The 144,179-nt window shown below is 45.8% G+C and overlaps 2 long non-coding RNA genes across 3 annotated transcripts; one reads left to right on the forward strand and one right to left on the reverse strand.

The window, feature by feature from the left end:
- Positions 1 to 12,071: 12,071 nt before the first annotated feature.
- On the reverse strand, positions 12,072 to 74,678 carry LOC126213596 (uncharacterized). The gene is made up of 2 exons (XR_007541263.1): positions 74,347 to 74,678; positions 12,072 to 14,032 (listed from the first exon to the last, which is right to left on the reverse strand). It is a non-coding gene; the product is annotated as an uncharacterized LOC126213596 (long non-coding RNA).
- Positions 74,679 to 114,198: 39,520 nt separating this feature from the next.
- LOC126213597 (uncharacterized) lies at positions 114,199 to 118,536 on the forward strand. Of its 2 annotated transcripts, none has more exons than XR_007541264.1 (7): positions 114,199 to 114,730; positions 115,668 to 115,784; positions 115,957 to 116,027; positions 116,149 to 116,218; positions 116,314 to 116,436; positions 116,533 to 116,697; positions 118,066 to 118,536. It is a non-coding gene; the product is annotated as an uncharacterized LOC126213597 (long non-coding RNA). The 2 variants fall into 2 exon arrangements; XR_007541265.1 differs by having other exon boundaries at positions 116,149 to 116,215.
- Positions 118,537 to 144,179: the final 25,643 nt, after the last annotated feature.

Below are 144,179 nucleotides of genomic sequence, written 5' to 3' on the forward strand. Positions count from 1 at the left end.
CGCCCCCGCCCCGACCCTTGTATTGACCCTCCCCCTAAGTACGTCCGTGACTATTCCCGTGCCAACTGGAATGCCTACCGGGATACCCTCTCCACCCAGGTCGATAGCCACCCCTTCACCTACCACCACCCTGACGATGTAACCCATGCCGCTTCCTTTCTCCAGCAGACCTTGTCTGAGGCCGTGGAGGCTCACGTCCCTACTGTCGCCATCCACCCCCACTGTCCTACATTACCCCCACAGGCCGTCCTCCTCCTTCGTGAATCCTGCCGTCTCTACCGTGCCTTCCTACGTACGCGTGACCCGGACACACTAGACGCCACCGGCAACTCCAGTGACACACCCTTAGTAAGGCCAATCACTTTCCCTCCTTCCTCTCCGATGTATTTTCCATCCCTGATGATCCCCAGTTCGATTACTCCCTATTCCCCGATGTCCGAGATCGAACTGACACCTCTGCCCCTCCCCTCGCACCTGGTTTCCAGTACTGGGACAACATTGCACACACGGAACACAATGCCCCTATCACTACACAGGATCTCATTGATACACTCCGCACAAAATGCAACACCGCTCCTGGTCATGATCGTGTCACCTACCGTCACCTTCGTGAAGCTCCTTTCTTCTCCACCCTGGCCAGGCTCTACAATGTAGTCCTGTCCACCGGTTACTACCCCGACCTGTGGAAAACCTCCCGTATCCTGATGTTCCTTAAACCTGACAAACCGACATCCGCCGTCTCCTCCTACCGCCCCATCAGCCTTACCTCTGTCTTCAGCAAGGTCCTGGAATCTATCCTCACCCGTCGCATCCACCAGCATCTCCGCCAGAACCGCCTCCTTCCCGTTACCCAGTGAGGCTTTCGGCTGTCCTTCTCTTCCGACGACCTTTTCCTTCACCTCACTCGTCTCCTTTCCAACAAGCTTAATTCCCATCGCTCCGCAATCTTCCTCTCCCTGGACCTCGAACGAGCTTATGACCGCGTATGGCATTCCGGTCTCCTCAAGCTCCATACCTACGCCCTTCCCATTAACTATGTACGCCTGATCGGCTCCTTTCTCTCCTACCGTCCTTCCTATGTCATCATCCATAACACAGATTCTTACACCTTTTTCCCCTCCGCCGGTGTGTCCCAAGGCTCCGTCCTCTCCCACCTTCTGTACCTTTTGTATACGGCGGATATGCCGCCGCCGTCACCCCCCATCCACCTTCTCACAGTTTGCCAATGACACCGCCTTCATTGCCCTTGCCCCCACCCTGCAGCGCTCCCAACACCTTCTCCAATCCCATCTTGACCGGTTCACCACTTGGTGCAACCAGTGGTTGCTCAAGGTCAATCCCTCAAAAACACAGACGATCATTGTAGGCAAGACAACCCATCCGCCTCCTTGATTTCCATCTCACCATATATGGCCGTCCTATCGCCCTCACTCCAACCCTTAAGTACCTTGACATCACCCTCGACCGTCGCCTATCCTGGACTCCCCATCTCTGGACAATCCAAGCCAAGACACGCTCCCGACTCCGTCTCCTCAAGCTCCTTTCCGGCCGTATGTGGGGTCTGGACCCCTCCACCATCCTCCACACCTATAAATCCCTCATCCGCCCTATCCTTTGTTACACCCATCCAGCCTGGATCTCCATCCCCCCTACCTTTTATAAATCCCTCCAAATCCATGAACGCCATGCTCTCCGCCTCGCCTATCGCATCCATCTGCCCTCCCCCACACAGATCCTGTATGATCTCATCCCCTTCCCCCACCTCCTCCTTTTCCTTGAAAGGATACAGATCCTGTACACCTCCAGCACACTCGATCCTCCTCATCCGCTTGTCTCACCCATCCTCTCCCACCCCCACCCGCTGCCGCGCCTGTATTCCCACATCCCACCCGCTCTCCATCTCTGCACCCTCCTCACCCTCTCCCTCTCCCAAGGTGGCTTCCGCCAGCTCCCCCTCCCTGATGATGACCTCCTCCCCTCCATCTACCCCTCCTATCAACTTTGATCCTCCCCTCCCCCACTTCCTGTGTCTTTCCTTTAGGCACCCTCCCTCCCTTCTCTATCCTTTTCCTCTGTCCCCTCCCTCCACCCCTCTTCCCCCGGGCTTCCCCTCCCCCTTCCTCCCTTCCCCCTATCACCCCTGCCCGTGGCATCTGCTCTCCCTACTCCCTCTCCCATCCCCCCTCCTCCTCTCTTGGCAGGTCCCCGGACTCGTACACGGTTAGTGAACATTCACGTGCCGGAGATCAACGCCTCGTGTTCTGTGTGTGCCGTCGTTTTGTGCTTAAGTGGTTCAGTGTTATTCGTTTTGTGCACCTACATTCACGCGTGACAATTTTCGTCTATGTATGTGTCGAAGTGTCTGAACAAATTTTATCTTGGACTCTACACCCGTGAACGATTCCATGTATTTTAAGAAATGTTTGTCTCCGTTTATATGTCCACCGTATTTTTTTCTCTAAATGTCTTCATTTGTATCTTTTGTGTTTCTCTGAGGCCCAAGAGCGGCGTAGTATGCTGCTGCTGTCCTGCCTGTACACAGGTTTCAAAATAACAATAAGGAAAAAAAAAAAAGAGAACGCAAAATGTTGGTTAAGAGTTTCTTTATTCAGGTAATATTTGGAATTGCACGGAGCAACAGTTCCGTGCCGGTGAAGTAGATGCCAACAATGGGTTGTAGTACTATCTGTAATACATAATTCTGACCACGTATGATTAATCTGCTGCTTGCATAGTCGCATCCCATCTCCGTTACGGCAGTAATTATGTCTGCTGGTCTGCTCTGGAGTCTGGCGCATTTGTGTATATCCCTGTCTTCTCCTGTAATTCCCAACAAGCATCTCCACAAGAACGGTATTTGAAGACCACCGGCATATCTCGTCGCTAGAAGTCAAAACTGGTAATACTTGCCTTTTGAACGAATCGGAAACTTAGTTTTGGAAAGCCTATATCGAGTTTAGAGTAAAGCAGGCCAGGTTACTTTTACTTTTCTGTTTATTTTTCTTCTCTGTACAACTTGCAACTTTATCCATTTGCTCCTTGCGTGATAGTTTAACTTTTTGTATCGAGTTTCAAGCATACTTTCAAACTTTCTGTTTTAGGTTCTTACCTCGACTGCCCTCCACGTGCATGTGGATTAGATGTAAACACAATGCTGTCAGCCAAAGCAGGGTGCTTCACGTAAAAATACTTCCTGCGTTTCGTCTCACCCTGTGGAACTCGCGGATTAAGACGAAAAGTGTTGGTTAAATGCCATGAATATATGCTTTCATACCAACTGGTTCGGGATTAGTCTTCCCTCGCTCCAGTATTGAAATCACAAATTTTTCCCTGTCAGTTGTGCTCAGTTTTGGAAATCCAGGCAAGCAGAACACGGCAGGTGGTGTAATGGCGGAGATTATAACCCAGCCAGCTGCACGTAGTGTAGAGGAGTAACGCGAGAGTGCAGTACCTGCCCGCATTGCAGAGTACCCGGAGTCGCGTAGTACGCACTGCCACCAACAGATGGCATGCGCGAGCTGCAAAGCGTACAGCTTTGTATAGGGAATGTACGGTCAACTTGCAAGTGGCACTGAACTCCTGGGGATATATTGACTTCTGCAGCATGATTAGCCGTGTATATTTAAGAAGTGCACTCTGCTGTCTAATGCACTGCTAAAACTGATCTGTGGCATTTTAGATATTTAGCAATAAACTTTAGCGAAATGAGTCGAAAAGCATTTGTTGTGGCGAGCATGAAACAGATTTTCCCTGCTATTCTTTATTAATAGCGAAACCAGATTTCGCAGTTCTTGTTGCGGTATCGAGTTTGAAAGCCTGTAGCGTAATTAGCATTAATTTAGTCCTATCCAATAGTCAGCAGGAGACAAGGAAACCAATATCATTCCACAGGTGCAAGGAAAATGCTATCTTTAATTTTAAGCTCTATATCGACTTCTTGTTCCTGCTACTTGGTACTACGAAAATACGAACAATGTATCTTTTTCTTTAATATGAAGTGAAGCATTGGATTCAAATATATATGCAAGGTTCCTTAGTAAATAGCACTGATAAACGTTCCTATACGATTACGCATGCCTTTTATTTTTGTCAGATCTATCCCGTAAAATGTTGCGTGCAAATTGTTCTATGACATTAGAAGAATGATTATGAAAAGAAAAGAAAAAAACTGTGTTCAAACAAAACTAGGCCTACGATCAGAAGGAGCATGTAGGAAACAGTAACAATTGTACTAGCCTTAACACAATTCATTTTACCAACCAGGTTGCAATTGTAATAATAGTCTCCTGGTAACAATGATTACTGAATAGTAGGTCATAGGACCGATATTTGCACAGCGCATAATTTTTTTTTTACTTTTTGTACATTATATTGTGTGGAACAAACTACAATTTATTATTATGAACATCCTAAATATAAGTTAAAACCATACTGTACAGTCAATGAGGTCAAATTTTTTACCAGTCATGATGACTTTGTACGGCACCACTCACTATTTCTCATTTAGTATGCTAACAGTGGAAGCTTTATCTCTTTAAGATTTCTATTTTGTAGTTAAATTACCATAGAACCAAACTGTTAGCTCTTCTGACTTTTTTGCTATTCGAATGGATTGGAAACTAAGTAACCGAAATGTAGAAAGACAAAAGGGCAGAAATGAATAAATTTAACTGAATGGTTAAGTCAAGTTCCTGCAACCTTTCCCATTGTGACTAAAATCAACCCCAAAACAAGAAAATGTATAAGGACTTATGATGCAGTGGTGAGATATTGAGATTAAAATAACAGGCCTGGAGGGGCTCCTGATAGTAGGAGCATGAAATTAGCTGAATTAGCAGAAACATGCTCACAATCACAGGAAACGTACAACCAATAACAGAACGTGGTTCTGGGTTTGCTGATGGATTTGCTAACCAAATTTAAATTAATTTTTGAATATGGCTTTCAAATAAATAATTGACATTACACTGTATGATGGTAAAACATATGCTGGAAAAGTCACTGCAGCAGATATATAAGGCGTTTTTTAAATAAGTTGCATTTCTAGGACCAAGAAAGGAATAAAGAAATAGGTTTTGGCCAGAAAGCTAAAATGGAGTTTTGTACTGTAAAGACAGTGTATTAACAGAAAAGATAAATCTCACCCAATATCTGTAAACAGAAAGGGGATTGGTGCATTATAGCAGTTTTTTTTTTGGGATTGGGTTTAAGGGCGCTCAACTACTGAGGTCATTAGCGCCCAGTCACAGTTGTTAGAGCACAAGGGATCTAGTAAAACTCAAGGGGGACACCAGAAAGACCTGACAAAGATGCAGATAAAATAAGTAAAAAGGTTAGATGTCTTTGGACAAGCCAGTCAAAGTTATAAAACGCAGAACACGAGCAGCTGCTCGAGCGTCATCAGCTAAAATATCCGGTAAGGTAGACGGCAGGGACAGGACAACACGAAATTGACTAAAACGGGGACACGACAATAAAACATGATGCACTGTTAAGGCCTGTCCACAAGGGCACTGCGGGGCTGGGTCACCAGAGAGCAGGTAGCGGTGGCTAAACCGGCAATGCCCAATTCTCAACCTGGTCAGAAGGACCTCCTCGCGCCGAGATGGTCGGGAGGATGTTGTCCAAGGAGTTGGGAGCGGTTTTACTGCCCGGAGCTTGTTTCCTTGGAGGGATGACCAAGCATCCCACCACAACGACACAAGCCTCTTACATACATCCCCCCGAACGTCCGATGACGGGACACAATGGGAGGCTGGCCGAGGCAGGAGGACTGCAGCCTTGGCTGCAGCATCCGCAGCCTCATTCCCAGGCACTCCTACATGTCCGGGAACCCACAGAAAGCTGACAGAACCACCATTATCAGCGAAAGAATGGAGGGACTGCTGTATCCGTTGAATCAAGGGATGGACCGGATAGGGAGCTCCAAGGCTCTGAAGAGCACTGAGTGAGTCAGAGCAGAGTACATACGATGAATGGCGGTGGCGGCGGGCATACTGAACGGCCTGATGGAGAGCAAAAAGCTCGGCCGTAAAGCTGGAACATCGGTCGAGGAGCCGGTATTTGAAGGTGGCGGCCCCGACGACAAAGGCACAGCCGACACCATCGTCAGTTTTGGAGCCATCGGTGTAAATAAAGGTGTGTCCGGCAAGTCGAGCACGAAGTTCGACAAACCGTGAGCAATACACTACAGCCGGAGTACCCTCCTTCGGGAGTGAGCTGAGGTCGAGATAAAGATGAACCGGAGCCTGGAGCCAAGGTGGTGTCGGGCTCTCACCCTCTCTAAAGGTGGTAGGGAGGGCAAAATCCAATTGTCGAAGCAAGCGACGGAAGCGGACTCCGGGGGGGCAGCAGGGCAGACACATACAACCCGTACTGACGATCGAGAGAATCGGCGAAGAAGGAGTGGTAAGAGGGGTGGTCGGGCATAGACAACAGCTGGCAGGCATACCGACACAGCAGTACGTCGCGCCGGTAGGTCAACGGTAACTCGGCAGCTTCAGCATAAAGACTCTCGACAGGACTAGTGTAGAAGGCTCCGGTCGCAAGACGTAACCCCCGATGGTGGATGGAGTTGAGCCGGCGTAAGAGGGATGGCCGAGCGGACGAGTAGACGAAGCTCACATAATCCAGCTTCGATCGGACTATGGACCGATACAAGCGAAGCAGGACAGTGCGATCCGCTCCCCAAGATGAACCACTAAGAACTCTGAGGACATTAAGGGAACGTGTACAACGTACCGCCAAATAAGTGACATGTGGAGACCAACACAGTTTCCTGTCCAACGTGAGCCCTAGAAACTTAGTTGTGTCCACGAATGGGAGAACTACGGGACCGAGATGTAAGGATGGCGGAAGGAACGCTTTATATCGCCAAAAGTTAATACAAACCGTCTTCTCTTCAGAGAACCGGAAGCCATTTGCCACGCTCCATGAGTATAGGCTGTCGAGACAACGCTGAAGGCAGCGCTCCAGGAGGCATGTTCTCTGGGCACTGCAGTAGATCGCGAAGTCATCGACAAAGAGAGAGCCTGAGACATTAGGTGGAATGCAATCCATAATTGGATTGATCACGATGGCAAAAAGGGCTACGCTCAAGACGGAGCCCTGAGGCACTCCGTTCTCCTGGAGGAAGACGTCGGACAATACGGAACCCACACGTACCCTAAACGTTCGATCCGTTAAAAAGGAATCAATAAAAAGGGGCAGGCGACCGCGTAGGCCCCACCTGTGCATAGTGCGGAGGATACCTCCCCTCCAACAGGTATCATAAGCCTTTTCCAAGTCGAAGAACACGGCTACCGTTTGGCGCCTTCGCAAAAAGTTGTTCATGATTAATGTCGACAAGGTCACAAGGTGGTCAACAGCGGAGCGGCGGCGACGAAAGCCGCATTGGACATTAGTAAGTAGTCGTCGAGATTCAAGAATCCAGACTAACCGAGCATTAACCATGCGCTCCATCACCTTACAGACACAGCTTGTAAGAGAAATGGGGCGGTAACTAGAAGGAAGGTGTCTATCCTTCCCGGGTTTGGGTATAGGAACAACAACGGCGTCACGCCAACGCATGGGGACTTTACCTTCGGTCCAGACGCGATTGTAGGTACGAAGAAGGAAGCTTTTGCCCGCCGGAGAAAGGTGTGCCAGCATCTGAACGTGAATGGCATCTGGCCCCGGAGCAGAGGACCGGGACAGTGCAAGCGCACGTTCGAGTTCCCGCATAGTAAAGGGGGCATTATAAGTTTCCAGATTCAGCGAGTGGAAGGAAGGTCGCCGAGCCTCTTCTGCCTCTTTCCTGGGAAGGAAGGCAGGATGGTAATGGGCGGAGCTGGAAACCTCCGCGAAAAAGCGGCCAAAGGCGTTGGAGACAGCCACAGGATCAACAAGGACCTCATTACCTGAGGTCAGGCCAGGTACCGAGGAGTGGGCCTTAATGCCCGACAGCCGGCGCAGGCTACCCCAAACGACGGAAGAGGGAGTAAAACTGTTGAAGGAGCTGGTGAAAGAGGCCCAACAAGCTTTTTTGCTGTCTTTGATGACTCGACGGCATTGCGCTCGGAGTCGTTTGTATTCAATACAATTCGCCAACGTAGGATGGCAGCGAAAGGTGCGTAAAGCACGTCGCCGAGCACGGATAGCGTCCTACAAGCCTCGTTCCACCAGGGGACGGAAACGCGACGTGAAGAAGAAGTTGTACGAGGAATGGAACGTTCGGCAGCATTGATGATAACGGCCGTGAGGTATTCGACCTGACTGTCACAACTAGGAAAATCGTGGTCCGGAAAGGTCGCCAGGGAGGAGTAAAGTCCCCAGTCAGCTTTCAGTATGTTCCAGCTCGAAGGACGTGGGGATGGGGTGTGGTGCAGGGGACGAACGACACAGGGGAAGTGGTCACTCGAATAGGTGTCAGAAAGGACATACCACTCGAACCGACGGGCAAGAGTGGTAGAACAGATCGAGAGGTCCAAGTGGGAGTAGGTATGAGTAGAGTCCGAGAGGAAAGTCGGGGCGCCGGTATTGAGGCAGACAAGATTGAGATGGTTGAAGACATCCGCCAAGAGTGAGCCTCTTTGACAGGATGCAGGAGAGCCCCAAAGGGGATGATGGGCATTGAAGTCGCCAAACAATAAGAACGGCGGGGGGAGCTGAACGATCAGGTGCATCATGTTAGCCCGACTAACAACAGATGACGGTGGAGTGTAGATGGTACAAACTGAAAAAGTAAAAGCAGAAAGAGTAATGCGGACAGCTATTGCTTGGAGTGGGGTGATCAATGGGATAGGATGGTAATAGACATCGTCCCGAACGAGCAACATAACCCCACCATGAGCTGGGATACCGTCCACAGGGGTGAGGTCATACCGCTCCGAGGTATAGTGGGTAAAGGCAATACGGTCAGTCGGGCGCAACTTGGTTTCCTGGAGACCAAGGACGAGCGGACAGTGCAGGCGGAGGAGCAGTTGTAATTCCTCCCGATTAGATCGAATACCTCTTATGTTCCAGTGTAACAAGGCCATCGCTAGTCAAAAAAGAGGGGGAACGAGACGGGGGAAGAGCTGGTCACCTCGACGGCCGCGGAGGGCCAGGTTTCGAGGGAACAACGCTACAACCGGCGGGAGGCGGATCCTGTTCCATCGAGTCGTCGCCAGCTGCGGCCGCTGTCCCGGGTTGTGTAGTTTGGGCAGCATCATTTGCCGGCGAGGGGCCAGCTGAGCGCCTGGCAGCAGAGCGTCCCGGCGAAACTGAGGACGGCCGGGAGCGGCGACTTACGGATGTAGCGTCAGACGAAACGCGCCGGGGTGGAGAGGGGGATAGAGATTTCTTCTTGGAGGCCTTCTTGGAAGGCCGAGGAGGCACAGGGATGGTGGGCTGGACCCGAAGAAGGTGCTCACGCGCGGGGTCCGTTTTGGAACGCCGGACCTCAGAAGCTGGGGTCCGGGACGTTTCCCCGATGGACGCCTGAGAAGAGGAACGCTTCTCAGGTGGCGTGGGGGGAGGAGGAGGAGGAAGGGTGGCCCCTGGGGCAGAGGGGGTGGGGGCCACGGGGGAGGAGGATTTGGAAGGGAGGGATTTGGGAGGCGGAGGCGGAGCCCCCTGATGGGCGGAGGAGGCGTAGGGGGGACAGGATAGGGGTGAGGATACCGCGGAAGGAGTGGACACAACTGAGGCAAAAGAAGTAGTCAATGGCACGGGATGGAGACGGTCATACTTCTTCTTGGCCTCAGTATAGGAGAGCCGATCCAAAGTTTTGATTTCTTGTATCTTCTTCTCCTTCTGATAGGCAGGGCAGTCTGAGGATCTAGGCGAGTGGACGCCAGGACAATTAATGCACCGAGGTGGTGGGGTGCATGTATGTTCCTCACGAAGAGGGCGGCCACAATCGCCACAAAGGGGCTCAGCCTCACACCGTGACGACATGTGCCCAAAACGCAAACACCTAAAACATCGCATAGGAGGCGGGACGTAGGGTCGCACGTCACACCGGTAGCACATCACCTTTACCTTCTCCGGGAGAACGTCCCCCTCAAAGGCGAGGATAAAGGCCCCAGTGTCAATGCGACGGTCTTTGGGGCCGCGCTGGACTCGCCGGACGAAATGCACGCCTCGGCGCTCCAGGTTGGCCCTGAGCTCCTCATCAGATTGTAGCAGGAGGTCACGATGAAAAATCACCCCCTGCTTCCTATTTAGTGCCAGATGTGGGACAATGGATACTGGGATGTCCCCTAGGCGGTCGCACGCCTGGAGCGCCGCCGACTGTGTGGCGGAGGTGGTCTTGATAAGAACGGACCCTGAACGCATCTTGCTGAGAGCCTCGATTTCCCCAAAGACGTCCTCAATGTGCTGAACAAAAAACATCGGCTTGGAGGTGGCGAATGTCCCCCCATCGGTTCGAGAACAGACCAAATAGCGGGGGAAGTACTTCGCCCCAAGCCGGCGGGCCTGTCCCTCCTCCCATGGAGTGGCCAAGGGGGAAAGGGCAGGAGAACCAGGACTTGAAACGGTACCTTTTCTTTTGAAAGACTCGGCCGCAGAGCGACCTGATGCGTGTTGACGTTTCATCTGCGAAACGTCTGCCCCGATACCACCCACTCCGACCAGGGGCTCTCCCCACGGGCGCCACCCAGCCGCAGCAAGGGCCACCTGGCAGGATGACCATTGCCGGGAGTCCTGATGCCCCAAGGAGACGGGCATCTACTCCTTGGCCGACGTGGGGAGGGTGCAGCTCAGGTATCGGCAGTACGATCCCTGTGTTGTCAGGGGGCTACAACCTAGAGGGTACATGACGACCCCACCACGACGGGCTGGCTACCGTGCTGGATTTCTGGTGCCATGGAAAGTCCATCATGATCGCTGGGGCAGATGGAGATGCACTATGGGCGTAACTTGGACAACCCATCAGGCGTTTAGGCCCAATTGGAGGAATAGTGGGTATGGTTACAACGCCGGTGCAATACTGAGTGCCAAGGTCTGAGAGCACTTAGGACCAATGGTACACCACGTAAGGTGTCCTTCCCCAAAAGGCTCGTACTTCAGAAGAATTTTGAAAAATGTAGGTCAAACCCCAAGGGGGACCATCACAGGAAAGGCCGAAACGGTTGAAACTCCTTTTAGTCGCCTCTTACGACAGGCAGGAATACCTCGGGCCTATTCTTACCCCGGACCCGCAGGGGGGCATTATAGCAGTGAACATCTACACTAAGTATCTGAAAATATTTGAGGGAATGTATTTACTATATAGTATTACTGAAAGTGTTGTTCAACTTGTAAGACAATATGTGCACTATTATTTGTAATTTGTGTTATTAAAAATATCCTGAAGAAATCTTATTTTTACATTTATGTCCACTTAACTTAAAAACTGTTAATAACAGGTGTACATAAATATCCTTGAATTTCAAACTAATCCTGCATTACTGACCTAGAACAATTTCTTTAAGTTTCTTATTAACCACTAACTTACTTTTGGGATTGCTAATAAGTTACCCACAGTATTCCATGTAGGTAAAATAAGTGTTGTCTAAGACTAACCTAAACTTAGCCAGAATGGCAGTGTAACTTTATCAGTATAAATATTAAAATATTACAGCAGTGGGTTAACTTGTCTATATTTTTACTATCAGAAGCATTCGGTAACTTTAACTACAGCATGTACCACAGTTGACTGCATTTCCGTTCACACATTCGTGATTTCAAAATAAATTGTCAGATTATGAAGAGAAATAAAAATAGCAGTTACAATACAAAATGTGCATGACATTTACTTGAAATAACCTTCAAATTTCACCTTGTTTTGAAACAAGTATTCTTCAAAAAGGGTGACCTACTTGTGAACCATCACCAGATTTTGTACGTGCTATTTCATTCTGGGCTAGGAAAGAGTATGGAGTACAAGCTAATTTCTTCCTGGAAGTATTTATACTTTTTCCCTCTCTACAATATTACATAAAATGTAGATACACCGTTGTATAAAAGCCTATTAAAACTCAGAGAAACAAATTAATGAAAGCAAATGAAGCACAAGGAAGAAACAAAGGTGATGGTAAAGCACAAATGTGAAATATCTACACAGGTTGAAGGATGAAGTTTTTATTTATTTATGTATCATTCTGAACCCTTGACAGGGACAGAGTCTGCTTGCAAAATGTAACAAATATTACATGAGATAATAATAACATTCCACACTCAGAAAGAAACATGGAACAAAAATTTTATAAAAATCACTGTAAGTCAAACAAAAATGAGATTATTTGAAGAGAAAATGTTACCACAGATTTTGTGCCTCAAGATGTTAATGATAACCTAAAGAAGTTTCAATGTCAATTTTCCAAATTATTTAGTAAAAACTGATTCTGGAAGTCGCAGATTCTGCAATAATTTTCTCATGGCCATGCTTCTACTGCCCTGTGTCACTACACCCTGGTATCTTTTATTTGCCTCATTTAGATGCATATGTACTCTTGTTGCCAACAAAGTGAATTATTTTCTTCTGTATAAAGTGGCTGGCTGGGAAAACTACTTTCTCCTCCACTGATGCAAACACAGAAGTGGCTATATCAGAGACCAAAAATTCACTTGTGAGTAATTTCTTCTTGTTGCTTCTCAAATGAACCTTTGCCATTTGCAATACACTGAAAACCTCACTTGGTGGCTGTATAAGTGAGGTATCTGTAGAGGACTTCAGATGTAAAAGCATGTTCACAGACGTACAGGGATTTTCTTTAGATGCGATTAGGCTCTCCTCGCAAAATTCGCAAAGCGCATGGCGCTTCATAGCTTGCCTAACATTGTGACAACATAAATAGTAAAGAGACTGGTGCTCATCATCACACACCATGTTACAAGTGGCTCGTCAACTTTCTCTGCACACTTATCCCCATCTTCACTTACAAATTACCCCACTAATTCTGCCAGGAATCTACTGTCTTAATTTTCATTATCAGTGGTAGAAGTAAAGAATTAAGAAAGAGTAATAATCATCAGTGCTGTTTTCAGTTCTGATGGTGCTGATACTGGATTTTTGAAGAAGACCATTGAAAACAGATTTCCTAAGGCATCTTGTGCAAATCTACTTGTCAGCAGAAATTTAAAATTTTTCTCATTCACGAATGTGTCCTGCATTTCCAAAATACCTACAGTTGACAAAACTACAAAGACTGAACTGGTTTCCAGGCACCCTTCAGGCCAATCTTCAAGTTTTGAAATAAACACCGAGTGTCCTCCAGATGACAGAGAGCCTCACTGTATGTTTGTTCATCAGAACGACTCAGAGCCATAACTGGAGCTCTACATGTCATGAGGCGAAACCACTTATGAACGTGCTTTAGAAACCGTGCTGTGGTTAAAGCATTTTTCTGCAGTTTCTCTGTCCCGACACCATACTCAATGGCTGCTGCAGTCTGGCTGTTAATTAGGGCAGTAGCCAATCCAACTTTCATTTTATCATAAAGGTTTGGCATCAAACACCTCTCACACAGTTGTGGAGCCAGTTTAAGACTTACACCATTGTCTATCTCAAGCAACTGTTTTACACGATTTATATGTACCTCATTACAAGGTAGATATCGTTCCTTGACAACATTTTGTGAAAGGAAGACTTATGGCCTGGTGACTAAGTGGTTCCTCATATTTTCAAAATGTGTGGTGTATCTCTGAGGAAAATTAGCTTCTTGTTATCATCACAAGGATACTGGCAAAATTTGGCAAATTTTGAAAACCTGCCAACAACAATTCCAAATTCTCACCATACAGCTTGATTTTGCCCTCCTGTATCTGACATGACATAGCGAACATTGATACCGAGTGCCTCAGATTCACTAAATGCTTAGAATGATGTTTTTGACATGAGAACTGGAAAAAGATGGCCTGTGTAATGGTAACCTATTGTTTGTTTCCATTTTCAGGTAATACCACCCAGCATAACAACTACTGCTCCAATCATATTCCAATGATGGAATGATACGATCCTCATCCATGAGGAGAGGAGCACATTTTTCATCCGGCAGCATGAGGTCAAACTTAACTTTCAGGAAAACTCATTAGCTCCCTCAGCACACCAGGTCTAAATTTTACATTCTGTAGCAAACATCTCAGGGTTCTGCCTGAAGGAAACGGAAATTTATTTTCTACCACGTACTACCACAAGCTAGTCTAATTCTCAACCCTTTCCACTGAACATTTGCTACCTTTACATGTCCCCTTTGTTAATACTGCAAACCGATCTGCACCAAATAAACCATGCAGGGTGGCAAGAAAGTTGTCTTATTCTAAACACACTCTTGTCTCCCCCCTTTCTGAGAGAAGTTTAGTTTTCTCTTCAAAGCTAAAATTTCAGCCCTAAGCTGTTGTACTAGGTTCTTCAGAGTGGTGACTTCATCTCCTGTTGCGTCCAGGTTCTCTGGAGGACTGATGCCACCGGTCACATTTGAAGGCTCTCCAACCTCTGGAACACAAATTTGCAATATTACAATCTTCAAAAATGAAAAAGTATTTAATACTATAATATGCTTTCAAGCAGCCAGGAATTGTTTCTCAGTAGGGCATGGTATGTGATTTAAAGATTCATAAGATGCCAAAATCTTAGTTTCAAAGGACAGAGGCAAATCTGTGACAATATGAGTGGTAAAATTCCAGTTGGGCTCTTTTTGTTGTTTTTGTTGTTGTGGTCTTCAGTCCTGAGACTGGTTTGATGCAGCTCTCCATGCTACTCTATCCTGTGCAAGCTTCTTCATCCCCCAGTACCTACTGCAACCTACATCCTTCTGAATCTGTTTAGTGTATTCATTCTTGGTCTCCCTCTATGAATTTTACTCTCCACACTGCCCTCCAATACTAAATTGGTGATCCCTTAGATTAGATTAATACTGTAGTTCAATTCTTTTATCTTGGCGGCTCGCGCATGCCCGCCTAGACGCGGGAGATTGCTGCGTTGCCAGTTGCACACGACGCACGCGCCAAGAGAAGCAGCGCCATAGTATAGCATAGTTCGCAAGCTTACGTTTAGGGGGGAGCGCGCAGTTCATGAAGTAAAGCCACCATGGCCGCATTAACACTTTCGCTGCTACAAAGACGTGCTCCCTGCATTCCGCGCTGTGGGCGATTTTGTCACTGCACTGCTCGCCTGTGCAGACACATTGTGTTCCGACTGCTTTGACACTCTTTATCATTCGATTCCACAAAAACTATTTGGCTCAAAAATTAGATTTTTACCTATCTTCTTGACTGATACCTTCCCCCCATAAATGACTTAATTTTGTTTCGATGTTCAACGCAGTTATTATGCAGCATTAAATATAGTAAACCATTGCACGAAATTTTGAAGAGTTTGTAGAGGTAAAGTCCATAGAGTATACTTTCCGGATGGTCGATTTTAGTTGCCACAATGTTGAGAATGAAATGTGGACAAGATACCTATATATTTCATTTAATTTAAGTACCACATAAGTGTTGTATGTAATATTGAGAAATATTCCACAAAAGTTTTACTTACGCTGGGCACGTTTGGCTTTATTTTAAAGCACTTCAATCAATCAAAAGGAAGTAGACAAAATACATTAAACAAAACTGTGGACTTACAAAAACATTAGGACTTGAATATACCGTCTGTCAGTGAAGTGCTTAGAGCTATGTCAAATATAACTTTGTGTGTGGCACACACAAACAGCATTTATTTGCTAAAACACTGATGAGCCAACACAAATATTGTGCTACCGCAGCACAAAACTACGAAAGGTGACTTGGCAATGGAGGACACAAAATACAGTCCTCTTATGATGCTTCAAAAGAGAGACACGCGTCTGGTCTAAATTAGTCGCTTATTACAGTTACAGAAGAGGGATATATTTCAATACCATTGGTAAAACTGCGACTGTGGAACAAAAACAAGAAATAGAACATGAATACCATTGTGTATGTGCCATACCTTTCACCGATGGAAGTGCTTTAAAATAAAGCCAAACGCGCCGTGTGTAAATAAAACTTTTATTACAGTCGCGAAAGACGGAATATTTCTCAATATTACATACGACACCTATGTGGTACTTAAATTAAATGAGATATTGTTATACAGTAAATATTATATGAAATTTAGGTATCTTGTCCACATTTCATTCTCAACATTGTGGCAACAAAAATCGACCATACGGAAAGTATACGCTATGGACTTTTACCTCTGCAAACTCTTCAAAATTTCGTGCAATGGTTTACTACATTTAATGCTGCACATTAAAACAAAATTAAGTCATTTATGGGGGGAAGGTATCAGTCAAGAAGACGTGTAAAAATCAAATTTTTTGGCCAAATAGTTTTTGTGAAATCGAATTACAAGTGCGTCAAAGCAGTGGGAACACCATGTGTCTGCACAGGCGAGAAGTGCAGTGATGACAAAATCGCGCACAGCGCGGAATGCGAGGAGCACGTGTCTGCAGCAGCGAAAAAGTTAATGAAGAGGCAAACACTAGAAATTTCATTCAAACGAATAAAATTCGTGAAGTAAGGCACTCCAATATTGTTTTTAAATAAAGAAAATTTTACGCACTGCACCAGGTTTGAACTCATAACCTTTCATTTCGCAGCCCAACACCTTAACCGTTGCGATACCTCAGCTCATTAAATTATGTAACTTCTTAAGGAATCTAACACCTCACGCAACTACTTATAAACACTGTTGGTATGACTATGAATTACTCACGCTTCGTCGAAGTACAATAGGAAATAAACAATTACCGCTGTTCTTTATTGCGAAAAAGCAGTTCGTGAGATTGAAACAAACACCTTTCCTTGCTATCGCCTGAATTAGGAGTCTTATTGCTTGTTTGGTTTAATTAACAGAATATGAAGCAATTGGTATAAAGAATGCTTTTTCCAAACTTTCTATAAAAGAAAGTCTGCTATCAAGACATTGCTTTTGTTCTATTACTTTATTTATGACGGAACGTTTCTAAAACTGAAGACACTCGTCCGTGCTCTGCACTGCAGTCGAGATCTGGCAACGTCGTTCTCTGTTCATTGGTTGACTGTGTTTTGTGACATCAGATGCGCAGAACGAACCTAAACTCGGCCGCCAAGATATATGACGCGCACTTTAGTTCCATGGATCACGAATACGATATTTCGTAATGATGTGGAATGAGTCAAATTTTCCAATACATGACATAGTTAAGTTAATTTAACAACTTAATTAAGTTAATATAACAACTTTTTTGTTTGGTTTTTTTTTCTTTTTTTTTCTTAATTTATATCTAAAAATTCCTCTATGGGGTAGAAGGAGTTGTCAGTTTGAGGAATGTGCTGATCTTTGCATATTATGAGAACTGCTTATTTCAACTTTCTGCACTCTTCTGGTTAGGTATGAATTAAACCATTTGTGCACTGTCCCACTCATGCCACAATACTTGAGCTTGTCTAGCAGAATTTCATGATTTACACAATCAAAAGCCTTTGAGAGATCACAAAAAATCCCAATGGGTGGTGTTCGGTTATTCAGATAATTCAAAATTTGATTGATGAAAGCATATATGGCATTTTCTGTTGAAAAACCTTTCTGGAAACCAAACTGACATTTTGTTAGTACTTCATTTTTACAGATATGTGAAGCTACTCTTGAATACCTTATTTTCTCAAAAATTTTGGATAAAGCTGTTAGAAGGGAGATTGGACGGTAATTGTTGACATCAGATCTATCCCCTTTTTTATGCAAAGATATAACAATAGCATATTTCAGTCTATCAGGGAAAATGCCCTGTTCCAGACAGCTATTACACAGGTGGCTGAGAATCTTACTTATCTGTTGAGAACAAGCTTTTAGTATTTTGCTGGAAATGCCATCAATTCCATGTGAGTTTTTGCTTTTAAGCAAGTTTATTATTTTCCTAATTTCAGAGGGAGAAGTGGGTGAGATTTCAATTGTATCAAATTGCATAGGTATGGCCTCTTCCAGTAACAGCCTAGCATCTTCTCATAAAGATGCCTCAGAAAATGTCCTACCAACTGATCCCTTCTTCTAGTCAAGTTGTGCCATAAACTTCTCTTCTCCCCAATCCTATTCAACACCTCCTCATTAGTTATGTGATCTACCCATCTAATCTTCAGCATTCTTCTGTAGCACCACATTTCGAAAGCTTCTATTCTCTTCTTGTCCAAACTAGTTATCGGCCATGTTTCACTTCCATACATGGCTACACTCCATACAAATACTTTCAGAAACGACTTCCTGACACTTAAATCTATACTCGATGTTAATAAATTTCTCTTCTTCAGAAACACTTTCCTTGCCATTCCCAGTCTCCATTTTATATCCTCTCTACTTCGAACAACATGAGTTATTTTGCTCCCCAAACAGCAAAATTCGTTTACTACTTTAAGTGTCTCATTTGCTAATCTAATACCCTCAGCATCACCCGACTTTATTCAACTACATTCCATTATCCTCATTTTGCTTTTGTTGATGTTCATCTTATATCCTCTTTTCAAGACACTATCCATTCCATTCAACTGCTCTTCCAAGTCCTTTGTTGTCTCTGACAGAATTACAATGTCATCGGCGAACCTCAAAGTTTTTATTTCTTCTCCATGTCATTACTTTTCCATTTCATAGTATTAAGAGCCCAAAATATTCCGGAGGTGGGCTCTTAATACTCTGAAATGGAAAAGTAATGCCATATACTAAAGTCAAATTGTAGGCGACCAATTATATTTAATTCCCAATAAACACTACCACAGTGTTTACAAAAATCCTTAGCTCTTTGCTAAGGCACCAAAGAAATCTGGCAGCACTGTAATTTAACAGACCTTCACTATACAACAGTTCAATAATAACAGAGCATGTGAGGCCAGAATACTTAAAATTACAAGAGCTGTGAGGCCAGTCATACTTCCTGATGTGGGTTGTAGCGTGGAATACAGTTAAGTGCAAGTAAATATTATTTACAATGAAAGATTAAATAATGACCAAACTGAACCACAACATTAGACATCTTAGCACCTGTTGTGCCACGCTTTGCCAACAAATGTTAAGCTCTGTATACAGAGTTAAAAAAAGGTACAGAAAAGCCACAGGCTAAAACGCATGAGAAAAGATGTATTTCATCAGATACCAATAGAAGTGGACTGTGTATGTAAGAGAAGTGGTCGTGCTCGCTAAATTAACTTGTGACAAAGTATTTTGTTCCCACCACCAACAGACCCTGGACGTGCCAGTTTGAAAAATATACAGCTGTTGTAAATGAAATGTTTGAGTCTGTTTCTGTACACTACTGAGAGTTTAAATGAGAGTATTAAATATAACTTCAAAAGAAGAAACTCTATTATATTATTTTGAGCTTTTCCTCATTACAGAGGCTTATCTCGAACATAATAATTTACTTGGAAATTACAATACAAACAATCAATGTTCTTAAACTATATTCTCAAAATATTTCTCCAGGTGTTTCGATCTTGTGTGTCCTCTTCCTCTGCGCCCATTCTCTTCATTGTGTGCTGTACATTTTGGAGCCAGGTGGTCAAACGTCGTCTTCTTCTTCTCCCCTCTGGTTCACACTCCATTATCAATTTTGGTATTCTGGTTTTCTCCATTCGTCATACATGCCCGTACCACTGTAATTTCTTCGTGTCAATTACGTCACATATTCTTTCTTTTATTTCCATTCTCCTTATTACTTCGGTGTTCCTTATCTTTTCTTTCCTGGAGATTCTTGCTGGTCTTCTCCAAACGTCCATCTCTAGAGCTTGTAATTTTTTAATGTGCTTCATGTTAATTGTCCAGGTCTCCGTTCCATACAGAACCACACTCTCCAATATGGATTTGTATATTAATTTTTTAGTTCTGCTCATTACATTCCTGCTCCATAAGACTGAGTTAAGCATCGGAATGACCCTCCGTCCGCTACTAATTCTTTTATTGATTTCTGACTCTGATTTTCCCTCCATTTCTAAAATGGATCCCAAATAACAGAAAGTGTTTATCTTTTTGATTTTCTTTCCTTCAATGTATAGCTCATCTGAATCATTAGTCAAGTATTCTGTTTTTTGGTAATTAATCTTCAAACCACAAGTTTTGTATGCTACTGTTAGTTGATTGCACATATAGTTAGCATCCTCCCCATCTTGTGCTACGACTACTTGATCATCAGCAAATAATAAATGATGTAGATAAACTCCATCTCTTATTTCTAAAGAAGAAACTCTAAGCTATGTATTTACAACAACTATTAAAAAGTAAATGCTTATTGTACTCAATTGACAAAGTATTTACTACGACAACTTCTACGATACAGGTAAGCCCACTGTTTGCAAGCATAATGCTGTGAAGGGGAATTCTGTGTGTCCTACTGATCAAAACAACAAATGTGAACCGTTAGCAGTTACACAAGATATTCACAGTACTGCAATTCAGCAGCGTGTGACAGCATGACATATATAAAAAGCTATTGAAGTAGTGAATGTTATTTTCCAGTTACCAGTATCCTCAGTTCGTTTCTCTAGTGGGCCAACAGGTTTCTCTCAGAAGGAGCTTTACATCCCACTGGTGGCTTATGAAGACAAAAAATGGTTGTCACAGCATTTGGTTTAAGTTTTACCACTCCACAAGCTCTGTTGGTTTCAAACTGGTCTGGAGTGAAGTGATTTTGGTAAACAGAAACAGTGTTGTTGTTGTTGTGGTCTTCAGTCCTGAGACTGGTTTGATGCAGCTCTCCATGCTACTCTATCCTGTGCAAGCTTCTTCATCTCCCAGTACCTACTGCAACCTACATCCTTCTGAATCTGCTTAGTGTATGCATCTCTTGGTCTCCCCCTACGATTTTTACCCTCCACGCTGCCCTCCAATACTAAATTGGTGATCCCTTGATGCCTCAGAACATGTCCTACCAACCGATCCCTTCTTCTGGTCAAGTTGTGCCACAAACTCCTCTTCTCCCCAATCCTGTTCAGTACCTCCTCATTAGTTATGTGATCTACCCATCTAATCTTCAGCATTCTTCTGTAGCACCACATTTCGAAAGCTTCTATTCTCTTCTTGTCCAAACTATTTATCGTCCATGTTTCACTTCCATACATGGCTACACTCCATACAAATACTTTCAGAAAAGACTTCCTGACACTTAAATCTATACTCGATGTTAACAAATTTCTCTTCTTCAGAAAAGATTTCCTTGCCATTGCCAGTCTACATTTTATATCCTCTCTACTTCGACCATCATCAGTTATTTTGCTCCCCAAATAGCAAAACTCCTTTACTACTTTAAGTGTCTCATTTCCTAATCTAATACCCTCAACATCACCCGACTTAATTCGACTACATTCCATTATCCTCGTTTTGCTTTTGTTGATGTACTATGAGCCAATTTAATTACCAACTTCATTATTTAAGCGATATAAAAATTTCAAAACTGTACATTATAACTATATTTTATAATATAAAATATATGAATCTGCAATATCAATAGAACTGAGCACACATTACTAAACCTACATGCAGTGCAAGGTGGTCAGAGGCCTATGAATTAGGTACAGTAGCTATACACAAACACTGTCGTTCTTATCAATCTCTCAGCTTCTACCTGCAAAATAATTGAAAAAAAAATTTTTTTACATGAGATAACTAACATCTTTTAGGTAATGTATCTTTGTTCAAGTTTAATTTTCATGAGATTTAGGTTCCCTGTGTAACAACATATATTGTATGATGCACATAGTCCAAGTCTACCTATAGTCTATTCAAAATTACTTTAGTATATACAGCTGCGACAGAGAAGGGGGGGTAGGGGGGGGAGGGGGGGATGATGATGATGATGAAGATGATGATTGGTTTGTCGGGCACTTAACTGCGCGGTTATCAGCACCCGTACAAATTCCCAACTTTTGCTCACTCCAAACTCTCCACTTTCACGAATGATGATGAAATGTTCAGGACAACACAAACACCCAGTCATCGAGAGACAGGTGAAAATCCATGACCCCGCCGGGAATCGAACCCGGGACCCCACGCTCGGGAAGCGAGAACACGACCGCAAGACCACGAGCTGTGGATAGGGGGAGGGAACAAGGTCAGGTTACAGTTGGAAGGAAGGGTAGATGTCAGGGCGAAGTTCAACATCCGAAAGGGGGCGGTGCTGGAAATTGCCTTGATGAAGGAGATGGAGGGTGTGGAGGTGCAGAGAGAGAGGGTTTTTTCTTTTTTTGTGGTTTTAGGGCGCACAACTACAGTGGTCATTAGCGCCCAGACTAAATTATGAATGCACTGCGAGGCACAAGGTTAAAACAGCAACTAAAAAGGACAACACTATAAAAGGCACATTAACAGGCAAGGGATGAAAAGAAAACAGCATGATCAAATGTCCTCAGACAGGTTTGTCAAGTGGATAAAACGAAGAACGTGAGCACCTGCCCCTGGGTCATCCGCTAAAATTTCACCCAGAGTACATGGCAGGCCAAGATCAATGCACAGTGTATTAAAATTTGGACAGGACGTTAAAATGTAGCGCACCGTCAGCAATTGCCCACACGGGCAGAACAGCACTGACGCAGCCGTCAGTAGATGGCGGTGGCTGAACCAGCAGTGTCCAATCCGTAACCGGGCCAAAACGACCTCCTCCCACCGTGAAGGGCGTGAAGAGGTCGTCCGAGCTGTGGGGAGAGGTTTCGAGGCCCGAAGCTTGTTTTCAGTAAGTGGAGACTAATTGGCATGCCACAGTGATAAAATGTGCTGACAAATGACCCTGCTACAATCGGATGAAGGCACACGACGAGAAGCTGTCCGAGGCTGGAGGACCGCAGCCTCGGCCGCAGCAACTGCAGCTTCGTTCCCAGGGATACCGGCACGGCCAGGAACCCACATGAAGGTTAAACAGAGAACCGTCGACTGCCAGCTGCCGAAGAGAGCGTCGGATCCGGTGCACAAAAGGGTGAACTGGATACAGATCACTGAGGCTCTGGATGGCGCTCAGGGAATCGGAGCAGATGACATAAGCAGAATGTCAGTGGCGGCGGATGTAAAGAACGGCCTGGTAGAGGGCAAATAGCTCAGCTGTGAAGGCCGAACAAAGGCCACGGAGCCGGTATTTGAAACTGTGTGTCCCGACAATAAAAGAACACTCGACACCGTCATTGGTCTTAGAGCCATCTGTATAAATGAAGATCGCATTAATGAACTTCGGACGAAGTTAGACAAACTGTGATCGGTATTCCGAAGCTGGGGTAACCTCCTTTGGGAGCGAGCCGAGGTCAAGGTGAACGTGAACCTGAAACTGGAGCCAAGGTGGCGTTTGGCTCTCGCCCACTCTAAAGGTTGCAGGGAGTGGAAAATCAAGTTGCTGAAGGAGGCAACGAAAACAAACTCCAGGGGGTAGCAGGGTAGATACATACAACCCGTATTGACGGTCAAGAGAGTCGTCAAAAAAGGAACGATAAGACGGGTGGTCGGGCATTGACAGTAGCCGACAGGCCTACCGACAAAGCAGTATAACGTGCCGGTAGCATGAAGACTCTCGACGGGACTAGTATAGAACGCTCCGATCGCAAGACGTAACCCCCGATGTTGTATAGAGTTGAGGCGGCGTAAGAAGGACGGACGTGCAGAGGACTACACAAAGCTCCCATAATCCAGCTTTGAGCGGACGATCGACCAATATAGGTGAAGTAGGACGGTTTGATCCACTCCCCACGACGTACCACTGAGAACACGGAGGACATTTAGGGAACAGGTACACCGGGCAGCCAAATATGACGCATGTGGAGACCAGCTAAGTTTCCTGTCAAATGTAAGACCTAAAAATTTTGTTGTCTCCACGAATGGAGCACAACAGGACCGAGATGTAAGGACGGTGGGAGAAACTCTTTGTAGTGCCAGAAGTTGATACAGACCGTCTTCTTGGCAGAAAAACAGAAGCCGCTGGCGACACTCCAGCAGTAAAGACGGTCAAGGCAACGCTGAAGACAGCGCTCCAGGAAACATGTACGCTGCGCACTGCAGTAGATGGTAAAATCGTCCACGAAAAGGGAGCCTGATACATCAGCTGGGAGGCAATCCATTATTGGATCGATTGCTATGGCGAAGAGAGCGACGCTCAAAACGGAGCCCTGTGGCACCCAATTCTCCTGGCCAAAGGTGTCTGACAGGACAGAACCCACACGTACCCTGAACTGTCGATCCATGTTACATACTACCATATGTTACAAAGGTACTTCTCACTGTCTTTCCTTCTTTTGAGTTCAACTTGAAGTCTGTACCATCGCATGTTATGGGACCACTGTTTTTCACAATATATATAAATGACCTAGTAGATAATGTCGGAAGTTCTGTGCGGCTTTTTGCGGATGATGCTGTAGTATACAGAGAAGCTGCAGCATTAGAAAATTGCAGCGAAATGCAGGAAGATCTGCAGCGGATAGGCACTTGGTGCAGGGAGTGGCAACTGACCCTTAACATAGACAAATGTAATGTATTGCGAACACATAGAAAGAAGGATCCTTTATTGTATGACTATATGGTAGCGGAACAAACACTGGTAGCAGTTACATCTGTAAAATATCTGGGAGTATACGTGCAGAACGATTTGAAGTGGAATGATCATATAAAATTAATTGTTTGTAAGGCGGGTGCCAGTTTTAGATTCATTGGGAGAGTCCTTAAAAAATGTAGTCCATCAACAAAGGAGGTGGCTTACAAAACACTAGTTCGACCTATACTTGAGTATTGCTCATCAGCGTGGGATCCGTACCAGGTTGGGTTGACAGAGGAGATAGAGAAGATCCAAAGAAGAGCGGCGCGTTTCATCACAGGGTTATTTGGTAAGTGTGACAGTGTTAACGGAGATGTTCAGCAAACTCGAGTGGCAGACTCTGCAAGAGAGGCGCTCTGCATCGTGGTGTAGCTCGCTGCCCAGGTTTCAAGAGAGTGTGTTTCTGGATGAGATATCTCATATATTGCTTACCCCTACTTATACCTCCAGAGGAGATCACGAATGTAAAATCAGAGAGATTCGAGTGCGCACGGATTCTTTCCGGCAGTCATTCTTCCCGCGAACCGTACACGACTGGAACAGAAAAGGGAGGTAATGACAGTGGCACGTAAAGTGCCCTCCACCACACACCGTTGCGTGACTTGCGGAGTATAAATGAAGATGTAGATTACTCATAAGTCTGGTTTCTGTCACTGGAAATCATTCATAGTGAAATCAAACTAGCCTATACTATTTGACACGAAAAAAGTAAACAGTTTATAGATATTGTAGCATCGTTTGTATGAAGCATTACACATTCACCAACCATGTCCCCCCCCCCCCCATGAACCATGGACCTTGCCATTGGTGGGGTGGATTGTGTGCCTCAGCAATACAGATGGCCGTACCGTAGGTGCAACCACAACGGAGGGGTATCTGTTGAGAGGCTAGACGAACGTGTGGTTCCTGAAGAGGGGCAGCAGCCTTTTCAGTAGTTGCAGGGGTAACAGTCTGGATGATTGAGTTATCTGGCCTTGTAACATTAACCAAAACGGCCTTGCTGTGCTGGTACTGCGAACGGCTGAAAGCAAGGGGAAACTACTGCCGTAATTTTACCCGAGGGCATGCAGCTTTACTGTATGGCGTGGAGAGCTGCATCAAACCAATCTCAGGACTGAAGACCACAACAACAACAAAAACAACACCTCCATGTTCTAGTAAGTGTGAGAGGAAAACAATGATCTGCGATGTAAAACGCAAAACTTTCAAATGAGAGTTTAGAAGTGCAAACTTTTTCTTGCACTGGTGTCAAATGTTGCATGCTCCGTGCTCATGAAGATGATACACCAACTTTGTATATTATTTATTAATTGAGTAGAACATGCCAGTCAAGAGGACAATAGCAACATAGATTTTGTTATTTTTAATTTTTTCTTTTTTATTTAAAGCTAAGACAACTCTAGGTTTTGAACTGTAACCTCCAAATTTGCTGCAAACAGTTGGCATTCTTAATGATATGTTTGTGATTCAGATATATTAGCATGTGATATCTGTAGTTATAGGTACAATGATAAATTTATGGTTAATATAAATATCAATTTCGAAAGATTTCATGTATCATCATCTATTTAATTGTATACGTGATTGATGATTTGTCACGTGTGATGTGAAGTGTGGAGACACAGAAAGACCAAGTTTACAATTTGTAGCTACAAATATTTATAAAAATATAAACATTTCAGTGAATCATTTATAAGTTACAGTCATATTAAACAAAATTTCTTCCCACACAGTTAAAGAAACAAATTTGTGCCTCTGCTGATATATTTGTACAGATAAGTAAGGTCTTTCTTTATACTAGCTGTAAGCATCCTATGGTTGAGCAGATGCAGTTTTGAGCAGCATGAGAAGAATCTAACTTAAATAATAGTGAAACAAGCATTGTGTGTGTGTTGCTAATTAACATGTCATTCAGTTCTGTAGGCACTTCATATAAACGTCATTTCTTCGGAATTCTTTCAAGTTAAGTGAGCATAAAAGATATGTCCTATCTCTTACATGGAGAACTTTTGTGTGTATTTTTTCTGGACTACTGGACTTAAAGACTACAGCCTAATTATATAGAAGAGTAAAAATGTGTTAGGGAGCAGACTGGCGGGGTGGACGTAATTATGGCTGTAATGCGAATGTATTGCAAGTGGACAGGACAGGTAGCCAAGTGAATTAATAGTTGGTTGAACAAGGAAGGTTTCCTCGCATTCAAAGACACACGGTGAAAATATGGACATGAGGACTTCCTGTGGGATTTCAATTGACAAACAAATACCTCTTCATAGGTTGTCCAATCTACACATCTAATTCAGCACCCTCCTGTAGCACCACATTTACACAACTACTGTTTTCATCCTATGTATGCTATTTGTTGTCCATGGTTTACTTCCACATCCTGTTACACTCCATACAAATACTTAAAAAAGAAAAAAAGACTTTCCAGTAGTCAAAACTATAATTACGTGATGTAAATATACCTCATTCTTTTTCAGAGAAGCTTTTTTATATACTGCCGCACTCCATTTTAATCCTCTCTAGTTTGGCTGGTGTCAGGTATGTTGCTGCCAAAACAGCAAAATTTGTCCAATACTAGTAGTGTGTCATTTCCCCCTCTTAATTCCTTGTGCATTACCTGCTGTAATTCGACTACATCCCTTTACCTTGTTTTACATTTTCCATTGGTTTCTGTTTACTTGCATCCAGACTCATGCACGGCATGCTGAGTGATTTGGCTAAGCCCTTAACCTCAGTACTTCTGAAGCCACTATACGGAAGTATATTAATTCACATGAAACAATGCGTTTACAGTTACCAGTCACTGTTTAATTTATTTCCTCAATGTGCTTCAAACATTTAAACCTCAATATCAGGTGGATTATTTGTATTAATATGACGTGTGTATTGGGTTATAATTTTTTGCTAACCTGAGGCACTGCCTGTAGGGAAACAAATCACTATTTGGAACATGACTCTGTGGGGATCTTTGACTAAAACCTAAACGTAAATCTAAATGTACACACAAAACAATTGTTTTAGAATACCCCTGTTTACCACAGGCTAGTTTCTGTGTCACTATACATCACAATAAACTGACACACTTCGTTGACAAAGATGATGTTTAGAAACTGATAGACACAAAGACTGTACAGCAAAAACACTATTTCAAAATACTAAAAGCATACAGTAAAAACGCCCAGAATTTCTGAGTATGCATTAAAGTATTGTGCATATCTGTGGTTGAGTATATTAATAGATATTTTAGATTTAGTATTTAAAATGGTACATGAATCTTTTCTTTTAAATTTACATAACTTAAACTTTGTACTCATTTGTGTGTTCAGGTGACCTGTTAAAAACATGAAATGCGATAATTATATTGCTAAAAATGGTATAATTATACATAAATAACAATATGGTTTGGAATTCAGAGACAGAGGACAAAAGGAGTGGCAGAAGAAGAGAGAAATACTGGTTATTCTAGAGTTATGGGTTTACTAGGATTCCGTCTGTTGCATGCTGTAACCAACTAGGATGACAAGGGATCCAAACTGTTTTGTCATTTTAAGTAGATCTAGTGAGTACTGGAAGTATGCTAGTCAAATGTTCATATAGAAAATATTAATGAAACATGAAAATTACGAAATTCATGGTAAATATGAAGTGGAAGATAAAGGCAGTGTATATGTGTATGAGAGAGAGAGAGATGGGGAGGGAGAGAGACAGAGAGAGAGAGAGAGAGAGAGAGAGAGAGAGAGAGAGAGAGCGAGCGAGCTTGTGCAAGTGCATCGCAAATCTAATGGTGTAGGGTGCTGTTAAAATCAGAGATGACAGACACTGTTGTATACGTTGGCAATTAGGATGGACTCAGTCTGTCTTCTTGGATACACTACTGGCCATTAAAATTGCTACACCAAGGAGAAATGCAGATGATAAACAGGTATTCATTGGACAAATATATTATACTAGAACTGACATGTGATTACATTTTCACACAATTTGGGAGCATAAATCCTGAGAAATCAGTACCCAGAACAACCACCTCTGGCCGTAATAACAGTCTCGATACGCCTGGGCATTGAGTCAAACAGAGCTTGGATGGCGTGTACAGGTACAGTTGCCCATGCAGTTTCAACACGATACCACAGTTCATCGAGAGTAGTGACTGGTGTATTGTGACGAGCCAGTTGCTTGGCCACCATTGACCAGACATTTTCAGTTGGTGAGAGATCTGGTGAATGTGCTGGCCAGGGCAGTCGAACATTTTCTGTATCCAGGAAGGCCCGTACAGGACCAGCAACATGCGGTCATGCATTATCCGCCTGAAATTTGGGGTTTCGCAGGGATCAAATGAAGGATAGAGCCATGGGTCGTAACACATCTGAAATGTAACCAACACCATTCAAAGTGCCCTCAATGCGAACAAGAGGTGACCGAGACGTGTAACCAATGGCACTCCATACCATCACGCCAGGTGATACGCCAGTATGGTGATGACGAATACATGTTTCCAATGTGCGTTCACCGCGATGTCGCCAAACACGGATGCGACCATCGTGATGCTGTAAACAGAACCTGGATTCATCCGAAAAAATGACGTTTTGCCGTTCGTGCACCCAGGTTCATCGTCAAGTACACCATTGCAGGTACTCCTGTCTGTGATGCAGCGTCAAGCGTAACCGCAGCCATGGTCCCCAAGCTGATAGTCCATGCTGCTGCAAACGTCATCGAAGTGTTCATGCAGATGGTTGTTGTCTTGCAAACGTCCTCATCTGTTGACTCGGGGATCGAGACATGGCTGCACAATCTGTTACAGCCGTGTGGATAAGATGCCTGTCGTTTCGACTGCTAGTGATACGAGGCCATTGGGATCCAGCACGGCATTCCGTATTACCCTCCTGAACCCACCGATTCCATATTCTGCTAACAGTCATTGGATCTCGACCAACGCTAGCAGCAATGTCGCGATACGATAAACCGCAATCGCGATAGGCTACAATTCGACCTTTATTAAAGTCGGAAACGTGATGGTACGCATTTCTCCTCCTTACACAAGGCATCACAACAATGTTTCACCAGGCAACGCCGGTCAACTGCTGTTTTGTATGAGAAATCGGTTGGAAACATTCCTCATGTCAGCACATTGTAGGTGTCGCCACAGGCGCCAATCTTGTGTGAATGCTCTGAATAGCTAATCATTTCCATATCACAGCATCTTCTTTCTGTCGGTAAAATTTCATGTCTGTAGCACGTCATCTTCGTGGTGTAGCAATTTTAATGGCCAGTAGTGTATTTGTATATCTGGAGTGTTTTAAGGATGCCTAATTATCTGCCCAATCATGTTTCACATGACGAAAGATATGTTTATGCCTTTATATATTGGGATATAAATAATCAAATATGAAATACTAACCACAAATGGTAGTGTGTGGAAGATCTCATTTTATGTTTGTTTTCTGTGCTGTGATTCTTCTGCAGTTATTTGAGTTTTTCAGGGAGTATACTATGGAGGTGGTGTTTTATCATTTCAATTTATTGTTTACATTTATCTTCAGAGTGTTGTAGTTGAGTTGCTGTTCCTGTTGACAACACAACAGAATGCTACCATTTTGTAGCTGTGGGATGACAGGAGGAATTGTGGGTGGCAGAGCATTGTTGAAGATTTCCAATAAATTTCAATTTGATGTCTATTATTCATTATTCTAATGGCCCCATCTAATAAGTTTACAGTGTCACTTACTTGGTTCTCAACTGTGATCCTCATACCCTCATCGGAGGTGCTGGATGATTAGTTAACTCATTGCTAGTTTATTGTGATGCATGTGACCCAGAAAGGAGCCTGTGGCCACTGGAGGTATTACATTTTAGTTATTTCATTTACATATTTAGATTTATGTTCAGGTTTTAGTCAGTGACCTTCACACAGCCATGTTCTGAAATAGGGATCTGTTTCTTTACACACAGTGCCTCAGGTTACCCTAGAATCCTTACACAATACACACCTTGCATTAACACAAATAAATCCACCTGCTGACTGAAATATTTGTCTGGACTGTAGCCTTATATGGAAGTGAAACTTGGACAATAAACAGTATAGACAAGAGGAGATTAGAAGCCGTTTCAATGCAGTGCTTCAGAAGAATGCTAAAGATGTGGTGGGTAGTCTGAATCACCAATGAAGAGGTATTTGTTTTTGAACAACTCCATCGCTTTATTTTACCAATTTCATGTTTGAGACTAGTTTTGACCACTGCGACCAGCAATGATGCCTCATTCCAGATCGACATGAGGCAGATCCCAAAATGAATCGCAAAGACTGGAATATAAACACACAAAATAAAAACAATATAGTATGGCCACGGCACTTCTATACTATCACAAACAGTTTATCACATGTCGACCCACAAATAAAATTCTCCAATGAAAGTAATGGAGAAGATCATGATCGATAAAGAGATATATTATCTGAGAGGACACAAATTTATGGCACCACCTGCCTAAATGTACAGTCACTTTAACAGGAAACATCAAGAAGTAAAAAGTAACAGTTAATTGGGTACTTGAGGAATGTGTTGGCAGTAGAGATTTTATATAGGGTCAAACCCTTGAATACTGTAGGTAGGTTCAAATGGATGTAGGTTGCAATAGTTATTCAGAGATGAAGAGGATTGCACATGACAGACTAGATTGGAGATATGTACGAAATCCGCCTTAGGAGTGATGACCACAACAATATCCAAGCAGCAGTAATTTAGGTACGAAAAGCCATCAGACTGACCAAAGGCAAGAATACCCGCATGCTGGCTGACCCTCTTTGAATTCCAAACAGGTGCTTGTTCCTCTCCTGTTTATCTCTTACTTTCCGTTTCTCATCTTAAGTGAAGAATCCAACTACAACCTTTGGGTCCACCAAATTTGTGTGTGTGTATTCTGCCTGAAAATTTCAATAACTGTTACATTCCTTCAAATAACGAAACTTATACAGAAGTCACAAATGCACAAAGCCACAGAGAAAGGAACACAAAGTCTAAAGGAGTTTTGGACTTGTTTCACTTAAATAGTTCTGTCAACTTAGAGCAGAGTATGGAAGCCAGTCTGGAGAAAATACAAGAAGTAACAGCACACATGTTTAAGTATTGCAGCACCACAACCAGCCGTGATTTAAGTGAGTAGAGAGAATAAGGTGGGAGGAGGAGTTGCCATGTATGTCAAAAGTTGTGACGATGTAGAAAGCTTAGATACTAAAAAGTTTTGTCTAGAGCAACGTATAGAAGCATGTTCCTGTCAACTTAAACTGAAGGAGGGCTCTTGTAACAGCATATAGGTCCCCTTCAGGAAACTTTCACTTATTCCTGGAAAACTTGGATGCCTTGTTGTGCTATCTGTCAGATAGGGGAAAGCAAATTATTATTTGTGGAGACTTCACTGTTGATTCACTACTCGGGTAGTAACAGACAGCAGCACATTGATAAATAACACTTTTATAGACCAAGATAGGTGTAATAACATAAATTCTTGTCCTGTTGAGAATGGCCTTTCTGATCATGGTGCTCAGCTAGTTACAGTATATGACATAGCTCCATTCAGTAATTCAAAACTACCCTCCAAAGTTGTGCATTCAATTAATAACTCAACAATTAGAAATTTCAGAGAAAATCTTCAACAGTTAGACTGGGATGAGGTGTACAAGGAACCCGACACTAATTTAAAATATAACTTACTTCATGATACACTTGTAAGAGAATTTGAAAACTGTTTCCCCAACAAAGTAGTTAAATCTAATTATAAGAAACCATGCAAAAAACCTTGGCTTATTAAAGGAATACAAATATCTTGTAACCACAAAAGGGAACTGTATCTAACAACAAGAAAGAGTAATGACCCAGAAACAGCCAAATATTATAAAAACTACTGTGCTACATTAAGAAAGGTTATTAAAAAGTCCAGAAGCATGTGCATCATGTCTGAGATTAATACCTCTGATAACAAAATCAAAACAATTTGGAATATTATTACAAGGGAGACAGGGCAACCAAGAGTACAGGATGACGGCATTACCATCAAAGTGAATGGAAAATTGATAAACAACAAGCTGGAAGTCAAAAACATTTTGAATAATAATTTTTTAAATGTTGTAGAGAAAATAGGATCTAAATGTTCATTAGAAGAAGCAAGGCAGTTAATGGAAGAGGCCTTACCCACACCATTTGACACAACTGAAATTCCACCCACCTCTCCTTCTGAAATTAGGAAGATAATAAACTCTCTCAAGAATAAAAGCTCACATGGAATTGATGGCATTTCCAGCAGGATAATAAAAGCTTGTTCCCAAGAAATAAGTGGGATTCTTGGCCACATATGTAATAGCTCTCTGAAGCAGGGTATTTTCCCAGATAGACTGAAGTATGCCACTGTTAAACCACTGCATAAAAAAGGGGATACATCTGATGTCAACAACTACCACCCAATCTCTCTTCTGACTGCCTTATCCAAAACTCTTGAAAAAGTAATGTGTTGTAGAGTAGCTTCACACCTTTGTAAAAATAAAGTTTTAACAAAATGTCAGTTTGGTTTCCAGAAGGGATTTCCACGGAAAATGCTATATATACTTTCACTAATGAAATATTAAATGCTCTGAGTAACCGGAAGTCACCCGTTGGGATGTTTTGAGATGTATCAAAGGCTTTTGACTATGTAAATCATGGAATACTTCTAGATAAGCTCAAGTGCTGTGGTATGAATGGGACAGTGCTCAAATGGTTTAATCATACCTAACTGGAAGAGTGCAGAAAGTTGAAATAAACAGGTCACATAATATGCAAAAAACTGGTGATTTGTCCAACTGGGGAAAATCAAGAATGGGGTGCCGCATGGTTCGGTCTTGGGTCCTCTGCTGTTCTTAATATATATTAATGACTCGCCATTCTACATTCACAAAGATGTAAAGCTGGTACTTTCTGCCTATAATACAAGTATAGCTATCACACCCGACAGACAAGAATTAACTGGTGAAATTGTAAACGATGTTTGTCAGAAAATCATTAAGTGGTTTTCTGCAAATGGGCTCTCATTAATTTTGACAAAACACAGTATATACAGTTTCACACAGTAAATGGAATGACACCATTAATAAATATAGACTTTGATCAGAAACCGTAACTAAGGTAGAATATTCAAAATTTCTAGGTGTATGCATTAATGAGGGGCTGAACTGGTAAAAACACACTGAGGATCTGCTGAAACGTTTGAGTTCAGCTACCTATGCTATTAGGGTCATTGCAAATTTTGGCAATATACATCTGAGTAAATTAGCTTACCATGCCTATTTTCATTCTCTGCTTTTGTACGGCATCAATTCTGGGGTAACTCGTCATTGAGTAAAAGAGTGTTCGTTGCACAAAAGTGTGTAATCAGAATAATTGCTGGAGCTCATCCAAGATAATCCTGCAGACATTTATTTAAAGAGCTAGAAATCTTCAATGTAGCCTCACAATATATATATTCACTTATGAAATTTGTTATTAACAATCTGAACGTATTCAAAACTAATAGCAGTGTACATGGCTACAACACTAGGAGAAAGGATGATCTTCACTACTCAAGGTTAAATCTAACTTTGGCTCAGAAGGGGGTAAATTATGCTGCCACAAAAGTCTTTGGTCACTTACCTAATAGCATCAAAAGTCTGACAGATAGCCATATAGCATGTAAAAGAAATTAAAAGAATTTCTTAATGGCAACTCCTTCTGCTCAATAGATGAATTTTTGGATATAGTAAGTGAGTAATTCCCCCCCCCCCCCTATATATATATATATATATATATATATATATATATATATATATATATATATATATATATATATATATATATATATTTTGTGTGTGAGTGTGTGGGGAATTACCCACTTACTATATCCAAAAATTCATCTATTGAGCAGAAGGAGTTGCCATTAAGAAATTCTTTATAAACTGTGTTTTGTCAAAGTTTAATGAGAGCCCATTTGCAGATATATATATATATTCCTTTTCTCCCCCTAAGGTAAGTCTTTCCGCTCCCGGGATTGGAATGACTCCTTACCCTCTACCTTAAAACCCACATCCTTTCGTCTTTCGTCTTTCCCTCTCCTTCCCTCTTTCCTGACGAAGCAACCGTTGGTTGCGAAAGCTTGAATTTTGTGTGTACGTTTGTGTATCTATCGACCTGCCAGCGCTTTCGTTTGGTAAGTCACATCATCTTTGTTTTTAGATATATTTTTCCCATGTGGAATGTTTCCTTATATATATATATATATATATATATATATATATATATATATATATATATATATATATATATATAATATTGAGTGTCATGTAATATTTTGTCTAATGTAATATCTTGTATAGACACCTTTTATTAACCTGACACATGCCACATCATTACAAAGTGTCGTATTCATGACCTATGGAACAAGTACTAATCTAATCTAAACACAGCTATCAGCCATGTAATCTGGGTGCTGAGTGAACTGATTTCGATTGAATCAATCTCTCGTGTGTGTGCTGTTACTGTCGCTCCAATTGGCAGATGTGGATACACTAATTATGGCCTGCATCTGAATAGGGTGGGTAGGGGGAGAAACTGGGTCACCAGAAGGGTCCGATACCACCCGTCTGCTTCGACCCGTGACTTAAGTCTGTTGTTGTGTGTGACGTCACAATGGTGTGAAGTTTAGTTTGTGAGTGTTTGTAGATGTCTTCTTGTTCTGTCAGTGGTGCTCTCTGGTGGCGTGTTTGTGGGTTGTGGGTATGGTTTTGTTGTTGGGTTAGTGTGTGCTTGTGATGTGTTTGTAAGTGCCATACGGTTGCGGTTGGTGGTGCTCTCTGCTGGTGTTTGTAGGTTGTGTGTCGAACTGGGTTCATTTGAGTTGTTGACGTTGTCGGGTGTTGTTCTGGTGATGAGTGAATTTCTAGTGGAATATTCTGCAGTGAGCTGACGGTTTGGTTTTTGGTTATTACTAAGTTAATGTAGTGTCGTGTGTGGTTTGACGTGCCTGAATTTTTTGGATTACTATTGTTATGTCACCGTTAGGAACAGATATGACCGATAAAATCAACAGTTTTCGGTTATGGGGCATGTTACATGACAGTCCAATGTCGCTCATCAAATTTCTGCAGCTGTTTGGTCTTCTGGCCGAGCTGGTGAAGTGCGCTGCATGTGGTGAATGTGTGAAGTTAACGAAAGTTCCAGCGTCTCTGATGAGGGAGGTGCCGGCGTGATAACGTTTGGCGCTCCATTCGCTGGGGTACCTGGTACGAGAAGTCTAGGTTGGGCATGCGTGAAATTGTCTTGACGAGTTATCATTTTTGTTATCAGTCCTCTTTCAGCTTTTGCTCGCAAGAGGTGGGTGTGAGTGAGCGAACCGTCTTCGATTGGTATTCTTTTTGTCGTGAGGTTTGATCAGAATACATTAAATACAGTGGTAAGTTGGGTGGGCCTGGAGTAGTGATAGAGACTGATGAGTCACAGCTTGGTAGGAGGAAGTATGGGAGGGGTAAGCCTGTTTATAGGTGTGGGGAGGGGGGGGGTTGTATTATCGGGGTCTGGGTCTCCTGAATGTGTGTTTAGGGTTGTTCAACATCGTACAAAGAGGGAGTTGGTGGGGTTGATTCAGGAGTATGTAGAACAGGGGAGTACTGTAGTTTCTGATGGGTTTGCTTCTTATAGTGGGTTGGGTCAGGAGGCAATCACAATGTTGAGTTTAAGAATTATGAGAGTGGAGCCTGTACAAATACTATAGAGGGGTTTTGGGGTTGCTGTTAAATCTGTTATTGGGAGGGGGAAGAGGCGCTCTTCCAACCTTCAGGCTCATTTACGTGAGTAATGTTGGTGGAAGAGTATCGCTGAGGAGTATTGTATTTTTAGGGTTTTCTTAAGGGCTGTTAGTAAGATCTACAGACCGAGGGTTACTTAGGTTTTTCGTTCTTTTTTTTTGGGGGGGGGAAGGGGGGGGGCGGAGGTTGGTGAGGTTTGGGGAGGTAGTTGGGTGGGGGTGGTTTTAGATTTTTGTATTTGTTTTTTTTTTTTTTGTTCTAGGGTGTGTATGACTTTTTTTTGTTTTATGTTAGTATTTGTTTCTTTTATTTTCATTTTCGGGCGTGGGGGGGGGTGGAGGGGTTGGGAATTTTATTTGGTTGTGGTTTATTATGTTTATGAGGTTGTGTGTATAGTTTTGTGCGCGCGTTTGTGTGTGTGTGAGTGTGTGTGTGTGTGTGTGTGTGTGTGTGTGTGTGTGTGTGTGTGTGTGTGTGTGTGTGGTGAGTTGTCTGTTCATGTTTATATCTGGTTAGATAATTTGTGAATCTTGTGTGGGGGTGGTGGTGCTGCTGGTATTGGTGAGTAGGTTTTGTGTGTTTTTGATGACCTGTAATGTCAAGGGAAATGTTTAGTTCCAAATTTGGTGTTTTCTTGTGGTTTTTGAGGCAGTAATGATTGTTGAAGTGGTTGTAAGTTTGGGTTGTATGAATTGGTATCGGTAGTTTCTGTTGAGCTATATAGGTCAAGGGAAATGTTCGATTCCGGTGGATATTGTTTCTAGTTGATTTTGGGAAGGTTGTCGTTGTTTTATTTTATCGTTTGGTTTAGTGGCTTGTGTTTATTTTTAGTTTGACCCTACCCAAAAAACACCCATCCCCCCCCCCCCCCACCTTGTCCCGTTAGTTTCATTATATTATCGGAGAAATATGTGTTTGATGGTTTTCCGATCTATTTTCATGTTTGTTGTCATGTTTACGTAATGACGTTTTTGTAGCGATATGGGAGTTGCTGTGAATGGTCGTTTCCGCCATATTGGTGATGGCATTGGTCAAAGCACACGTTTCCGTTAACCCGAGAAACTAGTTGATCATCTTGCAGGAAGCGTAAGGCAACACATCTTTTGGTTAGAGTCAGATTACAGACAGACAGCTTTGAGAGAAATTAGAACTGCATAGCATCGTAAAATATGGAGTAGTTTTCAGTAAAGTTAAATGTTTGGTCTGTCAAAACATTAGGATGCCGAATAAAAAGTTACATGAGCTTCTCTTATGTTAGAAAGGTGTGTGAAATTTGGATGTGTGTTTTATGCCACTCTCAACACCATGCACTCACGGTGATGGAGAAATAAGATATAAGGGATTATAGGCTAGCATCATGTATGTGTACAGTTTACCTGGAAAAAGGAGGAGTTTTAACACAAAAGCAAAAATATGGAAACAAGGAGTTTCTTTGTAAATCGCAATGTAAAAGCGTGTGCTTGTCAGTTGTTACTAGAGAATAATACACTTCTAATTATAACACACCTCAGAGGTCTATGAGACTTTCAGTGATTTAAGAGAAATCTACATGAATTACTGAGCTATCTGTGAAACAAGCTGAACCAGTCATTAGTTTGTGATGATTTTAATACACTTCTTGAAGGATTCCGAGAGATAAAAGTTACTATAACCATTATTTGGGTGTTTGAAACTGATTTTCGTAGTTAATTTTGCAACTTGTGAGCAGGAAGATAGTAGGATCCCGAATCAAGGCATATTTATTGACACAGCTCAGGCTGAAACAAGTGATGTGCAACAAATTGTTAATTGAAGAGGGAAATTTATTTAAAGTCCATAATAATTTAAGGTCATATTCAACAAAACTACCACATTTTAATGGCAGTCTGAAATATTTCCAGGAACACGCATGTTCCGACTAATAATGCAGACATCTTTAGCGCATTTCTGCGCAGTAATGTATTATGGAATAATTGCATGCCTGAGTTAATAGCAAAGAGGTGAACTATTCATGCATCGATTATCTACTGAATGTACACCACATTTCTCATTTTAAGTCTTCAGAGCATTTATATACCTACTACAGTTTTACAATCACTCATTTTCATGGCTATCTATATGGGGATGGATGAAATTATTTTTACTTTTTGTTCCATTTAAAAAATACAGTAGCTACAATAAAAATTAATTTTTATTTTAATAGTTACTTAACCTAGTTTTCATTTCACAGCATACACCAGGTAATTCCATTCATTTCTTTTATTGGAATACTTAAGTATCTTGTAGTGGTAAATTTATGATCACCAAGCTGGTGGGTCAGAATGTTTAACATCCTATTAATTAAACCATAAAATTTTAAGTATCCCTATAGTATTTCAGGCTGTTGTGATTCAGCAGCAAACGATAGTATGAATAAGATGTGCAAGTTATTGAAGCTATAAAATTAATTTTTCCCTTTTCCTGTCTCCTAGGGGCATATTTCAAAAACATCTTCCTCTCAGCAACGGCCTTGCGTACAAGTATTGGTTTACAATAACAAAAGCTGGTTTAATTTTTTTTTCCTTTATTGTAAATTTAATCACCTATACAGGCGGGCTGTCAGCAGCATAGTACGCTGCTCTTCAGCCTCAAGTGGAACAACAACATGACATAGAGGTGATACAGAGAATACAAAAAATCGGCGGGCAAAAATGGAGATACAAAAAACAATAAACATGAAGCCGTTCACGCTGGACGATAAAAACACTAACACTTGTTGACACGGTGCACAAAACACGGAGGACGGCGACGGCACATGTGAACAGCGGAGTTGTAACTGCGAAAGAACGCAAAACACAAAACGAAGCACACACACGAGACACTGATGGCGATGATCTCTGGCGCGCGAGTGTTCACTATGCGTGTGCGAGTCCGGGGAGCGGCCAAGAGAGGAGGAGGAGGAAGGGGAATGGGAGAGCGAGAGGGGAGAGCAGAGATGCCACGGGCAGGGGAGAGAGGGGAAAGGGAGGAAGGGGGAGGGGAAGCCAGGGGGAAGAGGGGTGGAGGGAGGGGACGGGGGAAAAGGAAAGAGAAGGGAAGGGAAGAGAAGGGAGGGAGGATGCCTAAAGGAAAGGACACCGGAAGTGGGGGGTGGGGCAGGGTCAAAGTTGATAGGAGGGGTAGAAGGAGGGGAGGAGGACATCATCAGGGAGGGGGAGCTGGCGGAAGCCACCTTGGGAGAGGGTAAGGAGGGTGGAGAGATGGAGACCGGGTGGGACGAGAGAATACAGGTGCAGCAGCGGGCGGGGGTGGGAGAGGATCGGGGAGATGAGCAGGTGAGGAGGATCGAGTTTACGGGAGGTGTACAGGATATGTATCCTTTCAAGAAAAAGGAGGAGGTGGGGGAAGGGGATGAGATCGTACAGGATCCGCATAGGGGAGGGGAGACGGATGCGATAGGCGAGGTGGAGAGCATGGCATTCAAGGATTTGGAGGGATTTATAAAAGGTAGGGGGGGGGCGGAGATCCAAGCCGGACGGGCATAACAAAGGATAGGGCAGATGAGGGACTTATAGGTGTGGAGGATGGTGGAGGGGTCCAGACCCCATGTACGGCCGGAGAGGAGCTTGAGGAGACGGAGTCGGGAGCGTGCCTTGGCTTGGATTGTCCGGAGGTGGGGAGTCCAGGAGAGGCGACGGTCGAGGGTGCCGCCAAGGTACTTAAGGGTGGGAGTGAAGGTGATAGGACGGCCATAGATGGTGATGTAGAAATCAAGGAGGTGGAAGGAAGGGGTGGTTTTGCCTACAATGATCGCCTGGGTTTTGGAGGGATTGACCTTCAGCAACCACTGGTCGCACCAAGCGGTGAACCAGTCAAGATGGGATTGGAGAAGGTGTAGGGAGCGCTGCAGGGTGGGGGCAAGGGCAAGGAAGGCGGTGTCATCGGCAAACTGGAGAAGGTGGACGGGGGGTGACGGCGGCGGCATGTCCGCCGTGTACAAAAGGTACAGAAGGGGGGAGAGGACCGAGCCTTGGGGCACACCGGCGGAGGGGAAGAAGGTGTAGGAATCTGTGTTATGGATGGTATCATAGGAAGGACGGCGGGAGAGAAAGGAGCTGATCAGACGGACGTAGTTAATGGGAAGGACGAAGGTTTGGAGCTTGAAGAGGAGACCGGAATGCCATACGCGTTCATAGGCACGTTCGATGTCCAGGGATAGGAAGATTGCGGAGCGACGGGAATTAAGCTGTTCGGATAGGAGATGAGTGAGGTGAAGGAGAAGGTCGTCGGAAGAGAAGGACGGCCGAAAGCCACACTGGGTAACGGGAAGGAGGCGGTGCTGGCGGAGATGCTGGTGGATGCGTTGGGTGAGGATAGATTCCAGGACCTTGCTGAAGACCGAGGTAAGGCTGATGGGACGGTAGGAGGAGACGGCGGACGGCGGTTTGCCGGGTTTAAGGAACATGAGGATACGTGAGGTTTTCCACAGGTCAGGGTAGTAACCGGTGGACAGGACTATATTGTAGAGCCTGGCCAGGGTGGAGAGGAAAGAGACAGGAGCTTCATGAAGGTGACGGTAGGTGACACGATCGTGACCAGGAGCGGTGGTGCGTTTTGTGCGGAGTGTAGCAATGAGATCCTGTGTAGTGATACGGGCATTGAGTTCCGTGTGTGCAATGTTGTCCAAGTACTGAAAACCAGGAGCGACGGGAGGGACAGAGGTGTCAGTTCGATCGCGGATATCCGGGAAGAGGGAGTAATCGAACCGGGGATCTTCGGGGATGGAAAATACATCTGAGAGGTAGGAGGCAAAGTGATTGGCCTTGCTAAGGGTGTCAGGGAAAGGGTGATCATCATGGAGAAGAGGATAGTAGGGGGAGGGTTTAGTTCCGGTAAGGCGACGGAAGGCTGACCAGAACTTGGACGAGTTGATAGGGAGAGTAGCATTTAAACGGGTGTATGTCTGTCGCCAGTCCCGGCGTTTCTGATCCGCGAGCAAATTACGAACGTGTCGCTGGAGTTGCCGGTGGCGGCGTAGGGTGTCCGGGTCACGCGTGCGGAGGAAGGCACGGTAGAGATGACGGGATTCACGGAGGAGGAGGTCGGCCTGTGGGGGTAAGGTAGGACGGTGGGGGTGGATGGCAACAGTAGGGACGTGGGCCTCCACGGCCTCAGACAAGGTCTGCTGGAGAAAGGAGGCGGCATGGGTGACATCATCGGGATGGCGGTAGGTGAGAGGGTGACTATCGACCTGGGTGGAGAGGGTATCCCGGTAGGCATTCCAGTTGGCACGGGAATAGTCATGGATGTACTTAGGCAGAGGGTCATTACGAGGGTCGGGGCGGGGGCGACGACCGTCTGAAACGGTGAGGAAGACAGGGAGATGGTCGCTACCAATAGGCTCCAGGACATCCACCGTAATGCGACCAAGGAGGTTGGGGGAGGAGAGAATAACATCGGGAGTGGAGTTGGATTCGGGACGGGTGTGCTGGGGGATGGGGATGAGGTCGCCTTGAAGGCAGGAGGGGAACCGATGCCATCGACGTAACTGGGCAGCGGAGCGACTATGGATGTTGAGGTCAGCGGCCATCACGTAGGAGGAGAAGGTATGGTCGATGTGGGAGAGGAAGTCGAAAGGAAGAGGGGCGTTGGGGCGGACATAGATGGTAACACAGGTAATGGTAAGGCCGGGGAAGAAGAGATTAAGGATCAGGTGTTCGGTGGGGTCGGGAAGGAGAGGTTGGAGCCGAACGGGGACCTGGCGGTGGTGACCAGTGGCAACTCCGCCACGCGCAACTGGGAGGGGATTATCGGAGCGGTGGAGGAGATAGGGGGAGGTGTGGATGGAGTGGTGGGGTTGGAGGAAGGTTTCATTGAGGAGGAAGGCATCCACACGGTGGGTAGCAAGGGTGTGCAGGAAGAGGTTCTTGTTGGCGGGAAGGGAGCGGATATTGTTGAAAAGGATACGGTGCCGTCACGCCATGACAAGGATTTAGACGAGGGTGTCAAGACGGGAGAAGGTGAAAAGGGCCTGGTTGTTGGAATAGGTGGCGTACATTTTAAGGTGGAATATGGAACGGGCGGCGAGGGAGATCTGTTGGAGGGTGTGGGGGCGCTGAAAGGGATGAACATTCTGGAGGACGATGGTGAGGAACCTGATGGTGTCCTCAGCTGTGGGGGGGGGGAGGGACGAAGGGAATTGCCAGGAGGGGTGGGGGCGTCCAGAGGACGGACAGGTACGGTGAGTTCAGGAGTGGTTGGAGGGTGGTCGGGCTTTACACTTTTGGGAGTAGGTGGGATGGGGGAGATTGCAGGTATTACAGGAGGGAGGGGATTGAAGGTTAGGGCACTGCCGGAGGAAGTGCGCTTGCTGACAATGCGGGCAGGTGGGGGCCTCGCGGCACTCAGCTGTTGGGTGTGCATTATAGCGCAGACATCTCTGGCAGCGCAGGGATTGAGGAGGGGAACAGGAGGGATCGACCTTGTACCGCTGGTTGAAGAGGAGGGCACCCTCCTTCAGGAGACAGTCAATGGAGGGGGCGTCCTCAGAGAAAACCCGCATAAGGCGGGTGGGGCCGGTCGCATTGAAAATGCGGCGGACTTTTCGCACCTCCAGCGTGGGATGGGCCTTGAGCTCCGCCAACACCTCCTCCTCCGTGATCGACGGGCTGAGCCGAGTGGTCACGGCGGTGAGGGTCGGCGGGTGACGCGGGGGTTGGGGTTGGCGGGTAGGAGATGGGGAGGGAGCAGGGGTAAGGGAGGCGTTAGGACCAAAACGGGTGATGGGGAGGCGGGAGAGGATGTCAGTATGGAGGGTTGGGCTGGGGGAGGAGATAAGAACAGAATCCCGTGTGGGAGTAAGGAGAGAGATGGGGGCGCCAGAGAAATGTTGGCGGAGGAGGAAGGATAGATTCCGGGCCTCGAGAAAGGAAGGATCGGGATGGGACAGGAGATATTTGTATAAACTGGGTGGGGAGGAGGAGGAGGAGGAGGGAGCAGGGCCTGGTGGGGAGACATCCATGGCATTTTGGGGTGGGGATGGGGGGCAGGGGGGAGCCTTTTTGGGAGCAGAGGAAGTGGGGGCGCCACTAGGGCGTTTGACGGAGGCAGATGGGCGGGTGGTGATATGAGGGACGGGAGCGATGGGGAGGTGGTGGGAAGGGACAGGTCCCGGCACGGACGCAGCAGTCGGCGCCGGAGATGGTGACTGTGACGGTGCAGGCGAATGTGTCGGTGATGGTGATGGTGACGGCGACGATGATGACGGTGGTGGCGGTGGCGGCGGTGATGGCGATGGCGACGGGGAGAGCTGGGCGTGGGCAGTGGCCCGACGGGCCACCACACTAGCCGGAGCTGCAGTGACAGGCTGGGGGAGTGGGGGGAAAGGATCAGAACGAGAGGAAGAAGCGGGAGAGGGGGCGACAAAGAGCGAGGGCGAAGGGATAGAGAGGAGGGGAGGGATGGAAGGAGGGGGGTGGGACTGGGCACACCAAGTGATAGTGGTGGAGGCGGCGGAAGGGGATGTATACACGATGGCGGTGGTGGTAGTAGTGACGGTGGTGGTGGGGGCGGACATGACGACAAGAAGAAGAAAAAAAAAAAAAAAAAAACACAGCACTAAAAGGACAGGACACACACTGGGAGACGGCGACGGCGAGAGGCAGGAACGCTGCTGTTGCAGGCCGGGACCGGGAACTGCGGCTGCTGCTGCTGCTGCTGCTGCTGCTGCTGCTGCTGGGCTGGCTGGCTGGCTGGCACCTGGAACACCTAGCACTTCGATGAGCGCTGAACTCGCACTATCGAAGGGCGGTAACCTTTCGGTGTACCGCCGGAGATGTCAACCCATAGACATTTAGACAGTAATATACGTTACGGTGTCCCCCAAAATTTGGTATACTGTTAATGTACCGTAATTTATAAACGTTTCCCTGTTCTTCCAAAATTTATTGCTTACTAGTGGTGGGCAGGAAATCGCGTATCTGTTAGAAATCATAATGATTGAGAAGTCACAGATATCACAATAACAACATTACAAAATCTAACTGCGATTTCAGTGACAGCAGTCGCAAGTAGCATTTCACATTCAACGCCGTGAGCCATCTGTTGGCCGAATTCCATATTCCTTTCTGCAGTTTCAGTGACAAGTCGCGGCTAGAAGTCGCAAGTAGCAACTAAAAAGCGCAGTTAACATAGCCATCTGTAGGCCAAAGTTCGTACTACGCTCATCTCTGCGACACGCTATCGAGTGAAACTGCGATATCCGTGACAAGTCGCAACTAAGAGTCGCAAGTAGCAACTAAAAAGCGCAGTTAGCACTGCCATCTGTAGGCCAAAGTTCGTACTACGCTCATCTCTGCGACACGCTATCGAGTGAAACTGCGATTTCCGTGACAAGTCGCAACTAAGAGTCGCAAGTAGCAACTAAAAAGCGCAGTTAGCACTGCCATCTGTAGGCCAAAGTTCGTACTACGCTCGTCTGCGACACGCTATCGAGTGAAACTGCGATTTCCGTGACAAGTCGCAACTAAGAGTCGCAAGTAGCAACTATAAAGCGCAGTTAGCACTGCCATCTGTAGGCCAAAGTTCGTACTACGCTCGTCTGCGACACGCTATCGAGTGAAACTGCGATTTCCGTGACAAGTCGCAACTAAGAGTCGCAAGTAGCAACTATAAAGCGCAGTTAGCACTGCCATCTGTAGGCCAAAGTTCGTACTACGCTCATCTCTGCGACACACTATCGAGTGAAACTGCGATTTCCGTGACAAGTCGCAACTAAGAGTCGCAAGTAGCAACTAAAAAGCGCAGTTAGCACTGCCATCTGTTGAGCAAAGTTCATACTACGCTATTCGCTACCGAGTCAAACTGCAATTTCTGTGACAAATCGCAACTAAGAGTCGCAAGTAGCAACTAAAAAGCGCAGTTAACATACCTTTCCTAGTGCCATCTGTTGACCGACGTACGTACTTCGTTATGAGAGCCTTGTGCCTCACGAGATCGATGTGCTGTGTGTGCATATGAAGGGCTTATTTTAATAGTGGAACAAGTCCATTTTTGTTCATTTTGAGATACAGAGTCGTAAAGTTAAATGAGCGCTGAAAAATCTGCAGTTGAGATACCAGAAATATTGAAGCATATGGCTTCTTGCTAGAGATGAACCTTTATTTATGTTTGTTTGGATCATTAATTTCAGAAGCATTATAGACAGAAATGTGGAGGTAATGGACTTGTACCACTATTGAAATAAGCCGTTCATATTATATGACGACATGCACATTCAGCATCAGTTATGGTTGGTCAAATACTGCTGTGACTCTGAATGTATCATATTAATAAGAAGCAACATTGCCTTTTTCTCCTGAAAATATCAAGTAATGTAACAAATGTGTTTGATTCTGCTTCCAATATGACAGTTTTGGTTAATACTCCACATGCCTACAGGACTTTGCAATGTTAACACAGCAGAACTCAGACATCTGTATAAGTGTAGTGAAATGAAAACAGTATTATTCAGTCATATGAATGCCTCACTTTTGTTCCGACACAGTTTAAGACTCGGGAGAAAAGTTTTACACCTGGTGTTCTACATGGCAACTTCACACACAAGAACTTTTTGCCGACACTACTACCACCTACATAAGTAAGCTTTTCCTGTGTTACTATTAAGTAATGCACTTAAGCTATTCCTGATTTAACTGGAAGATCTGTACTTCCCTCTTTCATATCAACAGCCTCAAAATGCATATTGTAGTCTTCGAGACATGTTACAGGTCAGTGTCACACCAAGATTGTGGAGAAAGGGTTGGGGGGGGGGAGGGGGGGGCACGTCGCTATCCAAAAAGTGTTTACCAATAAGTAAGTGGCGGAAAATTACGGGTATTGGACGGCTTAACATGTGGAAAATGAGATTTTTATTATTCACTCACTGTATTTAACATTTATTATTCGTTTAAAATCGCACAACAATTTCAATAAAACACAGTTTAATCACTCACACACTTATTTCACTTTTAAACTGCAAATCCTCTAAGAGCTGTCTTGAATCTTCACGAGTCTCTCTCAACAGCCTTGATGTGGATAGATACGTACAGCAACCAGTAATCAGAGTCAGAACTGCGTCTGCAAAAACACAAGGATTATTAAACTATTTTTGCTGTCACTAATTACTAGCAATATAATTGACAGAGTAGATTGCTAATATTTGCTGTAATGAAAGCCACTCAATGGGGTATATTTCACATTTGCAAGAACGATCTCACTGAAGTAATTAACTCTATCGAAACACTTAGAAACTAACCTCTCGTCTGACGAAAACTGTCTAAAGACGCAGTGGCAACTTCTCCAGATCTGTTGACAATGATATTTTTAGATATCACTTTACTGAGTGACTGAAATGTAGTTCAGGTACCTGTGAACATAACAATATGTTAGAATTCATTTTCTAAACACGAACTATTACGGTACTGTATGGCTACTTACATATTAATTACACTATTAATATTTTCACAGTTGTTTCTTTAATACAAAATTAAAGCCAACGGAAGAAAAAACGTAAAACATACTTACCAATGACAGGTTTGTTGAGATGCAATTTTCTGTGTGCACAGATGTAACTTTTTCATACGGTGGTGAGTCACAGAAATCGCAGAAGTAACAGAAGTCGCAGAAATCGCGGAAGTAGCAGAAAACGCAGTGGCGGAGGGATACACGACCTAGGTTCCTTAACTGCGACAAATCGCAGTTAAGAATTACAGATACTGAAAAGTAGCACTCACAGAAATCACTGACATCAGAAAATCGCAGTTTAACCCATCACTATTACTTACTAAAATCCTGTGCTTCAATCAGATTTATAGACACAGACCTAAACATCCGTGTCTTCCAAAAATGATATACTGATTTAATTATATTATGCAGTGTAATTCAATTTTTTTTTTCTTTATTGTAATTTGAACACCCCATACAAAGATGGGCTGGCAGCGGAACAGTGTACTCCGCTCTTCAGCCATAGGCAGTACAATAAAAAAGAAAGGGAGACAGACAAGTAACAGAATGGCGGTTTAAAAAACAGGAGATACAATAGTTAAAAAACATGAAGCCGTTCACACTCGACGAAACAACAAGAAAAACGGCGGCACTGGGCACAAACACTGACGAGGGAGACGACGCACGTGAACGAAGGAGCGTGGACGGCGAAAAACACTGATGCACAGACACGACGGCACAAACACTAAACCGAGGGCGACGATCTCCGGCGCGCGAAAGTTCACGATCCGTGTGCGAGTCCGGGGACCTGCCAAGAGAGGAGGAGGAGGAGGAGGAGGAGGAGGGGGAGGGGGAGGGGGAGGGGGAGGAGGAGGAGGGGGAGTGGGAAAGCGAGAGGGGAGAGCAGGGACGCCACGGGCAAGGGAAAGAGGGGGGGAGAGAGGAAGGGGGAGGGGAAGCCCGGAAGAAGAGGGGGGAGGGAGGGGACGGGGAAAAGGAAAGAGAAGGGAAGGGAAGAGAAGGGAGGGAGGGTGCCTAAGGGAAAGGACACCAGGAGTGAGGGGGGGGCAGGGTCATAGTTGATAGGAGGGGTAGATGGAGGGGACGAGGACATCATCAGGGAGGGGGAGCTGGCGGAAGCCACCTTGGGAGAGGGTAAGGAGGGTGGAGAGATGGAGACCGGGTGGGACATGGGAGTACAGGCGCGGCAGCGGGCGGGGGTGGGAGAGGATCGGGGAGACGAGCGGGTGAGGAGGATCGAGTTTACGGGAGGTGTAGAGGATGCGTATTCGTTCGAGGAAGAGGAGGAGGTGGGGGAAGGGGATAAGATCATACAGGATCCGCGTGGGGGAGGGGAGACGGATGCGATAGGCAAGGCGGAGAGCATGGCGTTCAAGGATTTGGAGGGATTTATAAAAGGAAGGGGGGGCGGAGATCCAGGCGGGATGGGCGTAACAGAGGATAGGGCGGATGAGGGACTTATAGGTGTGGAGGATGGTGGAGGGGTCCAGACCCCACGTACGGCCGGAAAGGAGCTTGAGGAGACGGAGTCGGGAACGTGCCTTGGCTTGGATTGTCTGGAGATGGGGAGTCCAGGAGAGGCGACGGTCGAGGGTGACGCCAAGGTACTTAAGGGTGGGGGTGAGAGCGATGGGACGGCCATAAACGGTGAGATAGAAATCAAGGAGGCGGAAGGAAGGGGTGGTTTTGCCTACAATGATCGCCTGGGTTTTGGAAGGATTGACCGCGAGCAACCACTGGTCGCACCAAGCGGTGAACCGGTCAAGATGGGATTGGAGAAGGTGTTGGGAGCGTTGAAGGTGGGGGCAAGGGCAAGGAAGGCGGTGTCATCGGCAAACTGGAGAAGGTGGACGGGGGGTGGCGGCGGCGGCATGTCCGCCGTGTACAACAAGTACAGAAGGGGGGAGAGGACGGAGCCTTGGGGCACACCGGCGGAGGGGAAGAAGGTGTAGGAATCGGCGTTATGGATGGTGACATGGGAAGGACGGCGGGAGAGAAAGGAACCGATCAGACGAACGTAGTTAATGGGAAGGGCGAAGGTTTGGATCTTGAAGAGGAGACCGGAATGCCATACGCGGTCATATGCGCGTTCGAAGTCAAGAGAGAGGAAGATTGCGGAGCGACGGGAATTGAGCTGTTCGGAAAGAAGATGAGTGAGGTGAAGGAGAAGATCGTCGGAAGAGAAGGACGGCCGAAAGCCACACTGGGTAACGGGGAGGAGGCGGTGCTGGCGGAGATGCTGGTGGATGCGGCGGGTGAGGATAGATTCCAGGACCTTGCTGAAGACCGAGGTAAGGCTGATGGGACGGTAGGAGGAGACGGCGGACGGCGGTTTGCCAGGTTTGAGGAACATGAGGATACGAGAGGTTTTCCACAGGTCGGGGTAGTAACCAGTGGACAGGACTACATTGTAGAGCCTGGCCAGGGTGGAGAGGAAAGAGACAGGAGCTTCACGAAGGTGACGGTAGGGGACACGATCGTGACCAGGAGCGGTGTTGCGTTTGGTGCGGAGTGTAGTAATGAGATCCTGTGTAGTGATGGGGGCATTAAGTTCCGTGTGTGGAATGTTGTCCAAGTACTGGAAACCAGGAGCGAGGGGAGGGACAGAGGTGTCAGTTCAATCGCGGATATCTGGGAAGAGGGAGTAATCGAACTGAGGATCATCAGGGATGGAAAACACATCGGACAGGTAGGAGGCAAAGTGGTTGGCCTTACTAAGGGCGTCAGGGAAGGGGTGGTCATCGTGGAGAAGAGGATAGTAGGGGGAGGGCTTAGTTCCAGTAAGGCGACGGAAGGCGGTCCAGAACTTGGACGAGTTTATAGGGAGGGTAGCATTTAAACGGGTGCATGTCTGTCGCCAGTCCCGGCGTTTCTTAGCCGCGAGCAAATTTCGAATGTGTCGCTGTAGTTGCCGGTGGCGTCGTAGGGTGTCCGGGTCACGCGTGCGGAGGAAGGCACGGTAGAGACGACGGGATTCACGGAGGAGGAGGACGGCCTGTGGCGGCAAGGTAGGACGGTGGGGGTGGATGGCAACAGTAGGGACGTGGGCCTCCACGGCCTCAGACAAGGTCTGCTGGAGAAAGGAGGCGGCATGGGAGACATCATCGGGACGGCGGTAGGCGAGAGGGTGGCTGTCGACCTGAGTGGAGAGGGTATCCCGGTAGGCATTCCAGTTGGCACGGGAATAGTCATGGATGTACTTGGGGGGAGGGTCATGACGAGGGTCGGGGCGGGGGCGACGACCGTCTGAAACGGTGAGGAGGACAGGGAGATGGTCACTACCAATAGGCTCCAGGACATCCACCGTAATGCGACGAAGGAGGTTGGGGGAGGAGAGAATAACATCGGGAGTGGAATTGGATTCGCGGCTGGTGTGCTGGGGGATGGGGATGAGGTCGCCTTGAAGGGAGGAGAGGAACCGATGCCACCGCAGTAACTGGGCAGCGGAGCGACTATGGATGTTAAGGTCGGCGGCGATCACATAGGAGGAGAAGGTACGGTCGATGTGGGAGAGGAAGTCGAAAGGAAGAGGGGCGTTGGGGCGGACATAGATGGTGGCACAGGTAACGGTAAGGCCGGGGAAGAAGAGACTAAGGATCAGGTGTTCGGTGGGGTCGGGAAGGAGAGGTTCGAGCCGAACGGGGATCTGGCGGTGGTGGCCAATGGCAACTCCGCCACGCGCAACTGGGAGGGGATTATCGGATCGGTGGAGGAGATAGGGGGAGGTGTGGATGGAGTGGTGGGGTTGGAGGAAGGTTTCATTGAGGAGGAAAGCATCCACACGGTGGGTAGCAAGGGTGGGCAGGAAGAGATCTTGTTGGCGGGAAGGGAGCGGATATTGTTGAACAGGATACGATGCTGTCGCGCCATGATAAGGATTTAGACGAGGGTGTCAAGGCGGGAGAAGGTGAAATGGGCCTGGTTATGGGAATAGGTGGCGTACATTTTAAGGTGGAAGATGGAACGGGCGGCGAGGGAGATCTGTTGGAGGGTGTGGGGGCGCTGAAAGGGATGGACGTTTTGGAGGACAATAGTGAGGAACCTGATGATGTCCTCAGCAGTGGGGGGGGACGAAGGGAATTGCCAGGAGGGGTGGGGGCGTCCAGGGGACGGACAGGTACGGTGAGTTCAGGGGTGGTGGGAGGGGGTCGGGCTTTACACTTTTGGGAGTAGGTAGGGTGGGGGAGGCTGCAGGTATTACAGGAGGGAGGGGATTGAAGGTTGGGGCACTGCCGGAGGAAGTGCGCTTGTCGACAATGCGGGCAGGGCAGTGTAATTCAATTTTTTTTTTTTTTTTCCTTTATTGTTATTTTAACACCTTATACAAAGGCGGGCTGTCAGCGGCACAATACGCCGCTCTTCAGCCTTGAGTTTGGCAACAAGTAGTACAGAAAGGTGGCACAGAGCAGACAGTAAAAACGGTGGTCAAAAAAGGTAGACACTAAAAACCGAAAAAACATGGAGCCGTTCACGCTGGACGAGAAACATCACTAACACTGGGCGACACGATGCACTGAACACGGATGATGATGGCGACGGCACGTGAACGGTGGTGGCGTGACGGCGAACAACACTACACACAAACGAAGGCACACACACGAAACACTGACGGCGATGATCTCCGGCGCGCGAATGTTCACTGAGCGTGTACGAGTCCGGGGACCTGCCAAGGGAGGAGGTGGAGGAGGAGGAGGAGGAAGGGGAAGGGGAATGGGAGAGGGGAGAGCAGAGATGCCATGGGCAAAGGAGAGAGGAGGAGGGAGGAAGGGGGAGGGGAAGCCCGGGGGAGAGGGGTGGAGGGAAGGGGGAAAGGAAGGAGAAGGGAAGGGAAGGGAGGGAGGGAGGGTGCCTAAAGGATAGGACACAGGAGGTGGGGGGGTGGATCAAAGTTGATAGGAGGGGTAGATGCAGGGAAGGAGGACATCATCAGGGAGGGGGAGCTGGCGGAAGCCACCTAGGGAGAGGGTAAGGAGGGTGGAGAGATGGAGACCGGGTGGGATATGGGAGTATAGGCGCGGCAGCGGGCGGGGGTGGGAGAGGATCGGGGAGACGAGCGGGTGAGGAGGATCGAGTTTACGGGAGGTGTATAGGATTCGTATCCTTTCGAGGAAGAGGAGGAGGTGGGGGAAGGGGATAAGATCATACAGGATCCGCGTGGGGGAGGGGAGACGGATGCGATAGGCAAGGCGGAGAGCATGGCGTTCAAGGATTTGGAGGGATTTATAAAAGGAAGGGGGGGCGGAGATCCAGGCGGGATGGGCGTAGCAGAGGATAGGGCGGATGAGGGACTTATAGGTGTGGAGGATGGTGGAGGGGTCCAGACCCCACGTACGGCCGGAAAGGAGCTTGAGGAGACGGAGTCGGGAACGTGCCTTGGCTTGGATTGTCTGGAGATGGGGAGTCCAGGAGAGGCGACGGTCGAGGGTGACGCCAAGGTACTTAAGGGTGGGGGTGAGAGCGATGGGACGGCCATAAACGGTGAGATAGAAATCAAGGAGGCGGAAGGAAGGGGTGGTTTTGCCTACAATGATCGCCTGGGTTTTGGAAGGATTGACCTTGAGCAACCACTGGTTGCACCAAGCGGTGAACCGGTCAAGATGGGATTGGAGAAGGTGTTGGGAGCGTTGCAGGGTGGGGGCAAGGGCAAGGAAGGCGGTGTCATCGGCAAACTGGAGAAGGTGGACGGGGGGTGGCGGCGGCGGCATGTCCGCCGTGTACAAGAGGTACAGAAGGGGGGAGAGGACGGAGCCTTGGGGCACACTGGCAGAGGGGAAAAAGGTGTAGGAATCTGCGTTATGGATGGTGACATAGGAAGGACGGCGGGAGAGAAAGGAGCCGATCAGACGGACGTAGTTAATGGGAAGGGCGAAGGTTTGGAGCTTGAAGAGGAGACCGGAATGCCATACGCGGTCATAGGCACGTTCGAGGTCCAGGGAGAGGAAGATTGCGGAGCGACGGAAATTAAGCTGTTCGGAAAGGAGATGAGTGAGGTGAAGGAGAAGGTCGTTGGAAGAGAAGGACGGCCGAAAGCCACACTGGGTAACGGGAAGAAGGCGGTGCTGGCGGAGATGCTGGTGGATGCGGCGGGTGAGGATAGATTCCAGGACCTTGCTGAAGACCGAGGTAAGGCTGATGGGGCGGTAGGAGGAGACGGCGGACGGTGGTTTGCCGGGTTTAAGGAACATGAGGATACGGGAGGTTTTCCACAGGTCGGGGTAGTAACCGGTGGACAGGACTACATTGTAGAGCCTGGCCAGGGTGGAGAGGAAAGAGATAGGAGCTTCACGAAGGTGGCGGTAGGTGACACGATCGTGACCAGGAGCGGTGTTGCGTTTCGTGCGGAGTGTAGCAATGAGATCCTGTGTAGTGATAGGGGCATTGAGTTCTGTGTGGGCAATGTTGTCCAAGTACTGGAAACCAGGAGCGAGGGGAGGGGAAGAGGTGTCAGTTCGATCGCGGATATCCGGGAAGAGGGAGTAATCGAACTGGGGATCATCGGGGATGGAAAATACATCGGAGAGGTAGGAGGCAAAGTGATTGGCCTTACTGAGGGAGTCAGGGAAAGGGTGATCATCATGGGGAAGAGGATAATAGGGGGAGGGTTTAGTTCCGGTAAGGCGACGGAAGGCCGACCAGAACTTGGACGAGTTGATTGGTAGGGTAGCATTTAAACGGGTGCATGTCTGGCGCCAGTCCCGGCGTTTCTTAGCCGCGAGCAAATTACGAATGTGTCGCTGGAGTTGCCGGTGGCGTCGTAGTGTGTCCGGGTCACGCGTGCGGAGGAAGGCACGGTAGAGACGACGGGATTCACGGAGGAGGAGAACGGCCTGTGGGGGCAAGGTAGGACGGTGGGGGTGGATGGCGACAGGAGGGACGTGGGCCTCCACGGCCTCAGACAAGGTCTGCTGGAGAAAGGAGGCGGCTTGGGTGACATCGTCCGGGTGGTGGTAGGTGAGAGGGTGGCTATCGACCTGGGTGGAAAGGGTATCCCGGTAGGCATTCCAGTCGGCGCGGCAATAGTCGTGGACATACTTAGGGGGAGGGTCAGTACGAGGGTCGGGGCGAGGGCGACGACCGTCTGAAACGGTGAGGAGGACAGGGAGATGGTCGCTACCAATAGGCTCCAGGACATCCACCGTTATGCGGCCAAGGAGGTTGGGGGAGGAGAGGATAACATCAGGAGTGGAGTTGGATTCGGGACGGGTGTGCTGGGGGATGGGAATGAGGTCACCTTGAAGGGAGGAGAGGAACCGATGCCACCGCCGTAACTGGGCGGCGGAACGACTATGGATGTTGAGGTCGGCGGCGATCACGTAAGAGGAGAAGGTACGGTCAATGTGGGAGAGGAAGTCGAAGGGAATAGGGGCGTTAGGGCGGACATAGATGGTGGCGCAGGTAACGGTAAGGCCAGGGAAGAAGAGACTAAGGATCAGGTGTTCGGTGGGGTCGGGAAGGAGAGGTTGGAGCCGAACGGGGATCTGGCGGTGGTGCCCAATGGCAACTCCGCCACGCGCAATGGGGAGGGGTTGTCGGAGCGGTGGAGGAGGTAGGGCGAAGTGTGGACGGTGTGGTGGGGTTGGAGGAAGGTTTCATTAAGGATGAAGGCGTCCACGCGGTGGGAGGCAAGGGTATGGAGAAAGAGGTTCTTGTTGGCGGGGAGGGAGCGGATGTTGTTGAAAAGGATACGATGCTGTCGCGCCATGACAAGGATTTAAACGAGGGTGTCAAGGCGGGAGAAGGTGAAATGGGCCTGGTTATTGGAATAGGTGGCGAACATTTTAAGGTGGAATATGGAACGGGCGGCGAGGGAGATCTGTTGTAGGGTGTGGGGGCGCTGAAAGGGATGGACATTCTGGAGGACGATGGTGAGGAACCTGATGATGTCCTCAGCAGTGGGGGGGGGACGAAGGGAATTGCCAGGAGGGGTGGGGGCGTCCAGGGGACGGACAGGGACGGTGAGTTCAGGAATGGTGGGAGGGGGTCGGGCTTTACATTTTTGGGAGTACGTGGGATGGGGGAGGTTGCAGGTATTGCAGGAGGGAGGGGACTGCCGGAGGAAGTGCGCTTGCCGACAATGCGGGCAGGTGGGGGCCTCGCGGCATTCAGCTGTTGGATGCGCATTATAGCGCAGACACCTCTGGCAGCGCAGGGATTGAGGAGGGGAACGGGAGGGGTCGACCTTGTACCGCTGATTGAAGAGGAGGGCACCCTCCTTCAGGAGTCGGTCAATGGAGGGGGCGTCCTCAGAGAAAACCCGCATAAGTCGGGTGGGACCGGCCGCGTTGAAAATGCGGCGGACCGCCCGCACCTCCAGCGTGGGATGCGCCTTGAGCTCCGCCAACACCTCCTCCTCCGTGATCGACGGGCTGAGCCGAGTGATCACGGCGGTGAGGGTCGGCGGGCGACGCGGGGGTTGGGGTTGGCGGGTAGGAGACGGAGAAGGAGCAGGGGTAAGGGAGGCGTTAGGACCAAAACGGGTGATGGGGAGGCGGGAGAGGATGTCAGAATGGAGGGTTGGGCTGGGGGAGGAGATGAGAACAGAGTCCCGTCTGGGGGTAAGGAGAGAGATGGGGGCACCAGGGAAATGTTGGCGGAGGAGGAGGGAGAGATTCCGGGCCTCGAGAAAGGAAGGATCGGGGCGGGACAGGAGATATTTGTATAAACCGGGTGGGGAGGAGGAGGAGGAGGGGGGAGCGGGGTCTGGTGGGGAGACATCCATGGCACCCTGGGGTGGGGATAGAGGTCGGGGTGGGGCCTTTTTCGGGGCGGAGGAAGCGGGGGTGCCACTAGGGCGTTTGATGGCGGCAGAAGGGCGGGTGGTGACAGGAGGGACGGGAGCGACGGGGAGGTGGTGGGAAGGGACAGGTCCCGGTGTAGATGCAGCAGTCGGCGCCGGAGATGGTGACGGTGACGGTGCAGGCGAGGGTGACGGCGATGGTAACGGCGACGATGAAGACGGTGGTGGCGGTGATGGCGAAGGGGACGGGGAGAGCTGGGCGTGGGCAGTGGCCCGACGGGCCACCACCCTAGCTGGAGCTGCAGTGACAGGCTGGGGGAGTGGGGGGAAAGGATCAGAACGAGAGGAGCGAGAGGAAGAAGCGGGAGAGGGGGCGACAAAGATAGAGGGTGAAGGGAGAGTGAGGAGAGGCGGGATGGAAGGAGGGGGGTGGGACGGGGCACACCAAGTTATAGTGGTGGAAGCGGCGGAAGGGGATGTATAGACGATGGCGGTGGTGGTAGTAGTGACGGTGGTGGTGGGGGCGGACATGACGACAGGAAGAAAAAACGCACAGCACGAAACGAAAGGACACAAACTGGGAAACGGCGACGACGCAGATGGACGAAGACCGGCGAAGACGCAGACGGACGAAGACGCAGACGGACGCAGACCAGGGCGGACGGCGGCGAGCACCGGCTGGCGGCGGCGGCGAGCACCGACTGGCGGAGGCTGCGGCGAACAGACGGACGGACGGACAGCAGGCGAGACGGCAGGCAGGCAGGCAGGCAGGCAGGCAGGCAGGCACACGGACGGACGGACAGCTACAACAGTAAGCGGCGGGCTGACAGACAGACAGACAGACACAATCTTCGAAAGCGAAGATTCCAACCAGAGAGTAGCCCAGGCTTTGGAATCCGGCGCCTTCGAATGAGGGAATCCAACCCTCTGATCCTGAGTGTAATTCAAAGCAGTTGGTAAATATGTAGAATGTGTTACCACAAACATTGGTGAGTATGAAATATTTTCGCCCGAAATAGTGAGGAGATATTGGCGCTTCTAGCAATCCCATTAATAAAATATGTTCAAACAGTTGATATCGCGCAGGAGATGTTTGTTATTTCTGAGATGTTCTTGTGAAACTTCCAAATGCGAAATGGATCAAGTAATATGCGAAAGGCTCTCAATCACACTTGTTTCTTGACGTTGCCGACAGATGGCAGACCAACACGTTGGCTTCGTACTCACGCAAAAACGTCAGAGCGCAAAGCAGAATGCATCTCAACTCACCATGCTGCAAACTTCTGACTTTCCAGCAAAACGGCTTATGTGTTTTAAACCCTCTTTTATGCAACATATTAGATCGGCAAAGTTTCACAAATGGGCAGACAGAAAGAGAAGTGTACGCGGGACAGATTCTATAAGGATTCAACGTTCACCTTTTGCAGCACTAAACAACACACATACAGTACTTGATAGTACATCCTGCAGCAGTCCAGAATTTTTTTAAAATTTATTTAGCAGCTTATGATGTACATCTATGGAGTAAGTTCAAGTTCATATTTGCTTTGTCAGCTTTCCAATAAAATACATTACTCTTACTGGTTCTAACTATTGCTTTGCTAAGATAACTAATAAATTTTAGTCACAACATTTCTGGAAATTAACATCATAGTTACAAAATTTTAGATACTTTAAACTGAACGGATTTTATGAGGCATACATAGTCTATGTACCTAAATTACAGAATATTTAATTGCAACAATTCTGTCACACGGTACAGACATATTCTAGATCCCGTTTTGTTTACAATTATAAAAAAGTTTAACAGTTACAATTATAAAAAAGTTTAACAGCAATAATACTGTAGAAAACAAAATAATTAGATAAAACAATGCTGTTAAGAAGTTAACATATTTTACTTTCTCCTTTTCTCTGTACCTGTGTACATTTTCTTTTAGTTTACTGTGCCTGTTTGCTTCAGTTATTTTCGTTTGAAAGAAATTCTCTGATTGCATATGAAGGGGTTTCTGATAGCAGTTGTTTCATTGCTGTTTAAACTTATCCTTCGATTAGGCATTAGTGATGTGTGGTGGTAAAGAGTTGTACATATTTACTGCCATGTAACCACTGCTTCTCTCATATTGAGTTGTGTTGTGCTGCAGAATTCGTAATTTATTGCTGTTTCTGGTGTGGTGGTGGTGTACATCTTCATTTTTGTTCAATTTATCTTTATAGTCCCGAGCAAGGAGCAGAATTTTATATATGTACAAACTGTAGAAGGTTGCAACGTTATATTTTTTGAAAAGGGGTTTGCAGCAACGGTAGAAGTTAAGTGCAAGAACTGTTCAGAAGGTTATGTCCAGATGCTCACTGTCAGTTGCAGTGGTGAGACAGGCAAATGCAGGAATGAGTCTGAAAACTTCATTAACTGACCTTTTTACACTGCTACCATGAAGCTCATCGCTTACGTTGGTAATACATCCATGATTCAAATACAATAATAGACACAAACATCAAAGCACGTGTCTTTCAAAAATATCTAAAATAAGAGCAGATATAGATGCACGTTATACTGCTCTTTTCTCTTTTTTTTTTTCTTTATTGTAATTTTAGCACCTCATACAGGCGGGCTGTCAGCAGCATAGTACGCCGCTCTTCAGCCTTAAGTGTTACAATCATATGACAAAGAGGCGACATAGACAATACAATGAAAATGGCAGGCAAAAAAAGTAGAGACAAAAAACAATAAACATGAAGCCGTTCACATTGGACGATAAAAACACTAACACTTGTTTACATGGCGCAAAGAACACGGAGGACAGCGACGGCACATGTGAACAGTGGAGTTGTAACTGCGAAAGAACGTGAAACACAAAACGAAGCACACACACGAGACACTGATGGCGATGATCTCTGGCGCGCGAATGTTCACTATGCGTGTGCGAGTCCGGGGACCTGCCAAGAGAGGAGGAGGAGGAAGGGGAGTGGGAGAGCGAGAGGGGAGAGCAGAGATGCCACGGGCAGGGGAGATAGGGGGGAGGGAGGAAGGGGGAGGGGAAGCCCGGGGGAAGAGGGGTGGAGGGAGGGGATGGGGGAAAAGGAAAGAGAAGGGAAGGGAAGAGAAGGGAGGGAGGGTGCCTAAAGGAAAGGACACCGGAAGTGGGGTGTGGGGCAGGGTCAAAGTTGATAGGAGGGGTAGATGGAGGGGAGGTGGACATCATCAGGGAGGGGGAGCTGGCGGAAGCCACCTTGGGAGAGGGTAAGGAGGGTGGAGAGATGGAGACCGGGTGGGACATGGGAATACAGGCGCGGCAGCGGGAGGGGGTGGGAGAGGATCGGGGAGATGAGCGGGTGAAGAGGATCGAGTTTACGGGAGGTGTACAATATCTGTATCCTTTCAAGGAAAAGGAGGAGGTGGGGGAAGGGGATGAGAGCGTATAGGATCCGCATAGGGGAGTGGAGATGGATGCGATAAGTGAGGGGGAGAGCATGGCGTTCAAGGATTTGGAGGGATTTGTAAAAAGTAGGGGGGCGGAGATCCAAGCCGGATGGGCATAACAAAGGATAGGGCGGATGGGGGATTGATAGGTGTGGAGAATGTTGGAGGGGTCCAGATCCCACGTACGGCCGGAGAGGAGCTTGAGGAGACGGAGTCGGGAGCGTGCCTTGGCTTGGATTGTCCGGAGGTGGGGAGTCCAGGAGAGGCGACGGTCAAGGGTGACGCCAAGGTACTTAAGGGTGGGAGTGAGGGCGATAGGACGGCCATAGTAGGTGATGTAGAAATCAAGGAGGCGGAAGGAAGGGGTGGTTTTGCCTACAATGATCGCCTGGACCAAGTGGTGAACCGGTCAAGATGGGATTGGTGAAGATGTTGGGAGCGCTGCAGGGTGGGGGCAAGGGCAAGGAAGGCGGTGTCATCGGCAAACTGGAGAAGGTGGACGGGGGCTGACGGCGGCGGCATGTCCGCCGTTTACAAAAGGTGCAGAAGGGGGGAGAGGACGGAGAATTGGGGCACACTGGCAGAGGGGAAAAAGGTTTAGGAATCAGTGTTATGGACGGTGACATAGGAAGGACGTAGTTAATGGGAAGGGCGAAGGTTTGGAGCTTGAAGAGGAGACCGGAATGCCATACGCGGTCATAAGCACGTTCGAGGTCCAAGGAGAGGAAGATTGCGGAGCGACGGGAATTAAGCTGTTCGGAAAGGAGATGAGTGGGGTGAAGGAGAAGGTCGTCGGAAGAGATGGACGGGCGAAAGCCACACTGGGTAACGGGAAGGAGGCGGTGCTGGCGGAGATGCAGGTGGATGCGTCGGGTGAGCATGGATTCCAGGACCTTGCTGAAGACCGAGGTAAGGCTGATGGGACGGTAAGAGGAGACGGCGGACGGCGGTTTGCCAGGTTTAAGGAACATAACGTTACGGGAGGTTTCCCACAGGTCGGGGTAGTAACTGGTGGACAGGACTTCATTGTAGAGCGGAGGAATGCACGGTAGAGACGACGGGATTCACGGAGGATTAGGACGGTCTGTGGGGGTAAGGCAGGACGGTAGGGGCGGATGGCGACAGTAGGGACGTGGGCTTCCACGGCCTCAGAAAAGGTCTGCTGGAGAAAGGAGGCGGCATGGGTGACATCGTCAGGGTGGTGGTAGGTGAATGGGTGGCGATCGACCTTGGTGGAAAGGGTATCCCGGTAGGCATTCCAGTCGGCACGAGAATAGTCATGGACGTACTTAGGGGGAGGGTCATACGAGGGTCGGGGCGGGGGCAACGACCATCTAAAATGGTGAGGAGGACAGGGAGATGGTCGCTAACAAGAGGCTCCAGGACATCCACCGTTATGCGGCCAAGGAGGTTGGGGGAGAAGAGGATAACATCAGGAGTGGAGTTGGATTCAGGACGGGTGTGTTGAGGGATGGGGAAGAGGTCGCCTTGAAGGGAGGAGAGGAACCGATGCCACCGCCGTAACTGTGCGGCGGAACGACAATGGATGTTGAGGTCGGCGGTGATCACGTAGGAGGAGAAGGTACGGTCAATGTGGGAGAGGAAGTCGAAGGGAATAGGGGCGTTATGGCGGACATAGATGGTGGCGCAGGTAACGGTAAGGCCGGGGAAGAAGAGACTAAGGATCAGGTGTTTGGTGGGGTCGGGAAGGAGGCAACTCCGCCACGTGCAATTGGGAGGGGATTATCGGAGCGGTGGAGGAGATAGGGTGAGGTGTGGATGGAGTGGTGGGGTTGGAGGAAGGTTTCATTTAGGAGGAAGGCATCCACGTGGTGAGTGGCAAGGGTGTGCAGGAAGAGGTTCTTGTTGGCGGGAAGGGAGCGGATATTGTTGAAAAGGATACGTTGCTGTCGCACCATGACAGGGATTTAGACGAGGGTGTCAAGACGGGAGAAGGTGAAATGGGCCTGGTTGTTGGAGTAGGTGGCGTACATTTTGAGTTGGAATATGGAACGGGCGCCGAGGGAGATCTGCTGGAGGGTGTGGAGGCGCTGAAAGGGATGAACATTTTGAAGGACGATGGTGAGGAACCAGATGATGTCCTCAGCGTGGGGGGGGGGGACGAAGGGAATTGCCAGGAGGGGTGGGGGCGGTCAGGGGATGGACAGGGACTGTGAGTTCAGGAGTGGTCGGAGGGGGTCGGGCTATTTTTACTTTTGGGAGTAGGTGGGATGGGGGAGATTGCAGGTATTGCAGGAGGGAGGGGATTGAAGGTTAGGGCACTGCTGGGGGAAGTGTGCTTGCCTACAATGCGGGCAGGTGGGGGCCTCGCGGCACTCAGCTGTTTTGTGTGCATTATAGCACAGACACCTCTGGCAGCGCAGGGATTGAGGAGGGGAATGGGATGGGTCGACCTTGTAGCGTTTGTTGAAGAGGAGGGCACCCTCCTTCAGGAGACGGTCAATGGAGGGGGCGTGCTCGGAAAATACCCGCACAAGGCGAGTGGGGCCGGCCGAGTTGAAAATGCGGCGGACCGCCCGCACCTCCAGCGTGGGATGCGCCTTGTGCTCCGCCAACACCTCCTCCTCCGTGATCGACAGACTGAGCCGAGTGATCACGGCGCTGAGGGTTGGCGGGCGACGCGGGGGTTGGGGTTGGTGGGTAGGAGATGGAGAAGGAGCAGGGGTGAGGGAGGCGTTGGGGCCAAAACGGGTGATGGGGAGGCGGGAGAGGATGTCAGTATGGAGGGTTGGGCTGGGGGAGTAGATAACAGAATCCCGTCTGGGAGTGAGGAGAGAGATGGGGGCACCAGGGAAGTGTTGGCGGAGGAGGAGGGAGAGATTCCAGGCCTCGAGAAGGGGAGCAGCGGGACGGGAGAGGAGGTATTTGTATAAAGAGGGGGGGGGGAGGAGGAGGAGGCGGAGGGAGCAGGGCCAGGTGGCGAGACATCCATGGCACCCTGGGGTGGGGGGGAAGGAGGACGGGGCGGGGCCTTTTTGGGAGGGGAGGAGGTGGTGGTGCCACTAGGGCGTTTTATGGCGGCAGAAGGGCGGGTTGTGATATGAGGGACGGGAGCTATAGGGAGGTGGTGGGAAGGAGCAGGTCCCGGCGTGGACGCAGCAGTCGGCTCCGGAGTTGGTGACGGTGAAGGCGTCAGTGACGGTGACGGCGATGGTGGTGGCGGTGATGGCGAAGGCGACGGGGAGAGCTGGGCATGGACAGTGGCCCGACGGGCCACCACCCTAGCTGGAGCTGCAGTGACAGGCTGGGTGAGTAGGGGGAAAGGATCAGATGGAGAGGAGCGGGAGGAGTAAGCTGGAGAGGGGGCGACAAAGAGCGAGGGCGAAGGGAGAGAAGAGGTGGGATGGAAGGAGGGGGGTGTGACTGGGCACACCATGTTATAGTGGTGGTGGCGGCTGAAGGGGAAGTATAAACGATGGCTGTGGTGGTAGCGGTGGCGGTGGTGGTGGGGGCGGAAATGACGACAGGGAGAAAAAACGCACAGGACGAAAAGGAAAGGACACAAACTGGGGATAGACGAAGACGGTTGAAGACCAGGGACGGCGACGGCGACGGCGGGCGGCAGGAACGCCGCAGCTGCTGCTGCTGCTGCCGCGGACGGGGCCGGGGCTGCTGCTGCTGCTGGCTGCTGGCTGCTGGTTGGCTGGCTGCTGGTTGGCTGGCACCTGCAATACACCTAACACTTCGATTAGAACCAAACGGTCAATCGAAGGGTGGTATCCTTCCGGATTACCGCCGAAGATCCACGTTATACTGTTTCTTTTTTTTTTTTTTTCTTTATTGAATTTCATTTCCCCCCGAAGGGGGGGCTGGCTGGCAGCAGCAGCTTAGTATGCCGCTCTTCAGCCTACAGACTTTATGATAAAAATGAAGAGAATATAATAATAAAAACAGGCGATTAAATCGGAGACTTAAAGAGTAACATGGCGAAAAGAAATCGTGGAACTTAAAACAAAGAACAGAGGGATGATGAAGCTAATAAAATACATACGAAGCAGACAGGTAAAAAAATAGACAGACAATTAAAAAACACGGCGACAGTCTGGATAATGTTCGCAAAAGACATAAAATTCACACTTAGCGACAGCATGGGTTCTGTTCGCAACACGACAAAGACGAACAACACTGAATAGTCACTGGAACACTGCACGTAAAAGTTGGCAAATGCGACATACCACAGCCGAGAGCAGGTGGGGGGAAACTGGACAGATGATGGGAAAACAAAAAGGGGGGGAAAGGAGAGTAAAAGCGAAGGGGAGAACCGGGATAGGAGCTGATGGAGGAGGAGGACCCATAAGAGGAATGGGGGGCAGATGCGACAGGGAGTGGGGTAGGCAGAGGAGGGGAAGACAAAAGGACTCGGGGGGGGGGGGGAGAAGGGAGGTTGGGAGAGGTTTAGTGGGGAGAAAACAGGACGGAAGGGGGGGAAGAGGGAGCCCAGGGAAAGGACAGAGGAAAGGAGGGGGAGTGAGGATCAGAGTTGATAGGAGGCATAAATGGAGGGAGAGAGGGCATCATCTGGGAGGGGGAGTTGACGGAAGCCACCTTGGGAAAGGAGATGTAGGGTGTAGAGATGGAGGGTAGGGGGGGACACAATGGTGAAGACGTGGCAGGGGGCGGGGATGGGAGAGGAGCGGAGCTACCAGGGGGTGAGGGGGTGCAAGACGGCGGGAGGTGTAGAGGATGCGGATATGTTCGAGGAATAGGAGCAGATGGGGGAAAGGAATGAGATCATAGAGGATCCGCGTGGGAAACGGGAGGCGTATTCGGAAGGCGAGGCGGAGTGCATGACGCTCAAGGATCTGGAGGGACTTATAGAATTTGGGGGGGGGGCAGATTTCCAGGCAGGACTGACATAACAGAGGATGGGACGGATTAAGGATTTGTAGGTGTGGATGATGGTAGAGGGGTGCAACCCCCACGTCCGGCCAGAGAGGAGCTTTGGATTGGATGGAGCGGAGATGAGGGATCCAGGTGAGGTGACGGTCAATGGTGAGGCCAAGGTAGGTGAGGGTGGGGGTGAGGCGGACAGGACATGCGCAAACAGTAAGGGAGAAATCCAGGAGCCGGAAGGAGCGAGTGGTATGACCTACGATGATTGCCTGGGTCTTGGAAAGATTGAGTTTCAGGAGCCACTGGTTACACCATGCAGCAAAAAGGTCAAGGTGAGTCTGGAGAAGGCGTTGGGACTGTTGGAGGGTAGGAGCGAGGGCGAGGAATGCGGTGTCATCAGCATATTGCAAGAGGTGTACTGGAGGGGGGGGGTTGGGGCATATCCGCCGTGTGCAGGAGGTAGAGGAGAGGGGAGAGGACAGAGCCCTGGGGCACACCTGCAGAGGGGTTGAAGGTGTGGGAATTGGCATTATGGATGGTAACATAGGAGGGGCGGTGGGAGAGGAAGGAGGCCACCAGATGGATGTAGTTGATAGGAAGGGCGTAGGTTTGGAGTTTAAACAGGAGACCGGGATGCCAGACACGGTTGTAGGCCTTTTCGAGGTCAAGGGAGACAAAAATGGCGGAACGACGGGCGTTAAGCTGGAGGGAGAGGAGATGAGTGAGGCGGAGGAGTTGGTCATCAGCAGAGAAGGAAGGTCGAAAGCCACATTGGGTGTTGGGGAGGAGGTGGTGTTGGCGGAGGTGGTGATGGATGTGCCAGGAAAGGATGGATTCCGAGAGCTTGCTGAACACCGATGTGAGACAGATAGGACGATAGGAAGAGGCATCAGATGGAGGCTTGTTGGGTTTGGAGAACATCAGGATACGGGAGGTTTTCCACAGGTCGGGATAGAAGCCAGTGGCAAGGATGACATTGTAGAGGGTGGCAAGGAGGGAAAGGAAGGAGGGAGGGCAGTGTTTGAGGTGGCGGTAGGTAACGCAGTCGTGGCCGGGAGCAGTGTTGCGTTTAGTGCGGAGTGTGAGGCTGATGTCCTGTGTAGTGATGGGAGTGTTAAGTGCAGAAGGTGGGGTGTGGCCCAAGTACTGGAAGCTAGGAGCAAGGGGAGGAACAGAGGTATCCGTACGGCCCATGACATCGGGGAAGAGGGAATAATCAAAGTGGGGATCGTCTGGGATGGAAAAAACATCAGAGAGGTGGGAGGCAAAGTGGTTGGCCTTACTGAGGTTGTCAGGAAAGGGACGGTCATTAAGGAGGAGAGGGTACTGGGGGGTGGGGCGGTTCCCAGTAAGGTGGTGGAAAGCAGACCAATACTTGGAAGAGTTTATGGGGAGCGTGGTGTTGAGTTGTGTACATGTCTGGCGCCAGGCACGGCGTTTCTTTGCAGTAAGCAGGTTGCGGATGTGTCATTGTAATTGCCGGTGGCGGGTGAGTGTATCCCGCTCACGAGTGCGGAGAAAAGAGCGGTAGAGGCGGCGCGACTCTCGAAGCAGAAGGACGGCCTGTGGAGGCAGGGCGGGGCGGTGAGGGTGGATGGCTTTGGTGGGGATATGGGTGGCGACGGCGTCAGACAAGGTCTGGTGCAGGAAGCCAGCAGTGCGAGAGATGTCATCAGGAGATTGGAGGGTAAGGTCGTGGCCGTCAACCTGGGTGTGGATGAAGTCCCAGTAGGCATCCCAGTTGGCACAGGAGTAATCATGGACAAGTTTAGGAGGGACATCAGGGCGGGGAGCGTTGCGGGCATGGCGACCATTAGAGATAGTGAGGAGAACAGGAGCATGGTCACTGCCAATGAGGTCATCTGCGGTGATGCGCCCAAGGAGGTTGGGAGAGGCAACGACCACATCAGGAGTGGTGTTGGATTCGGGTCGGGTGTGCTGAGGCAGGGGAGCCAGGTCGCCTTGGAGAGTGGTGAGAAACTGATGCCACCACTGGAGGTCAGCAGGATCACGGCTGTGGATATTGAGGTCGGCGGCAATCACGTAGGTGGAGAAGGTGCAATCAATGTGGGCCAGGAAATCGTATGGGATGGGGGTACGAGTGCGGACTTAAATGGTGGCACAGGTGATGGTAAGGGTGGGGAAGAAGAGGCTGAGGATGAGATGCTCGGCAGGATTATTAAGGAGAGGTTGGGGCCGGACAGGGAGGTGCTTGAGGTGGCCTATAGCAACTCCTCCACACGCCAGAGGTTACGGATTATCGGTGCGGTGTAGGGTGTAAGGAGCCGTGGAGATGGAGATACGCGGTTGAAGGAAGATTTCATTTAGGACGAAGGCATCCACGCGGTGCTGACGGAGGGTGTGGAGGAAGAGGAGTTTGTGGGTGGGCAGGGAGCGAATGTTGTGGTACAGGATACGGTAGGGTTGTTGTACCATGGGAGGGGAGAGTTAGACGAGGGTGGTGAGGGGGTGAAGGTGAAGTGGGCCTGGTTGTGGGAGTATGTGGCATAGGTGGTAAGATGGATGATGGAACGGACAGCGAGGGCGATTTGGGAAAGAGTGTGTGAGCGCTGGAAGGGGTGGATGTTTTGGAGCACAATGGTGGTGAAACGGAAGATGTCCTCGGCAGTAGGGGGAGGGCGGAGCGAGTTATTGGGGTGGATGGGGTCATCAACAGGACGGACGGGGACGGTGAGCTCAGGGGTGACTGGTGGAGGTTTCGCGTTACACTTCGAGGAGTAGGTAGGATGTGGTTCGTTGCAAGTGTTGCAGGAGGGAGAAGAGGTGAGGTTGGGGCAATTCCTGAGGAAGTGTGAGGCTTTGCAGTGGGGACTGGCGACAGACATGCACCCGTTTAAATGCTACCCTACCTGTCAACTCGTCCAAGTTCTGGTCAGCCTTCCGTCACCTTACCGGAACTAAACCCTCCCCCTACTATCCTCTTCTCCATGATAATCACCCCTTCCCTGACTCCCTTAGTAAGGCCAATCACTTTGCCTCTTACCTCTCCGTTGTCTTTTCCATCCCCGATGATTCCCAGTTCGATTACTCCCTCTTCCCGGATGTCCGCGATCGAACTGATACCTCTGTCCCTCCCCTCGCTCCTGGTTTCCAGTACTTGGACAACATTACACACACGGAACTCAATGCCCCTATCACTACACATGATCTCATTGCTACACTCCGCACAAAACGCAACACTGTTCCTGGTCACGATCGTGTTGCCTACAGTCACCTTCGTGAAGCTCCTGTCTCTTTCCTCTCCATCCTGGCCAGTCTCTACAATGTAGTCCTGTCCACCGGTTACTACCCCGACCTGTGGAGAACCTCCTGTATCCTGATGTTCCTTAAACCCGGCAAACCGCCGTCCGACGTCTCCTCCTACCGTCCCATCAGCCTTACCTCGGTCTTCAGCAAGGTCCTGGAATCTATCCTCACCTGCCGCATCCACCAGCATCTCCGCCAACACCGCCTCCTTCCCGTTACCCAGTGTGGCTTTCGGCTGTCCTTCTCTTCCGACGACCTTCTCCTTCACCTCACTCATCTCCTTTCCGACCAGCTTAATTCCCGTCGCTCCACAATCTTCCTCTCCCTGGACCTCGAACGAGCTTATGACCGCGTATGGCATTCCGGTCTCCTCTTCAAGCTCCAAACCTTCGCCCTTCCCATTAACTACGTCCGTCTGATAGGCTCCTTTGTCTCCCACCGTCCTTCCTACGTCACCATCCATATCACCGACTCCTACACCTTTTTCCCCTCCGCCGGTGTGCCCCAAGGCTCCGTCCTCTCCCCGCTTCTGTACCTTTTGTATATGGCGGACATGCCGCTGCCTTCACCCCCCGTCCACCTCCTCCACTTTGCCGATGACACTGCCCTTGCCCCCACCCTGCAGCACTCCCAACACCTTCTCCAATCCCATTTTGACCGATTCACCGCTTGGTGCAACCAGTGGTTGCTCAAGGTCAATCCCTCCAAAACCCAGGCGATCATTGTAGGCAAAACCACCCCTTCCTTCCGCCTCCTTGATTTCTATCTCACCATCTATGGCCGTCCTATCGCCCTCACTCCCACCCTTAAGTACCTTGGCGTCACCCTCGACCGTCGCCTCTCCTGGACTCCCCATCTCCGGACAATCCAAGCCAAGGCACGCTCCCGACTCCGTCTCCTCAAGCTCCTTTCCGGCTGTACGTGGGGTCTGGACCCCTCCACCATCCTCCACTCTTATAAATCCCTCATCCACCCTATCCTTTGTTACGCCCATCCGGCCTGGATCTCTGCCCCCCTACCTTTTTTAAATCCCTCCAAATCCTTGAACGCCATGCTCTCCGCCTCGCCTATCGCATCCGTCTCCCCTCCCCCACGCGGATCCTGTATGATCTCATGCCCTTCCCCCACCTCCTCCTCTTCCTTGAAAGGATATGGATCCTGTAGACCTCCCGCAAACTTGATCCTCCTCATCCATTTATCTCACCCATCCTCTCCCACCCCCGCCCGCTGCCGTGCCTGTATCCCCACGTCCCACCTGGTCTCCATCTCTCCACCCTCCTTACCCTCTCCCAAGGTGGCTTCCGCCAGCTCCCCCTCCCTGATGATGTCCTCCTCCCCTCCATCTACCCCTCCTATCAACTTTGATCCTCCCCCCCCACTTCCTGTGTCCTTTCCTTTAGGCACCCCCCCTCCCTTCTCTTTCCTGTTCCTCTGTCCCCTCCCTCCACCCCTCTTCCCCCAGGCTTCCCCTCCCCCTTCCTCCTTTCCCCCTATCTCCCCTGCCCGTGGCATCTGCTCTCCCTTCCCCCTCTCCCACCCCCCCCCTCCTCCTCTCTTGGCAGGTCCCCGGACTCGTACACAGTTAGTGAACATTCGCGCACCAGAGATCAACGCCTCGTGTTCTGTGTGTGCCGTCGTTTTGTGCTTAAGTGGTTCAGTGTTATTCGTTTTGTGCACCTACATTCACGCGTGACAATTTTCGTCTATGTATGTGTCGAAGTGTCTGAACAAATTTTGTCTTGGACTCTACGCCTGTGAACGGCTCCATGTATTTTAAGAAGAGTTTGTTTCCGTTTATACGTCCACCATATTTTTTTCTCTAAATGTCTTCATTCGTATCTTTTGTGTTTCTCTAAGGCCCAAGAGCGGCGTAGTATGCTGCTGCTGGTCTGCCTGTACACAGGTTTCAAAATAACAATAAGGAAAAAAAAAAAAAGAAAACGCAAATTGTTGGTTAAGAGTTTCTTTATACAGCTAATATTTGGAATTGCACGGAGCAACAGTTCCGTGCCGGTGAAGTAGATGCCAACAATGGGTTGTAGTAATATCTGTAATACATAATTCTGACCGCGTATGATTAATCTTCTGCTTGCATAGTCGCATCCCATCTCCATTACGGCAGTAATTATGTCTGCTAGTCTGCTCTGGAGTCTGGCGCATTTGTGTATATCCCTGTCTTCTCCTGTAATTCCCAACAAGCATCTCCACAAGAACGGTATTTGAAGACCACCGGCATATCTCGTCGCTATAAGTCAAAACTGGTAATATTTGCAATATTCGCCTTTCGAACGAATCGGAAACTTAGTTTTGGAAAGCCTATATCGAGTTTAGAGTAAAGCAGGCCAGGTTACTTTTACTTTTCTGTTTATTTTTCTTCTCTGTACAACTTGCAACTTTATCCATTTGCTCCTTGCGTGATAGTTTAGCTTTTTGTATCGAGTTTCAAGCATACTTTCAAACTTTCTGTTTTAGGTTCTTACCTCGACTGCCCTCCACGTGCATGTAGATTTGATGTAAACACAATGCTGTCAGCCAAAGCAGGGTGCTTCACGTAAAAATACTTCCCGCGTTTCGTCTCACCCTGTGGAACTCGCGGATTAAGTCGAAAAGTGTTGGTTAAATGCCATGAATATATGCTTTCATACTAACTGGTTCGGGATTAGTCTTCCCTCGCTCCAGTATTGAAATGGCAAATTTTTCCCTGTCAGTTGTGCTCAGTTTTGGAAATCCAGGCAAGCAGAACACGGCAGGTGGTGTAATGGCGGAGATTCTAACCCAGCCAGCTGCATGTAGTGTAGAGGAGTAACGCGAGAGTGCAGTAGCTGCCCGCATTGCAGAGTACCCGGAATCGCGTAGTACGCACTGCCACCAACAGATGGCATGCCCGAGCTGCAAAGCGTACAGCTTTGTATAGGGAATGTACGGCCAACTTGCAAGTGGCACTGAACTCCTGGGGATATATTGACTTCTGCAGCATGATTTGCCATGTATATTTAAGAAGTGCACTCCGCCGTCTAATGCACTGCTAAAACTGATCAGTGGCATGTTAGATATTTAGCGATAAATTTTAGCGAAATGAGTCGAAAAGCATTTGTTGAGGCGAGCATGAAACAGATTTTCCCTGCTATTCTTTATTAATAGCGAAACCAGATTTCGCAGTTCTTGTTGCGGTATCGAGTTTGAAAGCCTGTAGCGTAATTAGCATTAATTTAGTCCTATCCAATAGTCAGCTGGAGACAAGGAAACCAATATCATTCCACAGGTGCAAGGAAAATGCTATCGTTAATTTTAAGCTCTATATCGACTTCTTGTTCCTGCTACTTGGTACTAAAAAATACGAACAATGTATCTTTTTCATTAATACGAAGTGAACCATTGGATTCAAATATATATGCAAGGTTCCTTAGTAAATAGAACTGATAAACGTTCCTATACAATTATGCATGCCTTTTATTTTTGTCAGATCTATCCCGTAAAATGTTCTATGACATTAGAAGATTGATTATGAAAAGAAAAGAAAAAAAACTGTGTTCAAACAAAACTAGGCCTACGATCAGAAGGAGCATGTAGGAAACAGTAACAATTGTACTAGCCTTAATACAATTCATTTTAGCAACCAGGTTACAATTGTAATAATAGTCTCCTGGTAACAATGATTACTGAATAGTAGGTCATAGGTTCGATATTTGCACAGCGCATATTTTTTTTTTACTTTTTCTACATTATATTGTGTGGAACAAACTACAATTTATTATTATGAACATCCTAAATATAAGTTAAAACCATACTGTACAGTCAATGAGGTCAAATTTTTTACCAGTCATGATGACTCTGTACGCACCACTCACTATTTCCCATTTAGTATGCTAACAGTGGAAGCTTTGTCTCTTTAAGATTTCTATTTTGTAGTTAAATTACCATAGAATGAAACTGTTAGCTCTTCTGACTTTTTTGCTATTCGAATGGATTGGAAACTAAGTTATCGAAATGTAGAAAGACAAAAGGCCAGAAATGAATAAATTTAACTGAATGGTTAAGTCAAGTTCCTGCAACCTTTCCCATTGTGACTAAAATCAACCCCAAAACAAGAAAATGTATAAGGACTTATGCTGCAGTGGTCAGATACTGAGATTAAAATAACAGGCCTGGAGGTGCTGCTGGTAGTAGGAGCATGAAATTAGCTGAATTAGCAGAAACGTGCTCACAATCACAGGAAACTTGCAACCAATAACAGAACATGGTTCTGGGTTTGCTGATGGATTTGCTCACCAAATTTAAATTAATGTTTGAATATGGCTTTCAAATAAATGATTGACATTACACTGTATGATGGTAAACCATATGCTGGAAAAGTCACTGCAGCAGATATATAAGGCAAGTTTTTTAAATAAGTTGCATTTCTAGGACCAAGAAAGGAATAAAGAAATAGGTTTTGGCCAGAAAGCTAAAATGGAGTTTTGTACTGTAAAGACAGTGTATTAACAGAAAAGATAAATCTCACCCAATATCTGTAAACAGAAAGGGGATTGGTGCATTATAGCAGTGAACATCTACACTAAGTATCTGAAAATATTTGAGGGAATGTATTTACTATATAGTATTACTGAAAGTGTTGTTCAACTTGTAAGACAATATGTGCACTATTATTTGTAATGTGTGTTATTAAAAATATCCTGAAGAAATCTTATTTTTACATTTATGTCCACTTAACTTAAAAACTGCTAATAACAGGTGTACATAAATATCTTTGAATTTCAAACTAATCCTGCATTACTGACCTAGAACAATTTCTTTAAGTTTCTTATTAACCACTAACTTACTTTTGGGATTGCTAATAAGTTACCCAGAGTATTCCATGTAGGTGAAATAAGTGTTGTCTAAGACTACCTAAATTTAGCCAGAATGGCAGTGTAACTTTATCAGTATAAATATTAAAATATTACAGCAATGGGTTAACTTGTCTATATTTTTACTATCAGAAGCATTCGGTAACTTTAACTACTGCATGCACCACAGTTGACTGCATTTCCGCTCACACATTCGTGATTTCAACATAAATTGTCAGATTATGAAGAGAAATAAAAATAGCAGTTACAATACAAAATGTGCACAACATTTACATGAAATAAACTTCAAATTTCACCATGTTTTGAAACAAGTATTCTTCAAAAAGGGTGGCCTACCTGTGAACCATCACCAGATTTTGTACGTGCTATTTCATTCTGGGCTAGGAAAGAGTATCGAGTACAAGCTAATTTCTTCCTGGACGTATTTATACTTTTTCCCTCTCTACAATATTACATAAAATGTAGACACACCGTATGTATAAAAGCCTATTAAAACTCAGAGAAACAAATTAATGAAAGCAAATGAAGCACAAGGAAGAAACAAAGGTGATGGTAAAGCACAAATGTGAAATATGTACACAGGTTGAAGGATGAAGTTTTTATTTATCTATGTATCATTCTGAACCCTTGAGAGGGACAGAGTCTGCTTGCAAAATGTAACAAATATTACATGAGATAATAATAACATTCCACACTCAGAAAGAAACATGGAACAAAAATTTTATAAAAATCACTGTAAGTCAAACAAAAATGAGATTATTTGAAGAGAAAATGTGACCTCAGATTTTGTGCATCAATATGTTAATGATAACCTAAAGAAGTTTCAATGTCAATTTTCCAAATTATTTAGTAAAAAGTGATTCTGGAAGTCGCAGATTCTGCAATAATTTTCTCATGGCCAAGCTTCTACTGCCCTGTGTCACTACACCCTGGTTTCTTTTATTTGCCTCATTTAGAAGCATATGTACTCTTGTTGCCAATAAAGTGAATTATTTTCTTCTGTATAAAGTGGCTGGCTGGGAAAACTACTTTCTCCTCCACTGATGCAAACACACAAGTGGCTATATCAGAGAGCAAAAATTCACCTGTGAGTAATTTCTTTTGTTGCTTCTAAAATAAACCTCTGCCATTTGCAATACACTGAAAACCTCACCTGGTGGCTGAATAAGTGAGGTATCTTTAAAGGACTTCAGATGTAAAAGCATGTTCACAGACGTACAGGGATTTTCTTTAGATGCGATTAGGCTCTCCTCGCAAAATTCGCAAAGCGCATGGCGCTTCATAGCTTGCCTAACATTGTGACAACATATATAGTAGAGAGAATGGTGCTCATCATCACACACCATGTTACAAGTGGCTCGTCAACTTCCTCGGCACACTTATCTTCACTTACAGATTACCCCACTAATTCTGCCAGGAAACTACTGTCTCTATTTTCATTATCAGTGGTAGAAGTAAAGAATTAAGAAAGAGTAATAACCATCAGTGCTGTTTTCAGTTCTGATGGTGCTGATACTGGATATTTGAAGAAGACCATTGAAAACAGATTTTCTAAGGCATCTTGTGCAAATCTAATTGTTAGTGCAAATTTCAAATTCTTCTCATTCAGGAATTTGTCCTGCAATTCCAAAATAAACACAGGGTGTCCTTAAGATAACAGAAAGCCTCACTGTATGTTTGTTCATCAGAACGACTTAGAGCCATAACTGGAGCTCTACATGTCATGAGGCGAAACCACTTATGAACATGCTTTAGAAACCGTGCTGTGGTTAAAGCATTTTTCTGCAGTTTCTCTGTGCTGACACCATAATCAATGGCTGCTGCAGTCTGGCTGATAATTAGGGCAGTAGCCCAGCCAACTTTCATTTTATCATAAAGGTTTGGCATCAAACACCTCTCACGCAGTTGTGGTGCCAGTTTAAGACTTAAACCATTGTCTATCTCAAGCGACTGCTTTACACGATTTATATGTACCTCATTACAAGGTAGATATCGTTCCTCGACAACATTTTGTGAAAGGAAGACTTATTGCCCGTTGACTAAGTGGGTCCTTATATTTTCAAAAAGTGTGGTGTATCTCTGAGGAAAATTAGCTTCCTGTTATCATCACAAGGATACTGGCAAAAATTGACTAATTTTGAAAACCTGCCAACAACAATTCCAAATTCTCACCATACAGCTCGATTTTGCCCTCCCGTATCTGACGCGATGCAGTGAACATTGATACCGAGTGCCTCAGATTCACTAAATGCTTATAGTGATGTTTTTGACATGAGAACTGGAAAATGATGGCCTGTGTAATGGTAACCTATTGTTTGTTTCCATTTTCAGGTAATACCACCCAGCATAACAACTAATGCTCCAATCATATTCCAATGATGGAATGATATGACCCTCATCCATGAGGAGAGGAGCACATTTTTCATCTGGCAGCATGAGGTCAAACTTAACTTTCAGGAAACCTCATTAGCTCCCTCAGCACACCAGGTCTAAATTTTACATTCTGTAGCAAACATCTCGGGGTTCTGCCTGAAGGAAACGGAAATTTATTTTCTACCATGTACTACCACAAGCTAGTCTAATTCTCAGCCCTTTCCACTGACCATTTGCTACCTTTAGATGTCCCCTTTGTTAATACTGCAAACCGATCTTCACCAAATAAACCATGCAGGCTGGCAAGAAAGTTGTCTTATTCTAAACTCACTCATGTCTCCTCCCTTTCTGAAAGAAGTTGGGTTTTCTCTTCAAAGCTAAAATTTCAGCCCGAAGCTGTTGTACTAGGTTCTTCAGAGTGGTGACTTCATCTCCTGTTGCGTCCAGGTTCTCTGGAGGACTGATGCCACCGGTCACAGTTGAAGGCTCTCCAACCTCTGGAACACAAATTTACAATATTACAATCTTCAAAAATGAAAAAGTATTTAATACTATAATATGCTTTCAAGCAGCCAGAAATTGTTTCTCAGTAGGATGTGGTATGTGATTTAAAGATTCATAAGATGCCAAAATCTTAGTTTCAAGGGACAGAGGCAAATCTGTGACAATATGAGTGGTAAAATTCCAGGTGGGCTCTTTTTGTTGTTGTTGTGGTCTTCAGTCCTGAGACTGGTTTGATGCAGCTCTCCATGCTACTCTATCCTGTGCAAGCTTCTTCATCTCCCAGTACCTACTGCAACCTAGATCCTTCTGAATCTGTTTAGTGTATTCATTCTTGGTCTCCCTCTACGATTTTTACTCTCCACGCTGCCCTCCAATACTAAATTGGTGATCCCTTAGATTAGATTAGATTAATACTAGTTCCATGGATCACGAATACGATATTTCGTAATGATGTGGAACGAGTCAAATTTTCTAATACATGACATAATTAAGTTAATTTAACAACATAATGAAGTTAATATAACAACTTTTTTGTTTGTTTTGTTTTCCTTTTTTTTTCTTAATTTATATCTAAAAATTCTTCTATGGAGTAGAAGGAGTTGTCATTCAGAAATTCTTTTAATTTCTTCTTAAATACTTGTTGGTTATCTGTCAGACTTTTGATACTATTTGGTAAGTGCCAAAGGCTTGAAAAGTGAAGATCATCCTTTCTCCTAGTATTGTAGTTATGCACACTGCTATTGCTTTTGAATTGGGTTTGGTTATTAATAACAAATTTCATAAGAGAGTATATATACTGAGAAGCTACTGTGAATATCCCTAGATCCTTAAATAAATGTCTGTTGGATGATCTTGGGTGGACTCCAGCTATTATTCTGATTACACGCTTTTGTGCAATAAATACTTTATTCCTCAGTGATGAATTACCCCAAAATATGATGCCATATGCAAGCAATGACTGAAAATAGGCATAGTAAGCTAATTTACTCAGATGTTTATCACCAAAATTTGCAATTACCCTTATTGCATAAGTAGCTGAACTCAAACGTTTCAGCAGATCATCAATGTGTTTCTTCCAATTTAATCTCTCATCAATGGACACAACTAAAAATTTTGAATATTCTACCTTAGCTATATGCTTCTGATTAAGGTCTATATTTATTAATGGTGTCATACCATTTACTGTACAGAACTGTATGTACTGTGTCTTATCAAAATTTAGTTAGTCTGTTTACAAGGAACCACTTAGTAATTTTCTGTAAGACATTATTGGCAATTTCATCAGTTAATTCTTGTTTGTCAGGTGTGATTACTATATTTGTATCATCAGCAAAGAGAACTAACTTTGCCTGTTCATGAATATAGAATGGCAAGTCATTAATATATATTAAGAACAACAAAGGACCCAAGACCGACCCTTGTGGAACCCCATTCTTGATAGTTCCCCAGTTTGAGGAATGTGCTGATCTTTGCATATTATGAAAACTGCTTATTTCAACTTTCTGCACTCTTCTGGTTAGGTACGAATTAAACAATTTGTGCACTGTTCCACTCATGCCACAATACTTAAGCTTGTCTAGCAGAATTTCATGATTTACACAATCAAAAGCCTTTGAGAGATCACAAAAAATCCCAATGGGTGGTGTTCAGTTATTCAGTAATTCAAAATTTGATTGATGAAAGCATATATGGCATTTTCTGTTGAAAAACCTTTCTGGAAACGAAACTGACATTTTGTTAGTACTTCATTTTTAAAGATATATGACGCTACTCTTGAATACCTTACTTTCTCAAAAATTTTGGATAAAGCTGTTAGAAGGGAGATTGGGCAGTAATTGTTGACATCAGATCTATCCCCTTTTTTATGCAAAGGTATAACAATAGCACATTTCAGTCTATCAGCGAAAATGCCCTGTTCCAGACAGCTATTACACAGGTGGATGAGAATCTTACTTATCTGTTGAGAACAAGCTTTTAGTATTTTGCTGGAAATGCCATCAATTCCATGTGAGTTTTTGCTTTTAAGCAAGTTTATTATTTTCCTAATTTCAGAGGGAGAAGTGGGTGAGATTTCAATTGTTTCAAGTTGCATAGGTATGGCCTCTTCCATTAACAGCCTAGCATCTTCTAATAAAGATGCCTCAGAAAATGTCCTACCAACTTATCCCTTCTTCTAGTCAAGTTGTGCCATAAACTTCTCTTCTCCCCAATCCTATTCAACACCTCCTCATTAGTTATGTGATCTACCCATCCAATCTTCAGCATTCTTCTGTAGCACCACATTTCGAAAGTGTCTATTCTCTTCTTGTCTAAACTATTTATCGTCCATGTTTCACTTCCATACATGGCTACACTCCATACAAATACTTTCAGAAACGACTTCCTGACACTTAGATCTATACTCGATGTTAACAAATTTCTCTTCTTCAGAAATGCTTTCCTTGCCATTCCCAGTCTACATTTTATATCCTCTCTACTTCGAACAACATGAGTTATTTTGCTCCCCAAACAGCAAAACTCGTTTACTACTTTAAGTGTCTCATTTGCTAATCTAATACACTCAACATCACCTGACTTAATTCAACTACATTCCATTATTCTCGTTTTGCTCTTGTTGATGTTCATCTTACATCCTCCTTTCAAGACACTATCCATTCCATTCAACTGCTCTTTCAAGTCCTTTGCTGTCTCTGACAGAATTACAATGCCATTGGCGAACCTCAAAGTTTTTATTTCTTCTCCATGTCATTACTTTTCCATTTCATAGTATTAAGAGCCCAAAATATTCCGAAGGTGGGTTCTTAATACTATGAAATGGAAAAGTAATGCCATATACTAAAGTGAAATTGTAGTCGACCAATTATATTTAATTCCCAATAAACACTACCACAGTGTTTACAAAAATCCTTAGCTCTTTGCTAAGGCACCAAAGAAATCTGACAGCACTGTAATTTACCAAACATTCACTATACAACAGTTCGATAATAACAGAGCATGTGAGGCCTGAATACCTAAAATTACAAGAGCTGTGAGGTCAGTCATACTTCCTGATTTGGGATGTAGCGTGGAATACAGTTAAGTGCAAGTAAATATTATTTACAATGAAAGATTAAATAATGACCAAACTGAACCACAACATTAGACATCTTAGCACCTGTTGTGCCACGCATTGCCAACAAACGTAAAGCTCTGTATACAGAGTTAAAAAAAGGTAGAGAAAAGCCACAGGCTAAAACGCATGAGAAAAGATGTATTTCATCAGATACCGATAGAAGTGGACTGTGTATGTAAGAGTTGTGGTCGTGCTCGCTAAATTAACTTGTGACAAAGTATTTTGTTCCCACCACCAACAGACTCTGGACGTGCCAGTTTGAAAAATATACAGCTGTTGTAAATGAAATGTTTGAGTCTGTTTCTGTACACTACTGAGATTTTAAATGAGAGTATTAAATATAACTTCAAAAGAAGAAACTCTATTATATTATTTTGAGCTTTTCCTCATTACAGAGGCTTATCTCGAACATAATAATTTACTTGGAAATTACAATACAAACAATCAATGTTCTTAAACTATATTCTCAAAATATTCCTCCAGGTGTTTCGATCTTGTGTGTCTTCTTCCTCTGCACCCATTCTCCTCATTGTGTGCTGTACATTTGGAGCCAGGTGGTCATAGGTCGTCTTCTTCTTCTCCCCTCCGGTTCCCACTCCAGTATCAATTTTGGTATTCTGGTTTTCTCCATACGTCGTACATGCCCATACCACTGTAATTTCTTCCTATCCATTACGTCATATATTCTTTCTTTTATTTCCATTCTCCTTATTACTTCGGTGTTCCTTATCTTTTCTTTCCTGGAGATTCTTGCTGGTCTTCTCCAAAAGTCCATCTCTAGAGCTTGTAATTTTTTAATGTGCTTCATGTTAATTGTCCAGGTCTCCGTTCCATACAGAACCACACTCTCCAATATGGACTTGTATATTAATTTTTTAGTTCTGCTCATTACATTCCTGCTCTGTAAGACTGAGTTAAACATCGCAATGACCCTCCGTCCGCTACTAATTCTTTTATTGATTTCTGACTCTGATTTTCCCTCCATTTCTAAAATGGATCCCAAATAACAGAAAGTGTTTATCTTTTTGATTTTCTTTCCTACAATGTATAGCTCATCTGAATCATTAGTCAAGTATTCTGTTTTTTGGTAATTAATCTTCAAACCCCAAGTTTTGTATGCTACTGTTAGTTGATTGCACATATAGTTAGCATCCTCCCCATCTTGTGCTACGACTACTTGATCATCAGCAAATAATAAATGATGTAGATAAACTCCATCTCTTATTTATAAAGAAGGAACTCTAAGCTATGTATTTACAACAACTATTAAAAAGTAAATGCTTATTGTACTCAACTGACAAAGTATTTACTACGACAACTTCTACGATACAAGTAAGCCCACTGTTTGCAAGCATAATGCTGTGAAGGGAAATTCTGTGTGTCCTACTGATCAAAACAACAAATGTGAACCATTAGCAGTTACACAAGATATTCACAGTACTGCAATTCAGCAGCGTGTGACAGCATGACATATATAAAAAGCTATTGAAGTAGTGAATGTTATTTTCCAGTTACCAGTATCCTCAGTTCGTTTCTCTAGTGGGCCAACAGGTTTCTCTCAGAAGGAGCTTTACATCCCACTGGTGGCTTATGAAGACAAAAAATGGTTGTCACAGCATTTGGTTTAAGTTTTACCACTCCACAAGCTCTGTTGGTTTCAAACTGGTCTGGAGTGAAGTGATTCTGGTAAACAGAAACAGTACTATCAGCCAATTTAATTACCAACTTCATTATTTAAGCGATATAAAAATTTCAAAACTGTACATTATACCTATATTTTATAATATAAAATATATGAATCTGCAATATCAATACAACTGAGCACACATTACTAAAACTACATGCAGTGCAAGGTGGTCAGAGGCCTATGAATTAGGTACAGCAGCTATACACAAACACTGTCGTTCTTATCAATCTCTCAGCTTCTACCTGCAAAATAATTGAAAAAAAAAATTTTTTTTTACATGAGAGAACTAACATCTTTTAGGTAATGTATCTTTGTTCAAGTTTAATTTTCATGAGATTTACGTTTCCTGTGTAACACCATATATTGTATGATGCACATAGTCCAAGTCTACCTATAGTCTATTCAAAATTACTTTAGTATATACAGCTGCGACAGAAGAGGGTGGGGGGGGGAGAGGGGGGGAGGGAGGGATGATGATGATGAAGATGATTGGTTTGTCGGGCACTTAACTGTGTGGTTATCAGCACCTGTACAAATTCCCAACTTTTGCTCACTCCACACTCTCCACTTTCATGAATGATGATGAAATGTTCAGGACAACACAAACACCCAGTCATCTCGAGACAGGTGAAAATCCCTGACCCCGCCGGGACCTCGCACTTGGGAAGCGAGAACACGACCGCAAGACCATGAGCTGTGGATAGGGGGAGGGAACAAGGTCAGGTTACAGTTGGAAGGAAGGGTAGATGTCAGGGTGAAGTTCAAAATCCGAAAGGGGGCGGTGCTGGAAATTGCCTTGGTGAAGGAGATGGAGGGTGTGGAGGTGCAGAGAGACAGGTTTTTTTTTGTGGTTTTAGGGTGCACAACTACAGTGGTCATTAGCGCCCAGACTAAATTATGAATGCACTGCGAGGCACAAGGTTAAAACAGCAACTTAAAACGACAACACTATAAAAGGCGCATTAACAGGCAAGGGATGAAAAGAAAACAGCATGATCAAATGTCCTCAGACAGGTTTGTCAAGTGGATAAAACGAAGAACGTGAGCACCTGCCCCTGGGTCATCTGCTAAAATTTCACCCAGAGTACATGGCAGGCGAAGATCAATGCACAGTGTATTAAAATTCGAACAGGACGTTAAAATGTGGCGCACCGTCAGCAATTGCCCACACGGACAGAACAGCACTGACATAGCCGTCAGTAGATGGCGGTGGCTGAACCAGCAGTGTCCAATCCGTAACCGGGCCAAAACGACCTCCTCCCACCGTGAAGGGCGTGAAGAGGTCGTCCGAGCCGTGGGGAGAGGTTTCGAGGCCCGAAGCTTGTTTTCAGTAAGTGGAGACTAATTGGCATGCCACAGTGATAAAATGTGCTGACAAATGACCCTGCTACAATCGGATGAAGGCACACAACGAGAAGCTGTCCGAGGCTGGAGGACCGCAGCCTCGGCCGCAGCATCTGCAGCTTCGTTCCCAGGGATACCGGCACGGTCAGGAACCCACATGAAGGTAACCGGAGAACCGTCGTCTGCCAGCTGCCGAAGAGAGCGTCGGATCCGGTGCACGAAAGGGTGAACCGGATACAGATCACTGAGGCTCTGGATGGCGCTCAGGGAATCGGAGCAGATGACATAAGCAGAATGTCAGTGGCGGCGGATGTAAAGAACGGCCTGGTAGAGGGCAAATAGCTCAGCTGTGATGGCCGAACAATGGCCATGGAGCCGGTATTTGAAACTGTGTGTCCTGACAATAAAAGAACACTCAACACCGTCATTGGTCTTAGAGCCATCTGTATAAATGAAGATCGTATTAATGAACTTCAGACGAAGTTCGACAAACTACGAGTGGTATTCCGAAGCTGGGGTAACGTCCTTTGGGAGCGAGCCGAGGTCGAGGTGAACGCGAACCTGAGCCTGGAGCCAAGGTGGCGTTTGGCTCTCGCCCACTCTAAAGGTTGCAGGGAGTGGAAAATCAAGTTGCTGAAGGAGGCAACGAAAGCGAACTCCAGGGGGTAGCAGGGCAGAGACATACAACCCGTATTGACGGTCAAGAGAGTCCTCAAAAAAGGAACGATAAGACGGGTGGTCGGGCATTGACAGTAGCTGACAGGCCTACCGACAAAGCAGTATAACGCACCGGTAGCATGAAGACTCTCGACGGGACTAGTATAGAACGCTCCGATCGCAAGACGTAACCCCCGATGTTGTATAGAGTTGAGGCGGCGTAAGATGGACGGACGTGCAGTGGACTACACAAAGCTCCCATAATCCAACTTTGAGTGGACGATCGACCAATATAGGTGAAGTAGGATGGTTCGATCTGCTCCCCACGACGTACCACTGAGATCACGGAGGACATTTAGGGAACGGGTACACCGGGCAGCCAAATATGACACATGTGGAGACCAGCTAAGTTTCCTGTCAAATGTAAGACCTAAAAATTTTGTTGTCTCCACGAATGGAGCACAACAGGACCGAGATGTAAGGACGGTGGGAGAAACTGTTTGTAGTGCCAGAAGTTGATACAGACCGTCTTCTCGGCAGAAAAACAGAAGCCGCTGGCGACACTCCAGCAGTAAAGACGGTCAAGACAACGCTGAAGACAGCGCTACAGGAAACATGTACGCTGCGCACTGCAGTAGATGGTAAAATCGTCCACGAAAAGGGAGCCTGATACATCAGCTGGGAGGCAATCCATTATTGGATTGATTGCTATGGCGAAGAGAGCGATGCTCAAAATGGAGCCCTGTGGCACCCAATTCTCCTGGCCAAAGGTGTCTGACAGGACAGAACCCACATGTACCCTGAACTGTCGGTCCATTAAAAAGGCACAAATAAAAAGAGGGAGGCGACCGTGAAATGGCACATGTTGCAGGTGTTGGTACGTCGTTGCTGGGAAGCTGCTTCTGGACCCACATGTAGTGATGGTGATGTGGAAATGGAGCAACAGTGAGGGTGAAGGCACAGCTGACTGGTGCAAGTGTCACAGCTGGCACGATTGGCAGTGTTGGCGGCACTGGCAATGGAGCTGTAGTCCATGCTGGACAGATGTCATCTGCAAATGAGCAGACGGTTACATGTGGGAAGGCAGAGAGATAGAGATAGAGTGAACATGCGCATGTGCAATTGCATTTGTCGGAAGACGGATGTAGTCATCTGAGTAGTACGATAGGAGAGAAGATCAGTTCAGGACCGAAACATGTTTTGGAATAAATAACAATAATAAATTTCACTTTTATCTCAATTGTGTTCCGTGGCAGTATTGCAATGGCCTTGTTCACAGCACTACCGTATGTTACAAAGGTACTTCTCACTGTCTTTCCTTGTTTTGAGTTCAACTCAAAGTCTGTACCATCGTATGTTATGGGACCACTGTTTTTCACAATATATATAAATGACCTAGTAGATAATGTCGGAAGTTCCGTGCGGCTTTTCGCGGATGATGCTGTAGTATACAGAGAAGCTGCAGCATTAGAAAATTGTAGCGAAATGCAGGAAGATCTGCAGCGGATAGGCACTTGGTGTAGGGAGTGGCAACTGACCCTTAACATAGACAAATGTAATGTATTGCGAATACATAGAAAGAAGGATCCTTTATTGTATGATTATATGATAGCGGAACAAATACTGGTAGCAGTTACTTCTGTAAAATATCTGGGAGTATGCGTGCGGAACGATTTGAAGTGGAATGATCATATAAAATTAATTGTTTGTAAGGCGGGTACCAGGTTGGGATTCATTGGGAGAGTGCTTAGAAAATGTAGTCCATCAACAAAGGAGGTGGCTTACAAAACACTCATTCGACCTATACTCGAGTATTGCTCATCAGTGTGGGATCCGTACCAGGTTGGGTTGACAGAGGAGATAGAGAAGATCCAAAGAAGAGTGGCGCGTTTCGTCACGGGGTTATTTGGTAAGCGTGACAGTGTTAACGGAGATGTTCAGCAAACTCGAGTGGCAGACTCTGCAAGAGAGGCGCTCTGCATCGCGGTGTAGCTCGCTCGCCAGGTTTCAAGAGGGTGCGTTTCTGGATGAGATATCTAATATATTGCTTCCCCCTACTTATACCTCCAGAGGAGATCACGAATGTAAAATCAGAGAGATTCGAGTGCGCACAGATTCTTTCCGGCAGTCATTCTTCCCGCGAACCGTACACGACTGGAACAGAAAAGGGAGGTAATGACAGTGGCACGTAAAGTGCCCTCCGCCACACACCGTTGCATGGCTTGCGGAGTATAAATGTAGATGTAGATTACTCATAAGTCTGGTTTCTGTCACTGGAAATCATTCATAGTGAAATCAAACTAGCCTATACTATTTGACACGAAAAAAGAAAACAGTTTATAGATATTGTAGCTTCGTTTATATGAAGCATTACACATTCACCCACCATGTTCCCCCCCCCCATGAACCATGGACCTTGCCATTGGTGGGGAGGCTTGCGTGCCTCAGCGATACAGATGGCCGTACCATAGATGCAACCACAATGGAGGGGTATCTTTTGAGAGGCCAGACAAATGTGTGGTTCCTGAAGAGGGGCAGCAGCCTATTCAGTAGTTTCAGGGGCAACAGTCTGGATGATTGATTGATCTGGCCTTGTAACAATAACCAAAACGGCCTTGCTGTGCTGGTACTGCGAACGGCTGAAAGCAAGGGGAAACTACAGCCGTAATTTTTCCCGAGGGCATGCAGCTTTACTGTATGGCGTGGAGAGCTGCATCAAACCAGTCTCAGGACTGAAGACCACAACAACAACAACAACAACAACACCATGTTCTAGTAAGAGTGAGAGGAAAACTACGATCTGTGATGTAAAACGCAAAACTTTCAAATGAGAGTTTAGAAGTGCAAACTTTTTCTTGCACTGGTGTCAAATGTTGCATGCCCCGTGCTCATGAAGATGATACACCAACTTTGTATCTTATTTATTAATTGAGTAGAACCTGCCAGTCAAGAGGAAAATAGCAACATAGATTTTGTTATTTTTAATTTTTTCTTTTTTATATAAAGCTAAGACAATATTAGCATGTGATATCTGTAGTTATAGGTACAATGATAAATTTATGGTTAATATAAATAGCAATTTTGAAAGATTTCATGTATCATCATCTATTTCATTGTATACGTGATTGATGAGTTGTCACGTGTGATGTGAAGTGTGGAGACACAGAAAGACCAAGTTTACAATTTGTAGCTACAAATATTTATAACAATATAAACATTTCAGTGAATCATTTATAAGTTACAGTCATATTAAACAAAATTTCTTCCCAAACAGTTAAAGAAACAAATTTTTGCCTCTCCCGATATATTTGTACAGATAAGTAAGGTCTTTCTTTATACTAGCTGTAAGCATCCTATGGTTGAGCAGATGCAGTTTTGAGCAGCATGAGAAGAATCTAACTTAAATAATAGTGAAACAAGCATTGTGTGTGTGTTGCTAATTAACATGTCATTCAGTTCTGTAGGCACTTCATATAAACGTCATTTCTTCTGAATTCTTTCAAGTTAAGTGAGCATAAAAGATATGTCCTATCTCTGATATGGAGAGCTTTTGTGTGTATTTTTTCTGGACTACTGGACTTAAAGACTACAGCCTAATTATATAGAAGAGTAAAAATGTGTTAGGGAGCAGACTGGCGGGGTGGACGTAATTATGGCTGTAATGCGAATGTATTGCAAGTGGACAGGACAGGTAGCCAAGTGAATTAATAGTTGGTTGAACAAGGAAGGTTTCCTCGCATTCAAAGACACACGGTGAAAATATGGACATGAGGACTTCCTGTGGGATTTCAATTGACAAACAAATACATCTTCATAGGTTGTCCAATCTACACATCTAATTCAGCACCCTTCTGTAGCACCACATTTACACAACTACTGTTTTCATCCTATGTATGCTATTTGTTGTCCATGGTTCACTTCCACATCCGGTTACACTCCAGACAAATACTTTCAAAAAAAGACTTTCGAGTAGTCAAAACTATAATTACGTGATGTAAATATACCTCATTCTTTTTCAAAGAAGCTTTTTTATAAACTGCCGCACTACATTTTAATCCTCTCTAGTCTGGCCGGTGTCAGGTATGTTGCTGCCAAAACAGCAAAATTTGTCCAATACTAGTAGTGTGTCATTTCCCCCTCTTAATTCCTTGTGCATTACCTGCTGTAATTCGACTACATCCCTTTACCTTGTTTTACATTTTCCAGTGGTTTCTGTTTACTAGCATCCAGACTCATGCAGGGCATGCTGAGTGATTTGGCTAAGCCCTTAACCTCAGTACTTCTGAAGCCACTATACGGAAGTATATTAATTCACATGAAACAATGTGTTTGCAGTTACCAGTCACTGTTTAATTTATTTCCTCAATGTGCTTCAAAGATTTAAACCTCAATATCAGGTGGATTATTTGTATTAATATGACGTGTGTATTGGGTTATGATTTTTTGCTAACCTGAGGCACTGCCTGTAGGGAAACAAATCACTATTTGGAACATGACTCTGTGGGGATCTTTGACTAAAACCTAAATGTAAATCCAAATGTACACACAAAACTGTTGTTTTAGAATACCCGTTTACCACAGGCTAGTTTCTGTGTCACTATACATCACAATAAACTGACACACTTCATTGACAAAGATGATGTTTAGAAACAGACACAAAGAGTGTACAGCAGAAACACTATTTCAAAATACTAAGAGCATACAGTAAAAACGCCCAGAATTTCTGAGTATGCGTTAAAGTATTGTGCATATCTGTGGTTGAGTACATTAATAGATATTTTAGATTTAGTATTTAAAATGGTACATGAATCTTTTCTTTTAAATTTACATAACTTAAACTTTGTACTCATTTGTGTGTTCAGGTGACCTGTTAAAAACATGAAATGTGGTAATTATATTGCTAAAAATGGTATAATTATACATAAATAACAATTTGGTTTGGGATTCAGAGACAGAGGACAAAGGAGTGGCAGCAGAAGAGAGAAATACTGGTTATCCTAGAGCTATGGGTTTGCTAGGATTCCATCTGTTGCATGCTATAACCAACTAGGATGACAAGGGATCCAAACTGTTTTGTCATTTTAAGTAGATCTAGTGAGTACTGGAAGTATGCTAGTCAAATGTTCATATAGAAAATATTAATGAAACATGAAAATTACGAAATTCATGGTAAATATGAAGTGGAAGATAAAGGCAGTGTATAGGTGTATGAGAGAGAGTGATGGGGAGGGATGGGGGGGGGGAGAGAGAGGGATGGGGGGGGAGAGAGAGAGATGGGGAGGGATGGGGGGGGGAGAGAGAGAGAGAGGGAGAGAGAGAGAGAGAGAGAGAGGGAGAGAGAGAGAGAGAGAGAGAGAGAGAGAGAGAGAGATGGGGAGGTGGAGAGAGAGAGAGTGAGAGAGAGAGAGAGAGAGAGAGAGAGATGGGGAGGTGGAGAGAGAGAGAGAGAGAGAGATTGGGAGGGGGAGAGAGAGAGAGAGAGAGAGAGAGAGAGCGAGCTTGTGCAAGTGCATCGCAAATCTAATGGTGTAGGGTGCTGTTAAAACCAGAGATGACAGACACTGTTGTATACGTTGGCAATTAGGATGGACTCAGTCTGTCTTCTTTGATACACTACTGGCCATTAAAATTGCTACACCAAGAAGAAATACAGATGATAAACAGGTATTCATTGGACAAATATATTATACTAGAACTGACATGTGATTACATTTTCACAACAATTTGGGAGCATAAATCCTGAGATATCAGTACCCAGAACAACGACCTCTGGCCATAATAAGTCTCTATACGCCTGGGCATTGAGTCAAACAGAGCTTGGATGGCGTGTACAGGTACAGCTGCCCATGCAGTTTCAACACGATACCACAGTTCATCGAGAGTAGTGACTGGCGTATTGTGACGAGCCAGTTGCTTGGCCACCATTGACCAGACATTTTCAGTTGGTGAGAGATCTGGTGAATGTGCTGGCCAGGGCAGTCGAACATTTTCTGTATCCAGGAAGGCCCATACAGGACCAGCAACATGCGGTCGTGCATTATCCTCCTGAAATTTGGGGTTTCGCAGGGATCAAATGAAGGATAGAGCCACGGGTCGTAACACATCTGAAATGTAACGTCCACTGTTCAAAGTGCCCTCAATGCGAACAAGAGGTGACCGAGACGTGTAACCACTGGCACTCCATACCATCACGCCGGGTGATACGCCAGTATGGTGATGACGAATACATGTTTCCAATGTGCGTTCACCGCGATGTCACCAAACACGGATGCGACCATCGTGATGCTGTAAACAGAACCTGGATTCATTCGAAAAAATGACGTTTTGCCATTCGTGCACCCAGGTGCATCGTCAAGTACACCATTGCAGGCGCTCCTGTCTGTGATGCAGCGTCAAGGGTAACTGCAGCTATGGTCCCCAAGCTGATAGTCCATGCTGCTGCAAACGTCATCGAAGTGTTCATGCAGATGGTTGTTGTCTTGCAAACGTCCTCATCTGTTGACTCGGGGATCAAGACATGGCTGCACAATCTGTTACAGCCGTGTGGATAAGATGCCTGTCGTTTCGACTGCTAGTGATACGAGGCCGTTGGGATCCAGCACGGCATTCCGTATTACCCTCCTGAACCCACCGATTCCATATTCTGCTAACAGTCATTGGATCTCGACCAATGCTAGCAGCAATGTCGCGATACGATAAACTGCAATTGCGATAGGCTACAATTCGACCTTTATTAAAGTCGGGAATGTGATGGTACGCATTTCTCCTCCTTACACGAGGCATCACAACAATGTTTCACCAGGCAACGCCGGTCAACTGCTGTTTTGTATGAGAAATCGGTTGGAAATGTTCCTCATGTCAGTACGTTGTAGGTGTCGCCACCGGCGCCAATCTTGTGTGAATGCTCTGAATAGCTAATCATTTGCATATCACAGCATCTTCTTCCTGTCGGTAAAATTTCACGTCTGTAGCACGTCATCTTCGTGGTGTAGCAATTTTAATGGCCAGTAGTGTATTTGTATATCTGCAGTGTTTTAAGGATGCCTAATTATCTGCCCAATCATGTTGCACATGACGAAAGATATGTTTATGCCTTTACATATCGAGATATAAATAATCAAATATGAAATACTAACCACAAATGGTAGTGTGTGGAAGATCTCATTTTATGTTTGTTTTCTGTGCTGTGATTCTTCTGCAGTTATTTGAGTTTTTCTGGGAGTATACTATGGAGGTGGTGTTTTATCATTTCAATTTATTGTTTACATTAAATCTTCAGAGTGTTGTAGTTGAGTTGCTGTTCCTGTTGACAACACAACAGAATGCTACCATTTTGTAGCTGTGGGATGACAGGAGGAATTGTGGGTGGCAGAGTGTTGCTGTAGATTTCCAATAAATTTCAATTTGATGTCTATTATTCATTAATCTAATGGTCCCGTCTAATAAGTTTACAGTGTCACTTACTTGGTTCTCAACTGCGATCTTCATACCCTCATCGGAGGTGCTGGATGATTAGTTAACTCATTGCTAGTTTATTGTGATGCATGTGACCCAGAAAGGAGCCTGTGGCCACTGGAGGTATTACATTTTAGTTATTTCATTTACATATTTAGATTTATGTTCAGGTTTTAGTCAGTGACCTTCACACAGCCATGTTCTGAAATAGGGATCTGTTTCTTTACACACAGTGCCTCAGGTTACCCTAGAATCCTTACACAATACACACCTTGCATTAACACAAATAAATCCACCTGCTGACTGAAATATTTGTCTGGACTGTAGTCTTATATGGAAGTGAAACTTGGACAATAAACAGTATAGACAAGAGGAGATTAGAAGCCGTTTCAATGCAGTGCTTCAGAAGAATGCTAAAGATGTGGTGGGTAGTCTGAATCACCAATGAAGAGGTATTTGTTTTTGAACAACTCCATCGCTTTATTTTACCAATTTCATGTTTGAGACTAGTTTTGACCACTGCGACCAGCAACGATGGCTCATTCCAGATTGACATGAGGCAGATCCCAAAATGAATCGCAAAGACTGGAATATAAACACACAAAATAAAAACAATATAGTATGGCCACGGCACTTCTATACTATCACAAACAGTTTATCACATGTCGACCCACAAATAAAATTCTCCAATGAAAGTAATGGAGAAGATCATGATCGATAAAGAGATATATTATCTGAGAGGACACAAATTTATGGCACCACCTGCCTAAATGTACAGTCACTTTAACAGGAAACATCAAGAAGTAAAAAGTAACAGTTAATTGGGTACTTGAGGAATGTGTTGGCAGTAGAGATTTTATATAGGGTCAAACCCTTGAATACTGTAGGTAGGTTCAAATGGATGTAGGTTGCAGTAGTTATTCAGAGATGAAGAGGATTGCACATGACAGACTAGATTGGAGATATGTACGAAATCCGTCTTAGGAGTGATGACCACAACAATATCCAAGCAGCAGTAATTTAGGTACGAAAAGCCATCAGACTGACCAAAGGCAAGAATACCCGCATGCTGGCTGACCCTCTTTGAATTCCAAACAGGTGCTTGTTCCTCTCCTGTTTATCTCTTACTTTCCGTTTCTCATCTTAAGTGAAGAATCCAACTACAACCTTTGGGTCCACCAAATTTGTATGTGTGTATTCTGCCTGAAAATTTCAACAACTGTTACATTCCTTCAAATAACGAAACTTATACAGAAGTCACAAATGCACAAAGCCACAGAGAAAGGAACACAAAGTCTAAAGGAGTTTTGGACTTGTTTCACTTAAATAGTTCTGTCAACTTAGAGCAGAGTATGGAAGCCAGTTTCCCTTCAGGAAACTTTCATTTATTCCTGGAAAACTTGGATGCCTTGTTGTGATATCTGTCAGATAGGGGAAAGCAAATTATTATATGTGGGGACTTCACTATTGATTCACTACTCGGGTAGTAAAGGACAGCAGCACATTGATAGATAACACTTTTATAGACCAAGATAGGTTTAATAACATAAATTCTTGTCCTGTTGAGAATGGCCTTTCTGATCATGGTGCTCAGCTAGTTACAGTATATGACATAGCTCCATTCAGTAATTCAAAACTACCCTCCAAAGTTGTGCGTTCAATTAATGACTCAACAATTAGAAATTTCAGAGAAAATCTTCAACAGTTAGACTGGGATGAGGTGTACAACGATGCTAATTTAAAATATAACTTATTTCATGATACACTTGTAAGAGAATTTGTAAACTGTTTCCCCAAGAAAGTAGTTAAATCTAATTATAAGAAACCATGCAAAAGACCTAGGCTTATTAAAGGAATAAAAATATCTTGTAACCACAAAAGAGAACTGTATCTAACAACAAGAAATAGTGATGATCCAGAAACAGCCGAATATTATAAAAACTACTGTGCTACATTAAGAAAGGTTATTAAAAAGTCCAGAAGCATGTGCATCATGTCTGAGATTAATACATCTGATAACAAAATCAAAACAATTTGGAATATTATTACAAGGGAGACAGGGCAACCAAGAGTACAGGACGATGGCATCACCATCGAAGTGAATGGAAACTTGATAAACAACAAGCCGGAAGCCAAAAACATTTTGAATAATCATTTTTTAAATGTTGTAGAGAAAATAGGATCTAAATGTTCATTAGAAGAAGCAAGGCAGTTAATGGAAGAGGCCTTACCCACACCATTTGACACAACTGAAATTCCACCCACCTCTCCTTTTTTTTTTTTTTTTTTGTTTTGGTTTTAGGGCGCAAAACTTCTATGGTCATTAGCGCCCGGTCCGTGACTTAGGAAACAGTAAAAAGCCGAAATTGAAAACCAGCAGCAATGGGAACGAAAGTCATAAAATTGGAGAAACTAAAAGCAGAAGGAAGGCTTAAAAATCCACTACAGAAAGGAGTTGGTTGTCCCCAAAAAAAGCTTCAAATGACTGACGTCATTTCACTGGCACTAATAAACTTGAGAACGCGGTCGGATGAGCGCGTGTCATCTGCTAAAATCGACGATATATCAGGCGATAGCTGTAGACGGGAGCGTAACGGATTAAAATAGGGGCACTCAATTAAAAGGTGTCTTACCGTCCACAGCTGAGAGCAGTGGGACAGAGTGGGGGAGGATCGCCACTTAAAAGATGTCGATGGCTAAAAAGACAGTGCCCTATCCGGAGTCTAGTTAAAATTACCTCCTCCCGACGACGCGTTCAGGAGGAAGAGGTCCAAGCACAAGGAAGAGCTTTCATGTCCCGCAATTTATTATGGGTAAGTGTCGACCAATGCGTGTGCCATAAATGAACAACACGTTGACTTAGAACGCTCCGTAGATCGGCGAAGGGATTCAATTGAATAGCTGGCCGAGGAAGAGAGACTACAGCCTTGGCTGCAATATCGGCCGCCTCATTTCCACAGATACCAACGTGTCCCGGGAGCCGGAGGAAGGCCACCGAGACACCCCCCAGGTGGAGCAAGTGCAGACAGTCCTGAATCCGGTGGACCAGAGGGTGCACAGGATAAAGAGCTTGGAGACTGAGGAGAGAGCTGAGAGAATCTGAGCAGATAACGTACTGTATCCGCTGATGGTGGCGGATGTAGTGGACAGCCTGGAGAACAGCGTAAAGCTCCGCAGTATAAACCGAACACTGGTCGGGAAGCCGAAAGTGATTTGGGGTGTCGCCAACAATATAGGCACTCCCTACACCTAAAGATGTTTTCGAGCCGTCGGTGTAAATAAATGTGGCGTCCGTCATTTGTGCACATAGAGCAGCAAATGCCCGACGATAAACAAGTGAAGGGGTACCATCCTTGGGAAATTGACAAAGGTCACGGAGCAGGCAGATCCGGGGATGGAGCCAAGGCGGTGCTGTACCCCAAGTTGTCAAGAAGGTTTTAGGAAAGCGGATGGAAAGAGAATGGAGCAGTTGACGGAAGCGGACTCCCGGTGGTAGTAGGGAGGAGGGGCGGCCTGCATACCCTACATCAAAGGAGGCGTCGAAAAAAATGTCATGGGATGGATTGGCAGGCATGGAAGACAGATGGCTAGCATAACAGCTCAGAAGGACAGCTCGCGGATTGGACAGCGGAGGTTCAGCAGTCTCAGCATAAAGGCTTTCCACAGGGCTGGTGTGAAAAGCTCCAGACCCTGAACGTAATCCACGGTGGTGGATAGAGTCGAGACGCCGAAGAATAGACGGCCGAGCAGAGGCGTAGACTATGCTTCCATAGTCCAATTTCGAGCGCACTAAGGCGCGATAGAGGCGGAGAAGGACCACTCGGTCCGCTCCCCAGGAGGTACCATTCAGGACACGGAGGGTGTTGAGGGATCGCAGACAGCGAGCCGAAAGATAGGAAACATGGGAGGACCAGCACAGTTTTCTGTCAAACATAAGACCCAAGAATATAGCGACGTCTGAAAACGGAAGGTTGACAGGACCTAGATGTAAGGAGGGTAGAAGAAACTCCTTACGTCGCCAAAAATTAACACAAACGGTCTTACTGGGAGAAAAACGGAAGCTGGTTTCGATGCTCCAAGAGTGGAGGCGATCGAGACATCCTTGAAGACGTCGTTCAAGAAGGCTCGTCCGTTGAGAGCTGTAGTAGATCGCAAAATCGTCCACAAAGAGGGAGCCTGAGACATCAGGAAGGAGACAATCTATAATTGGATTGATGGCAATGGCAAACAGTACAACACTCAGCACGGAGCCCTCGGGTACCCCGTTTTCTTGGGAGAAAGTACGGGAGAGAGTAGTGTTCACCTGCACCCTAAAAGTGCGCTCTGCCATAAATTCGCGAAGAAAAAGGGGCAGCCGACCTCGAAAGCCCCAAGAGAACAGTGTGTGGAGGATGCCCGTCCTCCCACAGGTATCGTATGCTCTCTCCAGATCAAAAAATATTGCTACTGTTTGGCGTTTCTGGAGAAAATTGTTCATGATATAAGTGGAGAGAGCAACAAGATGGTCAACTGCAGAACGATGCTTTCGGAATCCGCATTGGGAAGGTGTTAGAAGACTGCGGGATTCCAGCCACCATGCTAAACGGTAATTCACCATACGCTCCAAAACCTTACAGACACTACTCGTGAGAGAAATGGGGCGATAGCTAGAGGGGAGATGTTTGTCCTTTCCAGGTTTCGGAACAGGAACGACGATAGCTTCCCGCCATCGTCTGGGAAAAGTACTGTCGTTCCAAATTCGATTATAAAGGCGAAGGAGGTAACGCATACTATGGGTTGATAAATGCAGCAACATTTGGACGTGGATACCATCCGGTCCTGGGGCAGAGGAGCGTGAAGAAGAGAGTGCATGTTGGAGTTCCCGCAAGGAGAAAACAGTATTGTAGCTTTCGCGATTTTGAGAGGAGAAAGCAAGAGGTCGCACTTCCGCTGCACGTTTCTTCGGGAGAAACGCTGGCGGGTAATTTGAAGAGCTCGAAATCTCAGCAAAGTGCTGACCCAACGAGTTAGAAATTGCGACGGGGTCCACTAATGTGTCATGCACGACAGTGAGCCCAGAGACCGGGGAGAAACTAGGCGCGCCTGAGAACCGTCGAAGCCGACTCCAAATGTTTGAGGAGGGAGTGAAGGTGTTAAATGAGCTAATAAAGAATTTCCAGCTTGCCTTCTTGCTATCGCGGATGACACGACGGCATCGCGCACGGAACTGCTTATAGCAGATACAGTTGGCCAAAGTAGTATGGTGGCGGAAAACGCGAAGAGCACGTCACCGCTCACGTATTGCATCACGGCATGCCTCGTTCCACCAAGGAACTGGGGGGTGCCGGGGCAATTCGGAGGTGCGAGGTATTTAAAGTTCCGCAGCTGTAAGAATAACGTCTGTAATATGAGTGACATCATTGTCGACGCTACGAAAGTGATGGTCATTCAGTGTCGCTAGAGACGAGAAAAGTGTCCAATCTGCTTGGGCAAACTTCCAGTGTCGCGGGTGCATGTAGGGCAGTTGAGGCTGCAGTCTAAGGACACATGGAAAGTGGTCACTCGAGTGTGTATCATCAAGGGCGAACCATTCGAAGCGCCGAGCTAGCGGAACAGTACCGACCGCAAGGTCCAAATGAGATAAATTTGTCGTGGAGGCAGACAAAAATGTAGGGACCCCAGTGTTGAGGCAAACTAGATCTGCTTGGTGGAAGACGTCTAGCAATAGTGAGCCACGTGGACATGGATGTGGAGATCCCCAAAGCAGGTGGTGGGCATTGAAGTCCCCAACCAGCAAATATGGGGGTGGAAGCTGACCAAGAAGATGAAGGAGATCAGCTCGTGCTATTGGTGTGGATGATGGAATGTATACAGTACAAAGAGAGAACGTGTATCCGGAAAGGGAAAGACGGACGGCAACAGCTTGGAAGGAAGTGTTTAAGGGGATTGGGTGATAATGGAGAGTATCATGGAGAAGAGTCCTCCATGTGCTGGAGTGCCTTCAACAGAGGGGAGATCATATCGGATGGACTGAAAATGAGGGAGAACAAAGCGGTCATGGGGACGCAGCTTTGTTTCCTGAAGACAGAAGATGACCAGCGAGTAGGATCGTAAGAGGATCGACAATTCATCCCGATTGGCTCGAATGCCGCGCATATTCCAGTGGATAATGGACATAGGGTGAACAGAAAATGGAGGAATGTGACCAAGGTCGCTGTCAACTCAACGACTGCTCAGAGCTTGCGACCGACAGCATGGAATGGCATTCAGCCGAAGGCAGAAGATCCTGATCCATAGGTTGGTCAGGAGCAGCTCCTGCCACCAGCGATCGGCCGGTTGATCGGCCGCCAGCAGTGCGCCTCGGCGACACAGAAGACAGCCGAGGGCGATTCCCGCCAGGTGGTGCTGTAGATGGGACACGCCTTGGCGGAGAAGGAGAGGAACTGGGTTTCTTTGTAGCCTTCTTGGAAGTATGATGTTTAGATGAAGGAGGAACCGATGGTTGTGAAGTTGGGGTACGTAAAAACTCTTCACGAGTATGCTCTCTTTTCGAAGTCTTGGTGTCTGACTTTTGGGCTCGAGATTTAGCAGAACTTGACGAAGGGTGAGCCAGAGAGTGGGCAGGCGAAAGTGGTGAGGTTGAACAGGCGATCTTTTCGCTGGCCGATCTGACGACCGTGGCACTAAAGGTGAGGTCGCAAGTCTGCGTGGCCGCCTCCTTTGTTGGCCGAGGAGAAGCAAGGACAGTGCTGTATTTTCCTTTCTGAGTCACGGTGGGCTGTCGACTGGCGAATAATTTTCGAGCAGCAAAGGTCGACACCTTTTCCTTCACTCGTATTTCCTGGATGAGCTTTTCGTCCTTAAAAACGGGACAATCTCGAGAGGAAGCAGCGTGGTCACCCATACAGTTGATGCAGCGAGGGGATGGAGGTGGACAAGCACCCTCATGGGCATCCTTGCCACATGTAACACATTTTGCCGGATTGGAACAGGACTTGCTGGTGTGATTGAACCGCCGACACCGGTACCAACGCGTAGGGTTTGGGACGTAAGGACGAACGGAAATTATCTCATAGCCTGCTTTGATTTTCGATGGGAGTTGAACTTTGTCAAATGTCAAGAAGACAGTGAGGGTTGGAATGATGTTCATGTCAACCCTTTTCATAACCTTATGAACAGCCGTTACACCCTGGTCAGACAGGTCGTGATGAATTTCTTCGTCAGACAATCCATCGAGGGAGCGTGTGTAAACGACTCCACGCGAGGAATTTAAAGTACGGTGCGGTTCCACCCGGACAGGGAAGGTGTGTAGTAGTGAGGTACGCAGCAATTTTTGTGCCTGGAGGGCACTGTTTGTTTCTAACTACAGAGTGCCATTCCGTAATCTGGAACAAGACTTTACAGGACCTGCAATTGCCTCGACACCTTTCTGAATAATGAAAGGGTTGACCGTGGAGAAGTTGTGACCTTCGTCAGACCGAGAAACAACAAGGAACTGTGGCAACGATGGAAGAACTGACTGTGGCTGAGACTCAGTGAACTTACGTTTGTGAGCAGACACAGTGGAAGGTGAGGAAACCATTGCGGAAGAATCCCCCATGATTACCGGCGTCTCCGATGGCGCGCTCCTCCCCTGTGGGGGCCCTCTCTGAGGGCACTCCCGCCTTAGGTGATTGTTCACACCTCAGGTCACACCTCCCGACAAACGGACGGAGGGACCAATCGACACTTTCGGAAGGTATCAGCTCGGGTAATCACCCCTCCCTGGGCCTGGCCGTTACCAGGGGGTACGTACGTGTCCTACCTGTCTACCCGGGGCGGGGAATTACGCGTTACCCCGTCACCGGCTACGCATGGAAGTGCGTGGGTCGGCCTTCAGACACGCACAGGGAGGAAGAAAGAGAAAGGCAAAGGAAAGAAGAGAGGTCTCAAACGCCGCAGCGGAGAAAAGGGTAAAGAGAAGAGGTAAGGAAAAGAGAAGGACAAAGGAAGGATGAAGACATACAAGCAAGGAAGGCGAAAAATGCGGTACATTTACAAGCGTCCGTCTCCGGACGTAGGCACAAACCATACTCCCAGAGGGGGAGAAAGGGAAGGAAAGAGCCAGAGGTGAGGGGGGGGGCGAAGATGGGGGATGGGGAAGGATGTGGAAAGGGAAGGTATGCAGCCCGGAAAGGAAGGAAGGCCACATTAGCTCGGGGTCCCGTGCTCGCTACGCATGTATCCACAGAAGAGTTGTGGACCCCCTGGGGGGACCTCTCCTTCTGAAATTAGGAAGGTAATAAACTCTCTCAAGAATAAAAGCTCACATGGAATTGATGGCATTTCCAGCAGGATAATAAAAGCTTGCTCCCAAGAAATAAGTGGGATTCTTGGCCACATATGTAATAGTTCTCTGAAGCAGGGTATTTTCCCAGTTAGACTGAAGTATGCCACTGGTAACCACTGCATAAAAAAGGGATATGTCTGATGTCAACAACTACCACCCAATCTCTCTTCTGACTGCCTTATCCAAAATTCTTGAAAAAGTAATGTATTGTAGAGTAGCTTCACACCATTGTAAAAATAAAGTTTTAACAAAATGTCAGTTTGGTTTCCAGAAGGTATTTTCAACGGAAAATGCCATACATACTTTCACTAATGAAATATTAAATGCTCTGAGTAACCAAAAGTCACCCGTTGGGATTTTTTGTGATCTAGCAAAGGCTTTTGATTTTGTAAATCATGGAATACTTCTAGATAAGCTCAAGTACTGTGGTATGAATGGGACAGTGCTCAAATGGTTTAAATCATACCTAACTGGAAGAGTGCAGAAAGTTGAAATAAACAGTTCACATAATATGCAAAAAACTGGTGATTTGTCAAACTGGGGAAAATCAAGAATGGGGTGCCGCATGGTTCGGTCTTGGGTCCTCTGCTGTTCTTAATATATATTAATGACTCACCATTCTACATTCACACAGATGTAAAGCTGGTACTTTCTGCCTATAATACAAGTATAGCTATCACACCTGACAGACAAGAATTAACTGGTGAAATTGTAAACGATGTTTGTCAGAAAATCATTAAGTGGTTCTCTGCAAATGGGCTCTCATTAAACTTTGACAAAACACAGTATATATAGTTTCACACAGTAAATGGAATGACACCATTAATAAATATAGACTTTGATCAGAAATTGGTAGCTAAGGTAGAATATTCAAAATTTCTAGGTGTATGCATTAATGAGGGGCTGAACTGGTAAAAAAACACTGAGGATCTGCTGAAACGTTTGAGTTCAGCTACTTATGCTATTAGGGTCATTGCAAATTTTGGCAATATACATCTGAGTAAATTAGCTTACCATGCCTAAATTCATTCTCTGCTTTTGTACGGCATCATATTCTGGGGTAACTCATCATTGAGTAAAAGAGTGTTCGTTGCACAAAAGTGTGTAATCAGAATAATAGCTGGAGCTCATCCAAGATAATCCTGCAGACATTTATTTAAAGAGCTAGAAATGTTCAATGTAGCCTCACAATATATATATTCACTTATGAAATTTGTTATTAACAATCCGAACGAATTCAAAACTAATAGCAGTGTACATGGCTACAACACTAGTAGAAAGGATGATCTTCGCTACTCAAGGTTAAATCTAACTTTGGCTCACAAGAGGGTAAATTATGCTGCCACAAAAGTCTTTGGTCACTTACCTAATAGCATAAAAAGTCTGACAGATAGCCATATAGCATATAAAAGGAAATTAAAATAATTTCTAAATGGCAACTCCTTCTGCTCAATAGATGAATTGGATATCGTAAGTGGGTAATTCCCCCTCCCCCGGCCCCCCCCCCGCCCACACACACACACACACACACACACTTTTTTTTTTTTTTTTTTTTTTTTTTTTTTTGAGTATGTGGGGAATTAGCCACTTACAATATCCAAAAATTCATCTATTGAGCAGAAGGAATTGCCATTAAGAAATTCTTTATATACTGTGTTTTGTCAAAGTTTAATGAGAGCCCATTTGCAGATATATATATATTTCTCCCCCTAAGGTAAGTCTTTCCGCTCCCGTGATTGGAATGACTCCTTACCCTCTCCCTTAAAACCCACATCCTTTCGTCTTTCCCTCTCCTTCCCTCTTTCCTGACGAATCAACCGTTGGTTGCGAAAGCTTGAATTTTGTGTGTACGTTTGTGTATCTATCGACCTGCCAGCACTTTCGTTTGGTAAGTCACATCATCTTTGTTTTTAAATATATTTTTCCCACGTGGAATGTTTCCCTCGAGTGTCATGTAATATTTTGTCTAATGTAATATCTTGTATAGACACCTTTTATTAACCTGACACATGCCACATCATTACAAAGTGTCGTATTCATGACCTATGGAACAAGTACTAATCTAATATAAACACAGTTATCAGCCATGTAATCTGGGTGCTGAGTGAACTGATTTCGATTGAATCAATCTCTCGTGTGTGTGCTGTTACTGTCGTTCCAATTGGCAGATGTGGATACACTAATTATGGCCTGCATCTGGATAGGGTGGGTAGGGGGAGAAACTAGGTCACAAGAAGGGTCCGATACCACCCGTCTGCTTCGACCCGTGACGTAAGTCTGTTGTGGTGTGTGACGTCACGATGGTGTGAAGTTTAGTTTGTGAGTGTTTGTAGATGTCTTCTTGTTCTGTCAGTGGTGCTCTCTGGTGGCGTGTTTGTGGGTTGTGCGTATGGTTTTGTTGTTGGGTTTGTGATGTGTTTGTAAGTGCCATACGGTTGCGGTTGGTGGTGCTCTCTGCTGGTGTTTGTGGGTTGTGTGTTGAACTGGGTTCATTTGAGTTGTTGACGTTGTCGGGTGTTGTTCTGGTTATTAGTGAATTTCTAGTGGAATATTCTGCAGTGTGCTGACGGTTTGGTTTTTGGTTATTTCTAAGTTAATGTAGTGTCATGTGTGGTTTGTCGTGTCTGAATTCTTTGGCTTACTATTGTTATGTCACCGTTAGGAATGGATATGACCGATAAAATCAACAGTTTCCGGTTGTGGGGCATGTTGCGTGACAGTCCAATGTCACTCATCAAATTCCTGCAGCCGTTTGGTCTTCTGGCCGAGCTGGTGAAGTGCGGTGCATGTGGTGAACGTATGAAGTTAACGAAAGTTCCAGTGTCTTGGACGAGTGAGGTGCCGGCGTGATAACGTTTGGCGCTCCATTCGCTGGGGTACCTGGTTCGAGAAGTCTAGGTCGGGCATTCGTGAAATTGTCTTGACGAGTTATCATTTTTGTTATCAGTCCTCTTTTAGCTTTTGCGCGCAAGAGGTGGGTGTGAGTGAGCGAACAGTCATCGATTGGTATTCTTTTTGTCATGAGGTTTGATCAGAATACATTAAATACAGTGGTAAGTTGGGTGGGCCTGGAGTAGTGATAGAGACTGATGAGTCGTAGTTTGGTAGGAGGAAGTATGGGAGGGGTAAGCCTGTTTATAGGTGAGAGGGGGGGGGGGTTGTATTGTCTGGGTCTCCTGAATGTGTGTTTAGGGAAATTCAACATCGTACAAAGAGGGAATTGGTGGGGTTGATTCAGGAGTATGTAGAACAGGGGAGTACTGTAGTTTCTGATGGGTTTCCTTCTTATAGTGGATTGGGTCAGGAGGGTTACAATTGCAATGTTGAGCTTAAGAATTATGTGAGTGGGGCCTGTAAAAATACTGTAGAGGGGTTTTGGGGTGCTGTTAAATCTGTTATTGGGAGGGGGAAGAGGCGCTCTTCCAACCTTCAGGCTCATTTACGTGAGTAATGTTGGTGGAAGAGTATTCCTGAGGGGGATTGTATTTTTAGGGTTTTCTTAAGGGCTGTTAGTAAGATCTACAGGCCAAAGGTTAGTTAGGTTTTTTTTTTTTGTGGCGGGGTGTCAGCTCTGGCTCTTGGGCAGGGGGGGGGGGGGGGTTGTGAGGTAGTTGGGTGGGTGTGGTTGTAGATTTTTTTATTTGTTTTGTTGTGTGTTTTTTTAGTTCTAGGGTGTGTATGGCTTTTTTTTGTTTTTGGTTAGTATTTGTTTCTTCGGTTTTGATTTTCTGGGGTGGGAATTTTATTTGGTTGTGGTTTATTATGTTTATGAGGTTGTGTGTATAGTTCTGCGTGTGTGTGTGTGTGTGTGTGTGTGTGTGTGTGTGTGTGTGTGTGTGTGTGTGTGTGTGTGTGGTGAGTTGTCTGTTCATGTTTTTATCTTGCTAGATAATTTGTGGATCATGTGTGGGGGTGGTGGTGTTGCTGGTATTGGTGAGTAGGTTTTGTGTGTTTTTGATGACCTGTAAGGTCAAGGGAAGTGTTTAGTTCCAAATTTGATGTTTTCTTGTGGTTTTTGAGGCAGTGATGATTGTTGAGGTGGTTGTAGGTTTGGGTTGTATGAATTGGTTTCGGTAGTTTCTGTTGGGCTATATAGGTCAAGGGAAATGTTCGATTCCAGTGGATATTGTTTCTAGTTGATTTTGGGAAGGTTGTCGACGTTTTATTTTATCGTTTGGTTTAGTGGCTTGTGTTTATTTTTAGTTTGACCCTACCCAAAAAACACCCATCCCCCCCCCCCCTTGTCCCGTTAGTTTCATTATATTATCGGAGAAATATGTGTTTGATGGTTTTCCGATCTCTTTTCATGTTTGTTGTCATGTTTACGTAATGACGTTTTTTTTGTGGCGGTGTTCGTAGCGACAAACACTTCGCTGTAGAAACGGCTTACGAAGTCACCGCCACACTTTTAATAGCGGGCCGACCGGTCCGCTGGAACAGTGAACAGAAAGATGAAAACCCAAACACTCTGATTAAATAAAAGTCGGTACTTGTCTTTATTAACGAAGATACAGAAATTTGTCTAGTTCGAGTCGGAGCGGCTAGGTCAGCGTCGGCTGACGACAAACAACAACTCTGCCACGATGAACACACAACTGACTAGGAAGTACACAATTCGGTGGCGAGTATACTACTGAGCGGCGAATACAGAACTGTCCTAGCGCTCGCGACTCCAGCGCTTAAGAAGCCAGAAGCCAGCGGTGGCGCGCGCAGACTTGCGGCGATTTCCTGTATCGCTGGCGCTGCTTATGCGGACGGCGTCCGGACTTTGATGCTGCCAACCTTTAGGCAGCGGGCTCGGGTGGCATTACTGGCTAGGATATAACAGTTTTTGTAGTGATATGGGAGTTGCTGTGAATGGTCGTTTCCGCCATATTGGTGATGGCATTGGTCAAAGCACACGGGTGGAATCGGACGTTTCCGTTAACCCGAGAAACTAGTTGATCATCTTGCAGGAAGCGTAAGGCAACACATCTTTTGATTAGAGTCAGATTAATGACAGACAGCTTTGAGAGAAATTAGAACTGCATAGCATCGTAAAATATGGAGTAGTTTCCAGGAAAGTTAAATGTTTGGTCTGTCAAAACATTAGGATGCCGAATAAAAAGTTACATGAGCTTCTTTTATGTTAGAAAGGTGTGTGAAATTTGGATGTGTGTTTTGTGCCACTCTCAACACCATGCACTCACGGTGATGGAGAAATAAGATATAAGGGATTATAGGCTAGCATCATGTATGTGTTCAGTTACCTGGAAAAAGGAGGAGTTTTAACACAAAAGCAAAAATATGGAAACAAGGAGTTTCTTTGTAAATCGCAATGTAAAAGCGTGTGCTTGTCAGTTGTTACTAGAGAATAATACACTTCTAATTATAACACTCCTCAGAGGTCTATGAGACTTTCAGTGATTTAAGAGAAATCTACATGAATTACTGAGCTATCTGTGAAACAAGCTGAACCAGTCATTAGTTTGTGATGATTTTAATACACTTCTTGAAGGATTCTGAGAGGTAAAAAGTACTATAACCATTATTTGCGTGTTTGAATCTGATTTTCGTAGTTAATTTTGCAACTTGTGAGCAGGAAGATAGTAGGATCCCGAATCAAAGCAAATTTATGGACACAGCTCAGGCTGAAACAAGTATCTTGTAGTCATTTCACAGCATACACCAGGTAATTCCATTCATTTCTTTTATTGGAATACTTAAGTATCTTGTAGTGGTAAATTTATGATCACCAAGCTGGTGGGTCAGAATGTTTAACATCCTATTAATTAAACCATAAAATTTTAAGTATCCCTATAGTATTTCAGGCTGTTGTGATTCAGCAGCAAACGATAGTATGAATAAGATGTGCAAGTTACTGAAGCTATAAAATAAATTTTTCCCTTTTCCTGTCTCCTAGGGGCATATTTCAAAAACATCTTCCTCTCAGCAACGGCCTTGCGTACAAGTATTGGTTTACAATAACAAAAGCTGGTTTAATTTTTTTTTCCTTTATTGTAAATTTAATCACCTATACAGGCGGGCTGTCAGCAGCATAGTACGCTGCTCTTCAGCCTCAAGTGGAACAACAACATGACATAGAAGTGATACAGAGAATACAAAAAATCGGCGGGCAAAAATGGAGATACAAAAAACAATAAACATGAAGCCGTTCACGCTGGACGATAAAAACACTAACACTTTTTGACACGGTGCACAAAACACGGAGGACGGCGATGGCACATGTGAACAGCGGAGTTGTAACTGCGGAAGAACGCAAAACACAAAACGAACCACACACACGAGACACTGATGGCGACGATCTCCAGCGCGCGAATGTTCACTATGCGTGTGCGAGTCCGGGGACCGGCCAAGAGAGGAGGAGGAGGAAGGGGACTGGGAGAGCGAGAGGGGAGAGCAGAGATGCCACGGGCAGGGGAGAGAGGGGAAAGGGAGGAAGGTGGAGGGGAAGCCCGGCGTAAGAGGGGTGGAGGGAGGGGACGGGGAAAAAGGAAAGAGAAGGGAAGGGAAGAGAAGGGTGGGAGGGAGCCTAAAGGAAAGGACACCGGAAGTGGGGGGTGGGGCAGGGTCAAAGTTGATAGGAGGGGTAGATGGAGGGGAGGAGGACATCATCAGGGAGGGGGAGCTGGCGGAAGCCACCTTGGGAGAGGGTAAGGAGGGTGGAGAGATGGAGACTGGGTGGGATGAGAGAATACAGGCGCGGCAGCGGGCGGGGGTGAGAGAGGATCGGGGAGATGAGCAGGTGAGGAGGATCGAGTTTACGGGAGGTGTACAGGATCCGTATTCTTTCAAGGAAAAGGAGGAGGTGGGGGAAGGGGATGAGATCGTACAGGATCCGCATAGGGGAGGGGAGACGGATGCGATAGGCGAGGCAGAGAGCATGGCATTCAAGGATTTGGAGGGATTTATAAAAGGTAGGGGGGGCGGAGTTCCAAGCCGGACGGGCATAACAAAGGATAGGGCGGATGAGGGACTTATAGGTGTGGAGGATGGTGGAGGAGTCCAGACCCCACGTACGGCCGGAGAGGAGCTTGAGGAGACTGAGTCGGGAGCGTGCCTTGGCTTGGATTGTCCGGAGGTGGGGAGTCAAGGAGAGGTGACGGTCGAGGGTAACGCCAAGGTACTTAAGGGTGGGAGTGAGGGTGATAGGACGGCCATAGATGGTGATGTAGAAATCAAGGAGGCGGAAGGAAGGGGTGGTTTTGCCTACAATGATCGCCTGGGTTTTGGAGGGATTGACCTTGAGCAACCACTGGTCGCACCAAGCGGTGAACCAGTCAAGATGGGATCGGAGAAGGTGTTGGGAGCGCTGCAGGGTGGGGGCAAGGGCAAGGAAGGCGGTGTCATCGGCAAACTGGAGAAGGTGGACGGGGGGTGACGGCGGCGGCATGTCCGCCGTGTACAAAAGGTACAGAAGGGGGGAGAGGAAGGAGCCTTGGGGCACACCGGCGGAGGGGAAAAAGGTGTAGGAATCTGTGTTATGGATGGTATCATAGGAAGGACGGCGGGAGAGAAAGGAGCCGATCAGACGGACGTAGTTAATGGGAAGGACGAAGGTTTGGAGCTTTGAAGAGGAGACTGGAATGCCATACGCGGTCATAGGCACGTTCGATGTCCAGGGAGAGGAAGATTGCGGAGCGACGGGAATTAAGTTGTTCGGATAGGAGATGAGTGAGGTGAAGGAGAAGGTCGTCGGAAGAGAAGGACGGCCGAAAGCCACACTGGGTAACGGGAAGGAGGCGGTGCTGGCGGAGATGCTGGTGGATGCGTCGGGTGAGGATAGATTCCAGGACCTTGCTGAAGACCGAGGTAAGGCTGATGGGACGGTAAGAGGAGACGGCGGATGGCGGTTTCCCGGGTTTAAGGAACATGAGGATACGCGAGGTTTTCCACTGGTCAGGGTAGTAACCGGTGGACAGGACTGTATTGTAGAGCCTGGCCAGGGTGGAGAGGAAAGAGACAGGAGCTTCGAGAAGGTGACAGTAGGTGACACGATCGTGACCAGGAGCGGTGTTGCGTTTTGTGCGGAGTGTAGCAATGAGATCCTGTGTAGTGATAGGGGCATTGAGTTCCGTGTGTGCAATGTTGTTCAAATACTGAAAACCAGGAGCGTGGGGAGGGACAGAGGTGTCAGTTCGATCTTGGATATCCGGGAAGAGGGAGTAATCGAACCGGGGATCTTCGGGGATGGAAAATACATCTGAGAGGTAGGAGGCAAAGTGATTGGCCTTGCTAAGGGTGTCAGGGAAAGGGTGATCATCATGGAGAAGAGGATAGTAGGGGGAGGGTTTAGTTCCGGTAAGGCGACGGAAGGCTGACCAGAACTTGGAAGAGTCGGTAGGTAGGGTAGCAGTTAAATGGGTACATGTCTGTCGCCAGTCCCGGCGTTTCTTAGCCGCGAGCAAGTTACGAATGTGTCGCTGGAGTTGCCGGTGGCGTCTTAGTGTGTCCGGGTCACGCGTGCGGAGGAAGGCACAGTAGAGACGGCGGGATTCAAGGAGGAGGAGGACGGCCTGTGTGGGTAAGGTAGGACGGTGGGGGTGGATGGCGACAGTAGGGACGTGGGCCTCCACGGCCTCAGACAAGGTCTGCTGGAGAAAGGAGGCGGCATGGGTGACATCGTCAGGGTGGTGGTAGGTGAAAGGGTGGCTATCGACCCGGGCGGAGAGGGTATACCGGTAGGCATTCCAGTTGGCACGGGAATAATCATGGACGTACTTATTGGGAGGGTCATGAGGGGGGTTGGGGCGGGGGCGACGACCGTCTGAAACGGTGAGCAGGACAGGGAGATGGTCGCTACCAATAGGCCCCAGGACATCCACCGTTATGCAGCCAAGGAGGTTGGGGGAGGAGAGGATGACATCGGGAGTGGAGTCGGATTCGAGACGGGTGTGCTGGGGGATGGGAATGAAGTCACCTTGAAGGGAGGAGAGGAACCGATGCCACCGCCGTAACTGGGCAGTGGAACGACTATGGATGTTGAGGTCGGCGGTGATCACGTAGGAGGAGAAGGTACGGTAGACGTGGGAGAGGAAGTCGAAGGGAATAGGGGCGTTGGGGCGGACATAGATGGTGGCGCAGGTAACGGTAAGGCCGGGGAAGAAGAGACTAAGGATCAGGTGTTTGGTGGGGTCGGGAAGGAGAGGTTGGAGCCAAACGGGGATCTCGCGATGGTGCCCAATGGCAACTCCGCCACGCGCAATGGGGAGGGGATTATCGGAGCGGTGGAGGAGGTAGGGCCAAGTGTGGACGGTGTGGTGGGGTTGGAGGAAGGTTTCATTAAGGAGGAAGGCGTCCATGCGGTGGGTGGCAAGGGTGTGTAGGAAGAGGTTGTTGTTGGTGGGAAGGGAGTGGATGTTGTTGAAAAGGATACGGTGCTGCCGTGCCATGACAGGGATTTAAACGAGGGTGTCAAGACGGGAGAAGGTGAAATGGGCCTGGTTGTTCGAGTAGGTGGCGTACATTTTGAGGTGGAAAACGGAACGGGCGGCGAGGGAGATCTGTTGGAGGGTGTGGGGGCGCTGAAAAGGATGAAAATTCTGCAGGACAATGGTGAGGAATCTGATGATGTCCTCAGCGGTAGGGGGCGGGCGAAGGGAGTTGCCGGGAGGGTTGGGGGCGTCCAGAGGGCGAACAGGAACTGGGAGTTCAGGAGTAGTTGGAGGGGGTTGGGCCTTAAACTTCTGGGAGTAGGTGGGATGAGGGATGTTACAGGTATTACAGGAGGGGGGGGGGACTGGAGATTGGGGCACTGCCGTAAAAAGTGGGCTTGCCTACAGTGTGGGCAGGTGGGGGCCTCGCACCACTCAGATGTTGGGTGCGCATTATACCGCAAGCACCTTTGGCAGCGGAGGGATTGAGGAGGGGAACGGGCGGGGTCAACTTTATAAAGCCGGTGAAAAAGGAGGGCACCCTCCTTCAGGAGACGGTCTATGGAGGGGGCGTGCTGAGAAAAAACCCGCATAAGGCGGGTGGGGCCGGCAGCGTTATGGATGCGGCGAACCGCACACACCTCCAGATGGGGATGGGCCTGAAGCTCCGCCAACACCTCCTCCTCCGTGATCACTGGACTGAGCCGAGTGATCACGGCGGTGAGGGTCGGCGGGCGACATGGAGGTTGGGGTTGGCGGGAGGGAGGTGGGGAAGGAGCAGGGGTGAGAGAGGCATGAGGGCCTAAGCAGGTGACAGGGATGCGGGAAAGGAGGTCTGTGTGGAGGGTAGGGCTGGGGGAGGAGATGAGTACCAAATGACGGCGAGGAGTGAGGAGGGAGATGGGGGCACCAGGACAATGCTGGCGAAGGAACAGGGTGAGGTTCCGGGCTTCAAGGAGGGAGGGATCTGGGCGGGAGAGGAGGTAGCGGTAGGAGGAGGGGGTAGAGGAGGAGGAGGAGGGGGCAGGGACGGGTGGGGATACATCCATGGCATCAGGGGTGGGGGAGCGGGGACAAGGCGGTGCCTTTTTGGGAGCAGAGGAGGCAGGGGTGCCGCTGGGGCGCTTGACGGCGGTGGAGGAGGTGTGGGGGATGGGAACAACTGGAATGTGGCGGGGAGTGGCAGGTACCGGGGCTGGAGTCGGCGCCGGAGACGGTGAGGGCGATGGCGAAGGCGATGGTGAAGCCAATGACGAAGACGATGAAGGTGAAGGGGAGAGTGGAGCGTGGGCAGTAGCCCGCCGGGCGACCACCTTGGCGGGGGCCGCAGAAACGGAAGGAGCAGAGGAAGGGAGTGGAGGGAAGGGATCAGAGGAGGCGGGGGAGGGAGGAACCGGGGACGGGGCGACAAATAGGGAGGGAGATGAGAGAGTGAGGAGTGGGGGGATGGACTGAGGGGGGAGTAAAGCGGCACACCACGTGATAGTGGTGGCAGCAGCGGAGGGGGAGGTGTAGATAATGGCAGTGGTGGTGGCGGTAGAAGAGGTGGTGGGGGTGGACATGATGAGAAGGGGGAAAAAACACAGTACTAGACAAAGGAGCAAACGAGTGACACAGAGGAGATAGGGACGGAGAATGAAGAAGGAGATTGGGGCCGAAGCCCCACTCTGCTGCTGCTGGGAGGTGGGGGGGCGACCCGGCCGGCTGGCTGGTGGGGACGCCTCGGCTGCTGCTGCTGCTGGGGGCAGCTAGGACCACCGCTGGCCGCTGGCTGCAACTTCTGGAGGCGGGACCGCTGCTGGCCGCTGGATGCTGGGTGGTGGCCGCGGGCTGGTGGCCGCCGGCTGCCGGCTGCTGGCTGGGGCCGGCGTAGGCGAGGACCGCTGTGTGCTGCTGGCGGGGACGCTGCTGGCTGCTGGCGTAGACCGCTGTTGCTGGTGGGGACGCTGCTGGCTGCTGGCTGGACCGCTGCTGCTGCTGCCGCAGGAGGACTGGCGGGCTGTTGCCGGGTGGACCGCTGCTGCAGACCGGGACCGGGACCGCTGCTGCTGCTGCTGGCTGGCTGGACTGCTGGCTGGCACCTGCAATACCTAACGCTTCAATTAAACCGAATGGTCAATCGAAGGGCGGTATCCTACCGGATTACCGCCGAAGATGGCTGGTTTAAGTATCACAAACTCATTAGTTCCTTTGGTTTAGAATGGCTCTAGAATAAAACTATTCGATTAATCAGTGAAACTATAATTGGCTGACCCCATTACGTCTGCTGTGTATTAAAGGTGAATAAATTTCGTAACTGTCCATAACAAATACATTTGGAAATGAAAAAGATGTTCATTTGCAAAACAACACAACTTTAGAAATATTACTGTTAATCACAACACACAAAGTGCACATGCTGGAGTAGAGTAATACACACGACACTTTCCCATCTGTGGCATTCCACTTCTTGAATTGCTCGAAAGCAATTTTATTTTTAATTTAAAAACTTAACATCTCCTCTTATGTGACGTTCATTACTTGGTATGTGTTCCGGTACCACAATATATTACACATGTTGAAGGTCTATTTGCCCTTGAGATAGTTTACTGCAACAGTCTCTTACACAAGAACTGTAAAATAACGAGAAATCAACTATACTGTTCTCATTATATTTGTTTTTCTTTCACGTTTGTCTCATTTCGTTTTAATTCGTCACTTCCCGTGATGTTACACTGAACAGAAATAAACAAATAAGAAAAGCATGCTTCAGGAACTGCACGCTACAAGTTGAAATGAGATTTTGTTTTGCTGGCTCAGTTACTGTTAATATAATTTTGTTTTTTACCAACACGTGTTCACCAGTAAAAACACCAGTACTGTACCTTACGAATTTAACCTCAACATTCTGCAACTAGTTACGTCATGAGCTGTACAAGTAAAATACGCCACGTCTTTGCTACGTGACATACTAGGCGCGGAATCATACATTTTCCAATCTACGTTAATGCGTGAAAATTGCTCTTACTCCACATAATGCAGTTGCTTTGGTGTTCTGCCAGTTTGCTCTGCAGAAGTTCATCAGCCATATTCTTCATCTTGCTGCTTCCCTCTCTTCTTGGCTTCGAAAATTCAACTAAAAGCACGGCATTGTTTGACTTATTCAAGACAAAAATACACAGTACTTGCTATTTTAAACGAACAACGTACACGACCAACGTGGCTAGAAATGCCACGAAGTGCAGTCAGCTGTATGAAGTGCGTATGCAATGAAGGTCATACTTTCGCGGGCAGTGACACTTCGTGCTGCCGCCCGCAGCTGTTGCCCTCTCGCGCCGCTCCCCTACACTATGTGCAGCCGGCCAGGTGTGGATTGTCCGTCATTAAACGCCGTGCACTTTTCTCCATTGGTCCACCGTAGCAGTAACGCAAAAGCAACAAACAGATAAAAGCTAAGGTGAGTTTTTACATTAACGGAAATTGAAGATAGTGATTGTCGACTGGATGGGCAGGCAAGGACATAATTAGGAGAGTAAGAATGACGTGGTTTAATCAGTAGTGTGTCCGACACTATACAATCATACCAAACCTCCGCTTTGTCCGAAAGGGAAGCACTACGATTGTGTGTTCAGACTTGCAGCAGTGGAAGAACTGTTCAGAAGCTGTGTCCACGTGCACACTATGAGTTGCTGTGGTGAGACAGGAATATGCACGAATGAGTCTGAGAACTGAGTTAAGTGGTGGTCTTCTTACCCCATTACCACTAGGCCCATCGCTTGCATCTGTAGTTCATTCAACCCATAGACATTTAGACACGAATATACGTTACGGTGTCCCCCAAAATTTGGTATACTGTTAATATACCGTAATTTATAAACGTTTCCCTGTTCTTCCAAAATTTATTGCTTACTAGTCGTGGGCAGGAAATCGCTTATCTGTTAGAAATCACAGTGATTGAGAAGTCACAGATATCACAATAACAACATTACAAAATCTAACTGCGATTTCAGTGACAGTTAGCAGTCGCAAGTAGCATTTCACATTCAACGCCGTGAGCCATCTGTTGGCCGAATTCCATATTCCTTTCTGCGATTTCAGTGACAAGTCGCGGCTAGAAGTCGCAAGTAGCAACTAAAAAGTGCAGTTAGCACTGCCATCTGTAGGCCAAAGTTCGTACTACGCTCATCTCTGCGACACGCTATCGAGTGAAACTGCGATTTCCGTGACAACTCGCAACTAAGAGTCGCAAGTAGCAACTAAAAAGCGCAGTTAGCACTGCCATCTGTAGGCCAAAGTTCGTACTACGCTCATCTCTGCGACACGCTATCGATTGAAACTGCGATTTCCGTGACAAGTCGCAACTAAGAGTCGCAAGTAGCAACTAAAGAGCGCAGTTAGCACTGCCATCTGTAGGCCAAAGTTCGTACTATGCTCATCTCTGCGACACTCTATCGAGTGAAACTGCGATTTCCGTGACAAGTCGCAACTAAGAGTCGCAAGTAGCATCTAAAAAGTGCAGTTAGCACTGCCATCTGTAGGCCAAAGTTCGTACTATGCTCATCTCTGCGACACGCTATCGAGTGAAACTGCGATTTCCGTGACAAGTCGCAACTAAGAGTCGCAAGTAGCAACTATAAAGTCCAGTTAGCACTGCCATCTGTAGGCCAAAGATCGTACTACGCTCATCTCTGCGACACGCTATCGAGTGAAACTGCGATTTCCGTGACAAGTCGCAACTAAGAGTCGCAAGTAGCATCTAAAAAGCGCAGTTAGCACTGCCATCTGTAGGCCAAAGTTCGTACTACGCTCATCTCTGCGACACGCTATCGAGTGAAACTGCGATTTCCGTGACAAGTCGCAACTAAGAGTCGCAAGTAGCATCTAAAAAGCGCAGTTAGCACTGCCATCTGTAGGCCAAAGTTCGTACTACGCTCATCTCTGCGACACGCTATCGAGTGAAACTGCGATTTCCGTGACAAGTCGCAACTAAGAGTCGCAAGTAGCAACTATAAAGTGCAGTTAGCACTGCCATCTGTAGGCCAAAGTTCGTACTACGCTCATCTCTGCGACACGCTATCGAGTGAAACTGCGATTTCCGTGACAAGTCGCAACTAAGAGTCGCAAGTAGCAACTAAAAAGCGCAGTTAACATACCTTTCCTAGTGCCATCTGTTGACCGACGTATGTACTTCGTTATGAGAGCCTTGTGCCTCATGAGATCGATGTGCTGTGTGTGCATATTAAGGGCTTATTTTAATAGTAGAACAAGCCCATTTTTGTTCATTTTGAGATACAGAGTCGTAAAGTTAAATGAGCGCTGAAAAATCTGCAGTTGAGATACCAGAAATATTGAAGCATATGGCTTCTTGCTAGAGATGAACCTTTATTTATGTTTGTTTGGATCATTAATTTCAGAAGCATTATAGACAGAAATGTGGAGGTAATGGACTTGTACCACTATTGAAATAAGCCGTTCATATTATATGACGACATGCACATTCAGCATCAGTTATGGTTGGTCAAATACTGCTGTGACTCTGAATGTATCATATTAATAAGAAGCAACATTGCCTTTTTCTCCTGAAAATATCAAGTAACGTAACAAATGTGTTTGATTCTGCTTCCAATATGACAGTTTTGGTTAATACTCCACATGCCTACAGGACTTTGCAATGTTAACACAGCAGAACTCAGACATCTGTATAAGTGTAGTGAAATGAAAACAGTATTATTCAGTCATATGAATGCCTCACTTTTGTTCCGACACAGTTTAAGACTCGGGAGAAAAGTTTTACACCTGGTGTTCTACATGGCAACTTCACACAAAAGAACTTTTTGCCGACACTACTACCACCTACATAAGTAAGCTTTTCCTGTGTTACTTTTAAGTAATGCACTTAAGCTATTCCTGATTTAACTGGAAGATCTGTACTTCCCACTTTCATATCAACAGCCTCAAAATGCATATTGTAGTCTTCGAGACATGTTACAGGTCAGTGTCACACCAAGATTGTGGAGAAAGGGTTGGGGGGGGCACGTCGCTATCCAAAAAGTGTTTACCAATAAGTAAGTGGCGGAAAATTACGGGTATTGGACGGCTTAACATGTGGAAAATGAGATTTTTTATTATTCACTCACTGTATTTAACATTTATTATTCGTTTAAAATCGCACAACAATTTCAATAAAACACAGTTTAATCACTCACACACTTATTTCACTTTTAAACTGCAAATCCTCTAAGAGCTGTCTTGAATCTTCACGAGTCTCTCTCAACAGCCTTGATGTGGATAGATACGTACAGCAACCAGTAATCAGAGTCAGAACTGCGTCTGCAAAAACACAAGGATTATTAAACTATTTTTGCTGTCACTAATTACTAGCAATATAATTGACAGAGTAGATTGCTAATATTTGCTGTAATGAAAGCCACTCAATGGGGTATATTTCACATTTGCAAGAACGATCTAACTGAAGTAATTAACTCTATCGAAACACTTAGAAACTAACCTCTCGTCTGACGAAAACGGTCTAAAGACGCAGTGGCAACTTCTCCAGATCTGTTGACAATGATATTTTTAGATATCACTTTACTGAGTGACTGAAATGTAGTTCAGGTACCTGTGAACATAACAATATGTTAGAATTAATTTTCTAAACATGAACTATTACGGTACTGTATGGCTACTTACATATTAATTACACTATTAATATTTTCACAGTTGTTTCTTTAATACAAAATTAAAGCCAACGGAAGAAAAACGTAAAACATACTTACCAATGACAGGTTTGTTGAGATGCAATTTACTGTGTGCACAGATGTAACTAACTGCGACAAATCGCAGTTAAGAATCACAGATACTGAAAAGTAGCACTCACAGAAATCACTGATATCGGAAAATCGCAGTTTAACCCATCACTATTGCTTACTAAAATCCTGTGCTTTAATCAGATTTATAGACACAGACCTAAACATCCGTGTCTTCCAAAAATTGAATACTGATTTTATATTATTGTGAACTAGAGGTGGCAAAAAATAACGTAACTGATAGAAATAACCGGTTACTGAGAAGTAACGGTTACTGCGATAACCGTTCCTCTGATTCTGGCAGTTATTTCAATAACTGTTTAGTGTAAACAGTGCCTCGCGCCATCTGTTGACCGAAGATCGTACTGCGCATTTGGAAGGCGTTCTATAGACCGTGGGAATAACTGTGAGACTGCGCGCCATCTGTTGATAAGAACTGTGTACTATATCGTGGGCCTTCGTTACTTTTAGCATAAACAATTAAATAAAGTTAATGTCCGAGCCGTGGCTGATAGGAGCTGCAGTACAGGCATTAACAAGTACAGTCGACCCCTTGAGCCACCGCCTTACGTGTTAATTTAGCTTGGACGCGTAGTACAAGGAAAGTTACTAAGGAATTCGAGCGACTATGGAAATAACTGTCAGAGACCGGTATTCTCCTCTGGCATTTATCGTTATTGGCTCGTAGTTCTAGTTCTCTGGCAGTTATCGGGCTACCACCACAGGTAATCTGGAAGCTGGTAACGGAATAACTGTGTGTGTAGACGTTCCTGACTCGGTGACTCCAGTTAAAGGTCGCAGTTCCAGGTGATATTTCCAGAGAGGATAGTAACTGGAGCGAACAAATATTTTCGTACTGCTACGGAAACGACGGTGAGCCATCGGGGAGAGGGGATGGCAAATAACGGGAATCTATCGTCTCATTTCTCTGCAATTCTTGGTGTTCCGGAACAGGTGTCACTATTTTTCCGGCCTTTGGTTGCGTTAGAGGGTATTGACTTTCGTTCCGCGTTCTTGTTTTTATTTGTGTTGTTGATATTACTACCAATAGTTGCCAACATGAAGAGGTCGAGGACAAGCGAAATGTGGTCATATTTCGAAACTCTTGATCGAGAGTTTGCGAAATGTACTTTGTGCGGTAAGAAATTATCGTACAAATCGACGACGACGAATTTAAAAAAAACATCTTCAGAAATCACATTTAATTGTGAATTTCTCTTCACAAAGACCTTCGGAGCTAGATTTGGGTGAGTAATGAAAAAAATATATTTATTGCAATTACGGTTATTTCAGTGCATGCATAATCATTTATTTTTTATTTTATTAATTTTTTAAAAATAAAAGCATACTATACAGTGTGGTGCTTTGTGCATTTTTACACGCAAGTTTTCATTTGTCGTGACTACTTAAGCTGTCGATACCACCGCACCTGTTTGCCTTGACATTTTCAAACATTAAATTATGTTGCATATGGTGCCGGAATACTTAATTATTTAATTGGAAGTTATTGTTGCAGGTGTAATAACGATAGTGCTAATAAAATGCCACTGTGTGATATATGAACTGTCGTCTCGCAATTATTAGTAACCAATCGGATAGCAGATTGTATCGGTGCTCATTCCTGTGTATCATTTGTTTTTAACCCTGACGATGCCGGGAGGGGGGGGGGGGGAATTAGATATTGTTTCATATTTTAAAATTTTGAAAAGGATAATTGTTTTTAATGGAGTCTTCAACTGATTTCCATAAATGTTTTAAATTTTGTGGTTAAACTTAACCCAAAAATTTGACACGTTAATAGTACATGTGACTTTCCACAGTGACAGTCATATTGAATATTTTGAAGTTCAGGGCCCTACTTATACATCAGTATTTGTTTAAAATATGATATGTCAACAACAATTAAGATATTTTTTTAGGGTTGAAATACAGTACCCTCCCTTCCCCCCCCCCCCCCCCAATACACATTATTGAAAATGTGTTGGTGTTGCTAGGATTAAAGAAGAAACTTGAAGCTATAGTCATTACTAAAACTGAGTCAATTGTCAACTTGTTTGAAGTAAATATTCAAGCTGCAAGTACCATGTAGAATACTGTACGCAAACATTGTAATATATATCACCAAAAATAATATGGCATCATTTCTATTGTGCTTATGCTGATATGAAACCTATTTTTCTGTAGGTGAAACCCTTCCTGTAGAGGTGATCCTTGGCACCAGTAGTGTGGAAGAGGAGCGAGAGGCACACCAACACCAGCAGATGAGTCTCCGTTTAATACTTGGGATATTATAACAGTAAGGTAATTCTAGTTTGGGTACATTTTTGGCAGATTTGAACTCCCCCTTAAAATGGAGATATAACTGTAGGGCATAGCATATATTTGTTATGCTACATTAAAAGAGTACTAGTGGTTTTGTGTTGAAGTGTTTAATGTATATTGTCGGTCAGTAAGTCAGAGCACTTTGTTCCAGTTATAGCTCCAGAAGTCAGTCACCAGCAGCAGATGTCACACAGTTATAAAATGGGAAGCTTGACGAATAAGGTACAAGTGGTTTGGATACATGTGTGGGAAATTTCACCTTTCACTTAAAATGAAGGTACAGTTACAGCCCTTAAGAATATACTGGCAAATAGTAACTCAAAGCTCTTTGTTTCTGTTACAGCTCCAGAAGTCAGCAGCAGCAGCAGCAGATGTCACACAGCCATAATGCGAGAAGCTTGAAGAATAATGTGGTAGTGGTTTGGATACATATGACATATTTCACCTTCAGTTTAAAATTGAAGTTTGTTTATATTGGCAGGTGGTAACTCGGAGCTCTTTGTTCCAGTTATGGCTCCGATAGTCTTCCAGCAGCAGCAAATGTTACACAGTCCTATAGAGGCAAACTTGAAGTATAAAGTAATAGTGTTTTGCATACAATGGCAAACTTGACCTTTCGCTTAAAATGGAGGTACATTTGCACTGAGTTTAATGTTATGACACGTGAATGGATTACCAGTGATGTATATGTAAATACTGGAATTTGTAACTTAGAACTTAATTTCAGTATCGGCTTTGAAATTTGGTCACTGGATACAACTATATTATCTTTCATGTTGATAGCAGCAATCATCAGATTGCAATCCAGTTAAGTACCTGTGAGGCATGAGATGTCAAAAACACTTGTGGGTTATTGGTAGCCTGTGTCAAGGAATGTGGCACCTCAAAGTTTGTAAGTACAGTAGCATTTTGTTTTCTGCTTTACTTAAAAATTGGTAGCTGTAGCACCCATTCTGACATTCAATTATTTTGAATTTCATGTTTCTTAGAATGATACTGACATCAGTTTGTTAACACTAATCCGTATATTATTGTTAATATATGCTGCTTTTTTCCTCAGATGTTAACTGAAATTGTTTTATTGTTATAATAACAACACTTCAGCCTTTGCAAACTTGCAGTATAGGTTACCTGCTGAGAAATATTTACTGGAAGAAATGGTTTCTTGAATAGGACCGAAAGGAAAACCACTGAAAATGCCAAACGTGAATTGGTGAAACATCTTGTGCTCAATACTAAATTTCATTTGCAAAACACGGAAGTTTTCCTATCTTTGTGGTGGAACACAAAAAATTCTCATAATTTTGCTAGTTTGTATTCTAGAAAGGGTGCCAGAAATGGAAGAGTATAATTTTTATTAAATCGGGCATTAAATGTAAGTAGGTTGGAGTACAGAAAGGGTGCAACTGGCCTTCCCCACTGTAGCCATATGTGCTCCAACATGCATTTGTACTGATGTGCAGGTGGTTATAACACTAGTATCAAACTGCATGGTACCCACTTACTAATGTGACCTACCCTTGCATGATCTTCTGCAGACAGCAAGAAATCCGCTACTGCTCTTACTACCTGTCCAACAGTTGTGGTGGATTTTTTCCCCTTGGTGCTTGACATGACATGTTTTGCCCTCTGCCCTTAAAATCTCAATTCTTGTTACATTTTTCATCCATTTTCTATCTCCTGATGGACCTGTATTGATTAAAAAACTAATCACTGCAGAGGTGATTGTAGAACTTTTGCTAGTGGCAGTATGGAGGGGCTCCACTCTTTAAAAAATAAAATTACATTGTGGGACATGGAATTATTATTAGATGCTTTCATGGACATTTTGTTTACTGAAAAAGTCAGTCATTATCTGAGGTATTTAAATGTTAACTTCAAATCTAAAACTGCATCAAAAGATAAATTTCAGCAAGTCTTTAACAAGTTTCAGTATCTTGCTTCACATGCTGGACCCTCCAACTATAAAAAACAGTGTTTTGCAGAGAACAGCTATTCAGATGTTAACATCCCAGAATTTGTGTAGAAGATATCCCTTACATTGTTAGTTTCATTGTGGTCACACTCTACAGTGTAGTGTTATCAGCATACATATAGAAGTTTGAAGAACATATTACATTAATTGCTAGACATGCCTTAAGTGAATATGTTTACTACTAATATGAGTCGGCTAAGTAGTTGCTGCAAGTTTTTATGTTGTTTCTAAAGTGTCTTTAGACAAGGATATTTCTGCTGTTTGTTTCCTGTTCTTCTGTTTCAGATAACTACTCATATATGCAGCAACTGCTGAAGCAGCCTCTGGCAGTTTATTGAAGTTCCGTGAACAAAGTGTTGTGTGGTCTGTTTGTGTAAAGTGATAAAGAAAAATGTTAAAGTGTAATTGCATATGTAATTGTGTATATAGGCTATTTAATCATTATTTTTGCTAGTTGTAAGATCTATTTTCATGTAAATCAGAACATTGTATAATAGGTAACAACCGAATGAGGCAGTGTAGCTATTAACAGCACTGACCTCATATTCGGGAGGATGGGGTTTGCTCTGTCTGGCCATCCTGGATCGCTAAGGCAAATGCCGGGATGGTTCCTTCATCAAGGCCACGGCTGACCACCTGTCCCGCCCTTAAAGAGATCCTTTAAACATTGTGTGTATACCCATATTTTGAATTATTGATGTTTGTTGTATTATGTTGAGATATTCTTGGATGAAATAAAAAGTTTATACATTTGTATTTGTGGTCACATGTTAAATTACTGAGAAAATTGCAGAGTGATTATGGCACCGAATTTCCATTCAGGTGCATTGGGATCCTTCGCCTGTTTGAACATCCTGATTTACATTTTATTTGGGTTCCCTAAATTCCTTTAGGCAAATACTTTTGTTGGTTCCACTGAATAGGCCATGGCAGATTACCTGCCATGTCCAATCTGAGTTTCTGCTCAGTCTCTTGACATGTTAACTATTTATTCATTCTTTATAATGCTGCAATGTTTTAAGTGTTCCATATCATTGTGAAAGTCAGAATAAAATTGATCATTTCACATGTACATACATTTGTGTTGGTTACCATTTTTTATTTTAACTTATCTTCCTTTTGTTCCCTGTACTCTTAAGTAATTTGTTAAAAATCCATGAGGTCAAAGACGAGCACTTACCACCATTTTAGGATATATTTTATGTACAAATAAGGTAATCTCTCATGTGGCATGGTAATGTCTTTGTTGAGGTGATATTACTGTCTCATGAACATAGGTGTCTTACATAGAACATACAGAAATTAAATAGCTGTGCAGTAATCTTGTAAGAATATATTTTAATTTTGGGGCAGGATAGGAAACTCATCTCAAGTGATACATGTATCATCTCCTACCTTCTCAAGAAATGTCAAAATTTGTGGCACTACTGTGAGCAGAAACACTTGCTGTCTCATACATAGTATGGAAAGCTATGAAGTGTAGTAGTGTGTATGCAACATGTTAATACTTTCTAGGGATTTTAAACTTACTGAAATGCCTTGAGTATTGGCGGTGATCTAAAAATGGAACATAGTTGAGTATCTTCTCCAAGTATACCCCATCACTAATGCTTGGTAGCATCATGATGAAAAGGTGCGTGCTGTATCAGGTCAACTTGAATACAAAGAAACTTATGTAATTTGGTGAGACTTAGCTTTCTGGCATTAGCGAGAGAAAAATGAGTTATCTCAATTTGTACACATCCATTGCAAATAGGCTTTTTTTCATTTAATTAGTTTTTGGCCATTGACAAACATTTTATACATAGTTTGGAGCATATCACTTTTATGCGGGAACAGTGTACACTTCAAACAATTGAAGCATTTCACGGAGGTATATTTGCCATGAATACAAATGCTTACAACAATAATCACGTCAAATACATATTTACTTACATTTGGGCCTATTAGCACTTGTGCATACTACATGAACGTTTTTGAATAAAATATGCTTTTTTGTTTTCAAAGAGCTCAAGTCAGTTCATTTTCTATTATGTTAAGCAACACTGAAAAACTCTGTTAGGTGCACTCATTGCTACGTTGAGGTTGTTATATGCAAGACTTAGCCCTTCATTTTGAGTGCTCATCTTGTCTTGTTCATGAATTAGTCTTACCTATTCAGACAGTTAACTGTCATGATATTAAACTGCAAAAAGATCAAAGCAGGCAGCTGGCATTGACAGATGAAGTGTTTCAAAAGGATTCGTGTTATTGCCTCGTGTGGGACAGAAAAAAAAGCAAAACGTGGAATCCACAGGTAAAGCATTCCCCAGGAAAGGAAATTTTGTATTTCCTATAGATGAATATCTTAACAGGGACTGGTAGAGTAACTTAAGTAAAAAGTATTATTTCAGTTTTGACAGCACTTTACTGCAACAGACAAGATCAGATTTCTGAAAACTTACTGCAAATTTGTATTACCTACACAATACCATTAATTCATACTCTCACAATCTGGATATACAAAGAAGAATTGTATAAACCGAGTGAAACGGTATTGTAATGATATCTGAGACATTAAGCCTTATGAGTTGTTAATCATTCAGCACTGGAATTCTGTATACAATAATGCCAAACATGACAGATACACAACAAACTGAAGGCTTGGACATATGCATTAGTCATCCTCCCACCACAAAATCAAAACCCTCACTGTAGATTAGATTAACTTGATTTTGTCCCAGAGACCCAAAAATGAAATGATTCTCATGGATGTGCAACATGTCAAAGTATAACATAAAGCATTTGAATATAATACTTACCACCATCATCTGTCACGAGATTGTCAAAATATGTGAATATATTGCAGTAAACTGGAGCTGCTAATATGTACAGTATTTATATACTGCCAGAACAAAACATAGTTATGCACTTTTAATAAATTTATCACACACAGAATACCTGATCTTGACTGTTGTGACCAAGTGCTGTCAAAACTGAAATATACTGGTAGCAGAATTTTTACTTAAGCTGGTCTAACAGTCCCTGTTAAGATATTCATCTATAAAGTAGAAGTTGCCTATCAAAAAGTCTTTCACACTCTCAGTAAACTGTGATTTATCTGAAACAAAGTTTTTAATGGTTGCTGGCAGTTTATTGAAAATGTGTGTTCTTGAATGTTGAACCCCTTTCTGGTCCCAGGTAAGTGATTTTAGATCTTTATGTAGATAGCTGCTCTTATTCCTAGTATTGATACTATGTATTGTGCTATTGGTTGGAAGTACTTGCAACAAATTTCATTAAAGAATAAATATACTATAAAGCAGTGATTAGAATATGAAGTTCCTTGAACAGGTTTCTACATGGTGTTCTTGAATTTATACCACAAACGATTTTTATTGGGCCTACATGCTTTTACATGCTAAATATTTTTGCTCCGTTGATGAGTTACCCCAGAATATGATCCCTTATGACATAACAGAATAAAAGTATGTAAACTTTTTTACATTTGTGTCTCCTACATCTGACACCATTCTCACTGCAAATACAGATTTGTTTAGGAGCTTTAGCAATTCTGTGGTAAGCCCTCCAACTGAATTTATTATCGAGTTATAATCCCAGAAATTTAACACTGTCAATCTTTTCGATCTGCATGTCTTTATATGTTATGGGATTACAGAACCTTACGTCACGGGTCAAAGCAGACGGGTGGAATCGGACGCTTCCATTCATCCTATGTTATACACATGCTGCAGCTGGAGAAATCGAGCAGTTTTCCAACTAGCGTACTCACACTTTCAACCATATGACTATCTTGTAGAGGAGTAAACGAATCTTTCACATTACGTATATTTTTGTGTTTTATTACAAGACAGTACACTTATTCCATTAAGTAAACAACACAAGAAATTAAGCTTCGAATTTAACCTAAAGTATTCAGTTTACATATTTCTTCAAACTTAAAAACGCACGTTGTTAACATTTTACTTAAACAGCGCTGTGGCGAAGTTCCGCGTACTTTCTGTTGCAGCTGCGAGGATAATATTTCTAATAGCGACCGATAACCTACATACATACAATCTGAAACACTAATAATCGTTCTAACATCAACTAAAATGTACCCGGAGTTAATAAGCTGAGGTTATGACACGATTCATACGACATTCCTGCTATTTCACACTACTCGCAGTTATACTGATAACTAAACTGATGGATTCCAACTATGTCGTTATTTAACTGTCGCAGTTATCGGTATTCACTAGCGAAAAATAACTTAGCAGTTATTAATAACCGTTAACGATAACGGTTATCAAAGAATAACTGAAACTGTGATAACGGTTACTCCAGAATAACCGTTTGGCCCACCTCTATTGTGAACAGTGTACTTCGCGGCAGTTGGTAACTATGTAGAATGTGTTACCACAAACATTGGTGAGTATGAAATATTTTCGCCCGAAATAGTGAGGAGATATTGGCGCTTCTAGCAATCCCATTAATAAAATATGTTCAAACAGTTGATATCGCGCAGGAGATGTTTGTTATTTCTGAGATGTTCTTGTGAAACTTCCAAATGCGAAATGGATCAAGTAATATGCGAGAGGCTCTCAATCACACTTGTTTCTTGACGTTGCCGACAGATGGTAGACCAACACGTTGGCCTCGTACTCACGCAAAAACGTCAGAGCGCAAAGCAGAACGCATCTCAACCCACCATGCTGCAAACTTCTGACTTTCCAGCAAAACGGCTTATGTGTTTTAAACCCTCATTTATGCAACATGTTAGATCGGCAAAGTTTCACAAATGGGCAGACAGAAAGAGAAGTGTACGCGGGACAGATTCTATAAGGATTCAACGTTCACCTTTTGCAGCACTAAACAACACACATACAGTACTTGATAGTACATCCTGCAGCAGTCCAGAATTTTTTTAAAATTTATTTAGCAGCTTATGATGTACATCTATGGAGTAAGTTCAAGTTCATATTTGCTTTGTCAGCTTTCCAATAAAATACATTACTCTTACTGGTTCTAACTATAGTTTTGCTAAGATAACTAATAAATTTTAGTCACAACATTTCTGGAAATTAACATCATAGTTACAAAAGTTTAGATACTTTAAACTGAGCGGATTTTATGAGGCATACATAGTCTATGTACCTAAATTACAGAATATTTAATTGCAACAATTCTGTCACACGGTACAGACATATTCTAGATCCAGTTTTGTTTACAATTTTAAAAAAGTTTAACAGCAATAATACTGTAGAAAACAAAATCATTAGATAAAACAATGCTGTTAAGAAGTTAACATATTTTACTTTCTCCTTTTCTCTGTACCTGTGTACATTTTCTTTTAGTTTACTGTGCCTGTTTGCTTCAGTTATTTTCGTTTGAAAGAAATTCTGTGATTGCATATAAAGGGGTTTCTGATAGCAGTTGTTTCGTTGCTGTTTAAACTTATCCTTCGATTAGGCATTAGTGATGTGTGGTGGTAAAGAGTTGTACAAATTTACTGCCATGTAACCACTGCTTCTCTCATATTGAGTTGTGTTGTGCTGCAGAATTCTTAATTTCTTGCTGTTTCTGGTGTGGTGGTGGTGTACATCTTGATTTTTGTTCAATTTATCTTTATGGTCCCGAGCAAGGAGCAGAATTTTATATATGTACAAACTGTAGAAGGTTGCAACGTTATATTTTTTGAAAAGGGGTTTGCAGCAACGGTAGAAGTTAAGTGCAAGAACTGTTCAGAAGGTTATGTCCAGATGCTCACTGTCAGTTGCTGTGGTGAGACAGGCAAATGCAGCAATGAGTCTGAGAACGTCATTAAGTGACGTTTTTACACTGCTACCATGAAGCTCATCGCTTACGTTGGTAATACATCCATGATTCAAATACAATAATAGACACGAACATCAAAGCACGTGCCTTTCAAAAATATCTAAAATAAGAGCAGATATAGATGCACGTTATACTGCTCTTTTCTCTTTTTTTTTCTGTATTGTAATTTTAGCACCTCATACAGGCGGGCTGTCAGCAGCATAGTACGCCGCTCTTCAGCCTTAAGTGTTACAATCATATGACAAAGAGGCGACATAGACAATACAATGAAAATGGCAGGCAAAAAAAGTAGAGACAAAAAACAATAAACATGAAGCCGTTCACATTGGACGATAAAAACACTAACACTTGTTTACACGGCGCAAAGAACACGGAGGACGGCGACGGCACATGTGAACAGTGGAGTTGTAACTGCGAAAGAACGCGAAACACAAAACGAAGCACACACACGAGACACTGATGGCAATGATCTCTGCCGCGCCAATGTTCACTATGCGTGTGCGAGTCCGGGGACCTGCCAAGAGAGGAGGAGGAGGAAGGGGAGTGGGAGAGCGAGAGGGGAGGGCAGAGATGCCACGGGCAGGGGAGATAGGGGGGAGGGAGGAAGAGGGAGGGGAAGCCCGGGGGAAGAGGGGTGGAGGGAGGGGATGGGGGAAAAGGAAAGAGAAGGGAAGGGAAGAGAAGGGAGGGAGGGTGCCTAAAGGAAAGGACACCGGAAGTGGGGTGTGGGGCAGGGTCAAAGTTGATAGGAGGGGTAGATGGAGGGGAGGTGGACATCATCAGGGAGGGGGAGCTGGTGGAAGCCACCTTGGGAGAGGGTAAGGAGGGTGGAGAGATGGAGACCGGGTGGGACATGGGAATACAGGCGCAGCAGCGGGCGGGGGTGGGAGAGGATCTGGGAGATGAGCGGGTGAAGAGGATCGAGTTTACGGGAGGTGTACAATATCCGTATCCTTTCAAGGAAAAGGAGGAGGTGGGGGAAGGGGATGAGAGCGTATAGGATCCGCATAGGGGAGTGGAGATGGATGCGATAAGTGAGGGGGAGAGCATGGCGTTCAAGGATTTGGAGGGATTTGTAAAAAGTAGGGGGGCGGAGATCCAAGCCGGATGGGCATAACAAAGGATAGGGCGGATGGATGATTGATAGGTGTGGAGAATGTTGGAGGGGTCCAGACCCCACGTATGGCCGGAGAGGAGCTTGAGGAGACTGAGTCGGGAGCGTGCCTTGGCTTGGATTGTCCGGAGGTGGGGAGTCCAGGAGAGGCGACGGTCATGGGTGACGCCAAGGTACTTAAGGGTGGGAGTGAGGGCGATAGGACGGCCATAGTAGGTGATGTAGAAATCAAGGAGGCGGAAGGAAGGGGTGGTTTTGCCTACAATGATCGCCTGGGTTTTGGAGGGATTGACCTTCAGCAACCACTGGTTGCACCAAATGGTGAACCGGTCAAGATGGGATTGGTGAAGGTGTTGGGAGCGCTGCAGGGTGGGCGCAAGGGCAAGGAAGGCGGTGTCATCGGCAAACTGGAGAAGGTGGATGGGGGCTGACGGCGGCGGCATGTCCGCCGTGTACAAAAGGTACAGAAGGGGGGAGAGGACGGAGAATTGGGGCACACCGGCAGAGGGGAAAAAGGTTTAGGAATCAGTGTTATGGACGGTGACATAGGAAGGACGTAGTTAATGGGAAGGGCGAAGGTTTGGAGCTTGAAGAGGAGACCAGAATGCCATACGCGGTCATAAGCTCGTTCGAGGTCCAGGGAGAGGAAGATTGCGGAGCGACGGGAATTAAGCTGTTCGGAAAGGAGATGAGTGAGGTGAAGGAGAAGGTCATCGGAAGAGAAGGATGGGCGAAAGCCACACTGGGTAACGGGAAGGAGGCGGTGCTGGCGGAGATGCAGGTGGATGCGTCGGGTGAGGATAGATTCCAGGACCTTGCTGAAGACCGAGGTAAGGCTGATGGGACAGTAAGAGGAGACGGCGGACGGCGGTTTGCCAGGTTTAAGGAACATAACGTTACGGGAGGTTTCCCACAGGTCAGGGTAGTAACTGGTGGACAGGACTTCATTGTAGAGCGGAGGAATGCACGGTAGAGACGACGGGATTCACGGAGGATTAGGACGGCCTGTGGGGGTAAGGTAGGACGGTGGGGGCGGATGGCGACAGTAGGGACGTGGGCTTCCACGGCCTCAGAAAAGGTCTGCTGGAGAAAGGAGGCGGCATGGGTGACATCGTCAGGGTGGTGGTAGGTGAATGGGTGGCGATCGACCTGGGTGGAAAGGGTATCCCGGTAGGCATTCCAGTCGGCACGGGAATAGTCATGGACGTACTTAGGGGGAGGGTCATACGAGGGTCGGGGCGGGGGCAACGACCATCTAAAATGGTGAGGAGGACAGGGAGATGGTCGCTAACAAGAGGCTCCAGGACATCCACCGTTATGCGGCCAAGGAGGTTGGGGGAGAAGAGGATAACATCAGGAGTGGAGTTGGATTCGGGACGGGTGTGCTGAGGGATGGGGAAGAGGTCGCCTTGAAGGGAGGAGAGGAACCGATGCCACCGCCGTAACTGGGCGGCGGAACGACTATGGATGTTGAGGTCGGCGGTGATCACGTAGGAGGAGAAGGTACGGTCAATGTGGGAGAGGAAGTCGAAGGGAATAGGGGCGTTATGGCGGACATAGATGGTGGCGCAGGTAACGGTAAGGCCGGGGAAGAAGAGACTAAGGATCAGGTGTTTGGTGGGGTCGGGAAGGAGAGGTTGGAGCTGAATGGGGATCTGGCAGTGGTGACCAATGGCAACTCCGCCTCGTGCAATTGGGAGGGGATTATCGGAGCGGTGGAGGAGATAGGGTGAGGTGTGGATGGAGTGGTGGGGTTGGAGGAAGGTTTCATTGAGGAGGAAGGCATCCACATGGTGGGTGGCAAGGGTGTGCAGGAAGAGGTTCTTGTTGGTGGGAAGGGAGTGGGTATTGTTGAAAAGGATACGTTGCTGTCGCGCCAGGACAGGGATTTAGACAAGGGTGTCAAGATGGGAGAAGGTGAAATGGGCCTGGTTGTTGGAGTAGGTGGCGTACATCTTGAGTTGGAATATGGAACGGGCGGCGAGGGAGATCTGCTGGAGGGTGTGGAGGCGCTGAAAGGGATGAACATTTTGAAGGACGATGGTGAGGAACCAGTTGATGTCCTCAGCGGTGGGGGGGGGGGACGAAGGGAATTGCCAGGAGGGGTGGGGGCGTCCAGGGGATGGACAGGGACTGTGAGTTCAGGAGTGGTCGGAGGGGGTCGGGCTATTACACTTTTGGGAGTAGGTGGGATGGGGGAGATTGCAGGTATTGCAGGAGGGAGGGGATTGAAGGTTAGGGCACTGCCGGAGGAAGTGCGCTTGCCTACAATGCGGGCAGGTGGGGGCCTCGCGGCACTCAGCTGTTTTGTGTGCATTATAGCACAGACACCTCTGGCAGCGCAGGGATTGAGGAGGGGAACGGGAGGGGTCGACCTTGTAGCGTTTGTTGAAGAGGTGGGCACCCTCCTTCAGGAGACGGTCAATGGAGGGGGCGTGCTCGGAAAATACCCGCATAAGGCGAGTGGGGCCGGCCGAGTTGAAAATGCGGCGGACCGCCCGCACCTCCAGCGTGGGATGCGCCTTGTGCTCCGCCAACACCTCCTCCTCCGTGATCGACAGACTGAGCCGAGTGATCACGGCGGTGAGGGTTGGCGGGCGATGCGGGGGTTGGGGTTGGCGGGTAGGAGATGGAGAAGGAGCAGGGGTGAGGGAGGCGTTGGGGCCAAAACGGGTGATGGGGAGGCGGGAGAGGATGTCAGTATGGAGGGTTGGGCTGGGGGAGTAGATGAGAACAGAATCCCGTCTGGGAGTGAGGAGAGAGATGGGGGCACCAGGGAAGTGTTGGCGGAGGAGGAGGGAGAGATTCCGGGCCTCGAGAAGGGAAGGATCGGGACGGGAGAGGAGGTATTTGTATAAAGAGGGGGGGGAGGAGGAGGAGGAGGAGGCGGAGGGAGCAGGGCCAGGTGGCGAGACATCCACGGCACCCTGGGGTGGGGGGGAAGGAAGACGGGGTGGGGCCTTTTTGGGAGGGGAGGAGGTGGTGGTGCCACTAGGGCGTTTTATGGCGGCAGAAGGGCGGGTTGTGATATGAGGGACGGGAGCTATAGGGAGGTGGTGGGAAGGGGCAGGTCCCGGCGTGGATGCAGCAGTCGGCGCCGGAGTTGGTGACGGTGAAGGCGTCAGTGACGGTGATGGCGACGGTGGCGGCGGTGATGGCAAAGGCGGGGAGAGCTGGGCATGGACAGTGGCCCGACGGGCCACCACCCTACCTGGAGCTGCAGTGACAGTCTGGGTGAGTGGGGGGAAAGGATCAGATGGAGAGGAGCGGGAGGAATAAGCTGGAGAGGGGCGACAAAGAGCGAGGGCGAAGGGAGAGAAGAGGTGGGATGGAAGGAGGGGGGTGTGACTGGGCACACCATGTTATAGTGGTGGTGGCGGCGGAAGGGGAAGTATAAACGATGGCTGTGGTGGTAGCGGTGGCGGTGGTGGTGGGGGCGGAAATGACGACAGGGAGAAGAAACGCACAGGACGAAAAGGAAAGGACACAAACTGGGGATAGACGAAGACGGACGAAGACCAGGGACGGCGACGGCGGGCGGCAGGAACGCCGCAGCTGCTGCTGCTGCTGCCGCGGACGGGGCCGGGGCTGCTGCTGCTGCTGGTTGGCTGGCTGCTGGTTGGCTGGACCGCTGCTGCTGCCGCTGCAGGAGGACTGGTTGGCTGCTGCCGGCTGGACCGCTGCTGCAGACTGGGACCGGGACTGCCGCTGCTGCTGCTGTTGCTGCTGCTGCTGCTGGACTACTGGCTGGCTGGCACCTGCAATACACCTAACGCTTCGATTAGAACCGAACGGTCAATCGAAGGGCGGTATCCTTCCGGATTACCGCCGAAGATCCACGTTATACTGTTTCTTTTTTTTTTTTTTTTCTTTATTGAATTTCAATTCCCCCCGAAGGGGGGGGGGGGCGGGCTGGCAGCAGCTTAGTATGCCGCTCTTCAGCCTACAGACTTTATGATAAAAATGAAGAGAATATAATAATAAAAACAGGCGATAAAATCGGAGACTTAAAGAGTAACATGGCGAAAAGAAATCGTGGAACTTAAAACAAAGAACAGAGGGATGATGAAGCTAATAAAATACATACGAAGCAGACAGGTAAAAAAATAGACAGACAATTAAAAAACACGGCGACAGTCTGGATAATGTTCGCAAAAGACATAAAATTCACACTTAGCGACAGCATGGGTTCTGTTCGCAACACGACAAAGACGAACAACACTGAATAGTCACTGGAACACTGCACGTAAAAGTTGGCAAATGCGACATACCACAGCCGAGAGCAGGTCGGGGGAAACTGGACAGATAATGGGAAAACAAAAAGGGGGGGAAAGGAGAGTAAAAGCGAAGGGGAGAACCGGGATAGGAGCTGATGGAGGAGGAGGACCCATAAGAGGAATGGGGGGCAGATGCGACAGGGAGTGGGGTAGGCAGAGGAGGGGAAGACAAAAGGACTTGGGGGGGGAGAAGGGAGGTTGGGAGAGGTTTAGTGGGGAGAAAACAGGACGGAAGGGGGGGGAAGAGGGAGCCCAGGGAAAGGACAGAGGAAAGGAGGGGGAGTGAGGATCAGAGTTGATAGGAGGGATAAATGGAGGGAGAGAGGGCATCATCTGGGAGGGGGAGTTGACGGAAGCCACCTTGGGAAAAGAGATGTAGGGTGTAGAGATGGAGGGTAGGGGGGACACAATGGTGAAGACGTGGCAGGGGGTGGGGATGGGAGAGGAGCGGAGCTACCAGGGGGTGAGGGGGTGCAAGACGGCGGGAGGTGTAGAGGATGCGGATATGTTCGAGGAATAGGAGCAGATGGGGGAAAGGAATGAGATCATAGAGGATCCGCGTGGGAAACGGGAGGCGTATTCGGAAGGCGAGGCGGAGTGCATGACGCTCAAGGATCTGGAGGGACTTATAGAATTTGGGGGGGGGGGCAGATATCCAGGCAGGATTGACATAACAGAGGATGGGACGGATTAAGGATTTGTAGGTGTGGATGATGGTAGAGGGGTGCAACCCCCACGTCTGGCCAGAGAGGAGCTTTGGATTGGATGGAGCGGAGATGAGGGATCCAGGTGAGGTGACGGTCAATGGTGAGGCCAAGGTAGGTGAGGGTGGGGGTGAGGCGGACAGGACGTGCGCAAACAGTAAGGGAGAAATCCAGGAGCCGGAAGGAGCGAGTGGTACGACCTACGATGATTGCCTGGGTCTTGGAAAGATTGAGTTTCAGGAGCCACTGGTTACACCATGCAGCAAAAAGGTCAAGGTGAGTCTGGAGAAGGCGTTGGGACTGTTGGAGGGTAGGAGCGAGGGCGAGGAATGCGGTGTCATCAGCATATTGCAAGAGGTGTACTGGAGGGGGGGGTTGGGGCATATCCGCCGTGTGCAGGAGGTAGAGGAGAGGGGAGAGGACAGAGCCCTGGGGCACACCTGCAGAGGGGTTGAAGTGTGGGAATTGGCATTATGGATGGTAACATAGGAGGGGCGGTGGGAGAGGAAGGAGGCCACCAGACGGATGTAGTTGATAGGAAGGGCGTAGGTTTGGAGTTTAAACAGGAGACCGGGATGCCAGACACGGTTGTAGGCCTTTTCGAGGTCAAGGGAGACAAAAATGGCGGAACGACGGGAGTTAAGATGGAGGGAGAGGAGATGAGTGAGGCGGAGGAGTTGGTCATCAGCAGAGAAGGAAGGTCGAAAGCCACATTGGGTGTTGGGGAGGAGGTGGTGTTGGCGGAGGTGGTGATGGATGCGCCAGGAAAGGATGGATTCCAAGAGCTTGCTGAACACCGATGTGAGACAGATAGGACGATAGGAAGAGGCATCAGATGGAGGCTTGTTGGGTTTGGAGAACATCAGGATACGGGAGGTTTTCCACAGGTCGGGATAGAAGCCAGTGGCAAGGATGACATTGTAGAGGGTGGCAAGGAGTGAAAGGAACGAGGGAGGGCAGTGTTTGAGATGGCGGTGGGTAACGCAGTCGTGGCCGGGAGCAGTGTTGCGTTTAGTGTGGAGTGTGAGGCTGATGTCCTGTGTAGTGATGGGAGTGTTAAGTTCAGATGGTGGGGTGTGGCCCAAGTACTGGAAGCTAGGAGCAAGGGGAGGAACAGAGGTATTCGTACGGTCCATGACATCAGGGAAGAGGGAATAATCAAAGTGGGGTCATCGGGGATTGAAAAAACATCAGAGAGGTGGGAGGCAAAGTGGTTGGCCTTACTGAGGTTGTCAGGAAAGGGACGGTCATTAAGGAGGAGAGGGTACTGGGGGGTGGGGCGGTTCCCAGTAAGGTGGTGGAAAGCAGACCAATACTTGGAAGAGTTTATGGGGAGCGTGGTGTTGAGTTGTGTACATGTCTGGCGCCAGGCACGGCGTTTCTTCGCAGTAAGCAGGTTGCAGATGTGTCATCGTAATTGCCGGTGGCGGGTGAGTGTATTCCGCTCACGAGTGCGGAGAAAAGAGCGGTAGAGGCGGCGCGACTCTCGAAGCAGATGGACGGCCTGTGGAGGCAGGGCGGATGGCTTTGGTGGGGATATGGGTGGCGACGGCGTCAGACAAGGTGTGGTGCTGGAAGGCAGCAGTGCGAGAGATGTCATCAGGAGATTGGAGGGTAAGGTCGTGGCCGTCAACCTGGGTGTGGATGAAGTCCCGGTAGGCATCCCAGTTGGCACGGGAGTAATCATGGACAAGTTTAGGAGGGACGTCAGGGCGGGGAGCGTTGCGGGCATGGCGACCATTAGAGATAGTGAGGAGAACAGGAGCATAGTCACTGCCAATGAGGTCATCTGCGGTGATGCGCCCAAGGAGGTTGGGAGAGGCAAGGACCACATCAGGAGTGGTGTTGGATTCGGGTCGGGTGTGCTGAGGCAGGGGAGCCAGGTCGCCCTGGAGAGTGGTGAGAAACTGATGCCACCGCTGGTGGTCAGCAGGATCACGGCTGTGGATATTGAGGTCGGCGGCAATCACGTAGGTGGAGAAGGTGCGGTCAATGTGGGCCAGGAAATCGTATGGGTTGGGGGTGCGAGGGCGGACATAAATGGTGGCACAGGTGATGGTAAGGGTGGGGAAGAAGAGGCTGAGGGTGAGATGCTCGGCAGGATTGTTAAGGAGAGGTTGGGGCCGGACAGGGAGGTGCTTGAGGTGGCCTATAACAACTCCTCCACGCGCCAGAGGGTACGGATTATCGGTGTGGTGTAGGGTGTAAGGAGCTGTGGAGATGGAGATACGCGGTTGAAGGAAGGTTTCATTTAGGACGAAGGCATCCACGCGGTGCTGACAGAGGGTGTGGAGGAAGAGAAGTTTGTGGGTGGGCAGGGAGCGAATGTTGTGGTACAGGATACGGTAGGGTTGTTGTACCATGGGAGGGGAGAGTTAGACGAGGGTGGTGAGGGGGTGAAGGTGAAGTGGGCCTGGTTGTGGGAGTATGTGGCATAGGTGGCAAGATGGATGATGGAACGGGCAGCGAGGACGATTTGGGAAAGAGTGTGTGAGCGCAGGAAGGGGTGGATGTTTTGGAGCACAATGGTGGTGAAACGGATGATGTCCTCGGCAGTAGGGGGAGGGCGGAGCGAGTTATTGGGGTGGATGGGGTCATCAACAGGACGGACGGGGACGGTGAGCTCAGGGGTTACTGGTGGAGGTTTCGCATTACACTTCGAGGAGTAGGTAGGATGTGGTTCGTTGCAAGTGTTGCAGGAGGGAGGAGAGGTGAGGTTGGGGCAATTCATGAGGAAGTGTGAGGCTTTGCAGTGGGGACTGGCGACAGACATGCACCTGTTTAAATGCTACCCTACCTGTCAACTCGTCCAAGTTCTGGTCAGCCTTCGTCGCCTTACCGGAACTAAACCCTCCCCCTACTATCCTCTTCTCCATGATAATCACCCCTTCCCTGACTCCCTTAGTAAGGCCAATCACTTTGCCTCTTACCTCTCCCTTGTCTTTTCCATCCCCGATGATTCCCAGTTCGATTACTCCCTCTTCCCGGATGTCCGCGATCGAATTGATACCTCTGTCCCTCCCCTCGCTCCTGGTTTCCAGTACTTGGACAACATTGCACACACGGAACTCACTACCCCTATCACTACACAGGATCTCATTACTACACTCCGCACAAAACGCAACACTGTTCCTGGTCACGATCGTGTTGCCTACAGTCACCTTCGTGAAGCTCCTGTCTCTTTCCTCTCCGTCCTGGCCAGTCTCTACAATGTAGTCCTGTCCACCGGTTACTACCCCGACCTGTGGAGAACCTCCCGTATCCTCATGTTCCTTAAACCCGGCAAACCGCCGTCCGACGTCTCCTCCTACCGTCCCATCAGCCTTCCCTCGGTCTTCAGCAAGGTCCTGGAATCTATCCTCACCTGCCGCATCCACCAGCATCTCCGCCAACACCGCCTCCTTCCCGTTACCCAGTGTGGCTTTCGGCTGTCCTTCTCTTCCGACGATCTTCTCGTTCACCTCACTCATCTCCTATCCGACCAGCTTAATTCCCGTCGCTCCACAATCTTCCTCTCCCTGGACCTCGAACGAGCTTATGACCGCGTATGGCATTCCTGTCTCCTCTTCAAGCTCCAAACCTTCGCCCTTCCCATTAACTACGTCCGTCTGATCGGCTCCTTTCTCTCCCGCCGTCCTTCCTATGTCACCGTCCATAACACTGATTCCTAAACCTTTTTCCCCTCCGCCGGTGTGCCCCAAGGCTCCGTCCTCTCCCCGCTTCTGTACCTTTTGTATACGGCGGACATGCCGCTGCCGTCACCCCCCGTCCACCTACTCCACTTTGCCGATGACACTGCCCTTGCCCCCACCCTGCAGCACTCCCAACACCTTCTCCAATCCCATTTTGACCGGTTCACCGCTTGGTGCGACCAGTGGTTGCTCAAGGTCAATCCCTCCAAAACCCAGGCGATCATTGTAGGCAAAACCACCCCTTCCTTCCGCCTCCTTGATTTCTATCTCACCATCTATGGCCGTCCTATCGCCCTCACTCCCACCCTTAAGTACCTTGGCGTCACCCTCGACCGTCGCCTCTCCTGGACTCCCCATCTCCGGACAATCCAAGCCAAGGCACGCTCCCGACTCCGTCTCCTCAAGCTCCTTTCCGGCCGTACGTGGGGTCTGGACCCCTCCACCATCCTCCACTCTTATAAATCCCTCATCCACCCTATCCTTTGTTACGCCCATCCGGCCTGGATCTCTGCCCCCCCCTACCTTTTTTAAATCCCTCCAAATCCTTGAACGCCATGCTCTCCGCCTCGCCTATCGCATCCGTCTCCCTTCCCCCACGCGGATCCTGTATGATCTCATCCCCTTCCCCCACCTCCTCCTCTTCCTTGAAAGGATACGGATCCTGTACACCTCCCGCAAAGTTGATCCTCCTCATCCATTTATCTCACCCATCCTCTCCCACCCCCGCCCGCTGCCGCGCCTGTATTCCCACATCCCACCCGGTCTCCATCTCTCCACCCTCCTTGCCCTCTCCCTAGGTGGCTTCCGCCAGCTCCCCCTCCCTGATGATGTCCTCCTCCCCTCCATCTACCCCTCCTATCAACTTTGATCCTCCCCCCCACTTCCTGTGTCCTTTCCTTTAGGCACCCTCCCTCCCTTCTCTTTCCTGTTACTCTGTCCCCTCCCTCCACCCCTCTTCCCCCAGGCTTCCCCTCCCCCTTCCTCCTTTCCCCCTATCTCCCCTGCCCGTGGCATCTGCTCTCCCTTCTCCCTCTCCCACGCCCCCTCCTCCTCTCTTGGCAGGTCCCCGGACTCTTACACAGTTAGTGAACATTTGCGCGCCAGAGATCAACGCCTCGTGTTCTGTGTGTGCCGTCGTTTTGTGCTTAAGTGGTTCAGTGTTATTCGTTTTGTGCACCTACATTCATGTGTCGAAGTGTCTGAACAAATTTTATCTTGGACTCTACGCCCGTGAACGGCTCCATGTATCCAGAATGAGATTTCATATCGGCTCCATGTATTTAAAGAAGTGTTTGTCTCCGTTTATATGTCCACCGTATTTTTTTCTCTAAATGTCTTCATTTGTATCTTTTGTGTTTCTCTGAGGCCCAAGAGCGGCGTAGTATGCTGCTGCTGGCCTGCCTGTACACAGGTTTCAAAATAACAATAAGGAAAAAAAAAGAAAACGCATAATGTTGGTTAAGAGTTTCTTTATTCAGGTAATATTTGGAATTGCACGGAGCAACAGTTTCGTGCCGGTGAAGTAGATGCCAACAATGGGTTGTAGTAATATCTGTAATACATAATTCTGACCACGTATGATTACTCTTCTGCTTGCATAGTCGCATCCCATCTCCGTTACGGCAGTAATTATGTCTGCTAGTCTGCTCTGGAGTCTGGCGCATTTGTGTATATCCCTGTCTTCTCCTGTAATTCCCAACAAGCATCTCCACAAGAACAGTATTTGAAGACCACCGGCATATCTCGTCGCTATAAGTCAAAACTGGTAATATTTGCAATATTCGCCTTTCGAACGAATCGAAAAACTCAGTTTTGGAAAGCCTATATCGAGTTTAGAGTAAAGCAGGCCAGGTTACTTTTACTTTTCTGTTTATTTTTCTGCTCTGTACAACTTGCAACTTTATCCATTTGCTCCTTGCGTGATAGTTTAACTTTTTGTATCGAGTTTCAAGCATACTTTCAAACTTTCTGTTTTAGGTTCTTACCTCGAATGCCCTCCACGTGCATGTGGATTAGATGTAAACACAATGCTGTCGGCCAAAGCAGGGTGCTTCACGTAAAAATACTTCCCGCGTTTCGTCTCACCCTGTGGAACTCGCGGATTAAGACGAAAAGTGTTGGTTAAATGCCATGAATATATGCTTTCATTCCAACTGGTTCGGGATTAGTCTTCCCTCGCTCCAGTATTGAAATCGCAAATTTTTCCCTGTCAGTTGTGCTCAGTTTTGGAAATCCAGTCAAGCAGAACACGGCAGGTGGTGTAATGGCGGAGATTGTAACCCAGCCAGCTGCACGTAGTGTAGAGGAGTAATGCGAGAGTGCAGTACCTGCCCGCATTGCAGAGTACCCGGAGTCGCGTAGTACGCATTGTCACCAACAGATGGCATGCGCGAGCTGCAAAGCGTACAGCTTTGTATAGGGAATGTACGGCCAACTTGCAAGTGGCAGTGAACTCCTGGGGATATATTGGCTTCTGCAGCATGATTAGCCGTGTATATTTAAGAAGTGCACTCCGCCGTCTGATGCACTGCTAAAACTGATCTGTGGCATGTTAGATATTTAGCAATAAACTTTAGCGAAATGAGTCGAAAAGCATTTGTTGTGGCGAGCATGAAACAGATTTTCCTTGCTATTCTTTATTAATAGCGAAATCAGATTTCGCAGTTCTTGTTGCGGTATCGAGTTTCAAAGCCTGTAGCGTAATTAGCGTTAATTTAGTCCTATCCAATAGTCAGCAGGAGAGAAGGGAACCAATATTATTCCACAAGTGCAAGAAAAATGCTACCGTTAATTTTAAGCTCTATATCGACTTCTTGTTCCTGATACTTGGTACTACGAAAATACGAACAATGTATCTTTTTCTTTAATATGAAGTGAAGCATTGGATTCAAATATATATGCAAGGTTCCTTAGTAAATAGAACTGATAAACGTTCCTATACGATTACGCATGCCTTTTATTTTTGTCAGATCTATCCCATAAAATGTTGCCTGCAAATTGTTGTATGACATTAGAAGAATGATTATGAAAAGAAAAGAAAAGAAAAAAACTGTGTTCAAACAAAACTAGGCCTACGATCAGAAGGAGCATGTAGGAAACAGTAACAATTGTACTAGCCTTAATACAATTCATTTTAGCAACCAGGTTGCAATTGTAATAATAGTCTCCTGGTAACAATGATTACTGAATAGTAGGTCATAGGTTCGGTATTTGCACAGCGCATAATTTTTTTTTACTTTTTGTACATTATATTGTGTGGAACAAACTACAATTTATTATTATGAACTTCCTAAATATAAGTTTAAACCATACTGTACAGTCAATGAGGTCAAATTTTTTAGCAGTCATGATGACTTTGTACGGCACCACTCACTATTTCTCATTTAGTATGCTAACAGTGGAAGCTTTATCTCTTTAAGATTTCTATTTTGTAGTTAAATTACCATAGAACCAAACTGTTAGCTCTTCTGACTTTTTTGCTATTCGAATGGATTGGAAACTAAGTAACTGAAATGTAGAAAGACAAAAGGCCAGAAATGAATAAATTTAACTGAATGGTTAAGTCAAGTTCCTGCAACCTTTCCCATTGTGACTAAAATCAACCCCAAAACAAGAAAATGTATAAGGACTTATGCTGCAGTGGTCAGATATTGAGATTAAAATAACAGGCCTGGAGGTGCTCCTGATAGTAGGAGCATGAAATTAGCTGAATTAGCAGAAACGTGCTCAAAATCACAGGAAACTTACAACCAATAACAGAACATGGTTCTGGGTTTGCTGATGGATTTGCTCACCAAATTTAAATTAATTTTTGAATATGGCTTTCAAATAAATGATTGACATTACACTGTATGATGGTAAACCATATGCTGGAAAAGTCACTGCAGCAGATATATAAGGCAAGTTTTTTAAATAAGTTGCATTTCTAGGACCAAGAAAGGAATAAAGAAATAGGTTTTGGCCAGAAAGCTAAAATGGAGTTTTGTACTGTAAAGACAGTGTATTAACAGAAAAGATAAATCTCACCCAATATCTGTAAACAGAAAGGGGATTGGTGCATTATAGCAGTGAACATCTACACCAAGTATCTGAAAATATTTGAGGGAATGTATTTACTATTAGTATTACTGAAAGTGTTGTTCAACTTGTAAGACAATATGTGCACTATTATTTGTAATGTGTGTTATTAAAAATATCCTGAAGAAATCTTATTTTACATTTATGTCCACTTAACTTCAAAACTGTTAATAACAGGTGTACATAAATATCTTTGAATTTCAAACTAATCCTGCATTACTGACCTAGAACAATTTCTTTAAGTTTCTTATTAACCACTAACTTACTTTTGGGATTGCTAATAAGTTACTCAGAGTATTCCATGCAGGTAAAATAAGTGTTGTCTAAGACTAACCTAAACTTAGCCAGAATGGCAGTGTAACTTTATCAGTATAAATATTAAAATATTACAGCAATGGGTTAACTTGTCTATATTTTTACTATCAGAAGCATTCGGTAACTTTAACTACAGCATGTACCACAGTTGACTGCATTTCCACTCACATATTCGTGATTTCAACATAAATTGTCCGTGATTTCAACATAAATTGTCAGATTATGAAGAGAAATAAAAATAGCAGTTACAATACAAAATGTGCATGACATTTACTTGAAATAACCTTCAAATTTCACCATGTTTTGAAACAAGTATTCTTCAAAAAGGGTGGCCTACCTGTGAACCATCACCAGATTTTGTACGTGCTATTTCATTCTGGGCTAGGAAAGAGTATGGAGTACAAGCTAATTTCTTCCTGGAAGTATTTATACTTTTTCCCTCTCTACAATATTACATAAAATGTAGATACACCATATGTATAAAAGCCTATTAAAACTCAGAGAAACAAATTAATGAAAGCAAATGAAGCACAAGGAAGAAACAAAGGTGATGGTAAAGCACAAATGTCAAATATCTACACAGGTTGAAGGATGAAGTTTTTATTTATCTATGTATCATTCTGAACCCTTGACAGGGACAGAGTCTGCTTGCAAAATGTAACAAATATTACATGAGATAATAATAACATTCCACACTCAGAAAGAAACATGGAACAAAAATTTTATAAAAATCACTGTAAGTCAAACAAAAATGAGATTATTTGAAGAGAAAATGTTACCATAGATTTTGTACCTCAATATGTTAACGATAACCTAAAGAAGTTTCAATGCCAATTTTCCAAATTATTTAGTAAAAAGTGATTCTGGGAGTCGCAGATTCTGCAATAATTTTCTCATGGCCAAGCTTCTACTGCCCTGTGTCACTACACCCTGGTATCTTTTATTTGCCTCATTTAGACGCATATGTACTCTTGTTGCCAACAAAGTGGATTATTTTCTTCTGTATAAAGTGGCTGGCTGGGAAAACTACTTTCTCCTCCACTGATGCAAACACAGAAGTGGCTATCTCAGAGATCAAAAATTCACTTGTGAGTAATTTCTTCTTGTTGCTTCTCAAATGAACCTTTGCCATTTGCAATACACTGAAAACCTCACTCGGTGGCCGAATAAGTGAGGTATCTGTAAAGGACTTCAGATGTAAAAGCATGTTCACAGACGTACAGGGATTTTCTTTAGATGCGATTAGGCTCTCCTCGCAAAATTCGCTAAGCGCATGGCGCTTCATAGCTTGCCTAACATTGTGACAACATAAATAGTAGAGAGACTGGTGCTCATCATCACACACCATGTTACAAGTGGCTTGTCAACTTCCTCAGCACACTTATCCTCATCTTCACTTACAAATTACCCCACTAATTCTGCCAGGAATCTACTGCCTTAATTTTCATTATCAGAGGTAGAAGTAAAGAATTAAGAAAGAGTAATAACCATCAGTGCTGTTTTCAGTTCTGATGGTGCTGATACTGGATTTTTGAAGAAGACCATTGAAAACAGATTTCCTAAGGCATCTTGTGCAAATCTACTTGTTAGCAGAAATTTTAAATTTTTCTCATTCACGAATGTGTCCTGCAGTTCCAAAATACCTACAGTTGACAAAACTACAAAGACTGAACTGGTTTCCAGGCACCCTTCAGGCCAATTTTCAAGTTTTCAAATAAACACAGTGTGTCCTCCAGATGACAGAGAGCCTCACTGTATGTTTGTTCATCAGAACGACTCAGAGCCATAACTGGAGCTCTACATGTCATGAGGCGAAACCACTTATGAACGTGCTTTAGAAACCGTGCTGTGGTTAAAGCATTTCTCTGCAGTTTCTCTGTCCTGACACCATACTCAATGGCTGCTGCAGTCTGGCTGTTAATTAGGGCAGTAGCCAAGCCAACTTTCATTTTATCATAAAGGTTTGGCATCAAACACCTCTCATGCAGTTGTGGTGCCAGTTTAAGACTTAAACCACTGTCTATCTCAAGCAACTGTTTTACACGATTTATATGTACCTCATTACAAGGTAGATATCGTTCCTCAACAACACTTTGTGAAAGGAAGACTTATTGCCCGGTGACTAAGTGGTTCCTCATATTTTCAAAATGTGTGGTGTATCTCTGAGGAAAATTAGCTTCCTGTTATCACAAGGATACTGGCAAAAATTGACTAATTTTGAAAACCTGCCAACAACAATTTCAAATTCTCACCATGCAGCTCGATTTTGCCCTCCAGTATCTGACGCGATGCAGTGAACATTGATACTGAGTGCCTCAGATTCACTAAATGCTTATAGTGATGTTTTTGACATGAGAACTGGAAAATGATGGCCTGTGTAGAGGTAACCTATTGTATGTTTCCATTTTCAGGTAATACCACCCAGCATAACAACTAATGCTCCAATCATATTCCAATGATGGAATGATACAACCCTCATCCATGAGGAGAGGAGCACATTTTTCATCTGGCAGCATGAGGTCAAACTTAACTTTCAGGAAAACTCATTAGCTCCCTCAGCACACCAGGTCTAAATTTTACATTCTGTAGCAAACATCTCGGGGTTCTGCCTGAAGGAAACGGAAATTTATTTTCTACCATGTACTACCACAAGCTAGTCTAATTCTCAGCCCTTTCCACTGACCATTTGCTACCTTTAGATGTCACCTTTGTTAATACTGCAAACCGATCTTCACCAAATAAACCATGCAGGCTGGCAAGAAAGTTGTCTTATTCTAAACTCACTCATGTCTCCCCCCTTTCTGAAAGAAGTTGGGTTTTCTCTTCAAAGCTAAAATTTCAGCCCGAAGCTGTTGTACTAGGTTCTTCAGAGTGGTGACTTCATCTCCTGTTGCGTCCAGGATCTATGGAGGACTGATGCCACCGGTCACATTTGAAGGCTCTCCAACCTCTGGAACACAAATTTGCAATATTACAATCTTCAAAAATGAAAAAGTATTTAATACTATAATATGCTTTCAAGCAGCCAGAAATTGTTTCTCAGTAGGATGTGGTATGTGATTTAAAGATTCATAAGATGCCAAAATCTTAGTTTCAAGGGACAGAGGCAAATCTGTGACAGTATGAGTGGTAAAATTCCAGGTGGGCTCTTTTTGTTGTTGTTGTTGTGGTCTTCAGTCCTGAGACTGGTTTGATGCAGCTCTCCATGCTACTCTATCCTGTGCAAGCTTCTTCATCTCCCAGTAGCTACTGCAACCTAGATCCTTATGAATCTGTTTAGTGTATTCATTCTTGGTCTCCCTCTACGATTTTTACTTTCCACGCTGCCCTCCAATACTAAATTGGTGATCCCTTAGATTAGATTAATACTAGTTCCATGGATCACGAATACGATATTTGGTAATGATGTGGAACGAGTCAAATTTTCTAATACATGACATAATTAAGTTAATTTAACAACATAATTAAGTTAATATAACAACTTTTTTGTTTGTTTTTTTTCTTTTTTTTCTTAATTAATATCTAAAAATTCTTCTATGGAGTAGGAGTTGTCATTCAGAAATTCTTTTAGTTTCTTCTTAAATACTTGTTGATATCTGTCAGACTTTTGATACTATTTGGTAAGTGACCAAAGACTTTAGTGGCAGTATAATTCACCCCTTTCTGAGCCAAAGTTAGATTTAATCTTGAATAGTGAAGATCATCCTTTCTCCTAGTATTGTAGTTATGCACACTGCTATTACTTTTGAATTGGGTTTGGTTGTTAATAACAAATTTCATAAGAGAGTATATATACACTGAGAAGCTACTGTGAATATCCCTAGATCCTTAAATAAATGTCTGCAGGATGATCTTGGGTGGACTCCAGCTATTATTCTGATAACACGCTTTTGTGCAATAAATACTTTATTCCTCAGTGATGAATTACCCAAAAATATGATGCCATATGCAAGCAATGACTGAAAATAGGCATAGTAAGCTAATTTACTCAGATGTTTATCACCAAAATTTGCAATTACCCTTATTGCATAAGTAGCTGAACTCAAACGTTTCAGCAGATCATCAATGTGTTTCTTCCAATTTAATCTCTCATCAATGGACACACCTAAAATTTTTGAATATTCTACCTTAGCTATATGCTTCTGATTAAGGTCTATATTTATTAATGGTGTCATACCATTTACTGTACAGAACTGTATGTACTGTGTCTTATCAAAATTTAGTGAGTCTGTTTACAAGGAACCACTTAGTAATTTTCTGAAAGACATTATTGACAATTTCATCAGTTAATTCTTGTTTGTCAGGTGTGATTACTATATTTGTATCATCAGCAAAGAGAACTAACTTTGCCTGTTCATGAATATAGAATGGCAAGTCATTAATATATATTAAGAACTACAAAGGACCCAAGACCGACCCTTGTGGATCCCCATTCTTGATAGTTCCCCAGTTTGAGGAATGCGCTGATCTTTGCATATTATGAAAACTGCTTATTTCAACTTTCTGCACTCTTCTGGTTAGGTACGAATTAAACCATTTGTGCACTGTTCCACTCATGCCACAATACTTGAGCTTGTCTAGCAGAATTTCATGATTTACACAATCAAAAGCCTTTGAGAGATCACAAAAAATCACAATGGGTGGTGTTCGGTTATTCAGTAATTCAAAATTTGATTGATGAAAGCATATTTCATTTTCTGTTGAAAAACCTTTCTGGAAACCAAACTGACATTTTGTTAGTACTTCATTTTTACAGATATGTGAAGCTACTCTTGAATACCTTACTTTCTCAAAAATTTTGGATAAAGCTGTTAGAAGGGAGATTGGGCAGTAATTGTTGACATCAGATCTATCCCCTTTTTATGCAAAGGTATAACAATAGCACATTTCAGTCTATCAGCAAAAATGCCCTGTTCCAGACAGCTATTACACAGGTGGATGAGAATCTTACTTATCTGTTGAGAACAAGCTTTTAGTATTTTGCTGGAAATGCCATCAATTCCATGTGAGTTTTTGCTTTTAAGCAAGTTTATTATTTTCCTAATTTCAGAGGGAGAAGTGGGTGAGATTTCAATTGTATCAAATTGCATAGGTATGGCCTCTTCCATTAACAGCCTAGCATCTTCTAATAAAGATGCCTCAGAACATGTCCTACCAACTTATCCCTTCTTCAAGTTGTGCCACAAACTTCTCTTCTCCCCAATCCTATTCAATACCTCCTCATTAGTAATGTGATCTACCCATCCAATCTTCAGCATTCTTCTGTAGCACCACATTTTGGAAGTGTCTATTCTCTTCTTGTCTAAACTATTTATTGTCCATGTTTCACTTCCATACATGGCTACACTCCATACAAATACTTTCAGAAATGACTTTCTGACACTTAAATCTATACTCGATGTTAACAAATTTCTCTTCTTCAGAAATGCTTTCCTTGCCATTCCCAGTCTACATTTTATATCCTCTCTACTTCGAACAACATGAGTTATTTTGCTCCCCAAACAGCAAAACTCCTTTACTACTTTAAGTGTCTCATTTGCTAATCTAATACCCTCAGCATCACCCTACTTAATTCAACTACATTCCATTATCCTTGTTTTGCTTTTGTTGATGTTCATCTTATATCCTCCTTTCAAGACACTATCCATTCCATTCAACTGCTCTTCCAAGTCCTTTGCTGTCTCTGCCAGAATTACAATGTCATCGGCGAACCTCAAAGTTTTTATTTCTTCTCCATGTCATTACTTTTCCATTTCATAGTATTAAGAGCCCAAAATATTCCGGAGGTGGGCTCTTAATATTATGAAATGGAAAAGTAATGCCATATACTAAAGTGATATTGTAGGCGACCAATTATATTTAATTCCCAATAAACACTACCACAGTGTTTACAAAAATCCTTAGCTCTTTGCTAAGGCACCAATGAAATCCGACAGCACTGTAATTTAACAGACCTTCACTATACAACAGTTCGATAATAACAGATCATGTGAGGCCTGAATACTTAAAATTACAAAAGCTGTGAGGCCAGTCATACTTCCTGATGTGGATTGTAGCGCGGAATACAGTTAAGTGCAAGTAAATATTATTTACACTAAAAGATTAAATAATGACCAAACTCAACCACAACATTAGACATCTTAGCACCTGTTGTGCCACGTATTGCCAACAAATGTAAAGCTCTGTATACAGAGTTTAAAAAAAAAAAAAGAAACAGTACAGAAAAGCCACAGGCTAAAACGTAGGAGAAATATTTATTTCATCAGATACCAATAGAAGTGGACTGTGTATGTAAGAGATGTGGTCGTGCTCGCTAAATTAATTTGTGACAAAGTATTTTGTTCCCTCCACCAACAGACCCTGGACGTGCCAGTTTGAAAAATATACAGCTGTTAAACATTTC

This window comes from Schistocerca nitens, chromosome 11 (assembly GCF_023898315.1).
Source record: "Schistocerca nitens isolate TAMUIC-IGC-003100 chromosome 11, iqSchNite1.1, whole genome shotgun sequence".
Taxonomy (NCBI): Eukaryota; Metazoa; Arthropoda; class Insecta; order Orthoptera; family Acrididae; genus Schistocerca; species Schistocerca nitens.